Here is a 144,179-nt window from a genome sequence, read left to right as displayed (position 1 = left end):
TGTATAGAGACTCTCAGTTCACGGGTGTTTTTAGATGTGATCACCTGATTTATATTTTTTGTACACTAAGTTGTGGTCTGCCCACTCAAGGGTGTGGCAGGGAATAACATTTATATTGTTTGTTCCCCCACTGGTTGGGGGCAGAATAGTATTGTATCTACATTGTCACTTTATTTTGTTATAGTGCACTTAGCGCGGCTTAAAGCGGGATTCCACCCTAAAGTGGAACCTCCGCTGATCGGAACCCCCCCCCCCCCTCCGGTGTCACAATTGACACCTTTCAGGGGGGAGGGGGTGGAGATACCTGTCAAAGACAGGTATTTTCACCCACTTCCGGGCATAGACTCCCACGGGAGTCTACGCCATTTCCTGCCCTGCCGCGCTGTCTGCTGGGACACAAACGGGTCCCAGTGACAGCGCGGAGATTTCCTATTGCGCGGCGCGGCTCGCGCATGCGCAGTAGGGAACCGGGAAGTGAAGCCGATTCGCTTTACTTCCTGATTCCCTCACCTCGAATGGCAGCGGCAGCAGCCGAGGCCCGAGCGGTCGATCGGCCTCAGCTGCCGGCATCGCTGGAACCCGGGACAGGTGAGTGTCCATTTATTAAAAGTCAGCAGCTGTAGTATTTATAGCTGCTGGCTTTTAATATTTTTTTTTGGGTGGAATCCCTCTTTAATATTTTTCCAAATTGTCTATTTCTGTAAGATGTGATACAGCTAAGCCGCAGCTGAATTTAGTCCTTTGGGATTAATTTGCTACATATTGTTCATTCACCTTAGCGCAGTTTTTCACCTTTATCTTTTTTGCATATACACGATCGCATTTTCTGACCAAAAGCTCTCATTGGACTTGCTGGTGGAATTTCCGATCGTGTGTACGGGGCATTACTCACTTGACCTCCAGAAGATTTACCCCGCCTTCCTGACCAGAGCATTTTTTGCGATATGGCACTGCATTACTTTAACTGACAATTGCACGGTCATGCAACGCTGCACCCAAATAATATTTATGTCCTTCTTTTCCCACAAATAGCGCTTTCTTTTGGTGGTATTTGATCACCTCTGCGGTTTTAGATTTTTGCGCTATAAACAAAAAAAGAACGACAATTTTGGAAAAAAATATATATTTTAACTTTCTGCTATAAAACAAATTCAATAAAAAAATTAAATAAAAATAATTTAGGCCAATATATATTCTGCTACATCTTTTTGTTTAAAAAAAAACCCCAATAAGTGTCTATTGATTGGTTTGCACAAAAGTTATAGTGTCTACAAACTATGGTATATTTTTATTTATATATATATATTTTTTTTTTACTATAAATGGCGGCAATCAGCGACTTATAGTGGGACTGCCATATTGTGGCAGGCAGTCGAACACTAACTGACACTTTTTGGAGAACAGTGATCAATGCTAAAAATATGCACTATCACTGTATTAATGACACTGGCGGTGAAGGGGTTAAACATCAGGGGCGATAAGACCCCTTTCTCACTGGGGCGGGGGCAGCATCGCCGGCAAAACACCGCTATTTTTAGTGGCGCTTTACCGCCAATTTTGCGGCGCTATTTGCCCGCTAGTGAGGTGCTTTTACCCCTCGCTAGCAGCCGAGAAAGGGTTAAAACCACCGCAAAGCTCTGCTGCAGCAGCACTATGCTGGTGGTATAGCCGCGCTACTCCATTGATTTCAATGGGTAGGAGCGGTGAAGGAGTGGCTTTCACATTGGAGACACAGCAGCGGCTCTTTCAGGGCGCTCTGCAGGCGCTATTTTTAGCACTGTAGCGCCTGCAAAGCGCCCCAGTGTGAAAGGGGTCTTAGAGGGTTAATTGTGCTCCTAGCCAGTGTTTTAGTGTAATATGGGAGGTGCTTTTACTTAGGGAAGACATAGATCCTAGTCCCTGCTTTGCAGAAACACAGGACCCATGCACTCCCTCCTGTCGGAACAGTAATCTGCCTTGTTTACATAGGCTGAACGCCGTTCTGGCTCTCTGCCTAACGATCGGGGGGTGCTGGCAGACATTGAGTCCACGGTACCTGCAGATAATCTCCCACTGTGTATTATAACAGCGGGAGCGCATGCACACCCCCTAGTCCTACCCAGAAGTGTCGAATCTTGCCACCTTATATCTAAGTTTTACAGCCGACAAGTGATTAAAGCGTTAAATCGTAAAAAAAGATTAAAAACTAAATTGGGCCCCTGCAGGATAATGTCATAATGTCCTAGTATGCACCGTGTACTAGCACATTTTGACAGACTTACCTTAACATGAAGCCCTCCATCGGCATGCTGAGGCTTCCATCTTCACCCCATCTTCCTTACGGGTTTGCGGGTTTCGACCGCTTGGCTGAGCTGCAATGACGTCACTCCCGCACATGCGCACAGGAGTCACGGCCGCGGCTCAGAGCTCTAAATGGAGAGCAACGATCATAGAAAGCGCAGTGCGCATGCACTGGTGATGTCACCAGCTGCTACGAAAGTGAATATCTCCTAAATGATGCGTTTTTACTGCGATTTCTGGAATGCAAGGAAATTCACAGATGTGAATGGAGCCTCATTGTTCTTGTGTTATCACACCAATTTCACTTTCAGGTCCCATTCACATCTAGCATAGTTGGAGTGAATGTTTTGTGTCTTCGCTTTTCCTGTGACACGCATTGATTTAAATGGGCTGTGCTATATGTGGCTTATGGGACATTTTGTTTGCGTTTTGTGGGCTGAGTGTTTTTTACTATGCGTTTTGCAGCGATTGCCACTTGTTTTTTCCCATCACAAAATGTGTGTTTGCGTCTGTGTTTGGTGTGCCGTTACCAATTAATGTCACTGAAAGCGCAACTAGTAATTTTAAGTATATAAAGTGGGCCATACACTAAACTATCTGATTGTACAATCTCCTTTAGATTTACTAAATGTATATAATAGAAGGAAACACCTTTCTAGCCAATCAATCTATAACCGATCAGGATCACATATAACACAGCCCATTTAAATCAGAAGGCGGCCCATATGCATGTCACAGGAAAGATGAGCCACAAAACGTTCGCTCCCCACTATGCTAATGTGAAAGGGGCCTGAAACTGAAATTGGTACACTAACACAAGAACAACGAGGCTCCATTCACATCTGTGAATTTCCTTTCAGAAATGCACTGCAACAAAAATCGTAGTAAAAAACGCTCCAAGCTCCACTCGCTCCCCCGGCAAGCTCCATGAGTTGGGTCGCGGTTCCCGTGGACTCGATCACCGCAGGGATACCCGCGATTGCCTCACGGGGAGATGCTAATGTAAACAAGCATCTCCCCGTTCTGCCTAGTGACAGTGTCACTGATCTCTGCTCCCTGTGATCGGGAGCAGAGATCAGTGACGTATCACACGTAGCCACATCCCCCACAGTTAGAAACACTCCCCAGGGCACACTTAACCCCTACACTGCCCCCTAGTGGTTAACCCCCTCACTGCTACTGTCATTTACACAGGAATCAGTGCATTTGTATAGCACTGATCGCCGCATAAATGACAATGGTCCCAAAAATGTATCAAAAATGTCCGCTGTGTCCACCATAATGTCGCAGTCACAATAAAAATCGGTGATCGCCGCCATTACTAGTAAAAAAAAAAAATTAATAAATAAAACGAATAAAAATGCCATAAAACTATCCCCTATATTGTACATGCTATAACTTTTGCACAAACCAATCAATAAACGCTTATTGCGATTTTTTTTCCAAAAATATGTAGAAGAATACATATCGGCCTAAACTGAGGAAAAACAACTTTTTATATATATTTTTGGGGATATTTATTATAGCAAAATGTAAAAAATAATGCGTTATTTTCAAAATTGTCGCTTTTTTTTGTTTATAGCGCAAAAAATAAAAATAGCAGAGGTGATCAAACAGCATCAAAAGAAAGCTCTATTTGTGAGAAAAAAAGGTCGTTGATTTAGTTTGGGTGCCACGTCTCAAGACTACGCAATTGTCAGTTAAAGCGACGCAGTGCCGAATCGCAAAATGTGCTCTGGTCAGGAAGGAGGTAAATTATTTTCCGGGGCTGAAGTAGTTAAAGATGGCCATACACTGTGCAATCTGATTGTGTATTTAGTGAGAAGGGTGATCACTAATTGACTGCATTTCATTTAAAAATCGTGCAGCTGGGAATGGTTGGGTGGATGATGCCGGGTGTGTGCTAATGAGGTCAGCTGGTAAACTCCTTCCTGTGTCATGACCTAAAGTTTGTAAGGATGTAAGACAGAAGCAATAGATACGTTTGGAATCATGGATGTGGGACAGTAAGGTAGGTGACTATAGATTTTATGGAAAGCTTTGATATTTTTGCAAAAAAAGTACATGAATGTTATATTGGTGCATAGGGGAGCTGGAATTTAGAAAAAAAAAAGTGAACTTAGCCTTTAAAACCTTCAGCTCAGTAAGTACTACATTATCCTGATACGGTAAAAAATATCAAGGGAATCACATCAACCAGTAATGACCAGTATAGATTCTTGACCTGTCACTATGCGGAAAATTAGATGATATGGAATAGGGATGTACTGATACCATTTTTTTTACAACAAATACGAGTACCGATACTTTTTTTTTTTAGTACTCGCGATACCAATTACCGATACCTACCGCAACAGTTTTGTTTTCAATTCCGCTGTCAGCAATGGTACAAAGCATTGAAAAGTTAATTACAAATTAAATCTTTTTTTTTGTTATGCTTTTTCAATGTGAAATGTGTAAATTATGTTAATATATATGTGTAAAAATATTCACTAACAAAGCAAACAAAAAAAAGTTGTGAAAAAAAGCAGGAAAATAATAATTAAATGGAGGACAATAGGGAGTTAATTAAAGGGGTTGTAAAGGTAAAACATTTTTCATCTTAATGCATTCTATGCATTAAGGTGAAAAGCAACAGACAATGCCGGCCCCCCCAGCCCCCCCGTTTTACTTACCTGACCCCTCGAAAGTCCCGCGCTGGCACCCAACATCCTCTTCGCCGATCAGCCTGGCCGCTGATTGGTTACAGTGGATGTATTGAAAGTAGCAAAGCCATTGGCTCGCGCTGCTGTCAATCACATCCAACGATGCAGCGCACCGGGGCCGAGTGATACAGTGAGTGGCTATGGCCACCGGCTGTATCACGGGAGCGCGCCCGCAAGCACTTCTCACCATGTGAGGGAGCTCGCATGAACGTGAGAAGTCCTTGCGGGGGGGGTGTGGAGACAGCCACTGAGGGACCCCAGAAGAGCAGGTTCGGGGCCACTCTGTGCAAAACAAGCTGCACAGTGGAGGTAAGTATAACATGTTTGTTATTTAAAAAAAAAAAAAAATACCTTTACAACCCCTTTAAGGTTGATTAGAGTAAATCAAGGGTTAATAAGGGGTTAAACAGAGGAACATTCGTTCATCCCTTTGATCTGCAGATGAATAAACAGAAAGATACAAAACGAAACAATGTTTCTTTTTATTTTAATGTTGTTGCTGGCTGCTTTTTTTTTTTTTTTGACAGCTCCAATTACCAAACTTCTTTACCACTTCAGCTATCAACAGGGGTGACACGCTGACAGCTGAAAGAACCGAGCCTGAAAGTATCGGTTTCAGGTATTGGTGAATTTCCATGTGTACCGATACTAGTATCGGTGCAACCCTAATATCGAAGATAAAAGAATGTTTATGAGGATGACCATGGCAGGGGGGAAACTTGGAGGAGGGGATAGACTGGGACAGTCTGGAAATGTACGGAAAGGTACTGGTCCCTGAAGGGTTAGCCACTAACTGTGGTTGATTTACTAAAACTGGAGAGTGCAAAATCTGGTGCAGCTCTGCACAGAAACGAATCAGCTCCAGGTTTTTTTTTTTGTCAAAGCTTAATTAAATATGCTGAACTTAGAAGCCGATTAGCTACCATGCACAGTTGCACCAGATTTTACACTCTACAATTTGAGTAAATCAGCCCCACTATGCCCCTCAGATACATAAAAAGGGAATTTGTGCCATTGCTCATAGGTTGAGGTCAGTGGTTTTAGAGTATAACCAAGGCATCCATGTTGATGGAAACTTTCTGTATTGTGTAATGTGGAGGTTGGGTCTTCCACTTGGAGGATATCATCCATTTTTGATTACTGCAGTTGTTTGGTGGGTGGGACACATTGCTTCCATAACAGAAGAAGACAGGCTCTTGGTTCGTTTAGGAGGTAGATGGCTGAAGAAGCCTTAGATTTCAGTGGACGTTTGCTTGTCCAATGGAATGTAACTCTTTCTTCTGGCGTTACAGTTTGTTGTGGCAGACATTTGTGATGCACAGTAAGCTAAATGTTTGCTGAGCCTAACAGCTGTTATTACTGTATTTGTTCCCATTTTTCTACAAATCCTCACTAGTGTTTTTCTTTTTTTTTTCCTGTTCATGCCCGATTCCATTTTCCATTATGTCTGAATTTTTTTAAGGGCATTTCCTCCTCTCAAAGCCAAAACATATTTTTTAATATTCCTTTTCTGCTCGGGAAAATAATTTATGAAGCCTTGTTCTCTGTGCCATTGATGGTCTTCCAAGAATCACACCAACTCCCCTACAGAAAACTATGTTTGCTCAAATTAAAGCAAGCCATTTTATCATTATCCACGTGACGTTTTCCTCTGGAAAATACTCTAAAGGAACTTATGTCAACTTAAACGATATGGAACACAGAATCACAAATCTTTGTCTGAGAGGGAAAAAAAAAATAAGATGGAAAAATGTTTGTTTGGGACAGTCTCCAAAGTCATTTTTTACTTCTATTAGTAGGGGTAACTGGAGTCCAGGTAAAATATTTGCATATAATTCCATATGGACCATATTGCTTTAATTAATTGAATAAAATAACAATTTTTTTTTTTGTTTCTTTTGTTACTTTTTCTTTCTGTTGTTAAGTGGCAAGTCTGCCAAGTCTGTGTCTGATAATTTTATGACTCCACCTGCATACACACAGGGAAAACGGTTTAAAGAGTTGGAACACACCTTTTCCATAGGAGACGGGGATCAATATTCAATCATTTCTTTGCCCGCTGAGTTAACTCCTTTGTGGTTCGAAGAAAATGATTACGAGGGAAAAATTTATTGTATGCATAAAAACATAGTAGTTTGAGATTTATTTAAAGTGACTGTATTGCTAGGTTGTAAAAAAGACCTGCAAAAGAAAAAGGTTTACCTCTTTTGCTGCCCGTTCTTCCAATCTTTATTCTCTTTAGAGCAATGGCCTTCTGAAAAATCTTCACATTTGAAACTTCCAGGAGTGCCACATGCCTGGTCCCCTGGCCCATGCTGTGGTCCACCCTGCTAGCCCCCATGCCACTACTATATCCTGTAATGATGTGGAGGTTAATAGGAGGAACCAGTGAGCATGGTGGAGGACCTAGAAGGTGATCTCTCCGGGAAGTGTCAGTTTCACAGTGGAGGATTGTTTATGAATGGAAGTGTGAGGGGCAGAAAAGGTAAGTATTTTCTCCCACTTTTTCCATGTATGTCTATTTCCAATTTTATAATTTGTTAATCACAGGGTCACTTTATGGTAAAGGACAGGGAGAGGTTTTAGTTAAACTATAGACAACATAAAAAAGTTCATATGACTCATATGATGCAATCTGTTACTACCATTAACACAAAGTTCTTTATTTTTTATTTTTCTACGTCCCCCATGGAAAATACTTTTACTACCAGTTGATTTTGCAATTGATTCTTTATTTTCCACTTCCTGTAACAAGTCAGGTTTTCATCATCCAAATTCTCACTGCTTCCAGAATCCAGGCCAAGCTGTCCAGTTATAGAAATTGCCCATGTCAGCTGCTAAATGGCCAGAGCAGCTGTCCATCAACCAACAGGGGGCATTGCTTACAGTCTGCTGGATGGAAACTCAGATGTCTGTTGCTTACCTAGAAGGGTGACCACACTCCTCCAGTATTGGTCGCTAGTTATTCCCCTATTAACCACTTGCTTACTGGGCACTTAAACCCCCCTCCTGCCCAGACCAATTTTCAGCTTTCAGCGCTGATGCACTTTGAATGACAATTGCGCGGACATACAACACTGTACCCAAATGAAATTTTTATCATTTTTTTTCCCACAAATAGGGCTTTCTTTTGGTGGTATTTAATTACAGCTGGGAGTTTTATTTTTTGCTAAACAAACAAAAAAAGATGCAAAAAATAAAAAAATAAAAAATCATGTTTAATAGTTTGTTATAAAATTTAGCAAACATGTCATTTTTCTCCTTCATTGAAGTGCACTGATGAGGCGGCACTGATAGGCTGCACTGGTGGGCACTGATAGGCTGCACTGGTGGGCACTGATAGGCTGCACTGGTGGGCACTGATAAGCATAGTTAAGGCGGCACTAATAGGCACAGATAAGGTGGCCCCGATAGGCACAGATAAGGCAGTACTGATGGGCACAGATAAGGCGGCACTGATGGGCAAAGATGGGCACAGATAAGATGGCACGGATGGGTGGCACGGATGAGTGGCACTAAGGGGCTCTGATAGGTACCACTGATAGATGGGACTGATGGGCACTGACAGGGGGGAATGATAGGTGGCTCTGATAGGTGGCACTGCTGGGCACTGATGGGCGGCACTGATGGGAACTGGTAGATGACACTGATAGGCACGGATATGTGGCACTGGGGTGCAGCACCGTTGTTGAGGCAGATTGTGGGCACTGATGGGTGGCACTGTGGGCACTGATGGGTGGCACTGTGGGCACTGCTGGGTGGCACTATGGGCACTGATGGGTGGCACTGATGGGGCACTTATTTATTAATGAGGTGGCACTGGCAGGGGGCAGGTGGGCACTGGCAGGGCTGGCCGTGATCGGGACTGATGTCCCGATCACGGCCACTGGGGATCGGCTCTTTTTTTTTCTCCTCACGCTGTCAGCGCGAGGAGGAATAATAGCTGATTACCGGCTCCGTTGTATCACATGATCAGCTGTCATTGGCTGACAGCTGATCATGTGGTAAGGGGTCGGGATCGACCCCTTGCTCGGATCCGTGATCAGGCGAGTCTCATAGACTCGCCGATCACAGAGTGCGCCGCGCGCGCCCCTCAGGGGGCGCGCAGGCCGCTCGTGCACGGGACGACATCAATAGATGTAGTCCCGGCAAAGGATGTCCTCGCTGTAGCCGTCATTTGGCTATAGCGCGGATCCCTAGTGGTTAAACTTGCTAGAAAATTTGACTACTCCAGAAGAGTCAGTTCTCTAGTAGAGTCCTCTCTCTCCTTGTATGCCATAGCTCTCTCCTCTTGGAAGTTCCTATCCTCCTCCTGGGAGTGCCTAATTAGGCTCTGTGGTGACCCAGCATCTTCACTCCTCCCCACATAACCCGAGGAAGGAGAAAAGTTGAATGCTATAGGGCAGGGTACTAAACAAAGGGCCAGTTTACTGTTTGTGACAGAACCCACTGTCACTCTGTGTTTTGGAGGGGGCTGTGGCCTGTCCTCCTACCCATAGACTATGGCCCAGCAGAGAATGGGAGACTTGGTGATAAAATGGTGAGGGATAATGTAATTATGTCCCTATATAAGTTGTACCCTTCTCCCCATCCTCCCCCTACTGTTATTGTGTTTAATTATGTTAGGTCATGGCACGTAGACAAAAGGTGTGGAGACGCATCCCAGCGGGGGATGAGTAAGGAGGGGCTGCCTGCTTATCATAATCCCTTTATGTGTTTAAACTGTCTTTTTTATTTGAATGTACAAGTGTCGAGTTCCCATTGGTTCTTCCTTGTCCCCTACCCCCTCTATGACAAGGGCTATAAGGAGTGTCCCTGACTGTGTTAACAAGTGTATGTTTTGTACTTAATAAACAGTTTATGCTCTGCAGGTTTAACTCTCAACATCTGTGCATGGGCGTCCGCAGAACTTTTTTCAAGGGGGGGCATAATTTTAGGGTCACCCATGCGCCGCCCCTTTTCGACAATGTCATTATCAGATTATCATGGTCAGAGACTGCAGACTTAGTACAATCCCTAGGATAGGTAATGGATAATGGCCAACAAGCCCTCTTACCAGACCCACCGAAACAACATCAGTGATCCCTCCGGCTGGAAGATCGCTCACGAGCCACGGGGGCGACTCTGGTCAGTAGTGTAGCTTGTATGTACCCTGGCAGTGACTCAGTCTTTCTCTCTCTGGTGGTGCTGGACAGCATGGCTCTCTGGTGGCATGGGGCAGTGTAGTTCTGTCTCTGGTGGCGCTGGGCAGCGTCGCTCTCTCTCTCTGGCTTCTGCCCAGCACAATCCTTGTTCTTTTTCCTGTAGCACCCTCTCCCTCAGCTTTTTTCCCAGGCTACAGTTTCTCAATCAGACAGATCCCCATTCTGTCAGGGAAGTAGGGAACACTTAACCCTTTATCACCCCCTAGTGTTAACCCCTTCCCTGCCAGTGCCATTTTTACAGTAATCAGTGGTTATTTTTAGCTCTGATCGCTGTATAAATGTCAATGGTCCCAAAAAAGTGTCAAAAGTATCTGATCTGCCTGCTGCAATGTCACTGATCACTGACATTACTAGTAAAAAAAAATTTAAAATAAAAATGCCATAAATCTATACCCTATTTTGTAGACGCTATAACTTTTGCGCAAATCAATCAATATACGCTTATTGCGATATTTCATTTTTTTTTTACCAAAAATTTGTAGAAGAATACAAATTGTCCTAAACTGATGAAGAAATATTTTTCTTTTGGATATTTTTTATAGCAAAAAGTAAAAAATATTGTTTTTTTTTTCAAAATTGTCGGCCTTTTTTTTTGTTTATAGCACAAAAATTAAAAATCGCAGAGATGATTAAATACTACCAAAAGGTATATTTGTGGGAAAAAAAGGACATACATTTTGTTTGGGTACAGCATCGCACGACCGCGCAATTGTCGGATAAAGCCACGCTGTGCAATATCGCAAAAAATGACCAGGAAGTGGATAAACCCTTTCCGGGGTTGAAGTGGTTAAAAATGGCATACAGAAGAACAGAAATTGTCAGGATGAACAAATCTATATTAAACTTCTATCCACACCAATATACATCTACCCACAAAAATACATTTACAAGGTAAAATAGGAGCTACTTACACAACTTTCGTTTTTTTTGATTTACATAAACTTTAAGTGCCAGGTCGACGATACAGTAGGTGCCAGGAATAAGTGATAGTCGGAGGGGGAGTACATAGGTGCTTAATTTGGAATTCACATTTATTTTTGGCACTGAAAGCTCCACAACAAAATGTCGCGTGCTGGGATCCTGGCACTAAAAGCCTAACATACCAATCTAAATGCAACCCTGTGCTCAAGTCAAGACCCTTTCCTCTTCCTTTTACAACATGTCTTGTTCATTTATTTCTTTCCATGCTACCTAAATAGGATATTTATAATCCTTTTACGATGTGAAAGACCCATCTACTGAGGTGCAAGCCACTAATAAACTAAAATGCAAGTGTGTTTATGCAAGTGAGAATACACAGCTGGCCTAAAGGAACTTTAGGGATGTGTGATAGTGTAAGCGTTAATTTAATAAAATTTGCAGATGTTAGGCTTATGTCATGTGAACTACTGAAGGTGTCAGCATAGGGTTTCAATGTAAAGAGTTGGTGTGTCTCTTTTTTATTTATTTATATATTTATTTATTTATTTTGGGGTTTTTTTTGTTGTTTTGTTTTTAGTTCAGTTTGCATTGGCATGCATAAGAATGATTATAATATTGATAATAAAATGTATTTTAATACAATCTGTACACTCTGTCCAAATTAAAGGAGATTCCTTCATGTCAGTGTTCTCCAAACTGCAGCCCGGGGGGGGGGGGGGGGGCAGATGTCGCCCTTTGCTTGCCATTTTTTGTCCCTGGGGGCACTATTCCACCAACTTACACTAATGATGGGGCACCATTACCCCTACTGACACCATCAATAGGACACTATTTCTCCCATCAAAACCAACGATGCATAGGGCACAGGGCAGTTTATACACGCACTAGCCACATTCCGACCTCCCTAAAACTTGAAGAACAGTAAATTGTCCATTTGTTTAGAAAGTTTGGAGGCCCTGCTGTTGAGTTAACTGGCTTCTACCCAAACTGACCCTATTGTGATTATTTATATCAGGCTGTTTGTAAGTATTTTTCCAGGATGCCGGCATCCATCTACTGGTGAAGAATACCGCTACTGAATGTTATTTACCTAATATACACCACAGTCACAAGTTAGGCATCAGGCAAGCCCCATTATTGCACTCATAGCTTAGAGTTGCCCAAATTCACGATGCAGATCCTTATAGCTTGCTTTATTGGCAATAAACTGGGAAGCAAAGTCACCCAATATCACCCAACGTCACCCAATATTATGACTTAGTGCCCTTTTACACACCTAGCAAATTGCCGGTGCAGCCTCCATAGTGGCATACTCAGTGGCAGACAAAATCACCAAAGGGAACCTGTGCAAGAAAATGTTTTTTTGGATTTCAACTATTGCCCAGGCACAAACACTTATTTGTTGTGTAAAATTATATAGGTAGAACAATTTGAAAGCACAATCAGGGCATTGTGCTCATACTATGAAGAATGCCCTTCCACTTCTCATTTGCCAAAGAAACAAGTTTTTTCCAGATCAGGGAGCGAGTTCTTGGTCCATGGGGCCTCTAAGGTACAGAGGGCACATGCAGAATTTGACCAAACTGTATGCCAGCTCCTGTTAATACTAAAAATCTACTAGGCGGATCAGTTATGCTACTAAGAAAGCTACCGTCCACTACAAAGGTAAGAGAGAGAGCAGAATGTTCCATCACCCAACAATGTCACAGGCACTATAGGTTATTGGTAAGGTAGGTAAGTGATCTCCTTCCTGAAGGTTTCTTTATAGTCCTGGCCTTGATGTCCTTGAGAGGAGGTAGGTCTCAATGAATATTAATGATAGGGCACCCCATTCTTCATTGGTTGCTTTTTAGCGTGACTCCTTGTTAGTCACATGGGAGTGGACTTTTCCCCTGGAGTGTGTAACACGAGCGCACGGGATCTTTGATTGACTTTTAAAGGAACCGTGGCCAGGAGATTTGCCCATTTACACCCTTCATTGGTAACTATGCTACACAATTCTACAATTTTCCCTTGTGAGTACAAGGGATTCTGTTTAGTGATGGACGAACGTTTCGCCCGGCGGTCGTTTCGCGGCGAATTTCCGACATTCGCGGTCCGCACGTTCGAACGCCTTTTTCCGTCGTTCGCCGCGGCGGACTTACGTGTTTAATGTATACAAGAACTTTAACCTTTGGTGACACGTTTATCATGTGATACAGGACAGCCAATTGAGACATGACAGCACATGGACACTTGGACATTCCCCCTAACCTATAAATACACCCGATCCGGTGGCCATTTTACATTCTTTCTTCTGTTACGATAGGGACAGGTTCCTGTGTGGAGTAGGGAGAGATAAACCACTAGCTATTTGGTACACAAAAGTTCTTTTCAGGACTGGTATAGGTGTTAGGTGTTGATAGGTTTGCTGTGCTGCTGATTCTTGCAGCAGCCTGAGTGTCTTTTGTTAGTTTAGAGAAAGGGAAAGGACGGTGTATGCTACAGGGACAGCCAGATTAGTCTTTCATCATCATCATCATCATCATCATCATTAGCTGTTACTATCAAGGTCCACAAAAGAGCTGTTCCAGTAACCACTAATCGTTCTCTTTTTTTGCCAATTTGTATAGGGACAGGAAGGAAGCAGTGTTGTCAGGCAGTGAGGGTAATTTTAAAGACTTGCTGTTATTATTAGTTCCACAAAGGTTCTTTTCAGGACTGGTATCAGTGGTACAGTAATAGGCTTGTACATGTATAATATTCTTTCTTCCAAATATAGAAAGGATATTATACTTGACTGCTGCCCTTCTGCTGCAGTCTGCTAAACATTCACAACTCACTTGTTCCACAAAAGTTCTTATAAGGACTGGTAACTTGGTATAGGGTGCTACGGTACATAGGCTTGAGTGCGGTACAGTCTGCTGTTCTGTAAGGACCGCTATCGGTCCACAATAGATAGGGTTGACGTGCACCACTGCTGACCGCTGCCCTATACTGCAGCAGTCCTTCAGCGGTATAGGGACTGACGTACAGTCTGCTCACTTCCTTGACCCAAAAAAGCACACCGTACTATATGCCCCTACCCTCCTCTTTGAAGAGGTTGAGCGGTGTCATATTTCTACTGGGGCTGCTTATGATATCCCTGTGCTGTGCTGACTTCCTCCTGGGGGTTCTTATTATGAAGGGATCACACTATCCCTGTGCTGTGCTGACTTCCTCCTGGGGGTTCTTATTATGAGGGGATCACACCATCCCTGTGCTGTGCTGACTTCCTCCTGGGGCTGCTTACGGTGCTGCTGTCAGTGCTGTATGTCACGGTGCTGCTGTCAGCGCTGTATGTCACGGTGCTGCTGTCAGCGCTGTATGTCACGGTGCTGCTGTCAGCGCTGTATGTCACGGTGCTGCTGTCAGCGCTGTATGTCACGGTGCTGCTGTCAGCGCTGTATGTCACGGTGCTGCTGTCAGCGCTGTATGTCACGGTGCTGCTGTCAGCGCTGTATGTCACGGTGCTGCTGTCAGTGCTCTGTATTACGGTGCTGCTGTCAGATGCCTCTATCACGGTGCATGTGTCATTCCGGTATGTCACGCTGCTGGTGATCATCTCCTGCACCCTCTTCTTTGCCTACCCTGGTCCCTGACCTTCCCTCTCCTCCATTGCCTTCATTAGCTCCATAGTCCTGAATTGTTAGAACAATTTCCCAAATAAAATAAAAATGCTTGTAGTTATCGATCCCAAATTCACCTCATACATGTATTATGTCATTGTCCAGATGGTGGGACTACGTTTTACCCCCTAATAATTACCACGTGGCCGCAAATTCGACATGAAGGTTTGCAAAGTTCGCCTCCCATTGAAGTCAATGGGGCCCGCGGCGAACGTTCGGTTTCGCGAACGTTTGGGTCCGTTCGCATTTCGCTTTCGCGAAACGTCCCGTCGGAAGTTCGTCCATCACTAATTCTGTTTGTATATCCTTATTGTTAATACATATAAACAATGCTTATATATTTTTTCGACAGCAAATTAATCCCCTGAGGGAGACTTTGACCACGCACGTTGAAACGCATTGGGAATTTGCATAACAGATATTTGACTAATAATACGTACTGTTGTATGATTATTCCATTGTAGAAATTGAATAGTGGTACATATCTCTGACCAGAGCTCATACTTTAAACGTCTATGTGTCTATGTTTTGTTGTTATTTTTTCAATAAAAATCTTTTCTAAAACTATTTTTAACAATTGTAATTTTGCTGCGGAAAAATCCCCACTGGGGGAAACTTTCCCATATAATGATGGGATACCATTTTCCATTGACACAGAGGCACCTTTCCTCCCACTTACATAGGGGCACCATTCTGCTTTCTGACACAGAAATGCGATTCCCCTTGCTGACACAAGGCACTATTCCCCCACGGACGCAAGGACATTGATGACCCACTGAACATTGACGCAAGGGCAGTTTTTATTCCTTTTATTCTTAACATGGACACAGGGGCTTTTTTTTACTTTTATGGGGACACAAGAGCATTTTTTATTTCCATTGGCCATTAACCATTGACACAGGGGCATTTTTTAGTTTTATGGATGCAATGGCTTTTTAACTTCCTGGGATAAAGGAGTGTTTGCTACTCCCAATAACATAGAGGCAATGATTAATCTCACTGACCACTAAAGCAGGGGCATTAATTATCCCTACTGACCATTGATGTAGGGGCATTTATTTTCTAGAGTGACTATTGACATAGGGCATTTTATTACTCCAATGACCATTGATGCCATGGCCGTGTGAAGACATACTGTATATACTCAAGTATAAGCAGAGTTTTTCAGCACATTTTTTTAGGCTGAAAATCCACCCCTCGGCTTATACTTGAGTGGGTCTCTTGTGAGGGTGCCCATCTTCAGCTGTACCTTTGATTACTAAAACAGCGTGTGTCTCCCGCTGTGTCATGCAGTCTGTTCGGTGGCCGTCCATTGTAACAAAGGCCCGCCTCCTCCTCATCCATGATAGGCGGAACACTGAAACAATGCTGAGAAACTGTAGATGGGCATGACACAGTGGGAGACACCTGCTTGATAACTGTTTTAGTTATCAAATGTACAGCTGCAGACGGGCACAGTGAGGCTGCAGATGGGCACAGTGAGGCTGCAAATGGGCACAGTGAGGCTGCAAATGGGCACAGTGAGGCTGTAGATGGGCACAGTAAGGCTGAAAAGGGGCACAGTGAGGCTGCAGATGGGGACAGTGAGGCTGCAAATGGGCACAGTGAGGCTGCAAATGGGCACAGTGAGGCTGTAGATGGGCACAGTAAGGCTGAAAAGGGGCACAGTGAGGCTGCAGATGGGGACAGTGAGGTTGCAAATGGGCACAGTGAGGCTGCAAATGGGCACAGTGAGGCTTTAGATGGACACAGTAAGGCTGCAAAGGGGCACAGTGAGGCTGCAGATGGGCACAGTGAGGCTGCTAATGGGCACAGTGAGGCTGCAGATGGGGACAGCGAGGCTGCAAATGGGCACAGTGAGGCTGCAGATGGGCATTGTTTATCCAGTAGCTGCTGCATTTTCCACCCTAGGCTTATACTCTAGTCAAAAAGTTTTCCCAGTTTTTTGTGGTAAAATTAGGTGCCTCGACTTATATTCGGGTCGGACTATACTCGAGTATATACGGTACATAGAATTTAAAGGGGTGCATTTTTCTTGAGCTTTTCTTGCTCTAAAGGTACCGATAATGACAGACAATAAATAAATTTTAATTTTAATTCACAATATTAATTAAAAAGTCGAATACAATTATATATAAAAATATTAATATTTTTAAAAAAACTGTCATTTTCGGTTTCAGCCAAGTGCGTCCTGAGTTTTCGGTTTCGGCACCAAACTTCCATTCGGAGCTCCGCTACTTTAAATGTTATTTACAAATGAAATAGTTCATCTAAAAGAAATCCTAAAACAGATGCATTTATTTATAAAAAAATGTAATATAAAACTCACCTAGGTCTATTACATTTTCCCTTTAAATGTGATTTCGTACTTGATTACGTCTAATTTAAAAAACGATTAGGGCAGTTATTAGCCAATTCTGCTGTCAAGTCATTGGGCAATAAAAAGACTGACATTACTCAGGCCTAAAACAAAATTTCTTATTCATCCTTCACCCTCCTTCTGCACCTGCCACTGTCATAAGGAAGATATTTGGCTCCCGTTACGTGCAACTTGTACCATCCATATGTGAATATCTATTTGTAGTACAAGAGAATGAAGTTATAGTTTGCAATGTTGAAAGAGGTGGAAGGGTGCCAGGACCAGATGGCATACAGGTCCCAGTTGGTATTTCAAAAGGGAAAAGTGAAATTCTTTTTTTTTTTCAAGATCACTGCTAACCTCTCGGATGAAGAGCAAGCTGCTATCTAAACACGGTGACATTCAATGGGTCACCCCCACTGGCACTGCGCAAACAGAGAACACTTCACTCCTGGTAGCAGGGGGGGTTCCCCTTTGCTCATGTAAATATTAATGCAAAAATTGATGTCAGATTTCATGCCTGGCAAGCTGTGGAGCCTAGTGCAAAAGGAATAGATTAAAATTTTGGCTCAGAGATCCGTTTAGAAAAAAATACTTATAGATCACATAAACCTAATTATTTTTTTTTTTAAATAGTTATTTAAACTAATCCCGTGGGAAACCTGGGCAAATCAAGCAGAGTTTATGATTAGACAACACATAGGATAAGGTCACCTCATAAAAGCCAGCATGGTCAGTGGATTCAATGACATAGGCGGCTGATGTTATATGCAGATCCCAACTTTTCCTGTAAAGGTTAATTGTAGTCCCTAGACCCCAAAGCTTCTTAAAGCATTTGTTACCCCAATACTTCATATTCTTCATATGTGCCTGCTGTACCATGTACTTGTATGAGAAAGTATCCTGCTCTCTTTTTATTGCTTCCTTTGTGTGAAATCAGTAGTTTTCCTGCCAGCCCCTCTGCTTTCCTATTAAAAACTGACCACGCTAAGCCTGAAAGCACAACATGGTCAGTTATTTAGCTATGCTGACAACTCAGCCTGCTCTCCTCCAATGATCAGACTTGCCCTGACACGCCCCTGCTGCACAGCTATTCACTGGGAAGCTCAGAGTGCTTATGCAGCTGAGAACAGAGGGGGTGTGATCACTTATAAAAAAGGGGAAAAGGTATTTTTAAGGTTTTTTTTATATCTAATACACAAATGCTTTGCCTTTTATTTCTATTTTAAACTGAATAGTTTGTTTTACAGGGTGATGGATTAAAATCACTTTAAGCTTCCTTATTATTTTTTTAGGTTGAGGGTAGCCTCACTGAGATGCAATGATAAATGAATAAAGTGAAAAATAGTATTGATAAAAAAATAAAAATTAGGCTGTTTGTAATACACTTAGCGAACTAAATGTCATTCAGTAAGGGCTGTACACTCCAGCCTGCATGCTAAAACATTCAAGTCTATGCACCTCCGCACGTTGCAACGTAACTGTCACATGTGATGAATTGCGGTGTGCAAAAATCTAGCATACCACACCTCATTGCAGCATTTTGGCATGAAGAGGGTACATTGAAAATAAATTGTTCTCAGTGTGCCATCTATGGAGCTCAATGCAGATGGAGTAAATTAGTCTAGAGGATTTACAACCCCTTTAAAACCTTCCAGCCTTGTTACAAAAAATATATATTGCCTTTACCCTGTAGGTATAAAAAGAATGCAATGCAATACATCTTCCCAGATAGCAAATAATTGTGCTGCAAGTTTGAAAACGACTTGCTAAGCTATTGCTAGACTTGCCAGGCTTCACAAGATTGTTGCACAATTACAGCAATCTGCATTGCATGACTCTAGATCAACTTTCTTTGCAAACATCTTGCAAGTCCGCTGCAAGTTCTGGTTCAGTTATGTTGTGCAATAGTCATCCCACCACAGGGGGTCACTGTGGCTGAATTTCCATGCTGTAAACTTGCAGAGCTCTTGCTGTAGACTCACCACTGCCAATTTGCTCTTGCTAGGGACTTGCCATGCAAATTTGCTACAAAGTGGAAAAGTGTCAACTACAACTTCAAGTGCTCTGCAAGGCTACAACTTGCCAGTGAAAATGTGCAGCAAGTTAACAGATTTACAATTTAAAAGTGCCACAACCCAAAATATCCTTGCTATCTGGCCTGTATCCATTACTGTCCCCTGCAGACTCACCTATCTGATGACACTCTGACTAACTGATGGTTAACTGAGTAACTGAGAACCATTTTCTCACGGGAAAATAATATAGTGTGTAGCGCCAGGCTATCACGTGGTACTAGTCTCTGCTACATTCAGGGTCCGTCCACCAGCAGAAGAAGAGTAGGAAAGAAAAAGATCCTGGATGGCCGCACACCATAGAAGGCATCTTTATTGATATGAAGAAATAAAATCCAATTACAGTCACTTCATGTACAGGGAGGAACAGGAAAAATAAATAACGCGTTTCACCCCCTATCATGGCGCTTATTTATAGCTAGCTAGCTATGAATAAGCGCCATGATAGGGGGTGAAATAGGTTAGTTATTTTTCCTGTTCCTCCCTGTACATGAGATGACTTGAATTGGATTTAATTCTTCATATCAATAAAGATGCCTTCTATGGTGTGCGGCCATCCAGGATCTTTATCTTTCCTGAAACTTGTGTAGAGCCAGCACCTTTCTATTAGTTCTATTAGGGAGGGTGTCTTGTTACGGATTTGATAAATTGGAGCGGCAATCTTTTTCTTAAGAAGAAGAGTAGGAAGAGGAGCGGTGGCATCATGCCAATAGACCAAGGACCCATGTAAAAAAAAAAAATCTGTATATAAAATGTTTTAAATAAATAAAGGGTGCAGGGAAGGAGGCGGAATGAGGCAGAAAACAAAGAGAGGGGCAAGCCTTTAGTTGGCTTTAACTCCTTACTATCAGCAATCTGTATATTAACCACTTACCGACTGGCTCCTGTACATATAGGTTGGCAGTTTGAAGATGGATATCTCGGTAAAGGCGGCAGCTGCTGCCACAACCAAGGTATCCATCTTTAGAACAAGTGGTTCTGTTTACGATAATGGTCGTCTCTGCGGTGGAATCACCGCAAGATCACCGTTATCGGCAGCAGGAGAGGTGCCTTCCCCCTTCCCGCCGCTCTCCCGCGCCCTCCGTCACTTACCAGAGCTGTCGGTAGCAGCGGAGGCAATCCGGACCTTTCTGTGTATGGAGACGAGTGAGGGGAAGATGGCCCCCACTCGTTTCCATACCATAAGAGGGCGGAAGCAACTTCAAAACGTCACTTCCGCCCATATGTCTTAAAGGCACATTTTTCAGTTGACATTTTTTCAAATTATATATATATATATATATTATTTTTTTTGCATTTTAGTCCAAATTTGAGATCCGAGGACTTTTTGACCCCACATCTCATACTGTATTTAAGAGGACCTGTCATGTTTTTTTTCTATTACAAGGGATGTTTACATTCCTTGTAATAGGAATAACAGGAACCCAATTTTTTTTTAAAAGACAGTGAAAAAATAAATAAGATTAAGTAAAATAAAAGAAAATAAAAGAAAAAAAAAAATGTTAACGCCCTGACGAGTTTGCACGCAGAACGTGAGTATGAAAACGGTGGTCAAACCACACATGTGAGGTATTGCCGCAATTGGTAGAGTGAGAGCAATAATTCTAGCCATAGACCTCCTCTGTAACCCAAAACATGCAACCTGTAGAATTTTTTAAATGTCGCCTAAGGAGATTTTTAAGGGTAAAAGTTTAACGCCATTCCACAAGCGGGAATTTTGAAGTGTGACATGTTGGGTATCAATTTACTCAGCGTAACATTATCTTTCACAATATAAAAAAAAATGGACTAACTTTACTGTTGTCTTATTTTTTTATTAAAAAAGTGAATTTTTGACAAAAGAAGTGTGCTTGTAAGACCGCTGCGCAAATACGGTGTGAAAAATAGTATTGCAATGACCCCCATTTTATTCTCTAGGGTGTTAGAAAAAAAAAACAATATATATAATGTTTGGGGGGAAGTAATTTTCTAGCAAAAAAAAACCATTTTAAACATGTAAACACCTAAATTCCAAAAGAGGCTAGTCTTAAGCGGTTACCATTTCCCAGCTTGATGTCCCATGTTAAGATTGTTAATAAGCACTCTAAATCAGGGGTGTCCAACTTGCATCCCAAGGGCTGCATGCGGCACAAGGCAGCCTTAAAATGCAGCCCACTACAAAATCGTAAACTTACTTAAAAATTTAGATTTTTTGGGGAAATTTGTTATAAAAATTAGTTTACACTTAGTGATCACATGAAAAATAAAATTTACAGTGTTTCTTTACTGGACTAAGATTTATCTTGGAAAAGAGCCTTTAAGCTGAACCAGCACATCTATACTTTGTAGAAAAGGCTGTCTCATATAGTAACTGAACTTAACTCATGGAACATTATGGATCTTGATGCTTTCATAAGCTCTCCATGGGTCCCCTGTCCAAGCAAGAGTCACCTCTGGTACTTCATCTGAGGTTTAGATCACCTGACTCCAAATAAATGCCTCCTCCCATCATTCATAGCAGCCATTGGCTGAGAAAAGTATGTTTATTCATAACCTGAATTCACTGTAGCTCATCATACTAATGCCAAAGGTGACAGTGCCACCTACTGACAAAAGAGAGGAACCACAGCTAAACAGTATTAGGAGAAAAGCCATTTGACCACTAAACACCACACATTAGCCAGGCTGGCTACCACCCAGCACAAAATTTTTTTTACCTGTAGCCCTGCTTTGGTACAAAGGTGCTACATTTTTATAAAATATATTACACACATTTACATTTTTTGTTTTTGTTTTTTTTACTCAGATAGGTACATCTATATCTATATCAGTGATTCATAACTTGTGATCTTCCTGACTTTTTCTGCTCATCAGCTATCCTTATTTAGGTGAACCTCCGCCCCAGTCTCAAGTCTTTTGTAGACTCTAACAGGCTTTCTTCTAAGATTGCCCTGCATTTGGCACCATCCATATTCTCATCAACTTTCACCAGCTTCTCTTTCCCTGCTGAAAAAAGCATCCCCACAACATTATGCTGCCACCACCATGTTTCACAATAGGGATGGTGTGTTCAGGGTGATGTGCAGTGTTAGTGTTTCACCACACATAACATTTTGCTTTTAGGCCAAAAAGGGAAATTTTGGTCTCATCTGACCAGAGCACTTTCCTCCACATGTTTGCTGGGTCCCCCACATGGCTTCTTGCAAACTTCAAACAGGACTTCTTATGGATTTCTTTCAACAATGGCATTCTTGCCACTCTTCCTTAAAGGCCAGATTTGTGGAGTGCATGACAAATAGTTGTCCTGTGGACAGATTCTCCCACCTGAGCTGTGGATCTCCTACTGAGTTACCATTGGCCTCTTGGCTGCTTCTCTGATTAATGTTCTCCTTGCCCAGCCTGTCAGTTTAAGTGGACGGCCATATCTTGGTAGGTTTGCAGTTGTGCCATACTCTTTCCATTTTCAGATAATGGATTGAACAGAGCTCCGGGAGATGTTCAAAGCTTGGAATCATTTTTTATAACCTAAGGCTCGGTTCACACAGGGGCGGCACGACTTGCACCGCCACTACCTGCACACGATCAGCGGCGACTTGCAAAACTACTTCTGTATAGAAGTCAATGCAAGTCGCCTGAAGTCGCCCCAAAAATAGTACAGGAACCTTTTTTCTAAGTTGGAGCGACTTGAGTTGCTCCTATTAGAACGGTTCCATAGTACAGAACGGAGCGCGACTTGTCAGGTGGCGAAGTCGCATGGACAAGTCGCCCCTGTGTGAACCGCGCCTAACCCTGCTTTAAACTTTTGAGGACTTCACAGAACAGCTGTATTTATACTGAGATTAAATTACACACAGGAGGACTCTATTTACGAATTAGGTGACTTATGAAGGCAATTGGTTCCTCTAGATTTTAGTTAGGGATATTAGAGTAAAGGGGGATAAAAACAAATGCACACCACACTTTTCATATATTTATTTGTAAAAAAAATTGAAAACCATTTATCATTTTCCTTACACTTCACAATTATGCGCCACTTTGTGTTGGTATATCACATACAATCCCAATAAAATACACTTACCTTTTTGGATGTGACAAAATGTGGAAAGTTTCAAGGGGTATGAATACTTTTTCAAGCCACTGTATGTGTACAAACTAGTCATAGTGTTATCATTAGGTTATTCGACACATGGCCTGGACATCTAGTCATCAATGACCTCTGATCAGGAAAGGGTTAAAGTTCACCCATAGCCTAAATTTTTTATTTGGTTTTGGATAGAGTAGGAAGAGTTCAATCTACGACGATGCTTTTAGTAAAGCCAGCCAGACGCTGCCTTATGGAAATTTCATTCTTGCTTTTTCCTTCTGTCCCGAGCTTCCTCTTTTGTTGTGTTCTTTGATTGCGAGATTTCGTTCGAGGAGCGTAAACTGCTGAATGTCCATTGGAATTTCTCCATATATTGATAAATAATCCAGTAAACAGCGCATCCGTACTTCCGAGTGTCAGTAGATGTGAAAAATGATATAGCCATTAGGCAGTGCTGAGAATCAGTGCGTGGGCAATATACAATAAAATATATATATTCTCAGTACAGATGTATCCAGCAGAAGGTTCTGTTCTATATCTCTCTATAGCAGCATTAAAGGACGACTATTAAATAAAAGTCACCTAAAAAGACCTTATAGGCCACCTGCTGTTATTTCAGAAATGATTTGTGTGCAAGCTGCTTTATTTAAGTCTCTTGCCTCTTGAATATTTTATGTATTGTATTACCTGTATTACCCTCCCTTATTATTCCTATTACTTTGTACAGTGCCATGAGGGATAATCGTACTGCATAAATCAAATAACAAAAAAAAAAAAAAAACTGTATTAATCGCTATACTCATTTTTAACCCGTTATCAAATTATATTTGAATTTTAATCTTTTTTTTTTGTAACTTGTATAGAGGGAATAGCTACTGTATAACCCCATCAGTATTTTAGCTGACCGTGTCACTATTGGCAGTTCTAGGACAAGGTCCCGTGGCGTCCAAGAAGTGCAACCTCACAAGCTCTTAAAATTTTGTGTTACAAAAAACTAGCACAAATTTAAAATGTTTATATGCAAACAGTAACAAAAAAATAAAACAAGGAAAAAAAAAAAAAACCTAAGGGAAGCAAATGAAGATGTTACTAAAAATAGTTAAAATTGTAACTACAAATTTTATGGTTAAAAAAAGCGAAGTACAATATTTTCTGCAATTTGCCCCTTGTTGTCCCTATAAGGACACATGAATGATGTTACTGTTACAAAGCATTTTTTTTTTTATATAAACAAATGTAGATCCGCAAACATGAAGGAAAGTTTAACAAGTTTACATACAAATGATAGACAAAAATGCTAAGGGAAGAAGGAAATTAAGATGTTGATAAAAATAGTAAGGGTTAACAAAAAATGTAGCTACAATTTTTTTGGGTTAAAAAAGCGAAGTACATTTTTTTTCTGCAATTTTTCCTTTTTATAAGGACACAGGAATCATGTTTCTGTTACCAAGTAATTTTTATTTAAAAAAAAACATGTGGATCCACAAACACGAAGGAATGTAACTTTAAAATTTTTACATACAAATGATATAAAAAAATTCTACGGGAAGAAGGGAATGAAAGCAGTAATAAAAATAATAAGGGTAACTAAAAATTTTATGGTTAAAAAAGCTAAGAAACTTTAATTCTGCAATCTGTCCCTTTTTTTAGGGACACAAGAATCATGTTTCTGTTACAAAGCATTTTTTTTTTATAAACAAATGTTGATCCACAAACATGATGGAATGGTATTTTAAAAACTTTACATACAAATGAAATACAAAGTTTACACATAACAGTGGATTTAACCGATTCCCGAGAAGCTCACATCTTTTTACAGAGGCAGAATGGCTCCCCTTCGTGAAACTCCGTACAGGCTTCTTTTAAGAGCCGGCAGTGGGTATGCGCACACCCACTGCATGGCAGGGGATGTGATGTGCATGGCTGGCCGTCGCGATCGCCGTCGGCAACACGCGCCAGCACGGGGATTTGTGTGTGTAAACACACAAATCCCTGTGCTGTCAGAGGAGAGGAGACATATCATTTGTTCCTAGTAAGTAGGAACAGCGAAATGTCTCCTCTCCTGCTCAGTTCTATCCCCATACAGGGAACACACATTTAACCACTTGATCGCCCCCTAGTGTTAACCCCTTCCCTGCCAGTGTTATTTACACAGTAATCGGTGCATTTTTATAGCACTGATCACTGTATAAATGTCAATGGTCCCAAAAATGTGTCCAAAGTGTCCAATCTGTCCGTCGCAATGTCACAGTACCGCTAAAAATCGCAGATCACTGCCATTACTAGTAAAAATGATAATAATAATAATAAAAATGGCATAAAAATGCTATAAAACTTTTCCTTAGTTTGTAGACGCTATGATTTTTGCGCAAACCAATCAATATACACTTATTACGATTTTTTGTTTACCAAAAATATGTAGAATATATATTGGCCTAAACTGATGAAGAAATTTGTTTTAAAAAAAAAACATTTTTGGAGATATTTATTGTAGCATATATATATATCATAATATTGTTTTTTTTTTTTTAATTGTTGCGCTTTTTTGTGTATAGCGCAAAAAATAAAAAACGCAGAGGCGATCAAATAGCACCAAAAGAAAGCTCTATTTGTGGGAAAAAAAGGATGCAAATTTAGTTTGGGTACAGCATTGCATGACCGTGCAATTACCACTTAAAGCAACACAGTGCCAAATTGTAAACAGTTCTCTGGTCAGGAAGGGGGTAAAACCTCCCGAGGCTGAAGTGGTTAATATATGCCTCTTCTGCCTCGACCCCACCTTATGGGGAGGATGCCATTTACTTCCTGTCAACAAGCCACAACAGGAAGTGAGATGGAATTTCTCTGAAGGAGAAATGACTGGGTTGTCAAAAGTATAGGTTTCTCCATTGGAAGATGACTAGTAAAATTTACAATTTCCCATCAGTTTACATGTCAAGCTTTCGTAAATCTGTGAATTATTAAAGAGACTGGAGGATCTCGGCTACGGGGGAAAGATTGCAAGCACTGTACTTATTCTCTCTGGAGAAGAGATGCTTGAGAGGGGATATGATTTCAATGTACAAATACCGTACTGGTGACCCCACAATAGGGATAAAACTGTTCCGCGCAAGGGAGTTTAAAAATACGCGCGGCCACCCACTAAAATGAAGAGAAGCAGTTTAACCACTTGCCGACCGACGGACACAGATTTACATCGGCAGAATGGCATGGGCAGGCAGAAGGGCGTACCGGTATGTCCCTTTGAATTTGATGCCTAGCGGGCGCACGGCTGCCTGCAGCGCAAGTGCCTGCCACGAGTCACGCAAACTCGATGTTAGCTGGTGGCCCACAATTAGTGGCGAGATGAGGCAGAACGGGGAGATGTTAACAAGACATTTCCCTGTTCTGCCTAGCAACATGACAGTGATCTACTACTCCCAGTCATCGGGAGCAGCGATCTCTGTCATGTTCTAGAGAGCCCACCCCCCCTACAGTTAGAACACATCCAGGGTACACACTAAACCCCTTGATTGCCCCCTAGTGTTTAACCCCTTCCCTGTGAGTGTCATTTATACAGTAATCAGTAGCTATTTGTAGCTTTGATCGCTGTATAAATGTCAGTGGTCCCAAAATAGTGTCAAAAGTGTCCGATGTGTCTGCTATAATGTCGCAGTCCTGATAAAAATCGCTGATCACCCCCATTACTAATAAAAAAAAAATAATAATAATAAAAATGCCATAAATTTATCCCCTATTTTGTAGAAGCTAAAACTTTTGCACAAACCAATCAATATACACTTATTGCGATTTTTTTTTACCAAAAATATGTAGAAGAACACATATCAGCCTAAACTGTGGAAGAAATTTTTTTTTATATACATTTTTTGGGGACATTTATTATAGCAAAAAGTAAAAAATATTGCTTTTTATCACAATTGTCAGTCTTTTTTTGTTTATAGCGCAAAAATCAAATACCACCAAAAGAAAGCTCTATTTGTGGGGGAAAAAAGGACGTCAATTTTGTTTGGGTTTGTTTTATTTTTTGAGCGCTACACCTCTTCTTATATTTTGTATCATTGCACACAGCAAAATAGTGACAGCTGTGTTTTTTGAGTTTATATTACCATCTTTTGAGTGCAACAGATTTGTATTTTTAATTTTGTTTGGGTACAACGTCGCACGACTGCGCAATTGTTAAAATGACGCAGTGCCAAATCGCAAAAAATGCTCTGGGCAGGAAGGGGGTAAATCCTACTGGGGCTGAAGTGTTTAACTGTGTGGAGGGTTCTTTACTGTTAGCCCTTGTACACACGGTCAGAGATTCCGTCGGAATGTTTCCTATCGGAGCGTTTTGTCGGATATTCCGACTGTGTGTGGTCTGCATTGGACTGTTTCCGTCGGAATATCCGTCGGACCAAGTTTTCCAACTTGCCGGAAATATTTTCTGACAAAAATGCTCCTATCGGACATACTCCGATCATGTGTAGCCTACTCTGACGGACAAAGTGCCACGCATGCTCAGATCAAATTCCTAGACCAAAGCTTTTGACTACTAGCCTGAACGTAGTCCCGTCCTAACGAAATAATGTCATCACGTTATGTACAATCGGATTTTCCGACAATTTAGTCCGACCGTGTGTATGCAACATCACTGCCGGACCTCTTCCAGAATTAATCCGTCTGAATTACTTTGACAGATTTGGTCGTCGGAATCTCCGACCGTGTGTACAAGGGCTTAGAGCGGTAAGGATGTAGAATTCTCTTCCACAAGCAGTGGTTTCAGCAGGGGAGCTGCTAGAAGCTATTAGATAGTAGAGCTGCATGATTAATTGTTAAGAATCGAAATCGCAATCTTTTTCTCTTCCCAATCTTCAAAACAGCATGTCACGATTCTTTAACAAGTGCAGAGAGTTCTCACAGCTGGGGAAAGAAAAAATCCAGGCAGCCTGCCAAGTTTAATCACAACAGGTGAATAAGTAGAAACAAAGTATCTTTTTGTTCTTTTATCAAAGGAAAGAACTCCAGCTTGTAAGTGAAGGAAGTCTAACCATTTAAAGACCAAACCTTTTCTGACATTCACTGATTACAAGTAAAAATCATTATATTCTGCTAGAAAATTACGTGGAACACCCAAACATGATATAAATCAATCATGTTTGGGTGTTCCTAGTAATTTTCTAGCAAATGACTTGGAACACCTTATTTTATAGGGTCTCTGATAAAAATAAATATATATATATATATATATATATATATATATATATATATATATATATATATATATATATTTATATTTAGCATATATATGTATATAGATATATATATATATATATATATATATATATATATATATATATATATATATATATATACACATATCTATCTATCTATATATATATATATATATATATATATATATGTATATGTATATATATATATATATATATATATATAGATATAGATATATCTATCTATCTATCTATATAGAGACCCTATAGAATAAAACCGTGGCTGTTGCAATATTTTATGTAACACCCTATTTGCGCAGCGGTCTTATATATATATATGTATATGTCTATATATATATATGGAAAACCCAAACACGAGATATATATATATATATATATATATATATATATATATAGATAGATAGATAGATAGATAGATAGATGGATATTTTTTTTAGCAGAGACCCTATAGAATAAAATTGTGGTTGTAGCAATATTTTATGTAACACTGTATAGCAGTCTTTCAAATGCAATTTTTTAAAATTTAAGTTAGCCCAATTTTTTTGTATAATGTGAAAGAATCTTAAGTGAATCGTGATCTTTATTCTAAGCAAAAAAATTGTGATTCTCATTTTAGCCAAAATCGTGCAGCTCTATTAGGCATCTAATAGACATCTAAACGACCACAACGTACAGGGATATACAATGTAATATAAACATAAAGCACACACATAGGTTGGACTTGATGGACTTGTGTCTTTTTTTTTTTCAACCTCACCAACTATGTAACTAAATAATTGAAGAATAACAATATATTGTCAAAATGTGGAAATGGAAGACAACTCTTTTGACCGTCTTTTAAATTTGTCCCTACTCATAACACAATAAAGAGATTCCAAATCCTTGAATACCAGACCTTCTCTAGAATGGGATCTCCTTCCATTATCGGCACTCCCGGTTAGGTAGGGGGGCTTAATAATTATTACATAAGGTAGATTTGGAAGCCTTCCCAGACATAGTCAGACTCAGACTTGTAACTTTGTCTGCAAATAGTTGCTAATGCTCAAGTTGTATTTAAAAGTTATTAATAGACCATAAAAGCACCAGTTAGATCAGGTTATATCAAGTATTAAATAACACTCATGCTTATTTGAAGCAACACGTCTTCCACCAAGCATAATTTGAAGCCAACCAAACGCACCTGGTAATTATATAGTTTGTGCGTCCGCTAGTTGCCAAAAGTTAAGTCTTATAAATAAGCTTGCATCAACGTATACGCAGAGTGACTGTAAAATGCTTGGCAGCGAGCGCAAAAGTACATTTCTACACTTTCCTAGGTATTCCGAGATTTTTGCATCTGTGCCAGAGTTCCTGGCTTTGCTACAGACACCGGGGCTTTTAAGTGGGGACCCCAAAGTACTAACAGGTCAGCAATCTTCCTTGAGTTATGAAACTTTACTTTCACCATGGACTGCGAAGAGTTACAATCTCAAATGAACAGTTACAGGTACACAATATTAATTTATTAGGTGGGACGTGTTGTATAGCTTGGAATCATCCACCGTTTATTTTCCGCAGTTATTTCCGACCCACATTTTTTTTTTTTTCCAACCCGAAAGAAAAGTACGGCAGGAATTTTATTTAATGCTAAGCGTACCATGTCCATTACAAAATGAATGTCGAAAAGTAAAAGAAAACAGATTTTTATAAAAAGTGGATTTACTTTTTTATTTTTTTTATCATTATTTTTTTTTATTTCCATTCATTAAAAAAAAAAAAAACACAGTCATAAAACTTTTCTAATTTCATGTCAAAAAGTCTTAGAAATGTGGCTTGGAATAGCTCTGTGCGGATAATGGTAGGCAAGGGTGAGTTGACTTTTGTAGCAGACGTTATTGATGGACCTGTAGACTGAGTAGTTAATAGTTCATTTTTAACCATATTTGTCACAAGTAAAAAATATATATACAGTAATTCGGGGTCACCTAACTTCAAGGCTTTGACTTTTTTTCTAGACTTTTTTTTATTTTATTTCAACAGTAGGTTGAAAATATTGTACCTTACGTTATAGCCAGGGAGTGCCCCACCCCCACCTTCAACAAATATTGTCATAATTCATAGCTCTGTCTTTTGAAAGTCAGTAGTCAGAAATTGATTATTTTTTGTGTCTACATTTTATTTTCAAGTGAAGTTGTGAATTTAGTTGGCTGCTTTAACACAAAAATCAACAGTTCTTTAACCACTTAAGGACTGTAATGCCCTGTACACACGGTCGGACATTCCGACGACAAAATCCGTCTGATTTTTGCCGACGCATTTTGGCCCAAACTTGTCTTGCATACACACGGTCGCACAAAGTTGTCAGAAAATCAAATCATTAGGAACGATCATTCAGAACGAGGTGACATACAAAACGTACAACGGGACTACGTAGAGGCCAGTAGCCAATAGCTTTCGTCTCGTAATTAATTCTGAGCATGCGTGGCACATTGTGCGTCAGAAATTGTCTACAGACGATTTGAATTTAAACGATCGGATTTTGTTGTCGGAAAATTTTAGATCCTGCTCTCAAATTTTGTGTGTCAGAAATTCAGACGGAAAAAGTCAGATGGAGCCCACACACGCACGATCGGAATTTCCGACAACAGATGTCCGTTCGCCCATTTTCCGTAGGAAAGTCCGACCGTGTGTATGGGGCTTAAGGGTTTACCAGCTTTCTGACCAGGCAATTTTTTTTGTGATACGTTACTGCGTCGCTTTAACTGACAATTTTGCGGTCGTGTGTAGTTGCACCCAAACAAAATCAACGTCCTCTTTTTCCCATACATAGAGCTTTCTTTTGGTGGTATTTAGTCACCTCTGCAGCTTTTATTTTTTGTGCTATAAACAAAAAAAGAGTGACAATTTAACCACTTCCGCCCCGGAAGCATTTACCCCCTTCCTGACCAGAGCACTTTTTGCGATTCGGCACAGAGCTCTTAAAGGACGACGTACAGGTACGTTAATCTGCCTGTATGTGCCCTTCTGAGGCGGTTGGGATATGGTTAAAAAAACTTTTTTTTTCTTACTTTCTGCTATAATATATATCCCAAAAAATATATTAAACAAACAAATGTATTCATCAGTTTAGGCCGTTATATATTCTTCTACAATAAGCGTATATTGATTGGTTTGCACAAAAGTTATCGCGTTTACAAACTATGGGATAGATTTAGGGACTTTTAATTTTTTTTATTGTTTTTATTGGTAATGGTAGCGTATTTTAGCGGGACTGTGACATTGCGGCAGACAATTCTGACCCCAAATTACAAATGGGGACCAGTGACATTAGTACATTGATAAGTGCTATAAAAATGCACTTATCAATGTAAAAATGACACTGGCAGGGAAGGGGTTAAAACTAGGGGGCGATCAAGGGATTAACTGTCTACTCTCTGAGTGTTCTAACTGTAGGGGGGGGGGGCTGCCAGGGACATGACAGAGAGTGCTGTTCCCGATTACTGGGAACAGTAGATCTCTGTCATGTCATCTGTCAGAATGGGATCCGCTTGTTTACATTGGCAGATCCCCATTCTGCCTCTGTATACCGTGATCGCAGATCGTTGGCACACATAAAGTCCGCCAGACCTGCGTTTTATTTTCTGTGCTATAAACAAAAAAAAACAGACAAATTTGAAAAAAAAAAAATATTTTTTACTTTCTTCTATAAAACATATCCAATAAAAAAATGTAAAAAATAAATAAATCGAATTTCTTGCACGGAAGTGACATCATCGAGGCTTCAGCCAATCACAGCGATGGACCCACGATACCCAGAAGTAACTCCGTGGAGAAATGTCACCGGCCGGTGCTGTTTACAGGCACCACAGTGGCGGCTTCAATCTCAGGTGAGTATTGCATAATGAGCTAGTATGCTATGCATACTAGCTCATTATACCTTTGTCTTGCAGGTGTTTTTCTTTTCTTTTTTTTCTAATCACCACCATTACTAGTAAAAATAAAAAAAGAGAGAAAAATTCCTCAAAAATATCACATAGTTTATAGACACTATAACTTTCATGCAACTCAATCATTTTATGCTTATTGTGATTTTTTTTTTTTACCAAAAACATGTAACAGAATACATATTGGCCCAAACTGATGAAAAAATATGATTTTTTTTTACATTTTTTTTATTGGATATGTTTTATAGAAGAAAGTAAAAAATATGGTATACATATATATGTTTATAGCACAAAAAATAAAAACTGCAGTGGTGGTAAATACCACCAAAAGAAAGCTTTATTTGTGGAGAAAAAAATACATCAATTTTATTTGGGTACTGTGACGCACGACCGCGCAAGTTAAAGTAACGCGGTGCCATATTGCAAACAATGGCCTGGTCAGGAAAGGGGGGGGCATACTCTTTTATGGGCAGGGCTAGTGGACATGTGACTGTGCTCTCGGTTCCCACGGATTCAATGTTCACTGGTGTCCCGTGATCGTGTCACGGAGAGGCAGAATGGGGAGATGTAAAGAAGGCATTTCCGTGTTCTGCCTAGTGACAGGACAGGGATCTACTGCTCCCTGTCATCAGGAGCAGTGATTACTGTCATGTCAGTGGTAGCCCATCCCCCCTAAAATTAGAATCTCTCCCTAGGACACACTTAACCCCTTGATCTCCCCCTAGTGTATAACCCCTTCCCTGCCAGTTAGGGTGACCACATTTCCAAACTGCTATTCAGGGACCACCCCCTCAAAAGGATTTTTGATACCTTTTATGCCATTTTTTTTGGGGGACTGTCCTGGGCAGTCTGGGACATGTATTAAGGTATTAGTAAGGGCTGTTGGCGCTACCTATGTTGGATTGCTTTAACTTCTACTAAAATTATATTACCTCTATCTCTTAACCCAAGCTATTTATCAGGTACTTATAGGGGATAAATAACATCAATAAATGTGCCACGGACTTCTAACCAGGTCTGGGGAATTAAAGGGCGGCAGCAACCTTTAGGTGTCTTTTTTGATTTTCCATAAGCGCGGCTATCTGCACACATATTTTCTAGTCTGGGATATGTGGTCACCCTACTGCCAATGTCATTTACACAGTAATCAGTGCATTTTTATAGCACTGATCGCTGTATAAATGACAATGGTCCCAAAATAGTGTCAAAAGTGTCCGATGTATCCGCCATAATGTCGCAGTCACGATACAAAAACGCAGATCACGGCCATTACTAATAAAGAAAAAAAATTAACAATAAAAATGCCATAAATCTATCCTAACTTTTGCGCAAACCAATCAATATACATATATCATATATATCATATATATATATAATACATCATATATATATATATAATATAATTATTATTATATTATAATATATATCGGCCTAAACTGAGGAAAAATTTGTTTTTATATATTTTTGGGGATATTTATTATAGCAAAAAGTAAAAAAAATATTGCTTTTTTTTTTCAAAATTGTTGCTTTTTTTTGTTTATAGCGCAAAAAATAAAAACCACAGAGGTGATCAAATACCACCAAAAGAAAGATCTATTTGTGGGTAAAAAAAAAGACATCAATTTTATTTTGGTGTAATGCCGCACGGCCCCGCAGTTGTCAGATGAATCTACGCAGTGCCGAATCACAAAAAGCGCTCTGGTCAGGAAGGGGGTAAATTCTCGCAGGGCTTAAGCGGTTAAGGCAAATTTAAGATTCTCTATGAAAAAAATGGTTGCAAAAAAATAAATAAAAAATTAACGTGTGATTTTGCAGGGAAAGGAGCCATATTGTATGTGGAATACAGCAACTGGCTACTCAGAAAAATAAATGATTGTTTGTATGTAGGCAGTGACCGTTTTATATTTATCCTTTTTGAATGAATTATCGCTTTAAGACTCCAATTGGCGAATTTACTTTGACGATACCTTGGACATCTGTGCTGAGCGCCGCTCTCTGGTTTATGGTGTTTATTGTTTTTCTAAGCGGCTGTATTTTTCCACAGGCTCTTGCAAACTTCTGATGAAGCCGTCTGATTATCTAAGCAAGAGTAATTACAAGTGCCATCCATTTAAGCAGCCTTCCATTCCAAATTCACAAGAGATGTTTTAAGGAGCATCTGCTGAAATCTCCAATAACATGATTTTTAATGCGCTCCATTCGTTTGCTTTTCCAGAACTGGTTTAAGACATTCTGTTATAACAGAGAGCGAATATAAATGTTTTAAGTGTAGCTGAGTGCATTATTAAAGTATACCCGTGGTGTGACTTTAGTCGTTCTATTGGCTGCTGTGTTAGGTCTTTTGATTGCCACTTTTGTTTCATTTTAAAGAATCAACTAGATTTATATGATGTATTGGCTCTCTATGTAATACAAAGCGCAATAGTTCAGAGCAACCAACTAGTAATCTGTAATCTGATTGGTTGCTGCTGACTTTTGCTTTAGACATTTTTAGTCTTTACATTTTTTATAGAGTGCTTAACCGCTTGCCAACCAGTCGCTGTCATTATACAGATCCTGCAAATTGCCGTAGCTGTACGTCTGTCTCTTTAACAGCCATAGCAGGCACGAGCGCCCGCTGCACGGCAGGGAAGCTGATGCGTGTGGCCGGCACCCGCGATCGCTCCACAGAGAGCCAGAACGGGGATCTGTCAAGGTCAACAAACAGACCCCCGTTCTGTCAGGTTAATACTGAGTGATCGTCTGTTCCTAGTGATTAGGAACAGCGATCTCTCTGTGCTCCCAGTCAGTTCCCTCCCCCCACAGATAGAAACACCTCCCAGGGAACACATTTAACTCCTTGATCACCAATAGTGTTAACCCCATCCCTGCCAGTGTCAGCAGTAAGCCATTACATCAGAGTAATTCGAGCATTTTTATAGCACTGATCACTGTATAGATGTCGCTGATCACCGACCATTACTAGTAGTTTGCGCAAACCAATCAATATAAGCTTATTGCAATTTTTTTACCAAAAATTTGTAGAAGAATGTATATTGGCCTAAACTGATAAAGACATTTTGTTTTTATCAATTTTTTTGGGTATTTATTATTATTTTTATTTTTTTAAAATTGTCGTTTTTTTTTTGTTTATAGTGCAAAAAATAAAAACCCCAGAGGTGATCAAATACCACCAAAAGAAAGCTCTATTTGTGGTCAAAAAAATTATAAATGATGTTTGGGTACAGTGTTGTCATTCAAAATGTGAGAGTGCTGAAAGCTGAAAATTGGTCTGGGCAGGAAAGTATATACGTGCCGTGTATTGAAGTGGTTTAGGTAGGTATGTGTCCCTGACCTACAGTGATGATGTTTCCCCCATTGTTATATATTCCACACAGACTTTTCTAAAGCCCACCTCTAGGCCAAGACAAAAAAAAATCTCTCTCTCTCTCCGTTATCCACTGCCACCCATGCACTGTTAAGAAAAACCTTCCCACCGTGACAGCTAAGTTGTGGAGATCCCACATCATGCCATTCGACCTGATTAAGACCAAGCTATCCTGGATAATGATCAACGAAAAAACCTCTCAGCCATCCTCAATGATACTCATCCACAGATTTGGGAGCCTTGGATTAACTTACCTGATAGGGCACTTGTAGAGTCTGAAGGTACTTCTGGAGACCAAGCTTGGAGTATTATCATTGCACCAAACACCTTACTTGCCCTTTACTTTTCCCTTTTTCTTTTCATTTTTCTTCTTCCTCGACTACACCCCCAGGCTGGGTATCTGGAGCCTGGGAATTCTTTTATGTATGGGGGGGATAGGCGTAAAGGACTACTCTCAGGCCTTTTCCTGTTTTGAATGTTATTATTGGTTGATCTTGATGGATAACCATTTTCTTTATTAAACATTTATATTTGTTTGATATGCAGTACCTGAAATTTAACAATAAAAACGACTGGAAAATAAAAAAACACCTTCTGAAACACAGTTTTACTTACACAAGTCCACCATCACCACATCTTTTCTGGTATTGGAGACCAGTGATTGAAAGCTTCATCCTAGCCTGTCAATTGGTCTTGCTGCCACCCCTTGAATCATGACATGATGCCACTGCTTGAAGTCTTTCGAGCCTCGTGGACACTTTTTGTTGGACTCTTCTATCCAATAGGATGCATCCATGCCATCTGGGAGTGATGTGTACACTGGAGGAATAAGAAGGAACTGCCAACACTGCAGTCCAGGTAAGAAAACCAGATTCCATTTTACTGAAGTCACACCCTCCGGATGAAAGACAACATGCTTGTATTTGCCAGCTACTTTTATATAAACAGAACTTTGAATAAAATGTACAAAAAACTTATATTTTATGTCATGTTTATATGCCCAGACAGCAGTGTTCATTATTGTTGCTGGATGATGCAAAGCTGCAGAATCCTATTGTAGGGAACATAACAAAGCCCCCAAACCATCCCCAATGGGAACAAGAAAAAAATGAATACCAGCCAAATGTTTGGTTTAGGATAGAGTGGGGAACAGTTATATTTTCTCTCATTTAAATGTATGTCTTTGAAGATTTTCTTTACTACCCACCTTGTGACTCCTGTGGGGACAAGCCAGTTGTCACCAGAAAAGGAAGTCCCAGACAGTAACGAAAACCCAAACAAGGCTGTAACCCTTTGCCTTTTTACTAAATTTGTTTTTGGCCATGTTCTCATTGGAAGAATGTACCTTCAATTTTTCCGAAAAAGGCTCTCTCCTACCCCTGCCCTCTCCCCATCAAAAATATAAAAAGGCAGTTTCGACAGAAGTTGGATTTAGGAGCTGAATACCTAAGTAGCAAGTAGGGTCAAAGCCTAGTTAGTGCATGCTCAAGTTCGGCAGCAGCATGGTTCTGTGTTAGCCATGTAATAAATTTAAAAATGCACATTTTGTTTAAATAACCTTGTGGAATAGATTTACTAAGGAGTAGTGGTTAGTGAATAGGGTGAATCTGTGTTAATTTCAATAATCCAATCCTGTGCAATCAAAAATCCCTTTTTTTAACTTCCTTCACACATGATTTGGTATTTAATGAGGATATACAGTAGCTTTAACTTATTAATAATATAATAATAATATAAATCTAATGAGTTAATACCGAATTCCAAGTTCACTTAGTGAACACACCCCCTGTGTGAAAGTATATTCGCCGTGTCCCTTGCATGTTTAGTTATAGCAAATAATATTACTTTGCCACACTAAAAGTATGCAAACCACACTTATTTAGTGCAATAGTGAAAAACAAAAAAGTAAAAAATAAATATTATTATTATTATTATGATATAGGATTTATATAGCGCCAACAATTTGCACAGCGCTTTACAACATAAGGGCAGACAGTACAGTTACAATACAATTCAACACAGGAGGAATCAGAGGACCCTGCTCGTTAGAGCTTACAATCTAGGACAGGGGTCTCCATACTTTCCAAAACGAGGGCCAGCTTATTATCCTTCAGACTTTAGGAGGGCCGGATTGGGGGCAGAAAATGTCCTGAGCCCAGCATCAATGAGAATAAATATGGCCTCAAGGTTGGTGGTCAGTAGGAGGAATAATAGTGCCCCTATTAGTAAAAGGAATAGTATCCCATCATTGGTATCAGTGGAAGAAATAGTGCCCCCTTGTTGGTGTTAGTGGGAGGAATAGTGCCCAAAGAGCCAGATAAAGGCTAGCAAAGGGCCACATCTGGCCCTCGGGCCGCAGTTTGGAGATCCCTGATTTAGAAGATATCGGAATAAGAACAAATAAAGTCTACTTCATATAAATGTAATAAAAGTAACAGCCCCAATCCAATAATGAAGCACCACTGTGTGACGAAAGATGTCTAGTTGCAGGAAATGCCAAGATCACCACTATAAGAGACAGACTCTTACCAGAACAGACAGACTCTGTTATGGAGTCAAATAAGCATGTAAATAATATCCAGTCAACAGGTGCTGCGACCCATGTTGCTTGATCAGATTTGCGTGGTGTCTCCAATTTCCCAAACATATATTAGATATGCATGGCAACCATTACATTGGGATATAGGACCATGAAATCAGAATAGAAATACCCACATAGTGTAAATCTTCAAAAAGTTAGATCCGCCCAACACATTTCGTCATAACTGTTACATAATGTCAGTTATGGCGAAACACAGTGGTGCTTAATTATTGGATTGGGACTGCTACTTTCATTACATTTATATGAAGTGGACTTTTTTGTTCTTATTCACATATATATATTTTGTCACTGTTTTGTTTTTCACTATTGCACTAAATTTGTGTGTTTTGCATATTTGTAGTTCAGCAAAGTAATATTTTTTGCTATCTAGTTGCACAGTGTGTCTGACTGTTTTTTTTTGCCAGTGGCTTTGTTTTGCACCTGCCAGCACATTTTCTATTTTAAATGTGTAATATTTAAATACAGAACTACCAAACGGTCTGTTTTCTTAAAGTATATCTAAAGCCAGTATTTTTTTATTATTCTGGATAGAGAGGGAAATGGTCAGAACGCCAAGAGCCCATTGACACCTATTAATTGCAATGGGTTACAATAACCAGTTACTGCAAGGCATTGGCACCCTTTAATGCACAGGTGTGTTGTTGTGAGCTGCATTCAAAAAAGAAAGGTCCAATTGTTAGTCCCTTCTGGTGCTTTGCCAGACAGTTCATTTGAATGGGCTACCTCAATGTAACACACCCTAATGTACAACATATCACACGTTAATCAACGGGCATTAAGACAAGACTGAATGGGCCCTAATATCCACATTTACCACCCATTTCTTATTGTCTAGATTTTTCTTGACTTGCTGTCCTGTTGACAGAGCAAATTGTGAGAAGTGTCATTATTCAAGGGTTTGTCCTCTATATCTATTCTGGGGGCAATTCAAAATTTTGGATTTTTCCATCATTTTCATTCCTAGTGACAGCTAATTAAGACAAATAAGGAAAGTAAATCTTCCTAACAGGGAACCAGGCAACAGTAGAAATTGGACAGGAGTTCTACCCCTTTACTACTCCATTCTTAAAAAGAAAAAGTCATGATTGAGGCCATCTAGGCGGAAACTAGTCACCCTTTTGCTGGCTGTATTTTATCTTTGTACCGATAAAAGCAGACTTTTTTACTGCCATGTACTGTTCTGCCAACGTTTTCTGAGGATCAAGTGTCTTCAAGGCTTCAGCAACCTGTGTCTGAACACCAGTACTTCAGACTTGGAGGATTCTGGGGAGGTTGCAGCACTGCATTGTGTATCTATTAGGCTGGGTTCACACTGCTGCGGGGGGAGATCCGGATGTGATTCGCACAGCAAATCACATCCGATCTCCGTAGCACTGCGAGTTCAGCCATACAGATAGTATGGCTGAACTCGCAGCTGTCCCGCAGCAAACTCGCACAGGACCCTTTTTTGGGTCCGCAACGGAATCGGATCGCATGGGGGTTCACACCATGCGATCCGATTCCTGTGCGAGTCGGCAGATCGCACTGCGATATGCCGACGGATCTGGGGGTGTCATTAACATAACATTGACACCCCCAGCCGTCCGCATAGGGCAGTGTGAACTGCCGGCGGGAGGTGAGCGATGCGGGAAAACGCCGCGGATTCGCGGCGTTCCCGCATCGCAATAGTGTGAACCCGGCCTTAAAAAATAAAAATGGGGCTTAGGCTAGGTTCACATTGCTGCGATGCGGGAACGCCGCGAATCCGCGGCGTTTTCCCGCATCGCATACCTCCCGCCGGCAGTTCACACTGCCCTATGCGGACGGCTGGGGGTGTCAATGTTATGTTAATGACACCCCCAGATCCGTTGGCATATCGCAGTGCGATCTGCCGACTCGCACAGGAATCGGATCGCATGGTGTGAACCCCCATGCGATCCGATTCCGTTGCGGACCCAAAAAAGGGTCCTGTGCGAGTTTGCTGCGGGACAGCTGCGAGTTCAGCCATACTATCTGTATGGCTGAACTCGCAGTGCTACGGAGATCGGATGTGATTTGCTGTGCGAATCACATCCGGATCTCCCCCCGCAGCAGTGTGAACCCAGCCTTAAGGCTAGGTTCACACTATTGCGATGCGGGAACGCCGCGAATCCGCGGCGTTTTCCCGCATCGCTCACCTCCCGCCGTCAGTTCACACTGCCCTATGCGGACGGCTGGGAGTGTCAATGATATGTTAATGACACCCCCAGATCCGTCGGCATATCGCAGTGCGATCTGCCGACTCGCACAGGAATCGGATCGCATGGTGTGAACCCCCATGCGATCCGATTCCGTTGCGGACCCAAAAAAGGGTCCTGTGCGAGTTTGCTGCGGGACAGCTGCGAGTTCAGCCATACTATCTGTATGGCTGAACTCGCAGTGCTACGGAGATCGGATGTGATTTGCTGTGCGAATCACATCCGGATCTCCCCCCGCAGCAGTGTGAACCCAGCCTTAGATGTACTTTAAGACAATTGTGGCAGTTGCCTGTGGTCCACAAACTCTGCTACCAAACTGAGCATACAAGGTGAAATTGCATCTCTTTTTGACATGGCCATTCCTGATAAGGTGTTGTTTTCTACTATGCCCTCGACAGTCCTGATGTGGGGAGCATAGCTGAAAACTACTCCTATTATATCTCATAGATCAGACTGGTCAACCATAGATTGTAGACATTGAAAATGCTGATGGATAAAAAACTTGTGTTGGGATGGTGAAGTGAAGCATTATAATAAGAGATAGTCAGTTCAGTTCAGTGATAACAAATTTCCGAGATCTCCATTGCAAATTCCAGGCATTCACCTGACTCCTGGCAAGCATCAAACAGGCCGCAGTCACAGTCACAGTTACAGTTGCAGTCAGAGTTAGCTTGCTCCTCGTCAGAGGTGTGGTAGTACCGACGGGACGGGCAGCATAAGCTGGTCACCATATTCTCACACATGCTTGGTAACATAAGTAGGAAATCGCAGAAGTGGCAGAATAGGCAGGCCAAGATAAGAGAGGCACATTCACCTGTAGGGGGACAGCACAAGTTATAAGAAACATCGGTTTTGAAAGAAGACTCCACTTTTAACCCATTTTCTCGATAAACTCCCTCTTACACCTCGTTGTTTGAATGTAAGATTAATTTACAGAGCCTTTTCTGGTGTGACTAAGGTCAATCGTCATATCAGAAATTAAATTCCACAGAGAATTCCTTTGATAACTGCTATACGTGTGTGCAAATATAACAATTAACGTAGAACTAAAGCCTAAATTGTTTTTTTTTCTTTCATTTTGAATAAAGTAAAGCTGGCCATACACAGAGAAGTTCATCTGGTCACCCACATGATGCTGAATTCCCCTGAGCAGTTGACCATGCTTATGCTTATAATGCCGCGTACACACGATCGAATTGTATGACGGACTTAGTCCATCATACAATCCGGCGGACAATCCGGCGGACTTTCTACCGAACGGACTTGGCCACACACGGATACACAAAAAGTCAGACGAAAGCTTGCGCGATGACGTACAGCACGTACGATGGGACTAGAAATAGGAAGTCCAAGACACAGCAAAGCACCCTTTGGGTTCCTTCTGCTGACTTTGCGTTAGTGGAAGTTTGGTTAGAGACGATTCGCGCTTTTCAGACTTCAGCTTAATTCGTCCGTTATTTTTTTTTTTTATTTATTCTCGAATTGGAATATTAATCATAAGATGAGGATGAATAAAGACATTTGTGATAACTCTGTGTGAATAAAAGCAGCAAAGCAACTTCACTTTTCTCGCATTATGAAGAAGAAAAGAATGTGCTATATTAAAAGATCACAAAATTAGCAGCATGACGAATATGCTAGCTTCAATACGAACACTAGTTTTACAAGACAGAGCGCTTCCGCCCTGTAAATCCTTTCTGGGCATGCGCCATTCTTAGTCCGTCGGACTAGCATACTGACGAACGTATTGTCCGCTGAAACCAAAGTACGACGGGAAGATTGGTGTGCAAACCGGCCTTCTTAGTACTCCGGACTTCACGCTGAAAAAGTCCGCTGAAGCCCACACACGATTGGATTGTCCATTGAAATGCGTTTCAACGGACTAAGTACATCATACCATTCGATCGTGTGTACGCGGCATTAGACAACGTTTTCCTGGAAACTGTATTTATACTATTATATATATTCGGTGCTGGAGGTGCCAGAAAAGCCCTGTGTGTGTGTGTATATATATACAGTGGTGTGAAAAAGTGTTTGCCCCCTTCCTCATTTCCTGTTCCTTTGCATGTTTGTCTCACTTAAGTTTTTCCGAACATCAAACCAATTTAAACAATAGTCAAGGACAACACAAGTAAACACAAAATGCAATTTGTAAATGAAGGTGTTTATTATTAAAGGTGAAAAAAAATCCAAACCATCATGGCCCTGTGTGAAAAAGTGATTGCCCCCTAAACCTAATAACTGGTTGGGCCACTCTTAGCAGCAACAACTGTAACCAAGCGTTTGCGATAACGTGCAATGAGGCTTTTACAGCGTCCTGGAGGAATTTTGGCCCACTCATCTTTGCAGAATTGTCCTAATTCAGTTACATTAGAGGGTTTTCGAGCATGAACGGCCTTTTTAAGGTCATACCACAACATCTCAATAGGATTCAGGTCAGGACTTTGGCTAGGCCACTCCAAAGTCTTCATTTTGTTTTTCTTCAGCCATTCGGTGGTGGACTTGCTGGTGTGTTTAGGATCATTGTCCTGCTGCAGAACCCAAGTTCGTTTCAGCTTGAGTACACGAACAGATGGTCGGACATTCTCCTTCAGGATCTCTTGGTAGACAGCAGAATTCATAGTTCCTTTTATCACGGCAAGTCTTCCAGGTCCTGAAGCAGCAAAACAGCCCCAGACCATCACACTACCACCACCATATTTTACTGTTGGTATAATGTTCTTTTTATGAAATGCAGTGTTCCTTCTATGCCAGATATACTTGGACACACACCTTCCAAAGAGTTCCACTTTTGTCTCATCGGTCCACAGAATGTTGTCCCAAAAGTCTTGGGGATCATCAAGATGTGTTGTGGAGAAATTGAGACGAGCTTTGATGTTCTTTTTGCTCAGCAGTGGTTTTCTCCTTGGAACTCTGCCATGCAGGCCATTTTTGCCCAGTCTTTTCCTGATGGTGGAGGCATGAACGCTGACCTTAACTGAGGCAAGTGAGGCCTGCAGTTCCTTGGACGTTGTTGTGGGGTCTTTTGTGACCTCTTGGATGAGTCGTCGCTGCGCTCTTGGGGTAATTTTGGGCGGCCGGCCACTCCTGGGAAGGTTCACCACTGTTCCATGTCTTCGCCATTTGTGGATAATGGCTCTCACTGTGGTTCGCTGGATTCCCAAAGCTTTGGAAATGGCTTTATAACCCTTTCCAGACTGATAGATCTCAATTACTTTCTTTCTCAATTGTTCCTGAATTTCTTTGGGTCTCGGCATGATGTGTAGCTTTTAAGGATCTTCTGGTGGACCTTACTGTGTCAAGCAGCTCCTATTTAAGTGATGCCTTGATTGTTAACAGGTGTGGCAATAATCAGGCCTGGGTGTGGCTAGAGAAATTGAACTCAGGTGTGGACAACCACAGTTATAGTATGTTTTAACAAGGGGGGCAATCACTTTTTCACACAGGGCCATGATGGTTTGGATTTTTTTCACCTTTAATAATAAACACCTTCATTTACAAATTACATTTTGTGTTTACTTGTGTTGTCCTTGACTATTGTTTAAATTGGTTTGATGTTCCGAAACACTTAAGTGTGACAAACATGCAAAGGAACAGGAAATGAGGAAGGGGGCAAACACTTTTTCACACCACTGTATATATATATATATATATATATATATATATATATATATATATATATATATACAGTATCTCACAAAAGTGAGTGCACACCTCAAATTTTTATAAATATTTTATTATATCTTTTCATGTGACAACACTGAAGAAATGACACTTTGCTACAATGTAAAGTAGTGAGTGTACAGCTTGTATAACAGTGTAAATTTACTGTCCCCTCAAAATAACTCAACACACAGCCATTAATGTCTAAATTGCTTGCAACAAAAGTGAGTACACCCCTAAGTGATAATGTCCAAATTGGGCCCAACTACCCATTTCCCTCTCTGGTTCCATGTGACCCGTTAGTGTTACAAGATCTCAAGTGTGAATGGGGAGCAGGTGTGTTAAATTTGGTGTTATTGCTCTCACTGTCACATGGCACCTCATGGCAAAGAACTCTCTGAGGAGCTGAAAAAAAAGAATTGTTGCTCTACATATAGATGGCCTAGGCTATATGAAGATTGCCAAGACCCTGAAACTGGGCAAAGACCATACAGCGGTTTAACAGGACAGGTTCCACAAGAGTTACAAAAAAGTTGAGTTCACATTCTCAGCATCATATCCAGAGGTTTTCTTTGGGAAATAGAGTGCTGCCGGCAATGTTGCCGATGTTGAAGGGGTGGGGGGGTGGGGAGGGTCAGCCCGTCAGTGCTCAGACCAAACGTTGCACACTGTATCAAATTGGTTTGCATGGCTGTCATCCCAGAAGGAAGCCTCTTCTAAAGATGATGCACAAAAAAGCCTGCAAAGAGTTTGCTGAAAACTAAGGACATGGATTGCTGGAACCATGTCCTGTGGTCTGATGAGACCAAGATAAATGTATTTAGGTCAGAAAATGTAAAGTGTGTGTGGCGGCAACCAAGTGAGGAGTACAAAGACAAGTGTGTCTTGTCTACAGTCAAGCATGGTGGTAGGAGTGTCATGGTCTGGGGCTGCATGAGTGCTGCCGGCACTGGGGATCTACAGTTCATTGAGGGAACCATGAATGCCAACATGTACTGTGACATACTGAAGCAGCGAATGATCCCCTCCCTTTCGGAGACTGGGCCGCAGGGCAGTATTCCAACATGATAACGACCCCAAACACACCTCCAAGGCGACCACTGCCTTGCTAAAGAAGCTGACGGTAAAGGTAATGGACTGTATGTCTCCAGACCTAAACCCTTTTGAGCACCTGTGGGGGGATCCTCAAATGGACGGTGGAGGAGCGCAAGGTCTCTAACATCCACCAGCTCTGTGATATCGTCATGGAGGAGTGGAAGAGGACTCCAGTGGCAACCTGTCAAGCTCTGGTGAACTCCATGCCCAAAAGGGTTAAGGCAGTGCTGGAAAATAATGGTGGCCACACAAAATAGTGAAACTTTGGGCCCAATTTGGACATTTTCACTTAGTACTCACTTTTGTTTCCAGCAGTTTAGACATTATTGGTTGTGTGTTGAGTTATTTTGAGGGGACAGCAAATTTACACTGTTATACAAGCTGTTTACTCTCTACTTTACATTGTAGCAAAGTGTCATTTCTTCAGTGTTGTCACATGAAAAGATAGAATAAATTATTTACAAAAATGTGGGGGCTGTACTCACTTTTGTGAGGTACTGTGTATATATATATATATATATATATATATATATATATATATATATATATATATATATATATATATATATATATATATATATATCCCACGCCAGGCCTCTATCAACTGTGTGTATATATATATATATATATATATATATATATATATATATATATATATATATATATATACAGTTGATAGAGGCCTGGCGTTGGAGGCCCATTTGGCTGGCCGTTGAGACAAAAAAAGACATTGGAAATATGTGCACTTGTGAACATAACCTATATCCATTACTGTATCCTTAAAGCAGTATTAAACCCAAAAGAAAACATGTATTATATTGCAGCTTATCAGTTCTTTAGATGTGATGGCTTCATTGTTTTGTTTTTTTAGGCTTTCTTTCAATTTTTAGCTGGTGAACCAGACAGCATGTCTGTTATTTTTCCAAAAACCCAGCTTTTTCAGCTCTCCAGCAGAATGTATAAGTTTACATGGATGAGACAAACCACTTAACACTGGCAGGGGTGATTAAAATGATCATCTTTTATTTATTTATTCAAAACACCAAAAGGAAAAAATAGTTTGCTTTAACTGATTATAAAGTTTGAACTGAAGTTTAAATTCAACCTGGTTTTAAATCTGCTAATCCATCTAACATTCCCCTACCCCCAAACTGACAATGCTGCTGTCTGCTGTGTTTTCTGTGCTCATTCCTCCAGAGCTGTGTCTCACTAATATAGGAGGTGTGTTACTGGCCAGATCACCAGGTGAAAACAGAAGGGAATAAAAGCCAAAGAAAAGAAAATAAGAATGCAGCCACCAAATTGAAAGTTTGGTACTTAAAAATTTCCATAGGTGACGCTATTTATTTATTTTTTACAAGTTATCAGTTCAGCATTACAGAGGGGGTCCTGGGCTAGAATTGTTGCTCTTGCTCGAATGCACGTGGAAATATCTCACATGTGTGATTTGAACGCCATTTACATATGTGGGTGTGACTTACGTATGCGTTCGCTTCTGAGCAGGAGGCACTTTACTTTTTTTTTATTGTTTATTTTACCTTTATTTTTTTAATTTTTACACTTTCTTTTTAAACATTTTTTTTTTTAATCACTTTTATTCCTATTACAAGGAATGTAAATATCCCTTGTAATAGGAATACTGCATGACAGGTACTCTTTATGTGGAGCTCTGGGGTCAGTAAGACCCCAGATCTATCCTTCAGGATGGAAAAAAAAAAACTGTCTCTGCCTTTCCAGCCGCGTCCCCGGCATTGTTTACTTTCACCGGTCCAGATGTGACGTCATAACCCTCGGGCCTCTGACGGTCATAGAGATGACTGGGGACCATCTGGTCACCGGAAATCTCTATGATCAACGTACGGCAGCGGCGGTAGAAGCACTGGATCACTGCTATGATTGTTCTTTCGGTGCACAGAATCACGCGGCTGAAAAAGATGATATCTGAATGATGCCTGTAACTGCAGGCATCATTCAGATATCAAAGATGGAAATTCTTGTTTAACCATTGTTTTAAAATGTCTGTACATTATTTAAATACTGATTAATTCATTTTTAAACAATGTAGAAATAAAATTTGAAATATTAAAAATATATTAGCATATGTATGGTTGCCTCTAAAATCCCACCACAAAGTGTTTACAATTTGACAATTTAATAAAGGGTTGATGGCAACTACACCCCGAATCGTCAAGGCGGATTTACTCGACTTGATCCATGTTTCCTATCATCGCGATGCTGTAGTAGGGATGAGGAGTAGAGGGAGACAGACACATACAAGATAGTTTGTGAAGGTCTCAGGGGTCTGGGTTGCTGGACCCAGGTCTCCAACCAAGTGCTGTGGGTCACAGGCTTGTGTGGCTACTATCTCCTAGGTTTGGTCAGGCTGATAACTGCTTCTGAATGGATATCTTTTCTATATAAACTTGATTTTATTGTAAATCTGAATGCTATGGGGAAGGCTCCGGCCGAAACATGTTAGCAATTTATTTGTGCTCAATAAAGATTTAAGAAGAAGCCATCGAGTTGCCGTCATTTCTCGCTATTTTGATGTTTATGGGACACAACAAGCCTGAGCACCATTATTCAGCTCATCATTCTACAATCATGCGGTAGAGCTTGGGTGAGTTTTTTTCTACATGATAACCGCTTCTGTCTAGGGGAAGTAAAGGCAGTAGACTGTTTCTCTACCTAAGCACAAGCAATATCCAGAATTATAGAGAAGAGACACTGCTAAAAAAGTGCAGAGAGTTAGAAGAGAAGAGACGGGCGGGTGGGGGGTGGGGGGATTGTTTACCAAAGGCAAATAGACTGTGCAAGTGTAGTTGCTCTCTGCAATGACATTTGCACCAGAGCTTAGCAAGTGAGGGAAAGCAGTGCTGGCTTCCATCTACCGTGTTTTCCCAAAAATAGGCCTGAGTCTTATATGAATTTTGGCAACAAAAGACACAGTAGGGTTTATTTTCGGGGTAGGTCTTATCATGCCATGTGCCCCCTCTCCCTCCCTGCCTGTCAAGAATCCCCCAATGGAACCAAGCAAAAGTGGTTGTAAAATCCTAGAATCCACTCTATTACATTATTATATTCTGTAATATAATTGTGCCAAATACCTTCTTATCAGTGGTGGCTTATGGTATTTTTGTGGTTGGCCAGGACGGGCTGCGGGGGTCATGAGCAGTACAGTCCCTCCCCCCTGTCTGTCAGTCAGGGACTGCACTTACCCCATCTCGCGATCAGTGATCCGGGCGGCGGACGTTTCCTCCCTTGGTTCCCCAGTGGCTTCTCTCCAGGCTGGGGGCGTTTCCTCCCTCGGTTCCCCAGCGTCTCCTCCCTCCTCCTCCTCCTGGCGGCTGATCAGATCTCATTTCTGGCCAATCAGGTGATGGGTCTCATGACCTGCTTCCTGATTGGCTGGGAGGAGAATCAGTGTACAAATAGGGAATTTTCATTCGCTATTGTCACACAACTGGGTGGGCTTGGATCGCAGTGCTCTGCGCCCCGATCCCACCCTTTTTTGAAGCCTATTATAGCCACTGGTTCTAATCACATGCTTCAAAAAAACACCCCCTCCATTGGAGTTCAGGCATCCAGCACCCTGTATGTAGATCATGGGGCCAGACGCAGGGATAGGGGGCGGCGCCCGTGCACCCCTAATGAATGGGCCACCGCTGCTTCTTATAGCACCACTCTGTGCTTCTGTGACCCGCCGGAGCTCTCTTCCCTGCTCGAGCACCGCAGAGGGGGGCCAAGATCCCTGCCGACAGCTGGGAGAATAGGAGAAGAGCAGCGGGAGGTCAACTGAGTGCAGAGTGGTGCTGTAACGAATGTATAGATAGAGTGGATTCTAGGATTTTACAACCACTTTAAAATAGGGCTTATTTTTGGGGTAGCGCTTATATTGCAGCCCTCCCCAAAAATCACAGTAGGTCTTATTTTCAGAGTAGGTCTTATTTTCAGGGAAACACAGTAGCAATTATGTGCAAGCAAAAAAATGTTTTTTATCATTTTCCTTGCATGCGAATGGGTATTCTTTGCAAATTGAAGCTTCACCTAATTTACTAAACTCTGGAGCAAAAGCTCTTGCACAGTCTATTTGTCTTTAGTAAATCAACCCCAGGGAATACGGAAAGGGAAATTAGTGTTGTTTCTGCTTTTTCACTCCAAGTGGGATGACTAAGGGTGCACGGGCTCTTTTAGAACCCCCGAAGGTAGACTGGCTCTACTTTTCATATTTGCTGCTCTTGCATGATAAGGAAAGGAATTAAAATTGTTTTGTGATTCAGTAATTCCTCTGTTTAGTGTTCTGCACTTTAATTAGACCAAAAGGTCTTTATTAGAATTTTTTGGGGATGGGACTTCCCAACAAAGCATAGTGTTTTAATCATAACTTTGCAGTAGGGATGGGCAAACGGTTCGGCCCGAACATAAGTTCGGGCCGAACTTTGGTTGTTCGGATGTTCTGCGAATACCGAATAATATGTGGTGTTTGGGGAAAATTCGGAACACCGTTAAAGTCTATGGAACATTAACATGAAAAATCAAAAGTGTTCATTTTAAAGGCTTATATGCAAGTTATTGTCATAAAAAGTGCCCCAGGGGACATGTATCAATGAAATATTTTTTTTTTTTAAACTGACGTTTTTTCGGGAACAGTGATTTTAATAATGCTTAAAGTGAAATGATAAAAGTGAAATATTCCTTTAAATTTTGTCTATAGTATGCCTGTAAAGTGGCACATGGTTCCCGTGTTTAGAACAGCTCCTGCACAAAATTACATTTCTAAAGGAAAAAAAGTAATTTAAAACTACTCGCGACTATAATGAATTGTCTATGGGAGAAATCAAAAGTGCTAATTTTAAAGGCTTATATGCATGATATAGTCATAAAAAGTGTTTGGGGACCTGGGTCCTGCCGGAGGGGACAGTATCAATGCAAACATTTTTTTTAAAACGGCCATTTTTTCGGGAGCAGTGATTTTAATATCGCTTAAAGTGAAACAATAAAAGATAAATATTCCTTTAAATTTAATACCTGAGGGGTGTCTATAGTATACCTGTAAAGTGGCACATTTTTCTCGTGCTTAGAACAGTCACTGCACAAAGTGACATTTCTACGCATGCGCCGTAGACAGCGGCGGCAGGCCGCAGAGCACGGCGATATGCCGCTTGTGTCGGCTCCCGTGCGCATGCGCGGGAGTGACATCATCGTGGCTCCTCAGTGCACCTGCGTGCTGCGGTCAACGGCGATATGCTGCGAGTGACGGCTCCCATGCACATGCGTGGGAGTGACGTCATTGCGGCTTCACCGAATGACAGCGGCGGAGCAGCGAGACCCACCGAGAAGATGAATGCACCGAATTACAGGGGACAACGGTGACTTCGCTGGCTCCTGTGTCAGGTAAGTGACACATAATGGACTACTATGCGATGCATAGTAGTCCATTATGCTTTACCTTTGCAGGGAATGAAAGAGGAAGTAAACCCATCAGGGTTTACTTCCTCTTTAAAAGTACTAGTGGCTATAATGAATTGTCGGTCCCAGCAATACAGATAAAGTAATTGAAAAAAATGGCATGGGATCCCCCACAGTCCATTACCAGGCCCTTGGGGTCTGGTATGAATATTAAGGGGAGCCTTGAACCAAAATTAAAAAAAAATTGGGTGGGGGTCCCCCCAAATTCGATACCAGGCCCTTCAGGTCTGGTATGGATATTAAAGGGAACCCTGCACCAAATAAAAAAAAATGGCATAGGGGTCCTCCTCAAAATCCATACCAGACCCTTATCTGAGCATGTAACATGGCAGGCTGTAGGAAAAGAAGGGGGGGAGAGAGTGCCCTCCCTCCTTAACCGTACCAGGCCACATGCCCTCAACATGGGGAGGCTGCTTTGGGCTAGGTTGCATACTCGGATAAGGGTCTGGTATGGATTTTTGGGGGGACCCCATGCCATTTTTTTTAATTTTGGCGCAGGGTTCCCCTTAAAAGCCATACCAGACCTGAAGGGTCTGCCATGGATTTTGAGGGGGACCCCTACACCATTTAAAAAAAAAATTGCTGCAGGTTTCCCCTTAATATCCATACCAGACCTGAAGGCCCTGGTATGTAATTTGGGGGGGATCCCCACGCAATTTTTCTTTTACGTTTAAGTTCAGCGTTCCCCTTAATATTCATACCAGACCTAAAGGGCCTGGTAATGGACTGTGGTGGATCCCATGCCATTTTTTCAATGACTTTTATGTGTATTGCCAGGACCTGACAATTCACTATAGCCACTATTACTTTTAAATTACTTTTTTTCCTTTAGAAATGTCATTTTGCTGTGGTACTTTTCTAAACACGGGAAACATGCGCCACTTTACAGGCATACTATAGACACCCCCAGGTATGAAATTTAACCACTTGAGATCCGCGCTATTGCCAAATGACGGCATTAGCGCGGACCTACATTTCCAGGACTACGTCTATTGACGTCGTCCTGGTTACGAGCGGCCTGCGCGCCCCCTGAGGGGCGCGCGCGGCGCGCTCTGTGATCGGCGAGTCCATGAGACTCGCCTGATCACCGATCCGTGTAAGGGGTCGATCCCGACCCCTTATCACGTGATCAGCTGTCAGCCAATGACAGCTGATCATGTGACAGAACGGAGCCGGTAATCGGCTATTATTCCTCCTCGCGCTGACAGCGCGAGGAGAGAAAAAAAAAGCCGATCACCGGCGGCCGTGATCGGGACATCAGTCCCGATCACGGCCAGCAATACAGCTGACCACCTGCCCCCTGCCAGTGCCCACCTGCCCACCGCAGTGCCATCCTGAATGAAAGTAAGTGCCCCCCATCAGTGCCACCCAGCAGTGCCCATAGTGCCCCCAGCGCCACCCACAGTGCCACCCACAATGCCACCCACAGTGCCATCCAGCAGTGCCACCAACAGTGCCACCCACAGTGCCCACAATCTGCCGCAAAGGTGCTGCACCCCAGTGCCGCCCATCAGTGCCCAGCAGTGCCGCCCATCAGTGCCCAGCAGTGCCGCCCATCAGTGCCCAGCAGTGCCACCTATCAGAGCCACCTATCAGTGCCACCTATCAGTGCCCATCAGTCCCATCTATCAGTGGTACCTATCAGTGCCCATCCGTGCCACTTATCCGTGCCACCCATCCATGCCATCTTATCTGTGCCCATCTTTGCCCATCAGTGCCGCCTTATCTGTGCCGATCGGTGCCGCCTTATCTGTGCCTATTAGTGCCGCCTTAACTATGCCTATCAGTGCCCACCAGTGCAGCCTATCAGTGCCCACCAATGCAGCCTATCAGTGCCCACCAATGCAGCCCATCAGTGCCCACCAATGCAGCCCATCAGTGCCCACCAATGCAGCCATCAGTGCCGCCTAATCAGCGCACTTCAATGAAGGAGAAAAATGACCAGTTTGCAAAATTGTATAACAAACTATTAAAACATGATTTTTTATTTTTATTTTTTTGCATCTTTTTTTGTTTGTTTAGCAAAAAATAAAACTCCGAGCTGTAACTAAATACCACCAAAAGAAAGCTCTATTTGTGGGAAAAAAATGATAAAAATTTCATTTGGGTACAGTGTTGTATGACCGCGCAATTGTCATTCAAAGTGCATCAGCGCTGAAAGCTGAAAATTGGTCTGGGACTGAGGGGGGTTTAAGTGCCCAGTAAGCAAGTGGTTAAAGGAATATTGAATTTTTATTGTTTCACTTTAAGCACTATTAAAATCACTGCTCCTGAAAAAACTGACGTTTTTAAAACTTTCTTTGCATTGATACATGTTCTCTGGGGGAGGACTCGGTTCCCCAAACACGTTTTATGACAATAACTTACATATAAGCCTTTAAAATGAGCACTTTTGATTATTCATGTTTGTTTCCCATAGATTTTAACTGTATTCGTGTGTTCTGCCGAGTTTTTTGCCTGTTCAGTATGTTCTGGTGCAAACCGAACTGGGGGGTGTTCGGCCCATCCCTACTTTGCAGCATGCAAATTGTAAAGATGCTTTTAAATCCCCATCAGGCACCAAGAACCATCTTAATGGATGCTGCACATTCTATGAAGTTTGCATATGTGGGCCGCTTTTCGTGTTTTAAAAGTGTAGGCACACCTAAATAATTTATCATGACAATTAGGCCTCTTTGCATTTTTCTGTCTGCTGCAAAAATAAGTTTACCACAAAGTACATGAAAAGAGCCTCACTACTAGTTCCCTCGTCCTGTTTTAAAATGCACAACAAATGCTAGAAAATATGCAGCAGCTTTGAAAGACATTTGCTGTACATTCTAAAAATACAAGTCTATAGAAATATTTAGCTATTAAAGAAGCGCACGATGGAAACATTTATTTCGTTTCAGATTTGTTCATTAAGTTAATAATTTTGTTTCATCATATTCATTATGTTATAATAATTTGTTTTCGGAATTAATTATTCTGATTTGTTTCGTATATTCCAATTCAGTTATATATAGTACCGGTATATTCGGTACTTTCAAATCGATTCCAATTTTGTATATTTGTTCTATTACATTCTAGTCTAATCATTTTTTTTTTCTACTTTACTTCTCTACTCTCTTCTGCTATTCTTTTTTATTCTTCTCATCATCTTATTTCACTTTTATACCTTACAGTATTTATTGCAATATGTTTCCATTTGGAATTCAAATTAATTTCTGAATTCAAATGCATTTTCAAATTTGAATTCAAATTAATTTTTAAAGTTTTTGAATTCATTATTTTGTTTCATAAAAATTTATTTGGGATTTGGTAAAATTCATTAGTATTGTGGTTTGGAAATAGTGTATAACAATGGATCTACACCAGGAGACATTGTTTTTTTTTCCTTTTTTAAATTTTTTACACTTTTTTGGTGAATGAATAGGGGTACAATGAACCTTATACTCATTTGCATAGGGGGGCCAGGATCCGGGGGCGCCATATTCCGATAAGTCACCCCCCCCACACCACTGGGCCAGGGTTGTGGGGAAGAGTTCCTTCTCTTCATCAACAGAGCCCTCTTGCCCCAAAGCATCCCACCCTTGTTGAGGGCATGTGACGTGGTACGGTTGGGGGGGAGCGCTCTCCCTCACCCCCCCTTTTCCTGCAGCCTGCCAGGTTATGTGCTCGGATAAGGGTCTGGTATGGATCACTTTTCTGGCCTGCCAGGCTGCATGTTAAAGAGGAAGTAAACCCTGATTAGTTTACTTCCTCTTTCATTCCCTGCAAAGGCAAAGCATAATGGACTACTATGCATCGCATAGTAGCCCATTATGTGTCACTTACCTGACACAGGAGCCAGTGAAGTCACCGCTGTCCCCTGTAGTCCGGCGCATCCATCTTCTTGGTGGGTCTCGCCGCTCTGCCGCTGTCATTCGGCGAAGCCGCGATGCCGTCACTCCCGCGCATGCACACGGGAGCCGCCGCGCGCGCCATATTGCCTTTGACAGTGCCTGTCTTTCGGTAAATAATAATCTACACGGTTTAGGAGATATTTCTTGAACCTACAGGTAAGCCTTACTCTAGGCTTACCTGTAGGTCAAAGTGTGTTGTAAGAGTTTACAACCACTTTAACCAGTTCCGGACCGTGTAAAATAAGTAATACAATAATAGGTAAAATAAATAAGAAAAAAATATTTATTTATTTATATTTATTTCTTTTTAAACGTGCCCCGTCCCGGCGAGCTCGCGCGCAGAAGTGAACGCATACGTGAGTAGCGCCCGCATATGAAAACGGTGTTCAAACCACGAGGGATCGTTGCAATCGGTAGAGCGAGAGCAATAATTCTAGCCCTAGACCTCCTCTGTAAGACCTCCAAAAACATGAAACCTGTAGAATTTGTTAAACGTCGCCTATGGAGATTTTTAAGAGCAAAAGTTTGTTGCCATTCCACGAGCGGGCGCAATTTTGTAGAGTGACATGATTTACTCGGCATAACATTATCTTTCACAATATATAAAGAAAAAATTGGGCTAACTTTACTGTTGTCTTATTTTTTTATTAAAAAAGGTCTATTTTTTTAAAAAAAAGTGCGCTTGTAAGACCGCTGCGCAAATATGGCGTGACAAAGTAACGACCGCCATTTTGTTCTCTAGGGCGTTAGAAAAAAATGTATAATGTTTAGGGGTTTTAAGTAATTTTCTAGCAAAAAAAAAACTGTTTTTAACTTGTAAACAACAAATCTCAGAAAGAGGCTCGGTCCTTAAGTGGTTTTAAATGTCTGGTATGGATTTTGGGGAGGTGGGGCACTATTTTTTATGTAAATTTTGGTGTGGAGTTCACCCTAAAGTCCATATTAGAACCGAAGGACCTGGTATGGATGAGGGGGACGGGGGGGACGGGGGACTCCCAAGCTTTTTTTTAAACATTTTTTTATTGGGGAGCCTGGCTGACAGCTGATCAACCGTTGTTAAGGACATGGCGGTTTCCTGTCCCGCTTCTTAACAACCAGCTATTCCACCAGCATTTAGCAGAGTTTAGGCGCTGTCAGCATTTCTCCTGCCAAAATGCTGCTGCTCCAGAAGACGCTGTTTTTTTTTTCTACCACTAAACTCTCCCATCAAATAATGCTGCTAAAAGCCTATGTGTGCATGAATAGGATAGGACAACATGCAGGGGCGTTTACAGGCAGTAAAAAAAAAAAAAAAAATCTGACATCCAAAACAGCAGCTGTAAAAATGCCCAGTGTGCATGAGGCCTAAAGGCCCTTTCACACTGATCAGTTTTACAAAAAAACTGAAGAAAACTGCTTGAAAAATGCACCCCTAGTAGGAATCATCATCTTGCTACACTTTTATACCTTACTGTATTTTAGACATGGGCAGCGTCAAAAAATTTGTTTAGTCTCATTCCATTTAGTTTCGTACAGAAAAAAAGTTGTATTTCGTAATTCGTGTCTGATATTCAATTTGGATTCGTACGAAATACGAATTTTTTGTTAGATTCGTAAACTTTTCGTTAAAATAACGAAAGTTCGTTATGATGAATTTATCACTATGAGGGGCTCCCACCACCCCTGTGCTGTGCTGACTTCCTGGGTTTTTAACTTTTAGGTTCGTTAACTTTTCGTAACAATTATGAATTTTCTTTAAGAATTTGGATCAGAAATTAGTAAACAAAAATTCATATTTCGTACTGAATTCATATGCATCAAAATTCATATTTCGGATTAGTACGAATATACGAATTTTCGGAAATTCCTACGAATTTTCGATTCGTACGAAACGAATCACACGTGTCTACTGTATTTATGGCAATATGTTTCCATTTCATATGTAGTGCTTTAGGTATATTAAATAAAAATGTAAATGCAACCAAAAAACTAAAAGTATCCGAATCAATTTGGATCATCCATTATGTTGTTATTTTATTTGGGATGCTTCAAACATTAACAAAAGGTCCAAATGAAACAAATGAATATGAATGTATTCGTTGTTTCATTATGAGTTATTTTGGATTTGTTGAAATTCGTTGCTATTCAAATCTCCATATAATGAAAATTTGGTCCAAATTTCAATTCATAATGAAACGAATGTACGACTCCTGTGAGTAAAAGGCCATAGAAAACCTAGTTCTACTAAGCTCAGCTAATTTTTTTTCCCCGTAATTATAATCATATCCAAATATACCTTCATTTTCAGTCTGGTGTGCAGAATTCTGTTTTGCTTCCTTATAAGAGAGGATTTGGTTGCATTCTTCTTTGGATTGGTAAGGGACAAGGCGCATGTTCTTCTCGTGGTTGGTCTCCTGGAAAGATTCATCCCCCGTGTCCGGACTTGGTGGTGGCTTGTGTTTCTGGGAGAGCTTCTCTTTACTCTTCTTAGATAACTTTTCGTTGGTCTTGTCTTCTCTGCTGCTGCTGGCAAGGTTCTTTTCTGCAACAAAAAGCTGTGAGAAGTTAAATCAGCTACGATCTATGTGAGCCAGTCAAGCATGGTTCACTTTCATTTGTAAAAGCTGAATTGTAAATATTTCTTCTTCCAGCAAACCAATTCCATGAACAATGTCTGTAAGATTTTTCCCAAAGTGGTTGTGAACCTCAGACATGGAACATGAACAGAGCATTTCCTTCTATACTGTGTACTTGCCTCTATCCAAAGGACTGAGTGTGGTTTCTGTCTGCTGCCTTGTCCCTCTGTTAAAGTCACTAACAGAGGAACACTCAGGCCGCGTACACACGGGCGGAATGTTCGCCCAACTTTGTCCGCTGAACAGTGTTTGGGCGGACAGTCCGCTCGTGTGTGGGCTTTCAGCGGACAGTTTCAGCGGACAGTTTGACGAACAAGGTTTTTCGGAATTTCCGTAAAACTGTCCGCTGAAACCTTGTTTCAGCGAACAGTCCGCTCGTGTGTAGGCTTGTTCGTCAAACAAAGTTCCGCGCATGCTCAGAAAGGATTTACACGCCGAAAGTTATAATGCAGTGTATAGGACGTCGTATTTTCCGTCCCGTCGTACGTGCCGTTCACGTCATCGCGCACGGTTTCAGCAAACTGTTCGTCCGTCGTGTGTGGCCATGTCCGTCCATGCTAATTTTGAGCGGACTGTTTGCCGAAACTGTTTGACGGACAAAGTTGGGCGAACAGTCCACGCGTGTGTACGCGGCCTAAGTCACTAAAGTCACTTCTGACAGCTGCTTTTCCCAGCAGCAACAGATAAAAATATAACAGGGGGGAGAGCTCCAGCACACAGCCTGTGACTGATATCCTCAGCTCTGCATGTTTTCCATGTACTGTGGGGTGTGTTTCCCTTCCCTCTAATTAGGGCTCAGAGCTCACCTCGCTGAGATATGTGCTATGAGACTTCAGATTCCTGCCCCCTGCTGCTAGAACTGAGAAAAAAATCCTTTGATCTGTGTGTTTTTAGAATATACTACAGATGAAAAGCTGCAGATAAACAGGTACAACGTATGCAGGAGGATCACCTAAGGCAAGTCACTTCACTGGGTATATGTGAGGGTTTTCATCTGCTTTAAAGGAGACCTTGTAGGAGATATATTTTTTTCACTGTTTGCTAAGTGCATGCATGTAATGTAAAGTAATATGTCATTGGTATCCACTTGACCGCTGGAAGATTCATGACCAGCTCATTCTTTGCAATACGGCACTGGGCTAATTTAACTAACAATTGCGCGGTCATGCACCACTATACCCAAATAAAATTGATGTCCTTTTTTTTACCATAATAAGAGCTTTCTTTTGGTGGTATTTGATCCCCTCTGCGTGTTTTATTTTTTGCGCTATAAACAAAAAGACTGACAATTTTGAATAATAAAAAAAAAACTATATTTTTTACCTTCTGCTATAAACATATCCAATAAAAAAAATTAAAAATCCAATTTCTTCATTAATTTAGGCCAATTTGTATTTTGCTACATATTTTTGTTAAAAAAATTCCCAATGAGTATATATTAATTGGTTTACGCAAAAGTTATAGCGTCTAAAATCTGTGGTATAAATACTGGAATTTTTATTTATTTATTTTACTAGTAATGGCGGCGATCAGCGACTTATAGTGGGACTGCAAAATTGCGGTGGACAACTAACTGACACTTTTGACTCTTTTTGGGGACCAGCGACACTAATACAGTGATCAGTGCTAAAAATATGCACAGTCACTGTACTAATGACACTGGCTGGGAAGGCGTTAACATCAGGGGCGATCAAAGGGTTAAATTTGTGCCTAGCCTGTGTTTGAGTACACTATCTGTAATGCTTTTACTCTGCTTTGTGTGAAAAGAAAATCCATTACTTCCCCGCTGAGAGGACAGAGCTCTGCCTTGTTTACATAGGCAGATCCCTGTCCTGGGCGTCTTCCCGACGATCATCAGGTCCCGGTGGTCATCCATTGGCCGGGACCCGCTGATCGGCATCTGCTGTGTGTAATCACAGCAGAGCCAGGTCGCCGGTGGCACAGGCGCACCCCCTCCCCGGATGTGCCGAATCTCGTACCTAGTATGGGATGTGGTGCAGGAGAGCCACCTTGCTGCCATGTAAGTATGTTATGCGGTAGCAATCGGTTATACTAAAGCCCTGTACACACAATTGGAAATCCCGTGAGCAATAGTCCGATGAGAGCTTTTGGTTGGATATTTAGACCGTGTGTATGCTCCATCAGACTTTTGCTGGCGGAACTTCTGCCAGCAAAAGACTGAGAGCAGGTTCTCTATTTTTCCGATGGAAAAAGTTCAGATCAGAAATTCAGATCGTCTGTAGCAATTCCGATGCGCAAAATTTCTACGCATGCTCGGAAATAATTCAACACATGCTTGGAAGATTTGAGCTTCATTTCTCAGCTCGTCGTAGTGTTGTACATCACCGTGTTCTTGACGGTCGAAAGTTCCGAGAACTTTTATGTGACCGTGTGTACGCAAGCCAAGCTTAAGCGGAATACCGTCGGAAAAATCTTGATGGTTTTTGAAAACTCCGATCGTGTGTACGCGGCATTACACCTATTTATTACCTCTCACTTTAATGACAGTACGCCCCCTTAGAATGACTTCATCTGTGTCTCCATCTAGAGATGGTGCCATCATTCAAGGTCACCATCTGCTTCCTGGGCTCACACACGATTCAGTCATGTCAATTCTGGTGCCTGTGCACTTCCTGGCATTGTTCACAAATTTCTGAAGGGTAAAGCCCACCATTCATCAATCTAATTCTAGGATCTTATTGGTTACCAAGGTTTTCGCACTGGACTGTTAAAGTTTGGTAATGGTTGTTTTGTACAAGACCTTCTGTAGATCCTAAAACCAAAGTTCATGGGCAGGGCTGCTGATAAGGCAGTACTGGTATGTTTGCCACCTCATCCCTTTAAACCCGAACACATATTAATTACACAGGTTCTGTGGCCGATTAAGGTGGTAATTAAACTCACTTGGTGCCTTATCTGCATTTAATTAGCCTCAGAACCTGTGTATTTCAAAGCTGTTCGGGTTTAAGGGGATGAGGTGGCAACTCTAAGTACCGGGCTCAGGCCTCATCAGCTAAACAGGGGGGGCTCGGGGCAGCTTTATTGTTCATCTCTGCCTACATTAATAAATAGATTTTTTACCAGACCACACCCCCACTCCTACTTGCTTACCAGGGCTTTAATTACATTTACCTGGGCCCCATCACGTCAACAGAGCCCAGGAGGTGGGAGCAGAGGAGGGTCTTTTTTTTTTTATTAGTTGGGTGTAGGTGGATAAAGTCAGTGCACCTCGGTAGGTTGGAGGTCTGGTTGCGGGGGGGGGGGGGGGGGGGGGAGGGGGCGGCATCAGGAAGGCTGTATGAGGCCCCTTGCATTTCTAACAGCAGCCCTGTCCATGGGACTCTATAGGGACCAAGCTATTGTGATAGTTGGCACAAGTACATCCGAGCAGCACAAAGCACGCTCTAAAAATGCATTAACACATGGCTATAACACAATATAACGTATACACAAATATGAGAATAGATGCCTTAAAACACACATTGAAATATACCTATTTTTTATAAGACGAGCAGAAATATGAGCACATACTTGGTTTTGTCTGCAACAAGCTGTCTCTTTCATTAATGATTCCATCTTTTTTTTTTCCTCAAACTGGACAATTCCACATTTGTCATTGAAATGAAGTGTGTATGACTGATAATATATTACATAAACTAAGCATAAGGAGATGTGCCCAAGGGCACTCAAGATTATTGCTATCTTATGTAGAATAAGCAACCCCCAATTACAAACGCCTTCAAGTAAATAAAAAGAGATTAAAACACCACACATACAGCGAGTGTCCATCTACCTTCGGAAAATTGCATGATTCGCTTTTCTGACATGCAAGTTCAAAGGTCTAGTTAGACGTGGAACAAAACATTTTTTTTTCCTCCGCAAAGTGATATCGCTTCGTGACCTCTGATAAAACGCCATGCAAAATGAGCTTCCGCCTTACAATGATATGTGCAAATTATAGCTTTCCTAAGAATTTAAATTGACTCAAATACTTGAAAATCAATGGTAAGCTGTTATGTCCTGTAATGAAAAAAATGCATTTCTTAATGTACACAAGATGGAAACATTAAAGATGTACATAATTTATAAGATGCTATTCTGTTTCAGAAGAATTTTAATCCGCTGATAATTATATGTGCATATAAATATATACATTTGTCATGAACGCGCTAATACTTAGTTAAAGTCAATGGGTAAAATGCAAAATTATGATTGTAGAAAATCTTGAACAAAAGGCTGTTTGAGACCAAGCCAAAAAGGCATCCTTGTGTTTTTTTTCTTTTTATAAAGAACAAGAAAAAAAAAATATATATAGTATATATATATATATATATATATATATATATATATATATATATACACACAGTATCTCACAAAAGTGAGTACACCCCTCACATGTTTGTAAATATTTTATTCTATCTTTTCAGGTGACAGCACCGAAGAAATTACACTTTGATACAATGTAAAGTAGTGAGTGTACAGCTTGTATAACAGTCTAAATTTGCTGTAACTCAACACACAGTCATTAATGTCTAAAACGCTTGCAACAAAAGTGAGTACACCCCTAAGTGAAAATGTCCAAATTGGGCCCAAAGTGTCAATATTTTGTGTGGCCACCATTATTTTCCAGCACTACCTTAACCCTCTTGGGCATGGAGTTCACCAGAGCTTCACAGGTTGCCACTGGAGTCCTCTTCCACTCCTCCATGATGATATCACAGAGCTGGTGGATGTTAGAGACCTTGCGCTCCTCCACCTTCCACAGATGCTCAATAGGGTTTAGGTCTGGAGACATGCTTTACACTGTTATACAAGCTGTACACTCACTACTTTACATTGTAGCAAAGTGTAATTTCTTCAGTGTTGTCACATGAAAAGATGTACCGTATATACTCGAGTATAGGCCGACCCGAATATAAGCCGAGGCCCCCAATTTACCCCCAAAAAAACTGGCAAACTTATTGACTCGTGTATAAGCCGAGGGTGAGACATGCCTGTCCATCCCTGTGTGTGTGTCCGTCCCTGTGTGTCCGTCCATCCCTGTGTGTCCGTCCATCCCTGTGTGTGTGTGTGTCCATCCATCCATCCATCCCTGTGTGTGTGTGTGTCCATCCATCCATCCATCCCTGTGTGTGTGTGTGTCCATCCATCCATCCATCCCTGTGTGTGTGTGTCTCCATCCATCCATCCATCCCTGTGTGTGTGTGTCTCCATCCATCCATCCATCCCTGTGTGTGTGTGTCTCCATCCATCCATCCATCCCTGTGTGTGTGTGTCTCCATCCATCCATCCATCCCTGTGTGTGTGTGTCTCCATCCATCCATCCCTGTGTGTGTGTGTCCGTGTGTGTGTGTGTGTGTGTGTGTGTGTGTGTGTGTGTGTGTGTGTGTGTGTGTCCAGCCTACCTGTGTCCCGAGCCTGTGTCCCGAGCCTCCGTCCCGTGCCTTGCCTCCTTGCCTCCGTCCCGTGCCGTGCCTTGCCTCCTTGCCTCCGTCCCGTGCCGTGCCTTGCCTCCTTGCCTCCGTCCCGTGTCGTGCCTTGCCTCCGTCCCGTCCCGTGCCGTGCCTTGCCTTGCCTCCGTCCCGTGCCTTGCCAGGATCGCCGCTCTTCGTCGGCGCCTCGGCGGCCATTCTAAAATTCAAAAGCCGCGCCTCCGCCTTCGCCTGTGATAGGCGGAACACTGAATTTCCCAGCAGCCTGTGTTCCGCCTATCACGGACATCGTCTCATCCTCGTACTACGGACGAGGATGAGACGATGTCCGTGATAGGCGGAACACAGGCTGCTGGGAAATTCAGTGTTCCGCCTATCACAGGCGGAGGCGGAGGCGGAGGCGCGGCTTTCGAATTGTAGTATGTCCGCCGTCTGTCTGCTCGATACGCTGATCGAGCAGTCAGACGGCGATGACTCGAGTATAAGCCGAGGGGGGCACTTTCAGCCTCAAAAAAGAGGCTGAAAATCTCGGCTTATACTCGAGTATATACGGTAATAAAAAATTTACAAAAATGTGAGGGGCGTACTCACTTTTGTGAGATACTGTATATATTTATCTATAAATATATATCTATCTCTATCTATCTATCTATCTATCTATCTATCTATCTATCTATATATATATTAGATAGATAGATAGATAGATAGATCTATATCTATATATATATATATATATATATATATATATATATATATATAGATTAGATAGATAGATCTATATCTATCTATCTATCTATCTATCTATCTATATATATATATATATATATATATATGTATATCTAGATAGATAGATATCCAGATTTTGAAGTCCACAGCTCCATTCATGGTACTGTACAGCGCCTTAAGGCTGGGTTCACACTGCAGCGGTTTATGAGAACGGATGTGATTCGCACCGCACTGCAGTGCAAATCACATCTGATCTCTGTGCGATGCGAGTTCAGCCATACAGACAGTATGGCTGAATTCGCATCGCACCCGGCCCAAACTCGCACAGGACCCTTTTTTTGGTCCGCAGCAGAATCGGATCCCATGGGTGTTCACACCATGCGATCCGATTCCTGTCTGAGTTTGCAGATCGCACTGCGATATGCGAACTGATCTGCGCGTGTCATTAACGTTTCACGGACACTCCCAGCAGTTCGCATAGGGCAGTGTGAACTGCCGCTGGGAGGCATGCGATGCGGGAACCCGCGGCGGATTCGCGGCGTTCCCGCATTGCTGCAATGTGAACCCAGCCTTAAGGAGGAAGTACTCATGTAACCATGTAGGTTTAGGAGATATTTCTTGGACCTACAGGTAAGCCTTAATCTAGGCTTACCTGTAGGTCAAAGTGGTCTGGAAGGTTTTACAACCACTTTAGGCTCTACTTATCCAAATGACCCATGCACTGTTGTGTCATCCAAAGGGAAGGGATGAGCAGCTGCATTAACAATTCTCCATAACACACACATACAACATGCTTTGTCTCGGATTGTTGGTCAACAAAGTATCAGACTACTGTCATCACACAATTCCCTGCTGAAAATCTGATCATGGGTATGAGGCTTAACACACAGAAGTCCTGGCTCTATCACTCTGTCACTACTCATAATGTCGGGGGGGGGGGGGGGGGGGGGGGGTCGAAGTAAGAGAGAGCTGCACACAGCCGGAAGAGCACACGGCTACAACGAGAAGAGAGATTTCTATGCTTGTTTACATTTTAACTTGGACAGTAATGTACTTGCATTGAAAATGTTTGGCTTTGATAGAATTATAAAGGGGGAATATGATGAGGGAGAATTTGCCTCAGATTATGATATCACACAGAGGAGTGGGAGTCGGTCCTTAACCACATCAATACCGGGCATTTTCACCCCCTCCCTGCCCAGGCCAATTTTCAGTTTTAAGCACTGTAACTCTTAAGCCGCGTACACACGGGCGGATTGTATGGCCTACTTAGTCCGCCGAAACACATTTCAGCGGACAGTCCACTCGTGTGTGGGCTTCAGCGGACTTTTTCAGCGTGCAGTCTGGCGTACTAAGTATTTCGGAATTTCCGTAATACTGTCCGTCATACTTTGGTTTCAGCGGACAATCTGCTCGTGAGTAGGCTAGTTCGACGGACTAAGAATGGCGCATGCTCAGAAAGGATTTACACGGCGGAAGGTTGCATTGCTGTGTATTGGACTTCCTATTTCTAGTCCCGTCGTACGTGCTGTACACGTCATCGCGCAAGCTTTCGACGGACTGTTTGTGCATCCATGTGTGGTCAAGTCCGTTCATTCGAAAGTATGACGGACTGTCCGTCGGATTGTATGACGGACTAAGTAGGCCATACAATCCGCCCGTGTGTACGCGGCCTTAGAATTACAATTGCGCGCTCATGCTGTACCCACATTTTTATACATTTTTTTCCCCCACAAATTGAGCTTTCTTTTGGTGGTATTTGATCACCTCTGCGGTTTTTATTTCTTGCGCTATAAACAAAAGAAGAGTGACAAGTTGGAAAAACACACTGTATTTTTTATTTTTTGCTATAATAAATATCCCAATTTTTAAAGAAAAAACACATTTTTACCTCAGTTTAGGCCGATACGTATTCTTCTACATATTTTTGGTAAACAAAAATTGCAATAAGTGTATATTGATTGTTTTGCGCAAAAGTTATAGCATCTACAAAATAGGGGATAGATTAATGGCATTTTTTTTTTTTTTTTTTTTTTTTTACTAGTAATGGCGGCAATCTGCGATTTCTATCATGACTGTGACATTGCAGCTGACATTTTTGACACTATTTTGGGACCATTCATATTAATACAGCTATAAAAATGCACTAATTACTGTATAATTGTCACTGGCAGGAAAGGGGTTAACACTAGGCAGCGATCAAGGGGTTAACTGTGTTACCTAGGGAGTGATTCTAACTGTAGGGGAGGGGACTTACAAGGGGAGGAGACTGATCAGTGTTCCTCCGTACTGGGAACACACCATCGGTCTACTCTCACCTAACAGGACGTGGATCTGCGTGTTTACACACACAGATCCACGGTCCTGCTCAGTTATCGGACAATCATGGGTGCCCAGTGGACATCGCAGTCACCAGGCATGACCACCGGCTCCCGAGTGATGCGGCGCCGTGCGTGTGCGCCCCCTAAATGCCTGTGAAGCTGAGGATGTTATATGACGCCCGCCTGGGAGGGGAGATCCTCCTGCGGACGTCATTTGACGATGGCCGGGGTGGGAAGTGGTTAAAAAATATATAAATGAACAATCAGCGTTGTGCTAATTGTATTGTGAATATAACATTCAATGTGATAGAAAATACAGTCCTTAAATGCCGCTAAACATTGACAGTGATTTCAACCACATGCTTCTGTGGTGGAGACTTCCTCCTCCGGCAGCTCCAGATTCAAAATAAAAGATAACTCAGAATAAAAATAAAAGTGTTCTCTAAATGCATATAGATGTATAATCTTCCATCCATAGCCTGATCTATTCCCACTGTGCATGCGGCTGATCAGTGCAATTAATCTGCTCACCCCCTACTGTGGACCCCAATATAATCAAGGTCAAACTGACATATGTTATTCCATCCAGGGCAGTATTTCGTCCACTCCACTTAAACTAAAATTCACAGGCAAAGAAACATGTGAACACAAAAATAGGACTAAGACCCCATACACACTATTAGATTTTCTGCAGATTTTTGTCTTCAGATTTATCAAAACCATATAATATGAGGTCAAACCTAAATGACGTGTACAGACAATCGGAATTTCCGACAACAAATGTTCAATGTGAACTTGTTGTCGGAAATTGTGACCGTGTGTATGCTCCATCGGACATTTGCTGTCGGTATTTCCGACAGCAACTGTTTGAGAGCAGGTTCTCAAATTTTCCGACTAGAAGACTTGTCGAAAATTCCGATCATGTGTACACAATTTCGGCACACAAAAGTCCACGCCTGCTCGGAATCAAGCAGAAGAGCCGCACTGGCTATTATTTTTACGTCACCGCGTTCTTGACTTTCGGAATTTCCGACAACGTTTGTATGACCGTGTGTATGCAAGACACGTTTGAGCCAACATCTGAAGGAAAAAATCCACTTTTTTTTGTCGGACTGTCCGATGGGGCTTAAGAGTGTTCTTCGTAGAAAACCAGACTTTATTAACTGGTTGCCGACCAGCCGCCGCAGTTTTACTGCGACAGAATGGCGCGGCTGGGCGAAACTACGTTACCTGGCGTTGCCTTGCCTTTTGGCCACTCTGTGTGCTCGGAGCCGATGCAAATGTCCGGCAGGCGGGATGACCGCTGGGCACCTGCAATTGCTCATGACAGAGCGAGAACCGGGATCTGTGTAAACACACATACAGTAGATCCTGGTTCTCTCAGGGAAGTAGAGACAGATCGTGTGTTCATATAATGTATGAACACCGATCTCTCTTTCCTCCTAAACAGTCCCATCCCCCCTTCAGTTAGAACACACAGTCAGGGAACACAGTTAACCCCTTGATCGCCCCCTAGTGTTGTTTCCTTTCCTGCCAGTGACATTTATACAGTAAATGCATTTTTATAGCACTGATCGCTGTATAATTGTCACTGGTCCCAAAAATGTCTCAAAAGTGTCCAATTTGTCCGCGGCAATATCACAGTCCCAATAAAAATCGCAGATCGCCAATATTACTAGTGAAAAAAAATAATAATAATAAAAATGCCATAAATCTATACCCTATTTTTTAGACGCTATAACTTTTGGGCAAACCAATCAACATAGGCTTATTGTGATTTTTTTTTTGCCAAAAATATGTAGAAGATCACATATTGGCCTAAACTGAGAAAGAAATAATTTTTTATATATATTTTTGAGGGATATTTATTATAGCAAAAAGTAAAAAATATTGCCTTTTTCCCCAAATTGTCGCTCTTTTTTTGTTTATAGCGTAAAAAAAAAAAAACGCAGAGGTAATCAAATACCATCAAAAGAAAGCTCTATTTGTGGGGAAAAAAAGAATGTCAATTTTGTTTGGTACGCACGCATATCTCTTGTTTTCTACATATTCTTTTATGGATATGGGTCTATAATAACTTTCAGCACCATTATATATTAGAGCCTCTTATTATTTACTTTATTTTTACAGACCCCTTTGGAGATATTATATATCAATCTCTGTTATCATCCAATACATTACAGAGATTTCTTTTCCTGGGGATGCTTTGTGGGTGGTCACCCCGCGTTTCATTTCCTCAGCTCCCGTGACAGACAACAACCTTAGTGGCCCCTGTTTTGCAGTACCACATATCTTTGAGCCATAGCTCCATGTAAGTAATTAGGACTTGTTAATTTTTTTTCCTTTTTTTTTTCTAATTTCCCTTTAGATGTTTGAGTCCAAACTAGACTTTATTAGTGTTTATGTATTTATTGCAGTTATATGGATGCATCAGCTCCTGAGGAATTGGTTTTTGTGCAACGAAACACGTTGATCACTATAGAATGCTCTCAAATCGAGTTTTATATATATTATACACTGGTAACTGGAATGCATTGCCATACAGTATATGTGATTTTTTTCGTTTTTTATTTTTAATAAATTTGCAAAGATTTAAAACAAACTTCTTTCACATTATCATTATGGGCTATTGTTTGTAGAATTTTGAGGAAAATAATAAATTTAATCCATTTTGGAATAAGGCTGTAACGTAACAATTTTGAAAAAGTTAAGCACTTTGAATGCTTTCTAGATGCACTGTATCTATGGTTCCAGAGCTGCACAAATCAATAGAAGACAGGTCCCTGCTGTGAAATCTATCATTGAGTTTTCATTACTACATGGATCTCTTGGATGTGCTAACTCTTTTCCACTGTAAATATTACCTATTAGTAGGTAGAGTTGCCCTTTAAATGTAATGTTACTTGCAGTGACAGGCACAAAGAGATAGCTGGGTGATACTCATTCTTGGTGAAATCTCATTTTATTGGGACAATATATTAAATAGATGGGCAGGAAGTGCTGACAGATTGGAAATCTATGATGATTATAGAGATTACATAGCTGTTTACTTGCCGAGTTAATTAACAATCAATCCAAATTATCGCACGCCGGCAGACTGCATGTAATTCCGAAGGCCTTTTTGTATGGTAATTCATTTACAGGGAAGTTGCAGAAAAACAAGGGGTAAGAAAACTGCTAAATTTTATTTTTGGTGCAAATATTGATGTTGTCAGGTCACCTTGAGGCGAGGTGACTGGTGCACACCGAAGGATCAGGAGTGCACCGCAAGGTTGTGGACCCTACGGCTGACTGCTGCAGATGGGGGACAGATCCCACTGGGGATAGAGCGTAAGATTCCCCGGGGCGCGGAGTCTAAGAGCCAGCAGGTGTTCACCAGAGCCTCCAGTGGTGAGGATGGACTTGGCTGCAACTGGCTCCAGGTCGCGACCCCCAGGGTCCCCCAGCTCACACCCACAGTAGGCAACAGGAGGATAGGGATGAGGGACAAAGCCAAGGTCGGAGCCACAAGCAGACAAGAGAATAGTCGTGTACATGCCAAAAGGTCAGGATCACAGGCAAACAAGGATAGTCAAGACACGCCAAAGTCGGTAACGGAAACCAGTAGAAGAGCACACGGCAGGAAACAGGAAGCTAACACACAAAGAATACACAATGGTTGATCAGCACTGAGGCCTGCAGTGCACAGGTTTATATAGGGCTCCCTGATAGGGCCTGGGGTGGAGCCATGCTTAGAGGAGAGGTTATAAAAACCACCAGGTGGAAGTAGCTGGCTTCTTAGTCTGAAGACATAAGGGAAGGTAAGCAAACACAGGAAGATCACTGCATAACCATGACAGTACCCTCCCTCTTAGGAGGCCTCCCCCTTCCCTGCCTGGGTCCAGGCTTAAAGGGAAACTCCAGATGGAACCTCCTTAACAGACAGGGAGCAAAGACCTCAGATGCAGTGATCCAAGACCTCTCCTCAGGACCTAACCCTTTCCAAAGTACGAGGTATTGAAGAATGCCTTTACGGAGCCGGGAATCCAAAACTTGACTAACCTCGTATTTTAGATTATCCTCAGAGACCGAAACAGAGGTAGGGAGAGGACGAGGGGACTTGAGGACTAAAGGCTTTTTAGGAATGGGTAGGGGCATGAGAATATCAGGAGTCTGAGCAGGGTCCCCCAGACCCTTAAAGATGAGTTGGGCATCCATAACCGGACCACCAGACTGGGCAGAGGTCAGTGGATCCCTGAGGTCAGGTTGGTTAGAAAGTGACATGTCACAAGAGTCAAGCTGGGTAGCTGAAACAGAAACAGAATGCAGAGAACCCTGAGAAAAAAATTGAAAACCCCTCCTGGCCGAATGAGGTATTCTATTCAAAGGATGGATTGAGTCTCTTAAATGGGTTTGAACGGACATAGTAGCAGTAGGGTGAGGCTGGATCACAGAAGGTCCTGAACAAGAAGCAGGAAGCTCATTGGGCATGGGCTGGACTGGCATAAGTGGTGCAGAGGCCGACTGAATAGTATAGTCAGATGTAGCGACCATCTCAATCGCATCACAAGGCATAGCGACTCTGGAACTTGCAGACAAGTTAGCCTGGCTGTGTGTCCAAGGGAGATTAGGGACAGGCAAAGGTAAATGGTTATGCGAACTGGAGTGAATGATCAACTCAGGTTCATAGGTGGGCTCCTCATCCAGAGTACCACGTGACCCAGAGACTGCACCAGTCCGACTATTGCAGGACGTATCGCAGAGATCGCTATATACAGCAGGAAAAGCAGAAGATACTGGGATGGTGGAAACAGGAAGTTTCTCCTTTGGGGGTACCCTTGAGTAGGCAGGAAGAGGAACAGGAGGAACCCCAAGCCAGGATCTGTCCAGCAGACCAGTCAACGTGTGGAGAATGGAGCCGAAACCAAGGAAGACCTAATATGATAGGAGATGAAGCCTTAGGTAAGACAAGGAAGGATATCCACTCCTGGTGGAGTGTCCCTACTGACATCTTAACAGGAATAGTCTGGAAGCGGATAGGGCCCTCTGGGAGAACCGTGCCATCAATCGCCAAGACCACCAATGGTGTTGTAAGGGGCAAAAGGGTAAGTCTCATGGAGGATGCAGTTTCCCAATCCATGAAATTGGCAGCGGCTCCGGAATCCAGATGTGCTGAGACCGAACGGGAGGAAGCACCGACATAAGCAACACAGAAAGGAGAAGACGAGAAGGTGAAGGTGATATTTCAGGGTCTAATACTCCACCTTCCAGATGTATTAGCCCTGAGCGTTTTTCCGGACGAAGAGAACAAGTGTCACGGAAATGACCTTTGGCCCCACAATAGAGGCATAGGCCCAGAGTTCTGCGCCTAGCACGTTCTTCAGGAGATAACTTAGTCCAGCCCAACTGCATAGGTTCCTCGGTAGGCAGGGGGTGCTCCTCGGATCGAGGAGGAGGGACTGGGGACTCAGGCTGCCTAAAGAACGGGGAGTGCTGGCGTCTTTTTTCCAGGGCCCTCTCCTGAAAGCGAATATCGATCTGGTTACACAAGGTGATGACACTGTCCAGATCAGCAGGAAGGGATCTTCCTGCTAATTCATCCTTCACTCTATCAGAGAGGCCATGTAAAAAGGTTGCAACTAGGGCCTCATTATTCCATCTCAATTCAGCTGAGAGGATACGGAACTGAAGAGCATACTGTCCAACAGACGTGGACTCTTGACGGAGACGTAAAAGAGCGCTAGCCGCTGAGGAGACACGACCCGGTTCCTCGAAGATATTCCGAAAAAGTTTTAAGAAATCAGACAGGTTAGAAACCACTGGATCATTCAGTTCCCACAGAGGAGCGGCCCAGGCTAACGCCTCGCCAGACAGGAGGGATATGATATATGCGACTTTTGCCCGATCGGACAGGAAGTTTTGGGGCAGAAGTTCAAAATGAATTGTGCACTGGCTAAGGAACCCCCTGCAAGCCTTGGAGTCCCCAGAGAAACGGACCGGAGCTGGTAGTTGTAATGAATGTGTGGCTGCGACTGATGCGATAGGTGCAGCGGCAGATAGCGGTTGAGGTTGTTGAACCGGGGGTCCTAATGAGGCCTGAACCTGTTCAAAACGGGATGCCAAATCCTGAAGGAATTGCATCACCTGGGTCTGATGCGATTCTTGGGTCTCAAGTGGCCGAACTAAGCTCTGCAATGGATCATCTGCAGGAAGCGGCACGTCAGCCAGGTCAATGGCTGATCAAACTGTCAGGTCACCTTGAGGCGAGGTGACAGGTGCACACCGAAGGATCAGGAGTGCACTGCAAGGTTGTGGACCCTACGGCTGACTGCTGCAGATGGGGGACAGATCCCACTGGGGATAGAGCGTAAGATTCCCCGGGGCACGGAGTCTAAGAGCCAGCAGGTGTTCACCAGAGCCTCCAGTGGTGAGGATGGACTTGGCTGCAACTGGCTCCAGGTCACGACCCCCAGGGTCCCCCAGCTCACACCCACAGTAGGCAACAGGAGGATAGGGATGATGGACAAAGCCAAGGTCGGGGCCACAAGCAGACAAGAGAATAGTCGGGTACACGCCAAAAGGTCAGGATCACAGGCAAACAAGGATAGTCAAGACACGCCAAAGTCGGTAACGGAAACCAGTAGCAGAGCACACGGCAGGAAACAGGAAGCTAACACACAAAGAATACACAATGGTTGATCAGCACTGAGCCCTGCAGTGCACAGGTTTATATAGGGCTCCCTGATAGGGCCTGGGGTGGAGCCATGCTTAGAGGAGAGGTTATAAAAACCACCAGGTGGAAGTAGCTGGCTTCTTAGTCTGAAGACATGAGGGAAGGTAAGCAAACACAGGAAGATCACTGCATAACCATGACAGATGTACATTGTAGAACTTGGCAGAACCAACAACAACAAGGTCCATTAAACCTTGACATGTATGTAGCGGTCATAACCCTTTGTAGGGCGGCCTTGACTTACTGGGCTTACCAGTTACCTCTGCTTTGCTTGTTCTTCCACGTCTAGGGGTTACCAAGGTTGATACCCAACAATTTGAACGCTGACACAAATAAAGTCCTTTTTGAAAGGTTTTATTTTGCAGTGATAACATCCAATAACACAGTCTCTCTTGGGAACAGAGGGCACGGGTGAAGAGCTCAGGTACCTTGAACTGCAGGTCTAGCAAAGTCTGTAATTCCACCCTGAGAATAGCCACTCACAGCTGGGTACTTCAAGGCTGAACATATCTCCAGTCAGAGACCATGGCAGTCAGCACGTTGATTCAAAACTTGGAGCAATCCTATGAACGTGTACAGATTGTAACTAATGGTGAACAGGAACCTTTTTCCTCAGTACTTGGAACTTTCTCTGTCTCCTTAATAGTACTGGAAAAAGCGTGAATTCGTCAATGTCCTTCCCAACTCAGTAACCAGGCACTTCTCAGGATGCCGCTCGTTGGCCCTGCTCCAAAGAGTCCTCCCCTCTCACTTCCACGAGCTGCGGTGTCCCTCCAAGCTGAGAGCACACCCGGACATCTTAAATCCTCCCTCAGTTACTGTGCCTCGGACCAGTCGGTTCAGAGACTCGGGAACAGACAGATCCCTACCCCAGACCAGACGGGTCTATTGGGGGTAACTAAAAGGAACATGTTGCGGAATGTCGGACACCCCGTGACCAGGACCCCTCACGGGGCTACCCCGGTCCTGGAAAAAGAACAGACCCCACGGGCCTCACAAACTCCTCTCCCTCAACACGTGACCCCAACATCTTAAGTACCCCCTCCCAGACTCCTCAGCGAGGCCTGTCACTCCCGCTGATTGGCTCCGAGAAGGCTGATACCCAAAACATCCAACCAGGCCTGGTTCTGGCCTGTCATGTGCGCCTCACCACACACATGACCAAGCAGAACTTCTAACATAGCCCAGCTAAACTGATGTCAAAGTCAACCTACATAATTAACCCTCAGAACCCCTACATGTCACCCGCTACATGTACATTCTGACTTGAAGGTAAATGTACAGTATATCTTCTGTGTTGTTATATTTCTCCTTGCAGAAATGTGAAGGGACTCACAATTTTTAAGGTGTATCTAAAGTAAAAAGTATTTTTTGTGCATAAGTAAAAAAAAAAACCTGCAAGATTTTATTACTTTTATATTCCATTTTTATAAAAAAAAAAATAGTAATTTTCACTTAAGCATTGCATAATAATTACAGTATATAAAATATTATTTTTCCGCAATGTCATTGCAAAGCATTATCTATTCTAAATGTTTTCATCATTGCTACTAATGGTGTCCTTGTAAACCCATGCTGTTCTTCCTATCCCGCTCCACCCTACATCCCGTTTGACTGTACAGAACAGCCATTCCATCAAGCAGGCCTTTATTTTTTATTTGTTCAGCCAGCAGGATTGAACAAAAAAAAACGAATGGCGCGTACACACGATCGGAATTTTGTCCAACAAAATGCTCCATTGGAATTTAGCTGGCCGAATCAGCCACCAGCAAAAATTTGAGAGCATGTTCTCAATTTTTCAGACGGAAAAAGTTTCTATCGGAAATTCAGATTATCTGTAGCAATTCCGATGCGCAAAAAATGTTCGCAAACAATTCAACGTATGCTCGGAAGCATTGAACTTGATTTTTTCTTGGCTAATCGTAGTGTTGTATGTCACCGCGTTCTTGACGGTCGGAATTTGGTGTCACCGTGTGTAGGCAAGACAGCTTGAGCGGAATTCCGTCGGAATTCTGTCAGAAAAACCATCAGAGCTTTTTCCGACCATAATTCCGATCGTGTGTACGCATCATTATAGTGTGTACCAGGCTTAACAGAAACAAGAGGACTTTGCAAACTTTAGGAACAGCTCTTCTGCTCAACTTAGCATACAATCTTCCCATAAGAGACTAGTAGAGGCCAGAGGTATATACTCCTCAGGAGGAAAACTACTTGACCTAGCTTCAAAGGACAGTCCTCCCATGAGGTACCGGAGGAGACTAATGTAAGTACTTCTCAGGAGAGAAATTATTCAGCTCAACTTAGCATACATTTCTTCTACTACAGGGGACTGGTTAGTATGTACCGTTTAGAAGAGGAACTAGGCCCAGCAATCCCAATAGTACACAGTCACTAGGATCTTAAAACAGAGCAGTACTCACAAGGCTAGAGGAGTAGCTGTGCCTATTCAGCTCTTTTATTAGATGCCTGCCAGTGAGGTTATGTGGGACAGATCCTTATATGAAGCCTCAGGGTGTCCAGTGCTTTCTCAGATGTAGACCCCCCCCCCCCCAAGCTCTGTCACAACTAGGAGACAGCAGGATGACTGGAGTCAAGGGGGTAGTGACCCTCCACCGGAACAGGTGGACTCCCTTGAACAGGAAGCCCTACTGTTCTGCAGCCAGCCTATTTATGTGCTTCTCAGCCACTTTTGGGCACACCTCCCCAGGGATTGACTGCAGCAATACATACAGTATATTCATGCTGCCCATTTGCCTTGCTCCACTCCTGTGTTCCAAAACTTTCTGGAAGGCAGGGGGAGATCAAGCAGTCTGTGAAACCCAGAACAGCCAAAGGAAATCAAAAACTGCTCCAATGATTACAAAGGAGCCAAGTTGACTAAATTTACCTAGCAACCTAACTAGGTAGGTACTACAACAGATTCAAGTCTCCTTGGTGCCACTGGTTTGTGTATTGTAGCCCCTATGAGAATGGGGGACTTTCAAAATGCGTAAAGAACAAGTATACAGGTGAGGACAGAGAAACAAAATAATTGTAAAGAAAACTACAGGTTAGCGGTAAGTAACCAACGAGAAATGTTGAAGCCATAAAACCCAACTCCAACATTTGGTGAAAAATGCAAGTTAATATTGCTCAAGTGTCCCACCTCCTCTATAGGTTAGCTGTAAAGCATTAGCAGTTCTATTTACATTGGGTCATGGAATCCTCAATTTTTTTTGGATGCTTTAAAGGGAAACTGTGTCTGCATGAAGTCCCCAGACTTCATTTCTATATATGAATATATTTGTAGAGCATGCTTGCACTTTATGGCAGACTTGCCCATTAATATGCACCTTGTCACTCTATTGCCCTTACTGCCATCTTTTCCTGATCCTCTTCCATGTCTGAAGTCTTCTATCCTTAGCCATTGGCTGCCCACTGATGACATAACTCCAGTGCATGTGCACAGACGTTACACTTTCCCAGCACCCGGTGGTGTATTTTGGTTTTGTGCTGCCCTAGGCAAGACTAAAATCGGATGCCCTCTCCATCTAAATTTGTCCCGCCCCTTCCTGCCCATTGACACCCGCCACCCATTCGATCTATTCTCCATCTATCTGGCAGATTGGATGGCAGTTTGATGGAAATGGACAGGTAGTCCATTTACATCCAACCGCCCCATAGAGGAGAGCAGGCCTTCTCCTTGTCTGCTCTGCATAGTAGACAGATCCCCCCCCCCCCGCTGAGCAGGAGGAACAACTTTACAGAGCCCAACCGTGTGAAAGGGATCTTACTATGTTTTTTATTTTATTTTCATTTTTTTCAAAAAAAAATTTCTACAGGTTCAATTTATTTTTTTTACTTTTTATTATGTAATATATATTTTTTTATGGTGGGGGGGGGGGGGGGAGACATCAGGGCCTGACCTCTAACTTAAAAAAAAAAAAATTTGGGACAGAGAAAAGGACTGAAGACAGTTCCTTTCTCTGCAGCCTGAGTCGCACTGTGAATGAGTGAGATAGGAGTCTATATACTCCGATCCATTCATAAAATGAAAGATAGTAAACTATCTTTCATTCACGAACTGACACATAGTAAACACAGTATACTATGTGTCAGTGATTAATAAATAAAGAAGTGATCAGTACTGTGATCGCTGTCTGTATTCTCAGGAAAGGAAGGGGGCCACCCCCCCAACCCCCGCTCTCCATCCATCCACACTAGCAGCGGCTGCAGGGCAGGTGGGAGAGTTGGCCAGCAGCTGCATGGAGGGGGCACACGGCAATCAGGGAGGTGGGGTGTACCAAAGGGGGGGTCGGAGGAGCGGAGGGGGGAACTATTTGGCCAAATACTTTTGTGGTTGCCCTGCAGCTCCCAAAGTCAGCAGGAGGGCAGAGGAGGGAGAAGCCGACAGGGCATCAGGTTTGCAAGGGAAGGGATCAATGCAGCGGGGTTAGGTGGCAGGGAGGAGGAGCCAGGGGGCAGCCTCGCCCCCCCCCGAAAAATGGTGCCCAAGGCAAACGCCCTGTTTTCCTTGCGGTAGATACACCCCTGCCAGCGCCTGGCTTTTACTACGAACATCTTTACAGACATGCATGGCAGTTAGTACACAATAAAAAAAAAATAGAAGAGTGGAGAATAGGTTTTTTTGGCATAAGAGACAAGCAAAGTTTTTTCTGCCATAGAACTATCTCTACCTGTAATTTTTTTATTCTTTCAGCGAGTTCCACTTTAAGCCTTCCTGCACTGTAGCTAATAAATGATGCTTTTAATCTCTCCTCTTTTTTTGCAGTTATTGCAGCTCATTTCTGCGGGTTTGTCTTCTTCGTCCCACTTATGACTTTAATGATGCATCTGAGTGTCTGAAGAGGTAAACATTACGCATGTCTATCATAATGAGTGGTTAACGTCCTCCATCTTCCAGGCCACGCTCCATGGATTAATAATAGGCAGAGAGCTTGTAAAGGGAGAAGATGCCAAAGAAGCTTTTAACGAAGCATTATGTACAAAATGAAAACATTTAGTGTCAGTGTTATATATGAACCTGAAAAACAAAGGCATAATTACAAGAGGGGATGAATAACTTTGCAATGGCTAGGCTGAGGATCAGGCCTACTATTGGTTCCAGGCGAATCTAGCCAGTTCCCGGTTCACAGACCTGCCGAATTAATGTGCAATTTCACTGCCATAGTAACAAATTAAACTTAATGTACTTCAAGGCCTTTGAACTCATGTCAGATGGCTTAAAAGGGCCAATACCATGGCTTTTGGATAATCCAGTTCCTTTAAAATACAAGGGTAGGTTCCCAGCAGCCATATTGGCAACGTGCTTTGTCTGTGATAGGGGAAGCATACAAAGTGCTGCTGATTAAAGTGGTTGTAAACCCTTAAGGCCCGTACACACGGTCGGACTTTTTGACAACAAACATGCAAATTAGCTGTTTTGGAGCAACATCCGACTGTGTGTACGCTCCATCGGACAAACTTTTTCTGTTTTCATCGGACTTTTGTTGGCTCTGCGAACGGACAAACTTTCTGGCAACAAAAGTCCGATGGAGCAAAGTCCTACCGTGTGTACGCAAAAGCATCGGACTTTTGTACAAGGTACAAACACGCATGCTCAGAACCATTGCAAACGATCAGACTACAATACAGAAGTTGACCAAAGGTGGCGCTGGAGTCATTGAACGTCCTCTTTTGAAGCGGCGTCAGTACGTTGTGACGTCATTACGTTCGTGTTTGTTGTCAAAAAGTCCGACCGTGTGTATGCAATACAAACTTGTGGACAACACACTTTGTACAAAAGTCCACGGAAAAGTTTGTACAAGTCCGACCGTGTGTATGGGGCTTTACAACCAACTTTGACCTACAGGTAAGCCTAGATTAAGGCTTACCTGTAGGTCCAAGAAATATCTCCTAAACCTACACTGTTTAGGAGATATTTAATATTTACACGAAGACAGCCACCGCTGTCTACGGCGCATGCGCCGTAGACAGAGGCGTGCAGGCGCACTGGCCAGGCCGCAGATCGCGATAATATGCCGTGAGTGTCGGCTCCCGTGCGCATGCGCGGAAGTGACGTCATCACTGCTCCGGCGAATCACAGCGCCGGAGCAGCGAGACCCTGAAGTCACTCCGGGATCCATGGCAGTGGCGGACATGAAGACGGAGGACCACTTCGGGGGCTTCGTTCTCAGGTAAGTTATTCATAATGAGCTGGTATGCTATGCATACCAGCTCATTATGCCTTTGCCTTACAGGGTGTGTTTTTTTTTTTTTTTAGCCTTTACTTCCTCTTTAAGGGCTCTTTCACACTGCTCCATTGCAAAAATGCATTTTTGCCAAGGTTAGTTGCATTTTTGATTTTTGCCATGCTTGTGATGTGTTTTTTCCCCTGGACATGTGACTGGACAAAGCGTTTTTGATGCGTTTTTAAAGCAGTTTCTGTTAATTTCAATGGAGAGGTGCATTTCACTGCACCAAAAATGCAGCAAGCAAGATTTCTCAAAGCGCGAAGAGTTTGTGAAGAGTTTCATAGGATTTAACCATTTGTGGACCATCCGCCAGCGGTGGCTGTTCATTATACGGCGGCTGTTTAGCGTAGAATACCGCTGTTATGGCAGCAGATAGCTGCCATAACCCTGGTATTGTTTTAAACAGCGGGTAATCTGCGTTCAGATAAAAGTGGTCTCTGCGGCGGATTCACCATGAGATCACTCCCCCCCTCCCGCCGCTCCCTGGTGGTCTCCACCACTTACCAGAGCCGTTGGTAGCAGCGGAGACTATTGGGTCCTCTCCCCTCAGTAACATGGAGCCGGCTCCATACCATTGGATGAAGGAGGCAACGTTAAACATCACTGCTGCCAAAATGACTTAAAGGAGAATTTTTTTTTTTTATAAAAAAAAAAATACATTTTCTGTTTCTTTTTTAAAAATTTTTTTTTTTATTGCATTTAAGTGTAAATGTGAGATCTGAGGTCTTTTTGACCCCAGATCTCTCATTAAAGAGGTCCTGTCATGTTTTTTTTTCTTTATTACAAAGCTGTTTACATTCCTTGTATAAAAGTGATCCAATATTATTATTTATTTTTTTTAAATGGACAGCTGAACGCTAAGCTTGAATGCAGAAGCAAACGCATATGTAAGTCGCGCCTGCATATGAAAACAGTGTTTAAACCACACATGTGAGATATCGCCATGTGCGTTAGGCTCGGTTCACACAGGGGCGACTTGTCCAGGCGACTTCGCCGCCTGACAAGTCGCGCTCCGTTCTGTACGATGGAACCGTTCTAATAGGAGCGACTCAAGTCGCTCCGACTTAGAAAAAAGGTTCCTGTACTACTTTTGGGGCGACTTCAGGCGACTTGCATTGACTTCTATACAGAAGTCGTTTTGCAAGTCGCCGCTGAAGTCGTTTGCAGGTCGCGTCTGTGAGTCGCGCTGCAAGTCGTGCCGCCCCTGTGTGAACCGAGCCTTAGAGCAAGAGCATCAATCATTTTAGCAAAAGACCTCCTCTTTTTTAAACAGTGCCTTTGGAGATTTTACAGGGTGAAAGTTTGTTGCCATTCCACGAGTGGGCGCAATTTTGAAGCGTGACTTGTTGGGTATCAGTTTACTCGGCGTAACATTATCTTTTACTATATAAAAAAAAATTAGGCTAAGTTTACTGTTTTCTTATTTTTTTATTCAAATAAATTACGATTGTAAGACCGCTGCACAAATACGGTGTGACATAAAGTATTGCAATGGCCGCCATTTTATTCTCTAGAGTGTCTAAAAATATATATATAATGTTTGGGGGTTCTAAGTAATTTTCTAGCGAAAAAAAATGATTTTATCTTGTAAACAACAGACCTCAAAAATAGGCTCGGTACTTAAGTAGTTAAAAGGGATGCATTTTTCATGCATTTTTCTTCCGCTTTTTTTTAACTACTTCTTAAAGCGGAGATCCACCCAAAAGTGGAACTGACTCTTTAAGGAGTCCTTACCCGCTGACATGCCTCATTTGACATGTCATTTTTGGGGGGGGGGGGAACCTAGATTTGACAGGTACCCAGCTCTCACTTCCGCTCATGCCGCCTAGGCGCCTCCTCCCACAGCCCCCCCCCCTGCAATCTTCTGGGACACGTCACAGGTCTCAGAAGATTGCTCGTCATTCAGGACATGCGCGTGACTCGCGCATGCGCAGTGAGCACCTGGGTGTGAAGTCACAAGCTGTCAGAGCCGGGTGCCCACACTAGTGATGCCGGTGCCAGGGAGAGGCGGAGAGAGAAGCGAGGCTTCGGGTGACCGCATCGCTGGACCATGGGACAAGGGAGTGTCTGTAGTTAAAAAGTCAGCAGCTACAATTTTTTTAGCTGCTGACTTTTAATAAACAGAAAAACGAGTGGAGCCCTGCTCAGGGGGATTCACAGGGACAGAGCCTTTTCAACTCATAACACAAAGTGCCCAAACAAGGAGCTTCATATGAGTATTGTCAGCAGTTATTTTCATACGCAAGTCTATTAGACTTATACAGATTTGGGTTTACATCTACTTTAACCACTAGACCTCCAAAAGATTTACCCCCCTTCATGTCCAGACCGTTTTTTGCGATACGGCACTGCGTTATTTTAACTGACAATTGCGAGATCATACGACATTGTACCCAAATAAAGTTTATGTCCTTTTTTTTTCCCCACAAATAGAACTTTATTTTGGTGGTATTTTATTACCACTGCTTTTTTTTTTTTTTTGCGCTATAAACAAAAAAGACTGTTTATTTTGAAAATAAAAACAATATTTTTTACTTTCTGCTATAAGTATTAAAAAAATAAAAATAAATTGATTTCTAGGCCAATATTTATTCTGCTACATGTTTTTGGTAAAAGAAATGCCAATAATCGTATATTGATTGGTTCACGCAAACTATCTACAAACTATTGAATATATTTATAGAATTTGTATTTATTTATTTTTTTCATACTGGTAATGGCGGCAGTCAGCGACTTATAGCAGGACTGCGATATTGCGGCGGTCATTCGGACACTAACTGAAACTTTTGATACTTTGTGGGAACCAGTGACACTAAAACAGGGATTAGTGCTAAAAATATGCACTGTCGCTGTACTAATGACATTGGCTGGGGAGGGGTTAAACATCTAGGGTAGGGATGAGCCGAACACCCCCCGGTTCGGTTCGCACCAGAACTTGCGAACGACCCCCGCGTTCGGTACGAACGTTAGAACCCCATTGAAATCTATGGGACTCGAACGTTCGAATTGGAAAGTGCTAATTTTAACGGCTAATATGCAAGATAGTGTCCTAAAAAGGGTTTGGCGACCTGCCTCCTGCCTCAGGGGACATGGGTCACTGCAAAAAAAAGTTTTAAAAACTACCGTTTTGGTGGGAGCACTGATTTTAATGACGATTAAAGTGAAAAAAAAAAGTGAAATATTCCTTTAAATATGGTGCCTGGTGGGTGTCTGTAGTATGCCTGTGAAGTGCCACGTGTTTCCCGTGTTTAGAACAGTCCCTGCACAAAATGACATTAAGCGGAAATAACACCATTTAAAACTGCTTGCGGTTTTAATGTTATATCTGGTTCCTGCAATATGGTTGAAAATCATTCAGAAAAATGGCATGGGTAGCCCTCCCTGCCCATTACCAGCCTATTTGGGTCTTGTACGCATATTAAGGGGAACCCTGTACCCATATTAAAAAAAGGAAATGCGTGTGGCCCCCAGGCCCTATATACTCAGAACAGCAGTATACAGGCGGTGCAAACAAGACTGGGACTGTGTAGGTTTGTTGTGTTAAGTTGAATCTGTTTGTAATTTTCAACTGGTACATTTTTAAAGTGTAGCTCCAGTCAAAAAAAATATTTTTAAGCTTTTTGGAAAACATAGGGAAGGGTTATCACCCCTGTATAATTTGTTTTGTCGTCCATCTTTTTTCATCTCACTTGCTGTTGTCTCCTTCCGTTTGCAAGTAGGAGATGTTTGTAAATTGGATGTTTGAAAGTAGGGGCCTGCCCTATATGCTCTGCAGAAATGGCGGAACAAGGTGTTGGTTTTGCAACAACATTGTAAGCCCTCAAAGTGACTCTTGGTGGGCGCTGGAGCGCCCTGCTGTGAACGATTATATCAAGAATTGTAATTACATGCCATTGTTGAACAGTGGTAGAAAAATTGACCTTTGGTGGTTGTGGTGCTGGTGCCACAACACTATAAGTCCTCACAGTTACTCTGGGTGGGCACAGGAAGGGGCCCTCCTGTGAAATATTATATCAAGAATTGTAATTACATGTCCCTGTTAAACAGGGGCAGAAAAATTGGGCCTTAGGCACTGGTGCCATCACACTGCAACCTCTGCCATACACTCTAGTTTTTTTGCAGGAATTAGCCCTGCTGCAAAGCATTGCATCAAAAATTGTACTTAAACGCCCCTGTTAAACAGGGCCAGAAAAATTGGGCCTTAGGCACTGGTGCCATCACACTGCAACCTCTGCCATACACTCTAGTTTTTTTGCAGGAATTAGCCCTGCTGCAAAGCATTGCATCAAAAATTGTACTTAAACGCCCCTGTTAAACAGGGGCAGAAAAATTGGGCCTTAGGCACTGGTGCCATCACACTGCAACCTCTGCCATACACTCTAGTTTTTTTGCAGGAATTAGCCCTGCTGCAAAGCATTGCATCAAAAATTGTACTTAAACGCCCCTGTTAAACAGGGGCAGAAAAATTGGGCCTTAGGCACTGGTGCCATCACACTGCAACCTCTGCCATACACTCTAGTTTTATTGCAGGAATTAGCCCTGCTGCAAAGCATTGCATCAAAAATTGTACTTAAACGCCCCTGTTAAACAGGGGCAGAAAAATTGGGCCTTAGGCACTGGTGCCATCACACTGCAACCTCTGCCATACACTCTAGTTTTTTTGCAGGAATTAGCCCTGCTGCAAAGCATTGCATCAAAAATTGTACTTAAACGCCCCTGTTAAACAGGGGCAGAAAAATTGGGCTGCTGGCATCACCCAGAACCAAAAATGTTCTTCCAACATATCAGCGGAGGAGGAAGAGGATAGACAATCAACATAACAGGACAGTCACTCAGCATCAGCATAGGCAGTCTTGAAGGGATGTGGTATTTCAAAAAAAATTATTCGGTTACATCAGCTTCAGGTGCTTGGTAGCTGTGGGTGATCCAAGACTGATTCATCTTGATGAAGGTCAGTCGATCAACTGATTCGGTGGACAGGCGCACCCTGTGATCGGTAACGAAGCCACCAGCAGCACTGAAGGTGCGTTCCGAAAGAACGCTGGATGCAGGACAGGCCAGTAGCTCAATTGCATACTGTGCAAGCTCTGGCCAGTGATCCATCCTCAAGACCCAGTAAGCCAGAGGATTTTCAGTGGGAAAGGTGTCCAAGTCTGACCTTGCCCCTAGGTATTCCTGCACCATGTAAATTAGACGCTGGCGATGGGTGCTGGAACCAATCATACCTTGGGGCTGCGGACTAAAAAATTGTCTGAAAGCATCAGTCAGACGGCCACCTTCTCCACCGCTCCTTCTGACTGATGCCTCAGCAACACGTTGTCCAGGACCAGGAGTTTGTGACCTCCCAGTCTCTGGGAACGCGTTGCACAGAGCTTTCTGCAAGGCCTCCCGGAGATGTCTCATCCTCTGCTCCCTCTGCGATGGCAAGATAAGGTCGGCAACCTTACCCTTGTACCGTGGATCAAGGAGAGTGGCCAGCCAGTAATGGTCCCTCTCCTTGATCCGAAGAATACGAGGATCCTTCCGCAGGCTTTGCAGGATCAGGGAGGCCATGCAGCGTAGGTTAGCTGAGGCATTCGGTCCGGAGTCCTCTGGGTCACTAAGGACAACATGATCCGCAGCTACCTCCTCCCAGCCACGTACAAGTCCACGTGTTTCTTGGGACTGTAAATCATCCCTATAAGACTGCTGCTGCTGATGCTGAGTGCCAGCCTCCACCTCCATGCTGACACAATCATCCTCCTCCTCCTCTTCCTCCTCCTCACCCTCTTCCTGTGTGATGGGTGGCACAGCAGGAACACTGTCTGGATAAAGGGGGCCTTGAGAGGCAAGGAAGTCCTCCTCTTCCTGCCTCTGTTCTGCCTCAAGTGCCCTGTCCATTATTCCACGCAGCGTATGCTCCAAGAGGTGGACAAGAGGTATAGTGTCACTGATGCATGCACTGTCACTGCTCACCATCCTTGTGGCCTCCTCAAATGGTGACAGGACAGTGCATGCATCCCTGATCATGCCCCACTGGCGTGGTGAGAAAAAACCAAGCTCTCCTGACCCTGTCCTGGTGCCGTAGTCGCACAGGTACTCATTGATGGCCCTCTGCTGCGTGTGCAGCCGCTGCAGCATGGCCAATGTTGAGTTCCATCTGGTGGGCATGTCACATATAAGGCGGTTCTTGGGCAGGTTCAACTCCTTTTGGAGCTCAGCCAGCCGAGCACAGGCATTAAATGATCGGCGGAAATGCACACAGACTCTCCTGGCCTGTTTCAGGACATCCTGTAAGCCGGGGTACCTGCCCAAGAACCGCTGCACCACCAGGTTAAGGACGTGAGCTACACAGGGCACATGGGTCAGTTGTCCCTGTCGGAGGGCGGAGAGGAGGTTGGTGCCATTGTCGCAAACCACCATTCCTGGCTTAAGCTGGCGTGGCGTCAACCACCTCTCGGCCTGCCCCTGCAGAGCTGACAAAACATCCGCCCCAGTGTGGCTCCTGTCCCCCAAACAAACCAGCGCAAGCACGGCATGGCATCGTTTTGCCTGCATACTTGCGTAGCCCCTGCAACGCCTACGGAGCACCGCTGGTTCTGAGGACAGAGCACTGGAAGAGGCCATGGAGGAAGAAGAAGAGGAGGGGGTGGAGGAGAGAGGTATGTCACAACCAATAGTAGCATTTTGGAGGCGTGGTGGCGGAACAACCTCCAATACTACTGCACCTTGTCCTGCATCCTTCCCAGCAGCCAGAAGAGTGACCCAATGGGCTGTGAAAGACAGGTAACGTCCCTGTCCATGCCTGCTGGACCATGAGTCAGCGGTAATATGCACCTTACCACTGACCGCCCTGTCCAGCGAGGCAAGGACATTGCCTTCCACATGCCGGTAGAGAGCCGGAATTGCCTTCCGTGAGAAAAAGTGGCGTTTGGGGACCTGCCACTGAGGAACCGCACATTGTACAAACTCACGGAAGGGGGCCGAGTCTACCAACTGAAAAGGCAGCAGTTGAAGTGCTAGCAATTTAGCCAAGCTAGCATTCAACCGCTGGGCATGTGGATGGCTGGGAGTAAATTTCTTCCGTCGGTCCAGCAGCTGGGGCAGGGACATTTGTCTGCTATAATCGGACGTGGATGTACCACTAGCAGAGTTCCCGGAAGCACTTGGCTGTGACACACCTAATTCTACACCTTCATTCCTCTCAGAGCAGGTTTCAGAGAGGACTGAAGGTCTAGTGGGGTTGGAGATGCCAGCTGATGAGGAGCAAGGAGAGGTCCGCTTTGTTCTTTGGTGTGGGTCTTTGAGGTATGCTTGCCAACGAGCTGCATGGCAGGTCAACATATGTCTGGTCAAGCATGTGGTGCCCAAGCGGCTGATGTTTTGGCCACGTGAGATACGCTTGAGACATATGTTGCAAATAGCAGCGGTGCGATCTGATGCACTCGTCTCAAAAAAGGCCCACACCAAAGAACTTTTAGAATAACGCGCAGAGGAAGCGCTCTGCGCAGAGGAAGCGCTCTGCGCAGGCGGAGCTCTGCGGTGTGATTCAGTCGGTGTGCTGCCCCTAAGCTGGCCCCCGGAGGGCATCCTGCCTCGTTGGACATGTGCCTCCTCCTCCTCCTCCTCCCTCCTTCCAGGCACCCACGTGGAGTCAGTGCCCTCATCATCCCCTCCCTCTTCATCGCTGTAGCAAACCTGGCAGTATGCTGCAGCTTGTGGAACATGACTGCCAGATTGCTGTCCTTCTTGAGCATCCCCTCTCTCTGTGCTCACGCTACTGCCTTCCTCTAGCTGAGTGTCATCATCAGAGCCCACCAAACACTGGGCATCCTCCTGGAGCATGTACCCAACACTGTGCTCAAAGAGTTCAGGAGACTCCTCAGGAGGACGTGGTGGGTCTAGGGAAGGAGTCACTGATGATGACATTGAGAGGAGGGACGACGATGTGTTGGCAGCTGCTTTTCTACTACCCTGAGACTGGGTGAGAGAGGATGAGGAGGATGAAGAGGGCTTGGTCATCCACTCTACCAAGTCGTTGGCATGTTGCGGTTCAACATGTCCAGCTGCAGAAAAGAAGGACAAGCATGTCCCATGGCCACGTGCTGATGACAATGCACCGCGTCCACGACCAGCACTGTTGTCTCTAGACACAGAGCCTGCTTGCCCTCTTTTATCGGCTCGCTCCTGTCTGCCTCTCCTTGCTGGCCTTCCAGACATGGTAATGGCCTGAAGGGAGTTGGGTAAAACAGTAGTTGGGTAGTTTATATTGTGCTGGAGGCACACAACACCCACTAACTCCTGCAGATGCCTTTTTTATAGAACAGCAGAGTTAAAGGGGTATATACAGATGTATACTGTGCTGTGCTGGAAGCACACACAACTTCCAATAACTCCAGCAGATGTCAATCGGGCCCAAATAGAGAACAGCTATGTAGGTGGATAATAGCGGTATGTACTGGGTACAGAGCAGGCACACAGCACGCACTATCTCCTGAGTGACACTACTGACTGCAAGCTCTATTGTTAAAGATGGACCACTAGCTATATAGGTGAGGTGAATATCACGGTGTATACTGCGGTCAGGGCACGCAGACAATAACAAGAAAACAGCAGAGTTAAAGGGGTATATACAGATGTATACTGTGCTGTGCTGGAAGCACACACAACTTCCAATAACTCCAGCAGATGCCAATCGGGCCCAAATAGAGAACAGCTATGTAGGTGGATAATAGCGGTATGTACTGGGTACAGAGCAGGCACACAGCACACACTATCTCCTGAGTGACACTACTGACTGCAAGCTCTATTGTTAAAGATGGACCACTAGCTATATAGGTGAGGTGAATATCACGGTGTATACTGCGGTCAGGGCACGCAGACAATAACAAGAAAACAGCAGAGTTAAAGGGGTATATACAGATGTATACTGTGCTGTGCTGGAAGCACACACAACTTCCAATAACTCCAGCAGATGTCAATCGGGCCCAAATAGAGAACAGCTATGTAGGTGGATAATAGCGGTATGTACTGGGTACAGAGCAGGCACACAGCACGCACTATCTCCTGAGTGACACTACTGACTGCAAGCTCTATTGTTAAAGATGGACCACTAGCTATATAGGTGAGGTGAATATCACGGTGTATACTGCGGTCAGGGCACGCAGATAATAACCAGAAAACAGCAGAGTTAAAGGGGTATATACAGATGTATACTGTGCTGTGCTGGAGGCACACACAACTTCCCATAACTCCAGCAGATGCCAATCGGGCCCAAATAGAGAACAGCTATGTAGGTGGATAATAGCGGTATGTACTGGGTACAGAGCAGGCACACAGCACGCACTATCTCCTGAGTGACACTACTGACTGCAAGCTCTATTGTTAAAGATGGACCACTAGCTATATAGGTGAGGTGAATATCACGGTGTATACTGCGGTCAGGGCACGCAGATAATAACCAGAAAACAGCAGAGTTAAAGGGGTATATACAGATGTATACTGTGCTGTGCTGGAGGCACACACAACTTCCCATAACTCCAGCAGATGCCAATCGGGCTCAAATAGAGAACAGCTATGTAGGTGGATTATAGCGGTATGTACTGGGTACAGAGCACGCACACAGCACGCACTATCTCCTGAGTGACACTACTGACTGCAAGCTCTATTGTTAAAGATGGACCACTAGCTATATAGGTGAGGTGAATATCACGGTGTATACTGCGGTCAGGGCACGCAGACAATAACCAGAAAACAGCAGAGTTAAAGGGGTATATACAGACGTATACTGTCCTGTGCTGGAAGCACACACAACTTCCAATAACTCCAGCAAATGACAATCGGGCTCAAATAGAGAACAGCTATGTAGGTGTATATAGTGGTATGTACTGGGTACAGAGCACGCAGACAGCACGCACTAACACTACTGACTGCAAGCTCTATTATTAAAGCTAGATCACTAGCTATATAGGTGAGGTGAATATAGTGGTGTATACTGCGGTCAGGGCACAGACAGTAACCACTACACAAGAGCAAAATAGTAAATCAGCCAAAAACGATTGGTGTGTAACTGTGTTGAAGGTACACAGAACACCCACTGCTTCAGATGCTAACAAACACTACACGAGGCCGCCTGAAAGGCGGCTTTATATAGTGTGGGGCGTGCACTACACAGTCTAAGCTATGATTGGCCACAGGCAGGATGCCTGTGGCCAACCATTGCTCTCCTCGCTACTGGCGCTGCGATTGGCCAAGCATGCGGGGTCACAGTGCATGCTTGGCCAATCGTGAGACAGCAATGCATTGCGCCATCGCAGTGCATTGTGGGCCACACGAATTTTGCCGCGAACGGCCCAAACGTTCGGAATTCGGCGAACGCACGAACGACCGATGTTCGAGTCGAACATGCGTTCGACTCGAACACGAAGCTCATCCCTAATCTAGGGTGATCAAAGGATTAAATGTGTGCCTAGCCAGTGTTTTTGTGTACACAGTGTGCTGCTTTCGTTAGCAAGGGTCTCAAGCTGGCGGCCCTCCAGCTGTTGCAAAACTAGCAGTCCCATGAAGCATTGCAAGTCTGACAGTTACAAGCATGACTCCCACAGGCAGAGGAATGATGGGACTTGTAGTTTCGCAACAGCTGGAGAGCCACCAGTTTCAGACCCCTGCGTTAGAGGCAGTGATCACTTCTAGTCCCTGCTTTGCTGAGACACAGAATACATCCCTTCCTCCCTGTCAGAACTGAGATATGCCTTGTTTACAATACATAGGCATATATCAGTTCTCTGTGTCTTAACGACAATCAGCGGGTGCCAGAGGACAACGAGTGCCTGGCACAAGCAGATTAGTTTCCTGCAGGCAGATGTCCGGAATCATGTATATATACGTGATCCGGTGCACAGCTGCCTCCCTGTAGCAGGAAAAGTGCTTTAGCTAGCTCTTCAATTGTCAACAGCTTAGCTACTTTTTCTATTAATTGGTGCCTTTTCTTTTTCTTTGGAATCATTTGAAAGGAAAAACAAATACATGTAAGAACAGTGTGCACTATAAAGTGGTTGTAAAGGTTTGTTTTAAAAATAAAATAAAAATAACAAACATGTCATACTTACCTCCGCTGTGCAGTTGGTTTTGCACAGAGTGATCCTGATTCTCCTCTTCTGGGGTCCCTCCGTGGTGCTCCTGGCTCCTCCTCTTCTCGAGTCCGCCCGACCCGCGGGCACGCACCCGTAAAAAGTAATGTAGCGCTGGCTCCTGACGAGCAGGCACTATTGTTTTTGTAAAATGAAGTTGCCTGAAGCCACAGTTGGGTTTTGGGATTATTTCTCTAAATTTCTGGTTTCAGTACCAGTCCAGCTGGGTTGCGCTGGGTTCTCCTTGACCACAGGTGTCGCTGTCACCGCCGGCAAGAGTAGAAATGCAGTCTAGCTGGATGCATTGAATGCCACTTGTCTCTTGGAACCAGCCCAGTGGGAGTGTTCTCTTGCTGTGCATTCTGGGGGGTGGTATTTAATGTACAGATGCCATGTGGGCGGGGGTTTATTTTTCTGTCTTTTTGGTTTGGGTGGTCCTCCTGACCTAGCCCCCATGGCCCTCCTGACCTGGGGCGAGGAACCATGCCTCCTGAGTCTCAGGGCTGGCTGGCCCAAGGTGACGCAACTGAAGGGATTGCCCGAGCAAATTTCGGGGGCCTACTGATCCAGGGATGGTCCGGTGCCGTCTCATCAGAAAGGAGAGGTCCAGCAACTGAAGAACCCCAGGGGAGGACTCTTTCAGGAGAAGGCCGTGCGCAAGGCTGGCTTCTCTGAAGCAGCCTGGGGGCTTAGTTGAAGGATGCAACCTGGATCTACACTCATACAGTATCGCCGAATCGGCTGAGAGAACCTGTTACCGTATGTCAGTTCTTTAAATTTATCCATATCCCTCAGTAATGCTCAAGTGTATCTCACAAGTCTGTGGCAGAGACTTTACCAAGCATCCCAGTGGCTGCTAGGCCTAGTGAGAGAGGTCTATCCGGGGGTTGTTGAATCCAGTGTGGAACCGTATTATTCTCTGGATTCTTTCAATATCTTCACCCTGCAATTTAAGTGCCTGAACTCACCCCTAATCCTCTACCCTCTGTTAAGAGACTTTGTTTTTTTAAATAAATAACCCAAAAGAGGATTCAGTGTCAGTTTCAACTTTCTTTGGGCCAAGATGTCCCCAAGACGGAGAAGCAATCAGTTGAGGTAACGGTAAGCCCAAATAAAACCAGCAGCTCCTTCGGTGGTCAGTGCTACAGTAATAAAAAATGTTGCAATATACTGTATAAATAACATTTGTAAAAAAATTAAAATAAAAAGTACAGTATATAACTGCCACATACAGAGCACAACCTCCAGTCTACGGCAGTTGATGTCATGATCCATAAAGCCTTTCTCATGTTTGCTAGTTGAAGGATGGTTGTAGGGCTCTATGGTTGTAGGACCTTTTTTCTGCTGCTTGCCCTTCTTCCTGACCTACATGTTACCCTCTTCGTTTGCTTCACCCCCCACGTTGTGGACCATATGTTTTCCCCTAACAGCTATGCCCCCAGTGCCCTGACTATAAAGATATAAATAAATAATACGGTGAAGGCTGCTCCATTTCCTCCTCTCCACTGCCATCATCAAAAACCCAAACAGTGTGAAGAATAGGGCGCTCTGGATTAGAAGAAGACTTTATAAACAGTACATGACTGGCTCTTGAAATGTAATTAATGCACCACAGCAGCACTTCAGAAGTGGAAAGCACACTATAAAGGAAAGACAAAGCAGAGAAGAAGGCGCCTATAAGTGCAGTAATTAAAACATTTTAATGACAAGAAGGGCTAAAAACACTTACAAGATGGATGTGAAAAGCAAGCATATCAATAAGTCCATCGCATCCAGCGGGATGCCTCCTGGCTGTATAGAGAGCTGCAGATGGAGAGTCCAGCTGACCAGCGGTAGGAAGCACTGTGTCCCTGATCTAGTAAGGGGAGCTGTTCTGTCAGAGCCAGCATGGAGGGACGCGTTTCAGGAGCATATCCAGTTGCTCCTACTTCAAACTAGCATCAAAACCCTCCTGCTTCTCTAGTGTAGTCAGAGTAGAATCATGTCAGACAGCACTCATGTGATTCAGGAGACATCTATTGCCCTGTACACATGGTCATAATTTTTCCGACAACAAATGTTTGATGTGAGCTTCTTGTCGGAAATTCCGACCATTTGTAGGCTCCATTGAACATTTTTATTCGGAATTTCCGACAAACAAAATTTGAGATCTGGTTCTCAAAGTTTCTGACAACAAAATCCGTTGTCGTAAATTCCGAGCTTGTGTACACAATTCCGACGCATACAATTTCACACATGCTCGGAATCAAGCAGAAGAGCCGCACTGGCTTAAGAACTTCATTTTTCTGGACTCGTCGTATTTGTGCGACTGTGTATGCAAGGCAAGTTTGAGCCAACATCCGTTGGAAATAAATTAAGGATTTTGTTGTCGGAATGTCCGATCTTGCAAAGCCAGCATTAAGATGCTGGAGATGGGGTTTATTTCCACCAGAACTCTTCAGCTTTCTTTCAGCTCTCCTGACAAGGGGGGTCTGCTCTGGTAATCAGTGCAGTAATTATCAGTGCAACCCCATCAGCATTGCCTACAAATGCCCAACTATAATGCCAATCAGTGCCCACCTATGATGCCAATCAGTGATGCCTGTCAGTGCCTCCTCATCAGTGTTGCCTATCAGTGCCATCTATTAGTGCCTATCAGTGTTGCCCATCAGTGCCCTCCATCAGTGCCCATCAGTGTTATCAGTGCACATCATTGCTGCCTATCAGTGCCTATCATTGCTGACTATCAGTGCCCATCAATGCTGCATATTAGTGCCTCCTTATTAGCTCCCATCAGTGCAGCCTCATCAGTGAGGCATATCAGTACCGCCTATTAGTGCTGCATATTAGTGCCTCCTTATTAGTGCCCGTCAGTGCAGCCTCATCAGTGAGGCATATCAGTACCACCTATCAGTGCTGCATATTAGTGCCCGTCAGTGCCACCTCATCAGTACCCAATCACTGCAGCCTCATTAGTGCCTGTTAGTGAAGGAGGAAACTTACTTTTTTACAAAAATTTATAAGAGAAACAAAGAAAAAGATTTTTTCTTCTAAATTTTCGGTCTTGTTTAATTTGTTTAGCAAAAAAATAAAAAAAACCCCAGTGATGATACCACCAAAAGAAAGCTCTATTTGTGGTGAAAAAAAATGATACAAAATGTATTTGGATACAGCGCTGCATGATCGTCATTGCCAAGTGTGACAGCGCTGAAAGCTGACAAGCGTCCTGGGCAGGAAAGGGCTGAAGGTGGCCAGTATTGAAGTGGTTAAGTTCCTTGACATTAAAGAGGCGTTAACCACGTTCAGTTTACCATCTGCTACTAAATATCACTGGTATCTCATTCGGTTTACTCCTTGTTTTCTGATTACATCTCACACATCGATGGCAACCTAAAATCACATGTGTGATTTAAGGTCTGCGAATAGTTTGTTCTAGAATCAAAAGGAATTATCACCTCTGTAGCCCTGTCATCTCCAATAAAACACTGGGGGGGTTTATTTCAGTCCCACTTTTCTTAAAAGATGAAATTCTTTTATCAGTTTGGCGAAGGAACTGACATCGCCGTTTGCACCCTTTGTGTATCGTGTTTTCCTCCGGTGTTGTGTGACATGTTGAAAGCGTGCTACACCTGTTCTCCACCCTATCATCAATGTTGCACAGAGAGATGCGTTTTGTCTTCCTTGTGAACTGCTGACAAGGATCTCTCTGTACCGTCAGATTAGCAGCCTTTTATCCCGCAGCGGCAAAAAGCAAATAGCAGTCGTGTTAAAATACCAGGCAGCAATTAAACTGCTACCAAAGCAAGTGTCACATGAAAGACGGTGGCATCCAGTATATGTGCCGTCTGCAGCCCTTCTGAGATTGCAAGTTAAAATAAAAAAATATATAAAATGTTTGTACTATACGTGCAAGAATAGCATTGGCGGTTCGTTTCTGGGTGTCGGAATGTGGCTTGGATCTGACTGTTAGCTGCGGCTTTTCATGCACAGATCATGAACTTGGCTCAGCAGCTCACCTTGTTAACCACCTAAAGTGATACTAAAGGATTGTCTTTTTTTTTTTTTTTAATAACAAACATGTCATACTTACCTCCACTGTGCAGCTCGTGGCCCCGTACATAGGGTGATCATGACCAGACATCCCCGGGCACAGTCCCCGGATTGAGGACACTGTCCCCAGACCTAGACCAATTGCATTTGAACAGGGACTGGGGCAATTTCGAAGGCAGTCAGTGCAGAATAAAAAAAAAAAAAATCTGAATTACACACCCCCGCTCTGCCACTCCTACTAGCTTAGGGGGGTGTATTTTTTTCCATTATCTGTGCCCCTTTCTGATGATCATGTGCTGGTCGGAGCGGAAGGAATATTTCTTCAGTTTCGGGAGCATGCCCATTCAGCTCCGCTCGCATGTTCTTCTGACTTGGCTCATGTCCCGGCCAGCCGCCTGCCTGCTTATCTCCTTGCCTTTCCTGGCGGAGTGATCTTCCTCTGCTCCCCACCCAGTAGTAGCCAGGGTCCGGAGAGTAAGACTTGACATGATGTGAGGTGGGCGACGGCGATGGGCTGATTCACTGATTGGCACCATTACCAGTAAAAAAATAAAATGTCCCCGGTAGGGCTGAAACAACTAATCGATTATGAAATTAATTGATTACTATTTTCATAATCGATTAATCGGGCAGTAGCAACATGGGGTTAAAGTTAATGAGTCTGATGTTATTTACCAGATTGACCATTTAATAGTATATCTCTCCTCAATAGTATATACAGTATATCTCTCCTCTAATGGTATACACAGTATATCTCTTTTAATAGTTTATACAGTATATTCCCTCTAATAGTATATACAGTATATACTGTATCCTCTAATAGTATATACAGTATATCCCCTCTAATAGTATATATAGTATATCTCTCCTCTAATGGTATATACAGTATATAGCCTCTAATAGTATATACAGTATATCTCTCCTCTAATGGTATATACAGTATATAGCCTCTAATAGTATATACAGTATATCTCTCCTCTAATGGTATATACAGTATATCTCTCCTCTAATAGTATACATCCTCTAATAGTATATACCAGGGGTGCCCAACCTTTTGAAGAGCAAGGGCGACCTAAGTGACTTGGTAACCGGTCGCGGGCCACACTGAGCATAGCGGGTGCATGGCAGCCCAATCTATAGAGCCCACTCTACTTTTTTTTTAATTTTTTATTTTTGCGGATCGGATTGGAGGTAGGCGTTTGTAAACAGACACAAATCCATTTACATCTTCTACTTCTTAGAGGTGAATGGAGGGTCCAATTGGGTTGGACTGACCATGTGAAAGGGGCCCATGGCTCAGTGCAGGAAACCCCCAGGTGCACTGCTCTGCACCTGCGTATCAGTTTTAAAGCAGCCCAGTAACCACTGCAGAACAGATATGCCCATATATACACTGGGATGTTAGTAATAAACTTACTACCCTGTTTCCCCTAAAATAAGACCTAGTGTGATTGTCGGTGATAGCTGCAATAAAAGCCCTACCCCCCAAATAAGCCCTAGTTAAAGTCCTTGTAGGTCTTCTTTTCAGGGTAGGGCTTATTTTTGAGGAAACAGAGTAGGGCTTATTTAGGTGGTAGGGCTTATATTGCAGCCAACACCGACAATCACGCTAGGTCTTATTTTAGGGGAAACATGGTATTACTAACAGTATTCTATTCCATCACAGAGGAGGAGGTCGCGGGCCACATCAGAGGGCTCCGCGGGCCACATGTGGCCCCCGGGCCACTGGTTGGGCACTCCTGGTATATACAGTACTGTATATCTTAAATACTATATACAGTATATCTCCTCTAATAGTATATACAGTATATATCCCCTCTAATATATACAGTATATCTCTTCTGTCTGTTATTCTCAGAGTGGATTCGATATTTTTCTCCCTAACCATATAGTTGGTTATTTATATTTACCACTGCATATAGAGATATTTAAGAATAAATTGCCTCCACCACACTTTTTCTAAGGTTATTAACTGATTAATCGATTATGAAAATAATCGTTAGTTGCAGCCCTAGTCCCCGGATTTAATTTTAAAAATCTGGTCACCTTACCCAAACATCCTCTTCTGGGGTCCCTTGGCGGCTCTTGCGGCTCCTCCCCACATCAGATATCCCCCTTGGAGGAGTGCTCTCCCAAGGGGGGTTACCTTGCGTGCACGCTCCCGAGTCCAGCATTCGGCGTCCGTAGACACGAATGCAGGACTCGGCCCTGCCCCCGCGTCATTGGATTTGATTGACAGCAGCTGGAGCCAATGGATGTGCTGCTATCAATCTATCCAATCAAGAGCCGGGAACCCGTGGAAAGCGGGATGGCGGGGACGGAAATTCAGGGCTCAGGTAAGTAAAATGGGGGGGGGGGGTTCGGGGGGCTAGGGGGTCGATTTACAACCTCTTTAAGGACAGGAAGGATTTTCCTTTGTTGGTCGGACATTCCGACGGAAAAAGTCCTATGTAGCCCACACACGGTCGGATTATCTGACAACATGGTCCGATCGGACATTTTCCATCGGAATTTCCGACCGTGTGTACAGGGGCTTAGAGATCATAGCAGAGGTTCAGTGTAAGAAATACACAGGAAAAAATGCATATTGTCCAGGGGAGTGTAGAGGTGGGCGGGGAGTCTACTGACATCACGGCTCCACCCACCGAGCTCCAGACAACAGACCCACCTACAGAATCTGCATTTTTTTGGGACTCATAACAGACAGAGGGGAGACATTTAACAGGTAAAATATGGCAGTAGTTTAGAAAGAATGACATTGGGTTTACATCCACTTTAATTAAATCCACAAGAGCTTTTTGTTACCGCTACTATTCCTTTATATTGGTTTTAAAATGTACAAATGCAGCAATTTAGAATTTGGATGAAAGGTTTAGTGCTGGGAAACCCCCTTTGAAAGATAAAAAGTGCATTTTATATACAATTATATGGATCAGACCAAAATGAGGGACAAATGAGGAGGAAAGAGGGACATTGCTCCAAATCAGGGACAGTTGGGAGCTATGCTAACAGACTGGCTGTAGACTACACTATCCACTGTTATCTCTTTTCTGTAAAGACTGGAAGTTCAGGGAAGGAGAGAATAGGAACCAGCAGTACTGGAAACTGGAAACTGCAAGTGCCCGGGTAAGAGTTTTAATAAATAGTTTACTGGGAATTTTTTAATTTATTATGTCTGTTGTGTCAACCTAAAAAAAAAAAATTTAAGGGTTTATATGGAACGTTTTTATCTTGAATAAAGCTGTCCTTAAACCATAGAACTTAAGTTTACTAGGAAATTTTTAATTTATTATGTTCATTGTGTTAAACTAAAAACAAAACAAAACAAACAAAAAAAACAAAGCGTAATTTAAGGCCCCTTTCACACATAATCCGTTTGCGGATGAAATACGGACATACATGCATTCCTATGGGACAGCGGGTGTCTGCGGATAAACATCCGCAGACACCCGCTATTGTCCACCTCAGCTATTGTCCGATTCTGCAGACGGAGGAAAATCCTATTTTTCTATCCGTCTGCAGAGCGGATCGGATGAACACGGACAAACGGTCCGTGCTCATCTGATCCCCCATAGAGGAGAGCGGAGAGCTGACAGGGCGGTCCCTGCACAGTGTGCAGAGACCGCCCTGTCCGCCGCCGGCTCAGCGGAGACAACGGAGCGATCCCCGCTGAGCAAGCGGATCATCGCGGTGCAGATTATTACTGATGCGTCCCGTGTGAAAGAGGCCTAAAGCCCCGTACACACGAGAGGATTTATGTCCGACAGACTTCCGAAGGAGTCCTGCCGGAGTTCTGCCGGAGTTCCGACAGAGTTCTGATGGACTTTTCGACTGAACGGACTTGGCCACACACAATCACACCAAACTCCGACGGATTCGAACGTAATGACGTACGACTGGACTCGAATAAGGAAGTTCATAGCCAGTAGCCAATAGCTGCCCTAGCGTCGGTTTTAGTCCGTCGGAATAGCATACACACGAGCGAATTTTTCAAAGGGACCGGGTCCGGCGGAGTTCCGTCAGGAAAAATTTGAAGCATGTTCCATTTCTAAAGTCCGTCAGACTTTTGCAAATCAAAAGTCCGTTGCAGCCCACACACGATCGAATAGTCTGACGGAATCAGTCCGTCGGACTTTGGATGCTCGTGTGTACGTGCCATAAGGGTTTAATACTACTTTATATGGAAAGTTTTTATTAGAATAAAGCTGTCCTTAAACCATAGAAATTAAGTTTACTGGGAATTTTTTTAATTATAATGTTTGTTGTGTTAAACTAAAATAGTAAATAATAAAATAAATAAAAAAAATAAAAAAAAATACTTAATTTAAGGGTTTAATACTACTGTACTTTATATGGAAAGTTTTTATCTTGAATAAAGCTGTCCTTAAACCATAGAAATTAAGTTTACTGGGAACTTTTTTATTTATTACATTGTATTAAAATTAAAAAAAAAAATAATTTAAGGGTTTAACCACCTCAATACAGTGCACTTACACCCCCTTCCTGACCAGACCAATTTTCAGCGCTCTCACAGTTTGAATGACAATTACTCAGTCATGCAACACTGTACTCATATGAAACTTGCGTCCTTTTTTCCACACAAATAGAGCTTTCTTTTAGTGGTATTTAATCACTAGTGTTTTATATATATATATATATATATATAAAAACAAACATTTTGTGAAAAAAATGCCTTTTTCTTTGTTTCTGTCATAGAATTTTGATAATTAGTAATTTTTCTTCTTAAATTTTGGCCAAAATTTATACTGCTACATATCTTTTGGTAAAAATAACCCAAATTAGTGTATATTATTTGGTCTTTGTGAAAGTTATAGAGTCTACAAACTATGGTGCCAATCACTGAAAATTGATCACATCTGATCAGGCCTTCAGTACATCAGGTGTATCTCCGTGACACGCCGCCACCGAAGGAACAGGGATGCGCGCACACGATCGCGCGAATTCCCTGTTTAAATGGGAGGACGTCATATGACGCCCTCCTGCCACAAGAGCTGCGCCGCCTGGCCGTCATTTGATGGCCGGCGGTCGGCAAGTAGTTAATACTACTTTATATGGAAAGTTTATATCTTGAATAAAGCTGTCCTTAAACCATAGAAATTAAGTTTACTGGGAAATTTTTAATTTATTATGTTTGTTGTGTTAAACTATAAAAAAAAAATACTTAATTTAAGGGTTTAATACTACTTTATATGGATTTTTTTTTTATTATAATTTTTTTTACAAAATTGTCATATTATCAGGTTATTTCTCACACACAGCATATGCATACAACAAATTACACCCCAAAATACATTCTGCTACTCATCCTGAGTACGGCGAAACCACATGTGTGACACTTTTACACAGCATGGCCACATACAGAGCACCAACATTGAAATAGCACCTTCAGGCGTTCTACGAGCAAAAATTACGCATCTCATTTCACAGCCACCTATTACAGTTTTGAAGGGCCTGGAGTACCAGGACAATGGAATCGCCCATAAAATGACCCCATTTTGGAAAGTAAACACCCCAACGTATAATCTGTGAGGCATAATGAGTCTTTTGAATGGTTCATTTTTTTCCAGAAGTTTTTGGAAAATGTGGAAAAAAATTTAAATGCTTTTTTTTTACACAAAGTTGTCAATTTATAATATATTTCTATCACATAGCATGTATACAGCAAAAATTACACCACAAAATACATTCTGCTACTCCTCCCAAGTATGGCGATACCACATGTGTAGGACTTTTACACAGCCTGTCCACATAGAGAGGCCGAACATTGAAGTAGTACCTTCAGGCGTTCTACGAGCATAAATTACACATCTCATTTCATTCCTACCTATCACATTTTTGAAGGTTCTGGAGCACCAGGACAATGGAATTACCCACAAAATGACCCCATTTTGGAAAGAAAACACCCCAACGTACATTCTATGAGACATGGGCTGCAAATAGGTACTCGGGTACTCTGATGGCGTGGTGACAGGTACTCAGATGGACTGAGACACGTACTCGGGTACTCTGATGGTCTGTGACAGGTACTCAGGTACTCCGATGGGCTGTGACAGGTACTTTGATGGACTGTGAGTGACAGGTACTATGATGGGTGGTGACAGGTCCTCTCTATTGGGGAGGGGGACAATCAGTATGATTAGTGTACACTGTAAGCGGTAACGAGATGTTACTGCAATCTCCTCCTCACACACGATCAGTGTGTGAGGAGGAGAACCCGGTAACATCTCGTTACTGTGGTTTGTTTACATTTAGTGATCGGCTGTGAAACTATCACAGCCGATCATGTGGGTAAAAAGCCGGCCAATGGCTGTTTACCAGCATTGGTGACAAGCAGTGTTCCTAGGAACACGCCGCTACTGACACGCACACGCTCACGATTGAGCGCACGCGTCATGCACAGTGGGGGTGTAACCATCTGTGATCGGCTGAGACTTCATCATGGCCGATCACGTGGTAAACAGCCATACCCAATGGCTGTTCACCCCCCTCGGTGGCGAGCGGTGTCTCCGTGACACGCCACCACCGAAGTAACAGGGATGCGCGCACACACTGATCGCGCGAATTCCCTGTTTAAATGGGAGGACGTCATATGACACCCTCCTGCCACAAGAGCTGCGCCGCCTGGCCGTCATTTGATGGCCGGCGGTCGGCAAGTAGTTAATACTACTTTATATGGAAAGTTTATATCTTGAATAAAGCTGTCCTTAAACCATAGAAATTAAGTTTACTGGGAAATTTTTAATTTATTATGTTTGTTGTGTTAAACTATAAAAAAATAAATAAAAATAAATACTTAATTTAAGGGTTTAATACTACTTTATATGGATTTTTTTTTTATCTTGAATAAAGCTGTTCTTAAACCATAGAAATTTAAAATCTGTATTGTCTAAGCTACACAGTCAGCTTATTTTTAAATGTTTTTTTGCTCGTTACCCTCACACAGGTTATTATTTTTCTGGCCACTCTAATTCTCCATTTAATTATTAACACAACGCAATGAGCATCGCTCTAAATGCACTCTGAAATTAGAAGTCCAAGGTTATTAATTCCTGCAGCCAGTGTAAACCTACAGCCAAGCAAGAAGTTGGGATATTTTATGAGTAATAACGACCTTCCATTACGCCACTAGATGAGTTTAATAGTTCTGGTGATCTCTGGGGTAGTGATTCCACTGATACAATGTATCTATAAAATGTTTTACAGGCCCAATAGATGTGCAGAAGCGTGTACTGGTAACTGCCTAATGGCCGCGCTCCTCTCTCTGCTCCGGCCACAGCAAAGAATGAGACTTATTACTGCAATACGGAGAGGGGTGTTTGTAATAAGCCTTAATGGGTCCTAACAAGAATGCCGCATGCAGATTCCGCCTTAAGCTCAATTTAACAATCCTTCTGATTTATTCATATTTTTTAGGACTTTAGGACCATTGGAAAAGAAAAAAAATATTTTTTTCGTGCTGCGTCAGTAAAATATGTGAAGATAACATAAAGAGCTAATTAATTCAGAATTTTAACAAAAAAAAAGAGGACTTTGTGTTAAATTGAGAAGGTACTGAGATCAATAAATACCGCCAATTAATAGTTTTATCTACTTAAGTTGAACCGCAAGCAGATATAAAAGAACCAAATGTATGCAGCTCTGCGTCCTATAATATATTATTATTTCTTCTTCTTTTAAATTCAAGCCGTGTGAGTATCTGAATTTGACTTAAAGCATAGCTCCCAACTGTTGCTGATTTGGAGGGACTGTCCCTCATTTGGAACAAAGTCCCTCTGTCCTTCTCATTTGTCCCTCATTTTGGTATGATCTATAAAGTTGTATATAAAATGCAATTTTTTATTTTTCATAAGGTGATCCCCAGCGCTAAACCTTTCATCAATCTCTAAATTGCTGCATTTGTAAATGTCAAAAGTCAATGTAAAGGAATAGTAGTGGTTAAAAAAAAATCACTTGTGGGTTTGACAATTTTTTTTATTCTTTTTTTTAGAGTTTTCCTTTAAGGGGGCGTGGCAGGGGTGTGTCCTATACCTACATACCTTTACTAGAAAGTGTCCCTCGTTCCCATCTCAAAAAGCTGGGAGGTATGCCTAAACCCAGGACTCTACATTTGCTATATCTGGTCTCCCACAGTACACAGAACATGGAAATACAATTATTTTAGTAAATATAAACTGCTAAATCCCCTTTCTCATCAGCAGTATATAGCAGTCTTGTGATTTCTATCAGTGTCAGGTTTAGGGCTGCCACCTGTCCAGGATTCACCCAGGCAGTTCGGGTTTTGAATCATGTGTCCGGGTTTCAGTTTAGCTTAAACCCAGACACATGATTCAAGGCTGTGGCTTCCGAAGTAACTGAGATAGTCATACACAAATCTGTTGCTGTCCGGGAGCTGCGGGCCGCTGTTTGGGGGCGGGTTTAACTGAAGGGTGGGGTGATAATGTCAGCAAGAGAAATTTGGCCACACCCACTGTGTGCCAAGGCGCGCTCTGTGCGCTACATTACTACTCTCCTTGGGGAGCCCAAATGTATCCCAAGTCTTTTATAATCTTATAGTGTTTACAGCAAAAGTGTTTGGGTTTGGCTTGAAGAAAAGGTGGCAACCCTAGTCTGGTTAAAGCTTGTAGAAGGAGTTTTCATTCTACTGATTGTCCTATGAGGCTTCAGGACCCCTGACCCTCTGTCTGGACAGTGTTGATTAGCCTTGTGCTGATCACATGCACCCTCCCAAGAGAATAAAAAAAACTCTCTAGCAATACATACCAAACTGAGCATGTGCAGAGTGCACCCAAGGCTCTGTCTTATCAGGAGATGGGTTGGGGGCATTGGAAGAAGCGGAGAATCAGAGAAGACAGCCCCAAAGACCTTTTTACACAATGCAGAGGATTAACCCCTTAGGTTCCACAGTGAGTATAACAAGCATGCTTTACTGCATACACAGACTGATTTTACTGTTATGGGTTTAGTAACACTTTAATATCAGCCTCTTGTCTTCCAAGCAGCTATACAGACAGCAGAGTTTGTGTGAAAGGGAGATAGTCAGCTGACCTCCATGACTAAGCCTCCTTGGAGGGGCGAAACGTGTTGGGGGCATGGTATGGATGGAGTCTAGACTAAGGCTGTTTTTACTACTGCCACCTCTGGGTTTTGTTGGACGTGTCGCATCTGGAATGATTCCTGACCCCTTATAGTGCTTATGAAAATTAGGAACTTATAGGTGTCAGGCTTTCCTCCTTAGGGGTCACCCCTCCCTGACTTCACCCATTGGAATCGATATTTCTCTCATAATGAAATATGACATTTATGATACATATTTTGTAATGTTGTAATTCTCTGTATCTCTATACACTTTTTATTTTATTTTATTTTTTTATTGTTCCTGCTGGTAAAATTGGTAAAAATATCAATAAAAAAAAAAAATCTAGTCACCAGCTCTGCCAAACATGGCAGTCCTGGGTGGGAGTGAATTATTTGCACCATATGAATGCCTATAATAAAAAAATTTAAACGTAATTTACTAAAACTGGCATTCAAAATCTGGTGCAGCTGTGCATGGCAGCCAATCAGCTTCTAACTTCAGCTTGTTCAGTTAACCACTTGCAGACCGTATACAGTACATATACAGTGGCAAAGCGGCCTCTTTGCGCAGAATCATGTACTGGTATGTGATTCTGCAGTTCCGGGTCTGGGGCCGGTGACCCGCTCCCGCTGTGATTGGACACAGTGGGAGCCATTCAGCGGGGTCCAGCGGACCCAATATCTACTGGGACCCGTCAATCACTCCCGACAGAGACAGAACGGCGGTCTACAAATGTAAACAAGGCAGATTGGCGTTTTGTTCGTGGGGAACACGGATTTCTGTTGTCCCACAGTTAAAGCACCTCACCCACATAGTTAGCAAGCACTCCCTTGGACAGTGATGGCGAACCTTGGCACGCCAGATGTTTTGAAACTACATCATGGGAAATGTAGTTCCAAAACATCTGGGGTGCCAAGGTTCGCCATCACTGCCCTAGGAACATATTTAACCCTTTGATCTCCTCTGATGTTAACCTCTTCCTTGCCAGTGTCATTAGTACAGTGACAGTGCATAATCTTTTAGCACTGATCACTGTAATAATGCCACTGGTCCCCAAAAAGATTTCAAAAGCATCAGGTGTCCAATTTGTCTACTGAAATGTCACAGTCCCGCTATAAGTCACTGATCGCCACCATTACTAGTAAAAAAAAATATATATATATCCCATAGCTTGTAGATGCTATGACTTTTGTACAAACCAATCAATGTATGTTTTTTGGGATTTATTTTTTTAACAAAAATATGTAGCAGAATACATACTGGCCTAAATTGATGAAGAAATTCGATTTTTTTTTGAAGAAAGTAAAAAAAAAATTATTTTTCTTTCAAAGTTGAAATTTTTTTTTGTTTTTGTTAAAGCTTAAAAAATAAAAACTGCAGCGGTGATCAAATACCCCCAAAACAAAGATTTTTTTGTGGGGAAAAAAAAGACATAAAATGTATGTGGGTACAGCCTCGCACAACTGTGCAATTGGCAGTTAATATGCCTGGTAACACTTAGTAACAGGGCCCCTAGCGGGTACTCTTTGCTCGCCGCGCTTCGGGCACGACCTCGCTTCACTCGCTAATTTTTTATTCTACCGCTATGTCCACTTGGATGGTGGCGCTTGGACCTGGACTCAGTGCGTAGGCCCCGTTCATCTTCGGAGACTTTCGGCGTCTCCTTGTCTTCCGTACTGCACAAGCACAGTACAGGGCGGACACTATCGGATGGGGGACAGTATTCGACACAACACTGGTAACGTGAGAGTATATTCAGGATTACTAAGCCCTTGTACACACGGTCGGACATTCCGATGGACAATGTCTGATAGGACCGTGTTGTCGGATAATCCGACAGTGTGTGGGCTCCATCGGACTGTTTCTGTCGGAGTATCCGACGGACCAAGTTTTCCAGCTGGGCTATTAAATTTTCCGACAACATGATCCGGTTGGACTTTGTCTGATCATGTGTAGAGAATTCCGATCGGACAAAGTGCCACGCATGCTCAGATCAAATTCCTAGACCAAAGCTATTGGCTACTAGCCTGAATGTAGTCCCATCCTAACGAAATAACGTAATCACGTTAAGTACGATCGGATTTTCTGACAACTTTGTCCGACTGTGTGTATGCAACAGTTTCAGACAAAATCCGTCGGACAAAATCCGACGGATTTTGTTGTCGGAATGTCCGACCGTGTGTACAAGGGCTAAGAGATTTAGGATTTTTTTATTTTTATTTGATTGGGTGGTAGTGAGGTGGGTAGAAGGGATAGAAGGGGTTTCCATTTTTGCCCAGAGATAGATTTTAATAAATAAAACTCCAGTTCTTTATAATATCGCACCTACAAGTTTACAGTATGCATTGTTCCAATCTTGCACAGCAGCGTAGGTGTTAACTTTTTTTTGTGCTAATACCACGTTCCTTTCAAAATGATCAACTCGAGCTGACATACTTAGTTTTGTCTAGGAATCACTTTGCCTTCATGACACAAAAGACGGAGATGGCAGGGAATGAATGTCAAATAAAATCTTAAGATTGCATCTTTTTAGTTGATGATAACATTTGGCAGACACATGGGGTTCATTAATTTTGACTAAATGCACAAGGTTTTTTGTAATGAATTTCAGAAAGTGGAGCACTTCATTTGAAAATGTCAGTCTCCGGGCCCCGATAATAGATCTTATAACTATACGTTTGTAAAATATGGTGTTTTTTTTTATTGAAGGTGCAATGTTGAGATGCTTATGGAATTTTTAATGTTATGTCTGACATTCAGCAATGTGTTTTGTTAAAATTCTTTGCAATGTGCATCTCTTTTTTTTTTTTTATAATTCCTTCTTCGTTTTGAGACATTCTGCAGAGAAGATGATCTAAAGGAATTCTTTTTACATCTGAGAAAATTTAAGTAATTTATGTCTTAGAGATGCCGAGGTAATGTTACCTTTATAAAAGGTGGCTTGCCTGATTTTCTTGTATGTGCGCTGTTTCTTTATAATGAGAGATCGCGATTGTGCAAGCTTTAGCAGAATGTCATTAATTCTCCTTATTTTGACTGTTTTTAAAATGACCCAAAAACTGCCCTTTTGATTTAAAGAGAACCTAGACAGGGCAAAGTCACCGGCTCTCTCAAAACCCAACCTTCCTCCCGCTGATGCTGAGGGTCACCATGCCACCCCACCACTCCATTCATCTGTGATTTGGGTGAGCACGTGACCCTCTCTAGCTCTGACTACCACCACATTGGGGAAGGAAGCAGATCATTAAAGTGGAGCTAAACTCTCCTATCGTCTTCCCCCAAGGAAGCCGCCATCTTGGCCCCTGTTTGGTCTTCGATTGATGCTGCACATGCGATCAGTTATAACACAAGCCATTGGATGGTTTGACAGTTCTATTAAGAGCACAACCAATTTGTCAGTTACATCCCTGGCAAAGTGCTGGAAATGGAACTGTTTTTTTGAAAATGTTAAATCGATTAGGTTTAGTTATGCTTTAACCGCTTGCCGACCAGATGCCGTCATTTTACTGCGGCAGGTCGGCACGATCCCACGAGCCATTGTAGCTATACGTTGGCTCGTGGGATCGGGTTAGCAGGCGTGCGCATATGCCCGCTGCACTGCAGGGGTGCCGATGCTCGTGGCTGGTGGTCGCGACGACCGTCACAAATAGAGCTTTCTTTTGGTGGTATTTGATCGCCTCTGTGGTTTTTATTTTTTGTGCAATAAACAAAAAAAAGAGCGAAAATTTTGAAAAAAAACACAATATTTTTTGCTTTTTGCTATAATAAATATCCCCTTTTTTTTCTTAGTTTAGGCCAATATGTATTCTTCTACATATTTTTGGTAAAAAAAAATCGCAATAAGCGTATATTGATTGGTTTGCACAAATGTTATACAAAATAGGGGATAGATTTATAGCATTTTTATTATAATTTTTTTTACTAGTAATGGCGTCAATCTGCGATTTTTATCGGGACTGCGACATTATGGCGGACACATCGGACACTTTTGACACATTTTTGGCTAGGGTTAGGGGTTTAGGGTTAGGGGTTAGGGTTAGGGGTGATGGTTTAGGGTTTAGGGTTAGGGTTAGGGATTAGGGGTGATGGGTTAGGGTTAGGGTTAGAGGTTAGGGGTAGATGTTTGGATTAGGGATGAGGGGTTATGGTTAGGATTTAGGGGTAGGGGTTAGGGGTAGGGCTTAGGGTTAGGGTTTCCCCTAGGAGAACAAGGTTAGGACTCAGGAATTGGAATAGGGACCTACGTCAAAGGTCAGCAGACGTGTCCACCAGAGGTCAAAGGTCAAGAAGTCGGGCTGACCCCCCCCCACCAAAGTGCTCTGCCTACCCCAACTAAGTCGGGGCATGAACAAGTCGGGGCAAGCATTGTGCCGACCTGTGGCAGTAAAATGGCGACGGCTGGTCGGCAAGCGGTTAAAATCCAGTAATACATTGTCTTGCCCTGCATGCGCAGTTGCCCTCCATTTTTAGGCACTGCTGAATTTGTTGAGGCCGATCTGCTGACACCCTTAAAGTGGAATCAAACCTTGCTATCCTTTACAGCCCAGGATGCTGCTTTTGTTTGATTTGCAACTGCCATGGTGCTGAACAAGTGGTCAGCCATTTGATGCTTTGACAGTTTGGCCGAGGACACAAGCAGATGTGACAGTTAGCAATCCTGGCACTCCAGGAATTCTGCTATTTTTTGAAACCGTTAAATCGATGGTTATAATTCCACTTTATGATTTCCTGCTGTTCAGGGGCTTTGCACTTCAGCAATGGCAGCCTCCAGTGAGAAGAAACAGGAGCAATGCTGGAGGCAAATTGCAGCACATAATAATTTTGGGAGCATCATTTTTAATGTGAAATGTATGTTCCTTTCTAAAGAACATCATTTTTTATCAAGTTTTAATGGGTAAAGTTTCGCTTTAAGGTGTACAGTATATGTATTCTAAACTTTTCTCTTTAGTTTTGGATAGAATGTGGAAGGGTTAACCTCCTTTTACTGCGGTACATAGTAAATAAAAGTACAATAGGTAGAAGATCGGAAGAGGGAAACGAACCATCACTATTACAGTTTATAGAGCCACTGCAATATATGCATCTTTGAAGTTAAAAGCACATGGTGTATATAGCAAAACTGCCTGGTATATAATAGAAACATTCAAACCATATAAAAGATGAATGTTTTCAATAGTCTCAATGGTATCAAAACAGACTATTCACCAATAACCCTCCAACTGATCTTTCATCTCCCACTTATTATCTTTTATTTTTCTGTTAGCCGAGGCCTTCCTTCTTTCCTCCAATTACTAGATAACAGACCAACTGCCATCTACCCAACATGCACTGTCCATGCTCCATGCACACTGGCCTTAAAAAAACATCTGTTCTCTTGGGTGTAAAAACGCTCATATAGAGCATTTTTCGTACAAAGTTTAGACGAGTTTAGGAGAGTTTTATGTTTTTTGTGCCAGTGAGACACGTGGGGACTGTTCGCTCAACTTTGTCCGTCAAACAATTTCAGCGGACAGTCCGCTCAAAATTAGCATGGACGGACTTGCCCACACACGACGAACGAACAGTCCGCTGAAACCGTGCGCGATGACGTGAACGGCACGTACGACGGGACTAGAAAACGACGTCCTATACACTGCAATGCAAACTTCGGCGTGTAAATCCTTTCTGAGCATGCGCGGAACTTAGTTTGACGAACAAGCCTACACACGAGCGGACTGTCCGCCGAAACACTGTTCAGCGGACAAAGTTGAGCGAACAGTCCCCGCGTGTGTGTACGCGGCCTTAGCTCCAATCAGAAACGTGAACCAGAAGGTTTATTTTTTCTGCCTCCTAACATCCTAATGTGCATGGACACAAGAGATAGCGTTAATCTGCTTCTACAGGCAGAAAACAAAACTCCTGTAGAAGCAATGTTTTTTAACCTCTTCCCATCTGCACTTTAGCTGAAAGTCGGCTGCAGCGCGGACCTACTTTGCCGGGAGAGCGTCCATAGACATCCTCCTGTGCTCGAGTGGCCTGCGCGCCCCCCTGCAGGGCACACGTGCTCTGTGATCAGTGAGTCTATGAGACTCAGCTGATCACAAATCAGAGTAAGGGGTTGATCCTGACCCCTTACCACGTGATCAGCTGATCATGTGATGTAAACAGAACTGGTAGCGCGAGGAGAAAAAAAAAGCTGATCACCGGCGGCTGTGAGAGGGACATCAGTCCCGGTGGTGGAGAGCCTCTGCAGAGGCTTCTGTGCCCACCTGTGCCACCTACCAGTGCACAACAGTGCTGCCTATGAGCACCACCAGCACCACTTATTAGTGCCCACAGTGTCACCTATCAGTGCCCAAAGTGCCACCTATAAATGTCACTAATCAGTGCCTCATCACCAGTGCTGTCTATCAATACCACCTACCAGTGCCCATCAGTGCGATCTACCAGTGTCCATCAGTGCCCCCTATCAGTGCTCACAGCACCACCTACCAGTGCCCACAGTACCACCCATTAGTGCCCACAGTGTCACCTATCAGTGCCCACATTGCCACCTATAAATGTCACCAATCAGTGCTTTATCACCAGTGCCCATCAGTGCAACCTATCAGTGCCCATCAGTGACATCTATCAGTGCCCATCAGTGCCACCCATCTGTGCCACCCATCAGGGCCCATCAGTGCCGTCTTATCAGTGCCTATCAGTTTCGCCGTATCTGTGCCCATCAGTGCAGCCCATCAGTGTCAATCAGTGCCCATCAGTGCAGCCTCATCAGCGAATATCAATGAAGGAGCAAAATTACACGTTTGCTAAATTTTATAACAAACTATGAAATATTTTTTATTTCTTTTTATTTTTTTTAAATGCCTGTCTTTTTTTGTTTGTTTAGTAAAAAATAAAAACCCCAGTGGTGATTAAATACCACCAAAAGAAAGCTCCATTTGTGTGAAAAAAAATTATAAAAATGTAATTTGAGTAGTGTAGCATGACCGTGTAATTGTCATTCAAAGTGTGACAACGCTGAAAGCTAAAAATTGGTCTGGGCAGGAAGAGGGTTTAAGTGCCCAGTAAGCAAGTGGTTAAAGGGATTTAAAGTGAAATTTTTTTCTTTTAATAACAAACATGTTATACTTACCTCCACTGTGCAGCTCGTTTTGCACAGAGTGGCCCCGAACCTGCTCTTCTGGGGTCCCTCGGCGGCTGTCTCGGCTTCCTCCCGCAGGTGCTTCTCACGTTCATGCGAGCTCCCTCGCATGGTGATACAGCCGGCGGCTATAGCCGCTCGCTGTATCACATGGCCCCGCCCCCTGGCGCTCAGCGTCAGTGGATGTGATTGACAGCAACGCGAGCCAATCAGCGGCCAGGCTGAACGGTGGAAAGGACGGCGGGGGCGAGCGCGGGATTTTCGAGGGGTGAGGTAAGTAAAACTGGGGGGGGGGGGGGCTGGGGGCGCAGGCACTGTCAGATGTTTTTTCACCTTAATGCATAGAATGCATTAAGGTTAAAAAACATTTACCTTTACAACCCCTTTAAGACAGTGTGCATGGAGCCTAAAGGCCGTACACACAGTACAAAAATCGCGTAAGGGAAAATTCATAAGACGAGCTGTCTGCGGATTTTCGGATCGTTAGTACGGTGCTTTCGACATCCGATTTGACTTTTTCGTCAGACAAAAGCTGGATGTTCAGGCTATAAAATTTTTGTCAGATCTGAACTCAACATGTAACTTTCATATGGTCATTACAGAAATTGTCACACAAAAGTCGAAAGTACAAACACGCATGATCAGAATCAAGGAACGACTGGGAAGAGTTTGGTCTTGTAAACTACCATTCGTAATGGAGAATTAACATTTGTGACGAGGCAATTGAAATGTCGAAATGCAGCACACATTCTCTTCTCTTCTTCCTTACTGGGATAATAATGAAGCTGATTTGCTGGAGATACTGATGGAGTTATTTAAAATTAATTTTCAAAGGCTTTTCTTTTTCTAGTGATATCAAGAATTATTATTATGCTTTTTTTTTTTTATTTGGTGCAAGTTACCACAACACCATTATCCTGTAGTTTTTAAGATCAAAGATACAACTATGTTGGCGTCCCTTGTGAATTTTGCATTGTATTTTTTTAAATGTACCTGCCTACTCCCAAACTGTCATTTGAAGTAAAACACATAGCCGAGTATTATTCAACACAATTTTTTTTATTGTGCATTAAAAAACAAAACAAATACAATTAGACATGCTATCTGCCAATAGAACTTAACCAAAAAGTGCATTCTATGCATCCAAAAATATAGAAAATATACCAAATCAAATCATTATTCAACCAAAAAAATTATGTCAAAGCAATAACTCCAAGGCCAATAATAAATAACACGTTATCTCCTCTGATTCCGCAACATGGCTGGTTGACGAACGGTTGTTCAGAAGCAAACTGAAAAGCACAAAATGAAAAGCCCGAATCAACACTCACCAAACTTCTACTAACGCAAAATTAGTAGAAGGAGCCCAAAAGGTGGTGCTAAAGAGCTGAAAAACCATGTAGTACGTCACTACATTCGCGTTTGTTGGCCGACAATTCCTTGCCGTGTGTATGCAAGACAAGTTTGGGCTAACGCCCTTGAGACCAAAGGTCACTGTTTTGTTGGCCAACAATCCGATCGTGTGTACGAGGCTTTATTATTTGTCCTGCTAATTACTGTCTCCAGTACAGAAAAATCCAAAATTTTTGAGTAGTCACAAGAACAGGAGGTGCGGTAACAACTATTTGAGAGGGGATATCCCATTGCTTTAGAGAGACCTCCTACTCCTTCATCGTGTATCTCTGGAACAGGTGTGTTGAGGAGCAATGTACTGTGGCAATGCACATTAAAAAGTAAAATTTGATGCATGTTGTTGCTATGCAGTAGTTTAATTTGAGTCCTTATTATGGGTTGCCTAAACCAGATCCAACACCACACACAGTAACCCTTGAATTGCTAACCAAATCATTCTGAAATACAAAAACAGGGAATTCAGTTATAGATGCCAATATGTGTAAGCCATCTTCTTGATGTTGCCTATACCATGTATTAGGCAGACAGCTGGCTTTAAAATTTTAAATATATCTTTTAATTTAACCACTTCAGCCCCGGGAAGAATTTACCCCCTTCCTGACCAGAGCACTTTTATGCGATACGGCACTGCACTGCTTTAACTGACAGTTGTGTGGTCGTGCGATGTTGCACCTAAACAAAATTTCTGTCTTTTTTCCCCCCACAAATAGAGATTTCTTTTGGTGGTATTTGATCACCTGTGCACTTTTTATTTATAAACAAAAAAGCGAAATTTTTTAAAAAAAAGCTATATTTTTTACTTTTTGCTATAATAAATATCCCCCAAAAATATATAAAAATATATAAAAATATATAAAAAAAACTAATTTCTTTCTCAGTTTAGGCCGATATGTATTCTTGTACATATTTTTGGTAAAAAAAATCACAATAAGCGTATATTGATTGGTTTGCGCAAAAGTTATAGTGTCTACAATATAGGGGATAGATTTATGGCATTTTTATTATTATTTTTTTTTTTATTAGTATTGGCAGTTATCTTCGATTTTTATCATGACTGCAACATTGTGGAGGACACATCAGACACTTTTGACACTATTTTGGGACCAGTGACATTTAGGCTGGATTCACACCTATGCAGTTTTAGCACCAGGACTGCTCAAAACATGTGCAGGCCCAGTTCAAAAAAACATTGGCAAGCAGTGTTGCCAAACATCAGTATTTTTACTGGCAGCAAGTAAGAAAACAGACAATTTTCTCCTGCCAGTAAATACCAGTAAAATTAAAAGGTTGGCAGTAAAAAATCTAGCTGTGACGCCCGGCTTGGTCCGGAGCTGGCTAAGACCATCCAAGTGCCTTCTACAGTGTGATCGGGTGGCTCTGGCAGAGGCGGTACAATGGAGCCAAGCAGAGCGGCCAGAGCCTCGTGTGTGGGTCTGCAGTATGGGAGCAAGACAGGCTGGGACCATCAGTGCTGTTTAGACTGGACTGGACTGAAGGGACCACTTGGCGTGGAGACTGTCACTATGACTCAGGAGGGGACGTGCTGTGTCAGCAAGGTGTCATCGTCATCTGTGCTGGTGCACACTGCTGTCACTGTGAGAGCCAATTTTATGTGTGTGCCGCCTATTCTAATTTCTTGCCCCCCTGAGTCCTGTCCCTACTACTTACTTATTTTATCGAAAATAAAATAAGAAATATGTTTTTTGCTTTATTACCTACCTTAAATAGTATTGCTAATTGCATAATGTATGTTTGTAGCCTTACTACTCTAATTTGCACATAAAAATGTAATTTTGTAACTTTTGGAAATGCCATTAAAAACTTGGCTATGTCAGTAAATTGTGGGTGTTGTGCCAGTAAATTTCAATCTGGCAGGTTGGCAACACTGTTGGCAAGTAGCTGTGTGACCTCACTGACAATATCTTGCTTGATTTGGAACAGGTGAATATATGAGGGGTCTTCAAAAAGTTTTTACACTTTTATAAATATATAATAGAGTTAAAAAAAAGTGCAGCAACTTTTTGAGGAACCCCTGTATATATATATATATATATATATATATATATATATATATATATATATATATATATGTATGTATGTATGTATATATATATATATATATATATATATATATATGTATATATGTGTATATATGTATATATGTATATATATATATATATATATATATATATATATATATATATATATATATATATATATATATATATATATATATATATATATATGTATATATATATATATATATATATATATATATATGTATATATATATGTATATATATATATATATATATATATATATGTGTGTGTGTAGGAGAGTGGCGGTCAGCAAAGTAAGCTACCTTTAGTGCAGTTATTTCCTGTATAGCATCAGCAATACACCTATTGAAGTTATTTATTATTATCATCTAATAAATCTGTTATAGGGGTTGCAATATGAAGTTCATTCAAAGGGAAAAAAAAAATCTTGTTTGATTTGGATAGTAGAGGACAAGGTTTAGGATCATTGCTTTCTGTTTCCCCATTAGAGAGATTCATCCTCTTCTGGACATGTGCAGGGCTGCACTTACCATTGGGCTTGACTGGGCTCAAGCTCATGGGCCCCACCCAATAGGGGGCACTGCCAAGATACATAGCCGAGTGTACTCGGCTCGGCTCCGCTCACAGTCACGCCCAGTCCCGCCCTATGATGTACATAACACAGGGACTGGGTGTGACTGTGAGTCGAGACAAGTACACTCGGCCCCGCTCAGGACTGTAAGAGGACCCGAAAGCTGCTGTAACGTCATATTCCGTGACCCATCACAGTTTGCTACGGAAGTGACGTTCCATCGCCCCCATCTTGCTACTCCCCACACTCATCCACAGTAAGGATAAACTAAGAAGGGCAAAAGTGGACATGTTTTTACACCCACCGGAGTTTTGCATTTTAAACGTATTTATAACATTAACGTTAGCATATAGTGAAATACAATACTTACAACTCCGTCTGACTACTTAGATGTTTAATTTTAAAAGCAGCGTCAGATTAGCAAATCTGTGAGATGAGCAGGGTTGCCGCTGCTTTTAAATTCAAGATCTAAGTAGTCAGACGGAGTTGTAAGTACTGTATTTCACTATATAAACTTACTTTACTGTTATAAATATGTGTAAAATGCAAAACTCCAGTGGGTGTAACAACATGTCCGCTTTACCCCTTTTTAGTGTATCCTTACTGTGGACGAGTGTGGGGTGTACAAAGATGGCGGCGACGGAACGTCACTTCTGTAGCAAACTGCGATGGGTTGCCGAATATGTCGTTACACCGCCAAAAGGACCTGAGAGCCGCCGAGATACACAGGACTCTGTATCTCGGCAGCGCCAATTTTAAACTTCGAGACTGCAATGACAAGGCTGCCAAAGACAAGGATACACTGACAAGGCTGCAATGACACTGGACAAGGCTGCAGATGGATGGACAAGGCTGCAGATGGATGGACAAGGCTGCAGATGGATGGACAAGGCTGCAGATGGATGGACAAGGCTGCAGATGGACACTGATAAGGCTGCATTGATGGGCATTTAAATGTAAGTTTTTTTCCTTAAAATTCCCTCCTAAACTTGGGGTGTGTGTTATACGCCAGTGCCTGTTATACGCCGATAAATACGGTAATGTATAGAAGGTAGGGCCCGAAAGTGACTCAAGCCCAGGGGCCCCCACCACCCTAAGTCATGCTCTGGACACGTGTAATTTGTTCTACTACAAATCAATTTAGTTATTCAGAGATTCAGATGTATCCACATCTACAAATCACATTAGTAATGAATTGCAAAAAAATCTGTCACACTCCTAATTTTTATAATTAGTAAAAGCCAAAGCCGCATGAAGTGGCAGGTCACAAGCAAGTTGCAATGCAAAGTCACACAACTTTGGGGGTCCAAGCAGTGTGAACCGAACCTTAACCACTTGCCTACAGGGCACTTTTCCCCCTTTCTGCCCAGGTCAATTTTCAGCTTTCCGCGCTGTCACATTTTGAATGACAATTGCATGGTTGTGCAACACTGTACCCAAATTAAATTGTTATTTTTTTTCAAACAGAGCTTTCTTTTGGTGGTATTTAATCCCCACTGGGTTATTTATTTTTTGATAAACAAAAAAAAAAAAAGATGGAAAATGTTAAAAAATTATTTTTTTTCATAGTTTGTTATAAAATTTTAGAACGGGTAATTTGTCTCCTTCGCTGATAGGCTGCACTGATTTGCACTGATAGGCTGCACTGATAGGCACTGATAAGGCAGTACTAATGGGCACTCATGGATGGCACTGGTGGGCACTGATGAGGCTGCACTGATAGGTGGCAATGATGGGGGTCACACGAGCAGCGCGAGCATGGGATAACGTATTAGCGAAAGATGGCTGCAATGCGGGCAGGAACTGGTTAATGTTTAAAAGCATCCGAAATACCATAACAACATAACTAATGAATCTGAATCTTCCGAAATAACTTCTGAAAACACAAATCAATTCGGAACCACAAATATACAAAACAAATCCAAATATATGAAAAGGAATCCCAAAAATAAATCATTCTAACATATGAATGAATATGATGAAACAAAATGATTGACTTAACAAATGAATCCGAAACAAAACAAATGTTTTCGCTGTGCAGATCTCTGTCCTCTACATTTGTCCTTTTCATTGCCGTCACCAGGACTAAAGGTGGGGGAAAATTCAAAATTTTGAGAAATCTTTAGATGGGAGTATTTGTCCCAGTGATAACTTTCTAAGACCCCTTTCAACACTGAAGGCGGTTTTCAGGCATTTTAGCATTCGAAATAGCGCCAGTAAAGTGCCTGAAAACTGCTTCCCATGCCGCCTGAATGTGAGAGCCCGAGTGCTTTCACACTGGGGCGGTGTGCTTGCGGGACGTTACAAAAAGTCCTGCAAGCAGCGTCCTCTTTGGGGCGGTTTGTAAGCGATGTATACAGCGTTTCTAAACTGCCCCTGCCCATTGGAATGAATGGGCAGCTCTTCAGATGTGCTTGAAAAGCACTTCAAATGCGGAAAAACAAGGGCGGTTTTAAGCCTTTCTTCAGCCGCTAGCGGGGGTTAAAATCGCCCGGCTAGCGGCTGAAAAGTGCTGCTAAAAATGACGGCTTTTCCACCAACACGGCCGCAGTGTAAAGGTAACCTTAGAAGGCATTTATCTCTCTTTAGAGTTATTTTTTCTCACTTTTTTTGTGTTTCCAGGAAGCCGAGGAAAATCTTTTAAATGGAAACAGATGGCAAAAACTTGACAGGGGTTTTATCCATTCCCTTCTCTAAACACAATTGAGTTTTGGCTCTAGATATACTCAATTTTTTTTACCACATTCTGAAAATACTAGCTGCTTTGTGTTATTCTGACCCACTGACTCCAATACCTTGGGGGGGGGGACTGATTTTCTAAAGGTATAAGAGAATGCTAACTTATCATAGAGAACATGGTGATGCTCTGTTTGCTTTGACTACTCAATCATGCATTCATGTGATTGGATAATTCAAGTTGACACAGTTCTGTTTTTTTTTTTTTTAAACTACAACAGAGTGGAAATACTCTATATTAATATACACCGACCTAGAACAATTATGCAGATCTGGATTATCAGATATAAATTAGACTCACCCACGACATACTTGCAGCAAATGGGTCATTCAATGTATTGAAGCAAGAGGGTCATCATAACAGCAAAGCAAATGGCATATTTAAATGGAAAGATCAATCATAGCAAGCTCCATGTTTTTCTTACGAAAGATTTTCTTTACATGTCAGTACCTACGGCATCCTACCTAGACCGTTGAAATTAATTTCCTGCCATCGATAAAACTGTAAGGTTGCCCCTAACTTTAAAGTCCTATTGACAGCAGCAGCAGTAAGTGATAGGTTGTAGTGCATCAATTAGTATGGATGTTCTTTTGTCTGTGTCTCATACAGGCTCCCAGGACCAGCCTGTCAGACAGCCACCTCCTCTCTTTGGGATCAAACTGTCAATGTAAGCAGGCTTTCTTTTTATTCTGAGCTAAGACACCCCCAGAGAGTGGAAGCTTTCAAAAAAGCTTCACACTAAATTACACAATACTAGCTTTAGCTGACTGAGCTGACAGACCTTTAAAGAACAATTACAAAGGTTTGTTTTGAACGACTTGTTAACTATAATGAATAATTTCTGAAAGCTGCAGAAGTGAGAGGTAACCTAGAGTTGACCTTTTTCGAGAGTAAACCCTAAGTGTTTGGATGGTATGCAGTCTACAATATGCTATGGAAAATATACAACGTGGACCTATACTTTACCCCTAGTGGGAGAAGGGACAGGTCCACTTTATAGGAGGTATCATTCCAAGGAACGGGTCTGCTTAATAGTAGGCATCATAGTAGAGGAACAGGTCCTCTTTATAGGAACACCATAGCAAAGGAACAGGTCTTCTTTAAATGAGGTACCATAGTCAGTGAGCTTGTTGGAATATTTGTCTGCTCATGGGAATATTGGCCTCCTTTATAGGAGGCACCATATTTAAAGAACAAGTATGCTTCATAGAAAACACCATAGTCAAGAAACAGGTCTGCTTTATAGAAGGTACCATAAGCAAGGAACAAGACCACTTATAGGAGTCACTTTAGTCAAGGAACTAATATAACTAATTCATATAACTAACGTCAAGAAACAAGTCTATTTTATAGAACAACAAATTGTTTCTACCCGTGGAGCTCCCCTACAACTTTTATTTGGTTGCACATGTTGAAGTCTTGGTGCACTGCCAGGGGGATATATCCTAACTTTATATATAAATGTAAGTATTTTTCTTTCTAAAGTCTCCCTGAAGGTTTTTTTTTTTATTACAAACGTTTTTATTGGGGGTAAAAGAAAAATAAGTCGATCCACAGAAACAAGTACAAGACTGCATCAGGGGGTAGCATAAAAAAAGAAATACACAACATACAAATATAGCTGGAACAGCAGCGGACCAGGCACAAAGGAGAACATACAAAAGTAATTTACGTATATAACCTAGACCGTGTGCACCAGGTGATGCTTATCAGGTTCAAGTTTGCACAAGAGAGCAATAGGCTAGTAAAACAAAAGAAAACAAAACTAAACAGTAAAATGTAACAGTGCTATAACTATTACCGCTGACTTCACAGGCAAACAGCGAATAAACCTTAGTTCTGGCTCCAAGCTGATGCTAGTCATAGGCCTGGGTCGAAGAGGTGGGAGAACAGGCCATCAGCGCGGTAATATAAGGATTCAGCAGGACCGTCTGGACCCCGCTGTATCACCTACTGGGGGTGTTCGGGAGAAGGCTCTCCCGTGGGACCGGAATATATTGGCCAGTTGGCCCATTTAGCAGTATGAATATGCATGGTGTCCATAATGGTGTGATGAACATGCTCCATTAGACGGATAGCGTCCGTCCTACCAAGGACTTGTGACCAGGAGGTTATCTGCGAGCGCCAATGTAGCGCAATCGTCCAGTGGACAGCGCAGAACAGTGTGTTGATCAACCTTTGGGTGGGACGGGGAACCCCCGTTATAGGAGCGAACAATAAACAGTGTACAGGTGATAAGTTGACCCCAGAACCCACAATGGAGGACACTGTGGCGCGAACATGATCCCACACCCCCTGGAGTCGAGGACAGCTCCAGAAAATATGGATCAGAGAGCCCGTTTCGGGGCAGCCCCGAAAGCAAAGATCGGGAACTGTGGGGTAAAATCTATGAATCCTATCCGGGGTTAAGTACCAACGGGTGTGAAGCTTCACCACAGTGTCCTTCACCGCCATTGATCTGGCACACCCATGCATATTCACGAGCATCTTACGCCACTCATCAGGCGAGAACTCTGTGTCTAGATCAGATTCCCAGAGACCCATCGCCCTGGTCTTCTCTGGCATTAGTGATTCCAGAAGATGTTTGTAAACCGTAGAGATAATACCCCTGTCTCTGGAGTGTCCATAACATAAAGATTCAAATTGAGTATTAGAGGTGGTGAGGGAGGAGCTATAATGTGTTTGAAAAAAGTGGCGAATCTGAAGATATTTGTAAAATTCCGCTCTAGGTATCTCATGTTGTGATTGAAGTTGAGAGAAGGAGGTGAAGACACCCCGTCTAACAGATAAGGCCCGTAGAGTGATCAAGGACTTATGGATCCCCCATCTAAAGGCGGCAGGAGACCCAAATGCCAGGGGGAATCTCCTATCGCCCAAAAACGATGCCATAGTGGGTCTATCGGGCCGCAGCTTAAATTTAGAACTATACAGCGACCAGAGGTAGAGGGAGCCACTCACAATATTATTAAGGGGGGCTAAGTCCCTAGGACGCAAACTCTCCTGCCATAGGACGCCCGGGAGAAAATAAGGGCGCAACAAATGAGTCTCAAATTGCAACCATGGTATACCAGCCGAAGGGGCATGCCACTGAGCCGTCTGGGCTAGTCTGGCCGCTAAATAATATAGCCATACATCTGGGAGGCCTAAGCCGCCCTGTAGAAGTGGTCGGTGTAATAGGGGCCTCCCTAGTCTGGGCCTCTTACCCTGCCAGAGAAAAGTGTTAATGTCTCGTTGTAGAGCGGTGAGGGACTGGCGCGACACATAAATAGGAAGAGCCCTGAAATAATACAGTAGTTTTGGTAAGATGGACATTTTAATAGCTACAATTCTCCCTATCAAGGGGATGCGATAGGTCGACCACAAACGCAGCCACCTCCGAACCATCGTAAAGGCCGGCGGATAGTTGGCACTATAGATTTTCGGTAAGGAAGGGGCTAGATGGACCCACAGGTATAATATGGTGCCTTTAGAAAGGGAGAATCCAAAAAAGGAGCGAAGGTTAGATATGTCTGCAGGGGTAACTCCCTGAAGGTTTTGACATTTTTATGCTAGAAACTTTTCATGTAGAATCTAAAAATAAATGTTTGAATATTTTTGAGTATTACTCTCTGCCTCTTCGTGATGCAATGGGCCATTTTGCCCAAGAAACACATCAAACGAAAGTATCCTCAATCCCCTTAAATGAATGACGATTCTTTTTTACCAACCAGGATTTTTTTTTACTCTTTCCATCTTGATTAAAGGATGTGATTGTGTGGGGGGAATATGTAAGGGAACTTCATGGATGAATGAATGAATTAAATATTTGTATAGCGCACAATGCAAACTGAATGAATGAAATACTTGTATAGCGCACAATGCAAACTGAATCGCCTCAAGGCGCTGTGGCAAGCTTTGATCATCAGCTAGAAGAGGAAGGTCTTGAGTTTGTTCCTAAAAGCCAGGTGATTTTCTTCCAGGCGGATGTTGATTGGTAGAGCATTCCATAGCTGAGGACCTTGGACAGCGAATCTCCGATCCCCCTTGGATTTATACCGGGCTTTGGGCACGACGAGGGGGTTTTTGTTGGCTGATCGAAGATGGAAACTATTTATAGACTTTTTTTGCTACATAATCCTGACTTATCAGAATGACTTTATGAGTACACCAAATACCATTTTCTTGATTTTATTATGGTTTTTCTAAAGAAATAATTAATAATAAAGATACGGTTATATGGTTAACAGGCATTGGGGTTGATTTACTAAAGCTGGAAAGTGCAAAATTTGATGCAGCTCTGCATAGAAACCAATCAGCTTCCAGTTTCTTTTTTGTCAAACCTTAATTGAACAAGCTGAAGTTAAAAGCTGACTGGCTACCATGCACAGCTGCACCGGATTTTCCAATCTCCAGTTTGTTCACTCCAAGTAGTACATACAAAGTCATTTTTTTTTTTTTGCGTTTCTTGTATTATTCTAAAGAGACCATAATCAAGGAGGCACTGTATTTAGGGATTGGGTCCACTTCATTGAAGGCACAATAGTCAAGACAGGTCTACTTTATAGATGGCACTATAGTCAAGAATTAGGTCTGCAGGTGGCATCATGATCAAGAAAAATGTTAGCTTTATAGTCAATACCGCAGTCAAGAAACAAGTCCATTTTATGGGAGGCACCTTAGTCAATGAAAAGGTCTGCTTTATAGGAAGAGCTATGGTCAAAGCATAGGTTCACTTTATAGGAGGCAGCATAGTCAAAGAATATCAAGGAATAGGCTGCCTTTATAGGAGGTACTATAGCCAAGGAACAGGTCTGTTATATAGGAGGCACAATAGTCAAGGAATAGTCGAAAACTGAAAATGTGCAGCAAAAGTGCTTTCAAGGCATATTGCTTTACATTTTCTAACTTCCTTGGTCTACCAGTACGCTTCCCTTTAACAACCTTCCCATTTGATTTATGCTAACAAAAACCATCATTAACACCTAAACAGAAAGAAAAAAAAACAGGTTACAGTGGGCTAAAAAACAGCAATCTTGGACTGTGGATGAGTGGGTGAAAGTGATATTCAGCGATGAATTACCAATCTGCATTGGGCAGGGTGACGATGCTGGAACTGTTTGGTGCTGTTCCAATGCAATGTATGAAGACAACTGCCTGAAGAAAACATGCAAATTTCCACATTCATTGATAATATGGGGTTGGATATCATGTAAAGGTACAGGGGGAGATGACAGTCATTAAATCTTCAATAAATGATGACATCGTTTTTCCAGATGTAATTTAGAACTGCAAAGTACATGGTGATTCCATAATATTTTACTCAGAATTTAGTGATTTCATATTTTTTTCTGCTTGATCTGCAAAAACAGTTGCAACTGACTACAGTTTTCTTTCTTTTTTTCTTTTTTTAAAGCGGAGTTCCACCCAAAAGGGGAATTTACGCTTTAAGCACTCTTCGCCCCATGACATGCCACATTTGGCATGTCATTTTTTTTGGGGTGGGGGGAGTGTGTACCTTATTTTTAGTAGGACTTCCTGTCCCACTTCCTCCATCCTCTTTTTGGCCGCCTAGGAAACTCTTCCTCTCACCCTAGGCGGCCCCTCGCTGCCAGCGATCTTCTGGGACACAACACAGGTCCCAGAAGAATGGCTGGCCAATAGCAGAGCACAGTGCGACTCATGCGCAGTGCGCGCCGGGCCGCGAGGCCATAAGCTGCCGCGGCTGGGTGCCCACAGTTACTATGACGGTGCTGAGGAGAGGGGGGGGAGAGGAGTGAGGCTCCGGGCGGCCGCTTCACTGGACCGTGAGACAGGGGGGTGTCTGTTTAGTCAGGAGCTATGCTTTTTTTGTAGCTGCTGACTTTTAATAAACTAAAAAACTGGTGGAACTCCGCTTTAAGTGTTTCTTAAAGCCAGAAGGTTGGAATGTTAAGTGAAAATAGTTTTGAGGTATGTCTGTATGTAGTTATTTTTTATTTTTTTTACACAAATAAACAATTGAATGAACATTTTCCAAGAGTGGTGATCCCATACTTTTTGCCAGGGGTTGTACATGCACATAAATCTAGATCACTCTTTTAGCTAATGTTCACTGTTTGATACCAGTTAAGCAACCAGGCACAAACATAATCAAGCACACAGCAATCAAAAGTCCAGACTTTATATTGTCACATACTGCAGAGTTCAGTTACTGAAAAAGTGGTACCAACCTATGTTGCCAAATTTCCACCAGTCAGTTCAATAAATATCTGCCCTGTTAGCGTTGCCCCAACAGTTTGCTGAAATGGACTGGAGTGTAAAAACTTAAAACACAACTAGTCAGCTAATTCTCATTTGTGCACCATGGCGATAATATCAGAAGAACTGGAAGAATACATGCTAATTTTGTTACACTGTAATGGCTAGCATAATCACGATGCAACTATACAGTGGTGTGAAAAAGTGTTTGCCCCCTTCCTCATTTCCTGTTCCTTTGCATGTTTGTCACACTTAAGTGTTTCGGAACATCAAACCAATTTAAACAATAGTCAAGGACAACACAAGTAAACACAAAATGCAATTTGTAAATGAAGGTGTTTATTATTAAAGGTGAAAAAAAATCCAAACCATCATGGCCCTGTGTGAAAAAGTGATTGCCCCCCTTGTTAAAACATACTATAACTGTGGTTGTCCACACCTGAGTTCAATTTCTCTAGCCACACCCAGGCCTGATTATTGCCACACCTGTTCACAATCAAGGCATCACTTAAATAGGAGCTGCTTGACACAGTAAGGTCCACCAGAAGATCCTTAAAAGCTACACATCATGCCGAGACCCAAAGAAATTCAGGAACAATTGAGAAAGAAAGTAATTGAGATCTATCAGTCTGGAAAGGGTTATAAAGCCATTTCCAAAGCTTTGGGAATCCAGCGAACCACAGTGAGAGCCATTATCCACAAATGGCGAAGACATGGAACAGTGGTGAACCTTCCCAGGAGTGGCCGGCCGCCCAAAATTACCCCAAGAGCGCAGCGACGACTCATCCAAGAGGTCACAAAAGACCCCACAACAACGTCCAAGGAACTGCAGGCCTCACTTGCCTCAGTTAAGGTCAGCGTTCATGCCTCCACCATCAGGAAAAGACTGGGCAAAAATGGCCTGCATGGCAGAGTTCCAAGGAGAAAACCACTGCTGAGCAAAAAGAACATCAAAGCTCGTCTCAGTTTCTCCACAACACATCTTGATGATCCCCAAGACTTTTGGGACAACATTCTGTGGACCGATGAGACAAAAGTGGAACTCTTTGGAAGGTGTGTGTCCAAGTATATCTGGCGTAGAAGGAACACTGCATTTCATAAAAAGAACATTATACCAACAGTAAAATATGGTGGTGGTAGTGTGATGGTCTGGGGCTGTTTTGCTGCTTCAGGACCTGGAAGACTTGCCGTGATAAAAGGAACTATGAATTCTGCTGTCTACCAAGAGATCCTGAAGGAGAATGTCCGACCATCTGTTCGTGTACTCAAGCTGAAACGAACTTGGGTTCTGCAGCAGGACAATGATCCTAAACACACCAGCAAGTCCACCACCGAATGGCTGAAGAAAAACAAAATGAAGACTTTGGAGTGGCCTAGCCAAAGTCCTGACCTGAATCCTATTGAGATGTTGTGGTATGACCTTAAAAAGGCCGTTCATGCTCGAAAACCCTCTAATGTAACTGAATTAGGACAATTCTGCAAAGATGAGTGTGCCAAAATTCCTCCAGGACGCTGTAAAAGCCTCATTGCACGTTATCGCAAACGCTTGGTTGCAGTTGTTGCTGCTAAGGGTGGCCCAACCAGTTATTAGGTTTGGGGGGCAATCACTTTTTCACACAGGGCCATGATGGTTTGGTTTTTGTTCACCTTTAATAATAAACACCTTCATTTACAAATTTCATTTTGTGTTTACTTGTGTTGTCCTTGACTATTGTTTAAATTGGTTTAATGTTCCGAAACACTTAAGTGTGACAAACATGCAAAGGAACAGGAAATGAGGAAGGGGGCAAACACTTTTTCACACCACTGTAGATGGATAAAAATACATCCTCATTGCAAACTAACACAATAAACAGGCAAGTTATGCAATGCATGTTATAAAGCTCAAACAGTCCCACTCTTGTAGCTTTACTTTAGATAAGTGCATTGTTGCTTCATATTGTCACAGATCAGCTGTTAAGCTCATCTGTTTCCTACTAGTTCTATAGACATATGGTCTGCTCCTACTTTGTTATGTGGTCCCACTGACTGATTGTCCTCTACTGACTCTTGTACGGGTCTGGCAGCCATAGAAGTTTCCACCTTTTGTCTGATTAAGAACCAATCCCTGTCCAGTCTGCCGATCAGTGACTCTATATAACCTGTGCTCAGACCAGCCATCCTTGACCCAGCAATGTTTGTACACATTACGCCCAGCCCTATACTTTTTGACTCCTTGTCCCTGGGAATGCTGCTGTGCACTCTGCTTACCTTCCCTTGAAATCTGCTTACCTGTTCCTGGAAATCCTGTACGTTGAGGCATAACCATTTCTGGAAATTGTCAGTCCCCTGGGACACCTGAATGCTGCACTATACTTAGTTCCTCAAAACCTGTTTGCAGTACTGATCCACAGCTCATCGTGTCAGTGGTTAGCTCCCCGCTGGAGCCTCTCACTCACCTAGCCTTGGCGGGTTGTAACTGGAGTAGCCATCTGGGGAAGTGAATCAGCCTACCCAACTCTACCATCAGGAGCTCTTGAGAAGACCACCTGTTCCTTAGACTCTGCTCCTCTGGTGAGTGGTCAAAAGAAGAAACATGTTATGATCATTGGAGCAAAAGCCATCGGCTGATTATATGTCAGGCTAGTGGCAGTGAGGTCTTAGGTACCAGGCTAATGATAGATGGTCTAGAACAGCTAGGAACTGTGGCTTGTTTAATGAAAGAGTGAAAATACTTGTGAACACTTTATAAAACACTTCTTTACCATTTCTAGCCACAGCCACCTCAAGAGCAGATGATTCATCTAGCACCTTCCTGGAGTCCATCTGCCCTTAGCTCAGGCATTCAGCTGAGAAATCTCCTCCTCCAGATGAAAGGAAAAAAAAATGCCCATGGGAGGCATGACATCATTTTGGTCTTTCCGATCTACAGTATTTACTAATTCTAGCAGTATAAGGATCGCAAATAGTTAATGTTGATTGAGAAAGTTTAGTTCCTCTTTAATAGGATGGTGTTACGACTACAGTAGGTGCATAATCAGTGAAAATGAAAAGATCTTTTTATGCCAGCTAAACACATGTTAATATGCAAAGGGAATCTATACCGTATTTGGTTTTACTTGGATAATGGGTAAAGGAAGCTCTACCATTCCGGTGTACTTTGCTTTTCTCTTTGTGTTTTTCATGTAAAACCCTTAACCCAGCTGGACATCAGTGAGATAAATTAGAAGGCTGACCACAAACCAAGCCCAGCATAAGTTCCAAAACACAAGCAAATCCACAAGCAATGACTCAGCGTCAACCGGAAAGCCTTCAAAGAAGAATAGAGAATCTCAAAGCAGCAAAGGAAGGCCCACTTCAGATGAATACCATTGGTTTTGAAATTAGATGTTGAACTGGTAGGCATTTGAATGCTTATGCCTATATGGTATAATGCAGGGGTCTTCAAACTACGGCCCTCCAGTTGTTCAGGAACTACAATTCCCATCATGCCTAGTCATGTCTGTGAATGTCAGAGTTTTACAATGCCTCATGGGATGTGTAGTTCCGCAACAGCTGGAGGGCGGTAGTTTGAGGATCCCTGGTATAATGTATCTTTTTGGTTTACTAGCCCTTTAAACGCTACCTAGCATTGAACCCCTTCAAATATCAGCTGCTTAAATTCTTTGAAAATCCTTAAAAGCTAAGACTATAACTTGAAAAAAAAAAGAGCAGGAGATTGACTGATGAATAAAATGAAAGTGACAAAAATAATATAATATCAAGTTGCAAGTCTTTTTAGGGCAAATGCAATTAACTTTGAATAATATTATCAAACTGATGGCTCAAAATGCATTTCTTTTTTTTTTTTTCACAATCTCAGTCTGAATTATTATACCCTCTTTTGAATAGTGCTTGTGTTAGGTACAGTACATTAAAATATTGTTTTTTAAATGGCAGGCACTTTGAAGCTGAGAATGCAATTAAAAATATGCATACAAAATGATCATCTGTATTTTGGCTAAGATATTGGTTTTAATATCCGCCACTACATGATCTAATCAAGAGAGTATGGTCGGTCAAGTTGGGAGGCATTTGTAGCATCGTCGATAAGCTAGCACTTTTGGGATTTAAAATTACTATTAAGGATGCGAGTTACAGGTTGAAGAGGATAAGTTATTATTGAAAAACAATCTCAATCTCAATACTTTAATGGGTAATTCAAATTGTTCATTTAGAGAACGACTTCAAAATTTATTAATTCCCCAATATGTTTCAGTCTGCTTTAAATCCGCACTCTTTAATAATCCTCTATTTCAACAAATTATTTCATTTCTAGTACATGAAAATTAAAGCATTCTTTAAAATAAAGATGCTTCTTTCTTGAAAAAGAATGAGTTTATTTCAGGATTTATATTGAGAGGTTTTTATATTCAGAAAAGCATGCAAGTTGTGGAGTTCATTTTTAATTGTGAACTTCACTAAAAGGGCAACAGTTTTACAAGCGTAATATAGCTAATGTGAGAAGTGAAAAACATAAAAACATTAAAACATTTTTATAGCAAGGCAGGATAAAAGTGAGAAGTTTCAATTTGAAAGTTGCCACCATCCAACATGGAGGAAAAACATCCCCAATGGACAATTTCACAGACTAAGAAGGAATTGCACAAGACCAGAAGATTATAACTCACAGGGTAAACTCATGCAAAAGAAGTTTGAAGAAAAGGGCTACCCAATGATTTAGTTGAAGAGGCATTTTTTATTACATGCTAACATGTTATCCAAAAATAACAATAAAAACAAAGATAATACAACTAAAGAGATTGGTAACACAGTAAGATTTGTATCCACCTTTAATACCAAATACAGGACCATCTCGAAAACTATCCACAAACACTACAATACTTTGAAGTTGACCAACGTTTGGCTCCCCTGTTACTCTCCAAACTACAGATAACCTTCAGAAAATCAAGCACTAGAAAAAACATTATCACCCTGAGTAAACTAGAAAAATCGAATAAAAGACCATTGTTCGATATTAGGGCATATTTTGATAACAGAACTGGTATCTTTCAATGCCGAAAAAGAGGTTGTCTTAACCTGTCAAATCATTACTCATGGATGTTCCAAGATCATCACCAACAAGGATACCTCTTTTCAGATCAGGCAATTTATCACGTGTTCAACAGATTTTGTAATCTATGTCCTGCGGTGCCCCTGCAAGCTCCTGTACGTGGGTCACACTAGACGTACTCTTTGTACGTATAATCAAATGTAGGTGATGGTGTGGGATACTGAACACAGTATCCCACGCCATTTCCTCCAGGCACACAATAAAGAATTGAGATGCCTGGAGGTACTGGCAATAGAGGCCATCCCCAAGGGAACGCTGACCGATAACGAGAGGTTTTCCATCCTTTGCAAGAGGGAGACCTTTTAGATTTATCGGCTGGGCTCTTTTTCGCCTAAGGGCCTTAATGAAGAATTAGATATTCACAGCATTATGTGATATCTTCACACATGACATCTTTTGTATTGTGCCCCTAATATAACAGAATAAATAGATCATAGTTACTTTTCAGGTGGTTAACTTTGTGAGGTGCTACCTAGATCCTGATTGCAAATCATAGAGTAGCTTGTTGAATATCATTAGTAGCTCACAGTTTTCCCATGTTGCAACCGTAAAGGCCCGTACGCATGTTCAGAAAATTGTACGAAAAATACAGTTTTCAAAACGATTGTACATGAATCTGATCATTAGTACACAGCTTTCGAGAGCCGATCAAGACAGTTCATCTGAAATTATACAATGGGACAAGCACAATTTTTTTTTTTCATATGCTACTAGATCGTATGATTTTGTATAATCAGTACAGTTTTCATCCAAAAATACAATACAAAGACAATTACAATTATATTACATCACTTCCAAATTTTTATTTTGTCATATGAGAATTTTTGGATCCTTAGTAATCTCTTCATTTAGGATATGGAGACTAGCATGCAAAAAAACCTGGACGATCATTCGTCCAATAATCTCATTATGTGTACCAGGCTTTACTGTTCTTTAATACCATTAGTAAACAATTAATCTATCCTAAATTTTCCTCGTAAAGGCTTTGGAATCCGACAAAACAGAAGGGCATTCAACACTAACAATTTAACATAGAATAATGTACGGCGTAATACATTTTTGCTTTTGCTTTAAAATTAAATCACAAAATTCAGCAACAATATCATAAAATCTTTTTTTTTTTTTCCTGTGCTCAGAATTATTATGTTAAATATTTTGCAAATACACCATCCAAGCAGAAATTTTAAAATATGTTTCTTTAAGGACTGGTAAAATATTTATATGCAGGAAGAAGACCTGCTGAGCGTACACAACATAAATATCCTGCTGTACATAAAGAAAGAAAATATTATGCATCTCCACATATGAGCTTTATTTACAGGTCAACAGGAATGCGTAAAAAAAACAAAAAAAAACCTCATTTTGATTTTCTACTATCTGAGTTCGAAGGTAAAAGCTAACAGTATGAAAATGTTAATGCTACAAACTAGACGTTATGAAAACATTTGCACTGAATGAGATCTAGGTTATGACTGAAGAAATAATAAAAGCAAAATCTATTAAAAAATCACAACATCGGCACAATGTAAAAAAAAAAAAAAAAAAAGCACAGTGATAGGAAGTATACATATGCAGAACCATGGAAAAGGATGGAGACAGCATGTTTCATATCAATTGCTGGGCCATCTCTCTTCTGAATAAAAAATAAATCGCTACTGTAAAGGGTCTTGGTTTAAAATAAAGCGCTCTTCAAATCATTAAAAAAATAAACAATTAAATAAAATTCCATGATAAAATTAAAAACAATATTTTGTTAAACCAGAATTCCATATAATCGGATAAGTGTGTGCCCAGCTAAAACGTTTTTTTTTTTAAATTTTGAATAGATTGGGGAAGTCTTAGATCCCCTCTTGGGGTTTTACTGATATTTGGGGCTCCGCTAGAGCCTTAGGGGTTGATTCATTAAAATTGGAGAGTGCAAAATCTGATGCAGCTCAGCATAGAAATCAATCAGCTTTTCTTTTGTTTTTGTCAAAGCTTAATTGAACAATCTGTAGTCAGAAGCTGATTGGCTATCATGTACAGCTGCACCAGATTTTGCACGCTCCAGTTTTAGTAAATCAACCCCTAAGGCCTCGTACACACGATATGAAAATCAGAAGGGAAAATTCATAAGACGAGCTGTCTGCGGATTTTTGGGTCATTAGCCAATTTGACTTTTTTCGGCAGACAAAAGCTGGATGTGCAGGCTATAAAATTTTTGTCGGATGTGAACTCAACATCTGATTTTCGGATGGTCAGTACAGAAATTATGACACAAAAGTTGAAAGTACAAACACGCATGATCGAAATCAAGGAACGAGCCAGAAGAGTTTGGTCTTGTAAACTAACCGTTCGTAATCTAGAATTAACATTTGTGATGCGGCAGTTGGTGAAATGTCAAAATTCTCATCTTCTTTAATGGGATAATAATGAAGCTGCTTTGCATGTAGTTATGCCAAACGTATTTTAAAAGGCATTTGTTTTGTAAGATCTGAAAATCGCGAATTAACGCTCACCAAACTTCTACTAACACAAAATTAGCAGAAGGAGCCCAAAGGATGGCGCTTGAGAAATTAACTTCCTCTTTATACTGTCATAGTACATCACTATGTTCGTGTTTGTCAAACGACAATTTGCGGATAGTTAGTATGCTAGACATAATCCTGCATGCGCATTTTGGACAAAAATCAGACGCTTGGTCGTACAACAATCAAACAGTGTGTACGAGACCTTACTATCAGGCTGACACAAATCTCACCAAACAGATTCGCTGTAATCATCTATGATATCAGCAAATCCTGAACCTGAAGGTTCTAAGCCGCCTCCAATTTATGAAAAGTTTTAGACACTTTAAGAAAAATATTTGGATAAATCGCTGTTTTTGCAGTGCTTTTACAGAGTATTTCGCCCGCTAGCGGGGTGGTTTTTACCCAAAAAACAAGGTAAAAAGTCCAGTTTTGCAGTGCTTTCAAAGCGCTTATTAAGCGCTGCCCATTCATTGCAATGGGAAGAACATTTTGGGAGAGCTATTTACATCGCTCCCATCCCGCCCTAAAGATACTGCTTGCGGGACTTCTCGTAACGTCCTGCAAGCGCACCGGTTTTTAGACGCTTTTCAGAGGCTATTTCTAGCTCTAAAGCGCCTGAAGACCGCCTCAGTGTGAAAGGGGTGTAAGCCAAGAAAGCCAAGCCCAAAAACATATAGCAAAATGCACTGCAAGTGCAGTACTAAACTCAGTACAAAACGCATGCAAAAGGCATTCAGCACACGTCAAACACATGTCAAGCACGCTTCAAACGCTCTTCAAATACATGTAAACATGCAGTAAAAAACACAGTTATGTGCAGTTTCTGGTGGAAATGTGCCCTTACCAGACTGCATACATTTTCTGTTTACTTTTGTGTACACTCAGAAAACACAAAAACAAACATATTTAAAAAAAAAAATACTTGGGATTGCATTTATAAGAAAAAAGGAGAGATTGGTTCACTGATCATATGCATCATTTTTGCCACCAGACACTTTATAAATACCATTTAACTGTTGTCTTTCACTGGATTTACGCCAACGGAAAATCCAGCTTTGAGATGTATTTTCACATTCACCAGGCATGATCACTTTGGAATTACTTTGAACAACGATGTCTTTGATCCTACTTGTTAATAATAATAACTCTGTTCTGACTTCCTGTTCTTTGTGTAGTCCTTGCACCCCGCAGTCCTGAATTCCTGCTCCCTATACCTTGTTGTCCAGTGTAATTATCTTGCTCTGAATTGTTTATAACCTGGCTCTAATAAATCTTTTTTTTTTTTTTCAGTGCTCCGATTTATGTGTACTACAGAAGAGATTATAGAGATTATACTTAGAATACGATGGCAAGGAACACATGTCAAACAGAAGTTTCAACAGCTTTTCTTGTATAACTAGAAACGTTTCCACAAAGCTATGTATGATATACCATGTGCTCTATGTGGGTCGGCCTGGTCCATACATAACCAGCCCAGCAGAACTTGGTTGCAGATTGAGGATCCTTCCCATAACCAGCCCAGCAGAACTTGGTTGCAGATTGAGGATCCTTCCTCCAGCGTCAACAACATTCAGAAAATAATAAAGAGAATATGGATGAACTATTAGGCGGAAGCTGGTTCTACAAGAGCTACTTGTTAGGTATGAACAGTTCTTTTCAAGGAAGCCAAGCATAGTGTACCACTTGGACAGGTTACACAATGGTGTCCCTTGCAGAAAAAGAGCAATCATCTTAAGGAAACACAGTAGGTGAAGATTTTTCCTGGGATTTAACACTTCAAGGCTGACAATGTACACTGTACAAAATCTGTATCTCTTGCCTCTTCTGGCATCTTGAAATATTTCCACGCAAAGATGTGGAACCACTGAGTTTCTCTATATTTATAGAAGATCTTCTAGGCAGCTTCCACTGGTACAACTCATAGCTGCATATTGTCCATGCTCTGGGGGTATGGGGGTATGCACCATGCCAACAAAAGTCGCTAAATTGCTTATCCTTCAGGGATGCCAGCTACCTTAGGGGACCTTGGAACACACCTTTTATGACACGTGGGCTTACCCAACCTCCTCAGTGTGGACAGTATCTTACATGACAAACACATTATCTTTGCATATGGCTGCCTTCTACCATTTCTAGATGAAACAATGTGCTGCCATTCTTTTATGACACCAAGGCAAACCCTCCCCCAAAGACCCACCTGTACCATTTTTTTTTTTTTTTTTACAGAAAGTCTGAAATTGTGAGACCGTGTAAAGTATTATTAACCTTGAAAACTTTTGCATACAGATTATTCCTTAAGGGTTTTCTGATTCCAGGCTAAGGCAAAGAGAGTAAATAACACAACATTTTAATCTCAAGCAGCACCATGTATGGATGACTGTGGATTTCCAATCAAAACCACAAATGTTTTACATGAAAATTTTGGTAAAAAAAAAATAATGCCTACATTATGTCTGCTGAGTAGTATTTTGTTTTAAAAACATTATTTATAGTATTTTGTTTTAAAAAATAATACCTATACCAGTGATGGTGAACCTTGGCACTCCAGATGTTTTGGAACTACATTTCCCATGATGCTCAACTACATTGCAGATGCATGAGCATCATGGGATGTAGTTCCAAAACATCTGGGGTGCCAAGGTTTGCCATCACTGGCCTATACCATGGCTGCTCAGTAGTTTTTTGTATTAAATATGATCTCCAGAAGGCAATGTAGTAAAGCTATAGGATATCAGCACTCAATACAGCACAGCACAGTGGTGTAGGGGGTAGCACTCTCACCTAGCAGTAAAAAAGGGTTGCTGGTTCAAATGCCAACCATGACGGTACCTGCCTGGACTTTGCATGTTCTCCCTGTGCCTGCGTGGGTTTTCTCCCACTCTCCAAAGACATGTTGGAAGGTCAATTGGCTTCTGTCTAAATTGGCCCTAGTATATGAATGTGAGTTAGGGACCTTAGATTGTAAGATCCTTGAGGGTAGGGACTAATGTGAATGTATATGTAAAGCTCTGCATAAATTGATGGCACTATTTAAGTACCTTAAATAATATTAACTTGTCACCCTGTTCATAGGGATAAATTTGCACTTTTATCATAGAGTCCTTATGTAAGGTCTCAATCTTAGCAGCTACTACCCATGGTTGCCAATTTCTCTGTTGAAAAATATTAGTGTTATAATTTTTCCCCTCAATGCATTTGCAGGAGATTGAAGATCCTTTGCAAAGTAAATTTTCACCACATTCTCTAAAATAATTGGAAATTCTGTTACAAGGTAACGGACAGTAGAGTACAACAGGAGCTGCTGGAGAAAAACCTGGCTGGAGACTGGCTATGGGTATGGGTAATGACTTTAAATGTCATTTTTTTTCTTTTATGAGAATATTAAATAATATTATTATTAATGATAATAATAATAATTCTAATAAGTGATTATTATTATTTTTTATTATTATTGCTATTACAGATATAAGCTATAAAGATAAGCACAGTGGTTTTGATGAAAAACTAACGATTTCTGCGTGGATAAAATCTACCAAATTGGAAACTTAGAATTTTGCTCCTTGAGGTGCATATCCTAAAATTTCTTTAAAAAGGTATTTTTTTTTAAATTTAATCAGAGAATGTGTTTTTTAGGGGGGTGTATATTATTTAGGGTGTTTAGCCTATTTCATTTAGTGTACTCTGTATTAACTTTTTTTTTTTTTTTGCAGATACTTAATATTGGTTTTAGTTTACTTTTTGTGTCCGTTTTGGGATTCTTGTGAAAAAACCCCATAAAACAATGAGGCTAATGAAGGGTGTTTTTTTACCCAAAAAAGCCCCCGGATACTTGAAAGAGGCATCTGTATGCCTCAGCAGTCAGGTGAATGCAATTGGTACCTTAAAACCATATTGAACTATCTTAATTTTGCCTTTCTATTCCATTCCAGAAAATAAAGATGTTAACCAAGAGTTAAGAAGTCAATTACTGTATGAATAAACATTTAAATATAATTTTAATATAACGTACTATCACACCCAATGTGATTCATCTACTTAAAAATCTTAACCTTCTGACCATGTGTGACCCCAGTGTTTTCGCCGCACCACTTCTTAATCACCATTACAAACTACTCACTCACGTTGACATCTCTGTCACCTCTTTTGGTGGGTCTACCTTTTGCTCATACTAAACAGTCTGCGCAATTTCAGGTTTACAGGGCTGTAAATTTGAAGACACGGAAATCCTTGTGTAGCAAACAGTCCTTTTATGTTCTACTAGGCCAAAATCAAAATGACTTCAAGCCTTTCTGCCAAACAGTGCATCAACAAATACAACTCAAAAATGGTTGATCAGCTATTTTTACGGCCTCTTTATTGCCTAATTAGGTACTTGGCCTTTAGTTGAATCAATAATTGAACTACGTAGCTAGATTACCCTACACATTTGTGAGGAGATCCAGAAAACAAGGACAAGCTCGAAAGTTCTAGAGAAACATATTGATCTCGATTTGCCTCCTGTAGATCTGTAATTCATTTTAAATAAAATACAAAATATAGGTGGATAAAAAAGCAGAATTTGCTTCTATAAGTACAAAAGTTCTGAAGTTTTGAAGACTTGTTCATTTTTTTTTTAATGTAGTTTTAACTTATCTGGATTTTTTATGAACTTATTTTGCCATTGCGTCTTGTCTACTTTTTGACTCTCCATGATTATTAAAACCAATCCACCTAAAAGTGAAATTGCCATTTTCTGCCAAGTTAATCACAGTCTTGCTCACATATCGCACATGGTTTGCGGTGATATATATTTCCAGTTCTGCCCACTTGCCAATGGTCCATACAAAGCCAGATAATACTGAGAAGAGAAAGACATTGCTTTTACACCCTTGTGCTAGGGGGGGTGGAGACAAAACTGCTGGGAAATGTTACTACTGTACTTTTTGGGAGATTTAAGACTCCAATGGTTTCTTCAATCCACCAGTGCCTACCAATGAGTAGGCCTTTAATTAGTCTTATTATTTTGCATACAAATGAATACACCAATTAAATATATTTCAAAAATTGGCTGTATTATTTTGCTATGTGTTGTGGGCGAACAGGTTCATAAATGTTTGATACTGTATGTGGATTACTGAAGTTTTTAGCTTTTATTTTTCTGATGTTTTACAATTTTTTGAGCAATGATTTTATGTATGCAGTTTTTGTTTTTCTAGTATGTTTGCGCCCTACAAACTAAACAAAAATCTCTTTTTTTTTCAAATGGTATTAATATCTATATCTTGTATATCAAGCACGCAGAAACATTATATAATGGGGGGAAAAAACCCCCCACAAACAATCTGCATATTTTTCCAACAATGTTAGCAAATTTAAATTAAACAAGTAAACAATTATTCATTTTATGATAGCTTTTTTTTACATGCCAGTTAAGAATTCTATAAACATCTTGTATTAATGCTGTTATATAAAAATCACAATTAAATATAAAAATAATATATAATCACATCAAATAAAATATGCATTGATTTAATATGCTTTAGCTCTATATATAATAAAAACACACATATATTTAAATAAAAATAAATGAATATCTCTCCAAGAGCTGTTAAATTTCAAATATTACTTAAAAAGCATGGCTTACCTTCTTTTAGCCAAGAGACCTTTTCTGGGTCCTTTTGATAAATTACTTTATTTTTGCTGCTTGTTATTTCTGACATCTGCGGGAATTGAAGTTTAATTATTATAAAAAAAAAAAAAAAAAGAAAAAAAGAAAAGGAAAATACTTTACTTATAACCTCACTTCCTTTTTTAGCTGTAAGGATAAATGAGCAAACTTTCCATCTTGGCGAGTTCCACAGTTGAAAAACCAAAACTTTTTTAAATAACCTTTTTAAATACAATTTAAAATAAGCGGACAGGGCTTCACCTGCGCTGTGTGTGGATTTCCTTGTTGTGTGTTGTTGTCCAGGCTCTCTCATACTGACAGCAGCGAATTGATCAGCATTGCACTCACTATACGGTGCCAGAATTGTCTTAATGCCAGGATCATCTAACTTACTGCCGAGGGGATTTTGCAGACAACATTAGAGGAGATGTTTAAAATCAACTCAGCACTTGCAAAGCTTCCTAAGCATAAAAACAATAACGTGAATTAACCTCTTCAGGGACACTTAGGCATTCCCTCAATACTGGTGGATATAATACAATAATATTATCAATCTGACATAATATAGGTATATACAACTAAAAGCATTTGTTTAATGGGAGTCTATAGATTTTAAAGCTATTGTTAGAAATTATATATATATATATATATATATATATATATATATATATATATATATATATATATACATATATAAATACAGTGGGTATAGAAAGAAATCACCCCCTTTAAAATAATAAAATGTTGTTGCCTTGGAGCCTGAAATGAAGACAGACACAGTTTTTGGTGTATCCAGCTGTATTTACTAGTACAGCTTATAACATTCAAGTGAAAGATATAACACCAACATGTCAGAAAAAAGCAAAATAAAAAAAAATTCAAACACAAAATCAGTGAGTTGGAAAAAGGATCACCCCCCTCATGTAAGTATTTTGTTGGACCACATTTTGCTTTATTTAAAGCCTTTAATCTGTTGGTATTTGTCTCTACTAACTTTGCACATCTAGACATTGCAATATTTGCCCACTTTTCTTTACAGAACTGCTCAAGTTCAGGTAAATTTGATGGTGACCGTTTATCAACTGCAATCTTCAAGTCATGTGCCTGTGTGCCCTTAATGGATGGGCTACCCCTGCTGGGTACCCCAGAGCTGCAAGGCAGACGTGCTAACCACTAAGCCACTGTGCTGTGCTCTGAGACCATTGTGTCCAGTCCTTTGTCCTCTGCTTGCCTTTTTTTAGCCGCCACTGAAACACAGTTCAAATCCCAGTCAGGACGTTATCCGCATCGAGTTTGCATGTTCTCACTGTGCTTGCATGGGTTCCCTCTGGGTACTCCAGCTTCCTCAACAACAGGTTGGTAGGTTAACCCCTTGCTGCCGAGCGTACACAACTGCAAGCATCATCCCGGTACCGTTTTTTAGAACCGGCGATCGGCTTTCCAGCTATAACAACCGATGTGGCTAAAAGCCGGTTGGCTGTTATGCTGGAGGAGCGGGAGGGGGGGTGTCCCGCTCTTACCGGGGGGCTCACATTCCGTACTGTTGATTCCCGGGAGCCCCGATCAACAGTCCGATGCCTCCGGCGGCTAGGGACAGACTGGAATGAAGCCGTAAGCAGCTTCATTCCAGTGTCCTGATTGTAAATACGGAAGCGACGTCACGATTTACATAATTTACTCGGCTGCCAGTGGCACTGGTTTAAAAAAAATATGCAGTATTCAGAATCGCCAAAAACAGTGATCTGAATACTTTAAAGTGCAAAGCAGGGATTGGAGGTCTTTTAGACCCCCGATCCCTGCATAAAGAGTACCTGTCACCACCTTACTGTCACAAGGGATGTTTTCAGGGCACTGTTCAGGCACAATTAGCATTTATAACTAATTCCTATAAGGAAATACATGTTTACCTTTTGAGTTGAAATCCACTTAAATCTTCAGTACATTTTAGTTGACTAAAATCTAATGGGTTTAGTGGTTGTAACCCTTAAAAGAAAAAAGAAAAAAAAAAGCTCCTGTTCCTTTAAAGCATGATCGGTAGCATAGTGAGGTTGCAGTGTAATTTGTCCCTTTTTTTTACATAAAATACCTGGTTGATTCTGCCTGTTCCTGTGCCCCCTGTGTGTGTGCTGACCACGATAATCATGGCTGCTGATTCGTGATACTGTGGTCAGTTTATGTGCCTCCATCCTGCTGCGTGTACACAGTCTCTCCTCTCTCTCCCCTTCCCACCCTGCCTGTCATTTCCTATTCTGTGTGTGAGAGCCGATCTCCTCCAGAGCAGGATCTCAAATTTTCCGACAACAAAATCCGTTCAGACTTTGTCCGATCCTTTGTAGAGAATTCCGATCGGACACAGTGCCACGCATGCTCAGATGAAATTACGAGAGACCAAAGCTATTGGCTACTAGCCTGAATGTAGTCCCATCATAACGAACGAACGTCATCACATCCCGAAACGATCAGATTTTCCGACAACTTTGTCTGACCGTGTGTATGCAACACCAGTTTTCGGACAAAATCCGTTGGAAAAAATCTGGGCTGTGTGTACGGGGGCTAAAACTTTGGGTGTTTTCTACTTTTATATTAGACCTGGTTTCCATTTGCATTTATTTAGAACTTCATAGTGGTTTATATCCACTTCATCAATACACATTTACTACCTGTAATGCAATTCCCCTGTTCATCCACAGGTGGATGGAGCTGTTGGGGCAGTCTCCCTGTCTACTATGCCCCCTCATTTCCATTGATATGCAGGGGTTTGGGTGGGTCTGATCTGTTGTGCATCAATGCCATGTATCACACCAGGGCATGTAATGCCTACCGGTGCCACAGCCTTGGCGGTGTTTCCATCTCTTTGTTTGACTCATGGGAAGCCTCTGAAGCCATTTTGGGCGGCGGCGGCCACTCTGGCGAGAGTGCTCCTCCCTTTGAGTCATGCCAGTGTGACGCTGGAGATGGACCCAGAGGCAGAGTGGATGCCTATAAACATCCTCACTTGGAGTTGTCAGTCCTATTCATCGTCAGCTGTTGCTGTTGGGTCCGCAGCACACCATTTCTGCATCAGAACTTCCTTTTTCAAAACACACAGATACTCCACTGGGAGTTAGCTCTGTTTGGTTGCTACACTGGCTTCTTTCTTGTTTACACCATTCTTCTCTTTCTCAGTCTTGGGTCACTGCATGGCAGGTTCCATGCAAACATTTCACTTGATTTTCTACTCAGCACCGTGACTTCTTGTATATCTAGGGTTCCACTCATACACCTACTCCTTTGGCTCAGGTATTATTCACTATGGGTCTACTAAACCCTGGTATTCATTTACATTATATTATAGCTATATACATTTATTTTTTAGAGACACTTTGGAGTCATTGCTGAGCACCATCAGTGATGTCAGTGTGGATAACCTAATCTCTGTGGGGAGTTGTGGCCTAGCTCCAAGCCCAGGGTCCTCACCACCACAGCTCCCAGGACAGATGCTCATGATGGTTCCCACTCTCCCAGTGCTGAAATTCTGAGCCTACGTATAATAGGGGTTTGGATACTTTCTTTCCCCCTGGCTTCTTTTGCTCCCCCTTTTTTCTTTGCTTTAAGGGTTTTGATGTGAGATTACAGTGGCTTTATATATTTTTTTCTACAGATATGTTGTATGCATCCGCTGCTGATGAGGTGGTACAATCCCAAAATGCATCCAGCTTTTTAAGATGCATTATTTAACAATGTATTACATGTCATGCAATTTTGCCTTTTATTATGATACCATATATGGAGCAACATCTGTACAGTGTTATATATATATATTTTTTTTTACTTTGACATGTAGATTTATTTGATTGGGCCATGGTTAGCACATTAGTAAATCTTTTACGACTGTAACATTAATCTAAGTGGATGTGCTTTGCTATATATATATATATATATGATATATGTATTTGCTCAATAATTATTTTTGATTACATCTCCGGTTCCTTTTATAAGCCTCATTCAAAGTCCCAAACCCCCCTCCCTCGTTGCTATTCATAGGGTTGGAGGCCCTTTCTCTTCCCAGGTGCCTCATTTAAAGTCCCAATATTTCCTTTTTATTTCATTGGGGAGTCTAAGCCCCTCCTGCTGCTCTTCTTAGACCGAGGAAGGAGAGCAGAGGAAGATCACATAACTGCACAGAGGAGCTGTGCAAAAGGGTATTTGGGATTATAATGAAAAAGAAACCCACACACTGCACTTTATATCTTGCTAAAACAAGTTGTGTTTTTTGACTTCACAACCTCTTTAAATTGTAATGCATTATTTAAGCATTTCTCTGGAATTTCCAAGCTCATTATATACCCCTGGAGTAAAATTCTAATAACATGTAGTGGGTGTAGTGGGGATGGGGAAGCAAATGGGAATGAGGGAGTGCACAGAGCAGAGAACTGGTCTGGGGAGGCTTTTATTTTACACAGTGCCAAGCACTTCTACCTTGCTGGGAGGGGAAACACTCACCACGTGGTTTGCAGGGCATTGTTCCAGAACTTCCAGAGAGCAGCCAGGCAGACAGAGGGAACCTGCGTCTCTCAGCCAATAAAGCTTGTCTGGGGGCTGGGGCTTTAACAGACAGGTGGAGCTCTGAAGAAAGCTGAATTTGAGGTGGGTAAATGTCCAGTGGTGGCTGGTGCAATTTTGGGGGGGGGGGGTGCAAACAAACTGAAAAATTTTTGAAAAAAAAAACATCAATTGCAGCCACTGTGCCATCAAACGCAGCCACTGTGCCATCAAACGCAGCCACTGTGCCCATCAAATGCAGCCACTGTGCCATCAAACGTAACCACTGTGCCAATCAAATGCAGCAACTGTGCCCATCAAATGCTGCCAGTGGACACACTGGCAGCATATTATGGGCAGTTGGGCACACTGGCAGCATATTATGGGCAGTTGGGCACATCAAATGCTGCCAGTGTGCCCATCAAATGCTGCCAGTGTGCTCATCAAATGCTGCTAGTGTACCCATTAAATGCTGTCAGTGTGCCCCCCTTCCTGCTTGTCGTCTGCCCGGCACTTACCCTGTGTCTGTGGGGCAGTGGGTGATGGCGACGAGCGGGGTCCTTCATGCATCTCCTGCCTCCTGATAGGCATCCAATAATGGGGCCTGTCATTTCAGCCAATCAGGTGACAGGTAACAGACCCGAGCACCTGATTGGTGGAGAGGCGGTTCGGTGTTAGGAAAGTGAATAGTCATGGCACTCGCAGTTCATCTATTTTGCAGCTTTACCAGCTCCAATCGGGCTGTGCATTCCACAGAGCTTCTGATGTCACTTCTGGTTTCCCTCTGGTACAGGGAAACTGGAAGTAACGTCTTAACTCGAAGAACAAAGCACCCGCCTGTAGTGATACTACGTGCTGAAGTTGTTCAGTGCAATGGAATGCGCCACAAAGCAGGTAAAAATCCTGCAAATGAAGCGCCTCGTCTCGTGATTACATTGACATGGCACTTCCCATAGTGCACTGCGTCCGGTGCCCGAACACAGTGCACTTAAAGGAAATTATTTATTTATTGTTTTTTTAAAGGGCATTTTTTCTGCTGGGGGGGCATGCGCCCCCTATGGACAGGCCGCCACTGTAAAAGCCCTCCCACACATTTTCATTCCACTTTCATTCATTGACGAAAATTGGAATTGATTTTCGTCATAGTTTTCTTCAAATGATTTAATTAAATTTTTATTTTAGAATAGATTTCTTCACTGAAAACATGCAGCTGATGAAAACTATCTTCAACAAAATAAACAGTGTGCCCAACTGCACACCGGAGGAAACACCACAGAAGGTGTCTACAGTAGTGATGGACGAACTTCCGACGGGACGTTTCGCGAACGCGAAATGCGAACGGACCCAAACGTTCGCGAAACAGAACGTTCGCCGCGGGCCCCATTGACTTCAATGGGAGGCGAACTTTGCAAACCTTCATGTCGAATTTGCGGCCACGTGGTAATTATTAGGGGGTAAAACGTAGTCCCACCATCTGGACAATGACATAATACATGTATGAGGTGAATTTGGGATCGATAACTACAAGCATTTTTATTTTATTTGGGAAATTGTTCTAACAATTCAGGACTATGGAGCTAATGAAGGCAATGGAGGAGAGGGAAGGTCAGGGACCAGGGTAGGCAAAGAAGAGGGTGCAGGAGATGATCACCAGCAGCGTGACATACCGGAATGACACATGCACCGTGATAGAGGCATCTGACAGCAGCACCGTAATACAGAGCACTGACAGCAGCACCGTGACATACAGCGCTGACAGCAGCACCGTGACATACAGCGCTGACAGCAGCACCGTGACATACAGCGCTGACAGCAGCACCGTGACATACAGCGCTGACAGCAGCACCGTGACATACAGCGCTGACAGCAGCACCGTGACATACAGCGCTGACAGCAGCACCGTGACATACAGCGCTGACAGCAGCACCGTGACATACAGCGCTGACAGCAGCACCGTGACATACAGCGCTGACAGCAGCACCGTAAGCAGCCCCAGGAGGAAGTCAGCACAGCACAGGGATGGTGTGATCCCCTCATAATAAGAACCCCCAGGAGGAAGTCAGCACAGCACAGGGATAGTGTGATCCCTTCATAATAAGAACCCCCAGGAGGAAGTCAGCACAGCACAGGGATATCATAAGCAGCCCCAGTAGAAATATGACACCGCTCAACCTCTTCAAAGAGGAGGGTAGGGGCATATAGTACGGTGTGCTTTTTTGGGTCAAGGAAGTGAGCCAAATGAATTAAGAAGGTCTGTGTGCTTGATTAAAAAAATAGTTTATAGACATATACATGGTCTACTGGTCACATGTGTTGAATTCCTCCGAGATCCATGCCTCATTCATTTTTAGAAATGTGAGGTAGTTAACACTGTGGTGAGCTAGGCGAGTACGCTTATCGGTCACAATCCCCCCTGCTGCGCTGAACGTCCTTTCGGACAGGACACTGGATGAGGGGCAAGCCAACAGTTCGATTGCAAATTGGGCAAGCTCTGGCCAGAGGTCAAGCCTGCCCACCCAGTAGTCTAGGGGTTCATCACTCCTCAGAGCGTCCACATCGGCCGTTAACCCAATGTAGTCGGACACCTGACGGTCTAGGCGTTCCCTGATGCTGGATCCGGATGACACCTGTCGATGGGTCGGCTGAAAGAATGACCTCATATCCGAAGTCACCAACACATCTTCAAACCGGCCTCTTCTTGCAGGCGCTGTTGGATTGGTACCCGCAAATCCTTCTCTGGGAGTGGGAATTGCTCCTCTGCCAGCGCACGCAAAAGCAGAATGCAGCATTTCTCGAAGCAAGGCCTGGAAGTGCTGCATTCTGACAGCCCTCTGCGACGGCGGTAACATTTCCGCCATTTTGTGTTTGTACCGGGGGTCTAAGTACGTTGCCACCCAGTACTGGTCCTTGACCCTCATGCTTTTTATACGGGGGTCCCTATTAAAACACTGGAGCATGAAGGCCCCCATTTGCACTAAAGTGGAAGCGGTGTGGTGGCCTGGCTCCTGCTCATCATCCAGGATAATGTCGTCCTCTTCATTCTCCTCTCCCCATCCACGCACAACAGGGATCCCAGAAAGGTTTAAAGCATGCTCTTCTTGCTCCTGCTCATCCGCCCCGGCACCATCCTCCTCTGACTCCTCATCAGACTCCTGTTGTTGACTTGTCTCAGATAGAGTAGCCCCCCCTGGGAATTCATCCAGCATTGCGACTTCCTCATCTTCCCGCTCCTGCTCCTCCACAGCCTGATCAATGACACGACGCAATGCACGCTCCAGAAAGAAGGCATAAGGTACCATGTCACTGATGGCG

General features: G+C 42.3%; 1 protein-coding gene across 1 annotated transcript; it reads right to left on the bottom strand.

Annotated features, from left to right (window-relative positions):
* Positions 1 to 40,852: 40,852 nt before the first annotated feature.
* On the bottom strand, positions 40,853 to 136,417 carry MDFIC2 (MyoD family inhibitor domain containing 2). Its single transcript, XM_077450989.1, has 3 exons — positions 136,323 to 136,417; positions 56,980 to 57,225; positions 40,853 to 41,407 (listed from the first exon to the last, which is right to left on the bottom strand). Exons 1-3 carry the CDS (start codon positions 136,396 to 136,398, stop codon positions 41,148 to 41,150), a joined length of 582 nt encoding a protein of 193 aa, XP_077307115.1. The 5' UTR covers positions 136,399 to 136,417; the 3' UTR covers positions 40,853 to 41,147.
* Positions 136,418 to 144,179: the final 7,762 nt, after the last annotated feature.

The sequence above is a fragment of the Lithobates pipiens genome, unplaced genomic scaffold, assembly GCF_037356315.1.
Source record: "Lithobates pipiens isolate NorthernLeopardFrog02 unplaced genomic scaffold, aLitPip1_a1.2 Scaffold_23, whole genome shotgun sequence".
Taxonomy (NCBI): Eukaryota; Metazoa; Chordata; class Amphibia; order Anura; family Ranidae; genus Lithobates; species Lithobates pipiens.
Note: the sequence above shows the minus strand (reverse complement) of the source record. Positions and strands in the feature narration are given on the sequence as shown.

Coding starts and splice junctions, on each gene's coding strand:
- MDFIC2 (XM_077450989.1), bottom strand. CDS start 136,398: ATGTCAGAAATAACAAGCAGCAAAAATAAAGTAATTTATCAAAAGGAC. Junction 57,226..136,322: donor GGTCTCTTGGCTAAAAGAAG/GTAAGCCATGCT, acceptor TTTTTGTTGCAG/AAAAGAACCTTGCCAGCAGC. Junction 41,408..56,979: donor ACACCAGACTGAAAATGAAG/GTATATTTGGAT, acceptor GTCCCCCTACAG/GTGAATGTGCCTCTCTTATC.